We start from the raw sequence: 144,179 nt of genomic DNA, 5'->3' as shown, positions 1-144,179 counted from the left end.
CACGTGGAACTTGAAGGAGAAGACAAACCCCAAGTTTCTAGACTGAGAGTGAATGGCTTCTGTAACCTCAGTGAAATAGCAGGCGAGTCAGCTGCAGAGATTTGGGTAGGAGAGTTGGACTGGCCATTTGTTGCCTCTGGAGCTGTTACAGTGCTACACAACGAAGAGGGTGGGTAGATAACTTTTTAAAAAAATGTTTACTCTTTCATTTCAAGTCACTTTTACTGTGTTATTCCCTGTCCTAAAACAGCTGTTTATCATACTAGCTACCAAAAGTTTCAAGAAGATGAACAACAATCTTAAGATTCTTCTCAAAGCATTAAGTTCTCCAGCATTTGTTGAGCGACTGCTATGTGTAAGACATTGAGGATAAAATGAGGCATGAGAGATACGACCTCAGTCCTCAATCTTTGAGATAAAACATTTTAAATCAAACAAATAACATTAGATACCAATGCCATCAATCCCCTCTACTATTATTTTATGTCTGGTTTTGGAAAAGTGATTTATCTCAGGTTACTACAATTAACAAAATATCTGAGCAGCTTCAGGACCTTCTGGATATGTACATTTAAGAAAGAGTAAAAGGAGTTCCACCTCTCAGCAAAAGCCAGTAGAAGCTCCCTTTCTTAGATATGACTGAATAGGTTGGGCTTAGCAAGCAGACAGACCTGGGTTTGAATCAGGGTTCTGGCACTTATGGCTGCATGGCTGTATACAAGTGTAACCTCTCTGAGCCTCGGTTTTCTCATCTGTAATACAGGGGATAATTACCTGGTAGAATCAATTAAGTGAGATAGTACATGAGAATGGCTTGGCAGAATGCCTGATACTTGGAAAGTGTTCAATAAATAGTGGCTTATATCAGTCATTCATTACTGATTTACTCAGTGTTGTCAGCTGGGCAAGTGAGCTAGCTACGGTTACTGCCTCTCTTCCCCCATATTCTCCATCATTCAATTCTGATCAAAGCCAGGTTGATTGGGCAGAAGCAGTTCTGCTCCCCCTTGTCTTGGAATTTTTTCTGGAAAAGATGCATTATGTATTCTTTACTTGCAAAGAGTGCCTCTTGGCCTATGGCCAGTTTCTCCCCCAAGTCACATGAGAGTTGAGGTATGAAGTAGGAACCAGAACTTGAGCTAAGATCTATCACCATCATTTTCCGCTGATTCCTGTCACCAGTGATTAATAGTGACAAATTCAGGGAGCACAAGACCACAGTTAGATTTACTTCTAGCATAGGGAAATGAACACAGTAAAAATGGACTATTAAATATCCTCAGATGATTTTTACATATTTTCAACACGTTCCCCATAAAACATCAGTCATACTATGGGAAGCCCAAGAGTGGGCCATCTGTCTGTTTCCAAGCCTTCCAGCTGGCTCTGGTCACTTGCATGGTTGGAAACCAAAAATGTCCGCATGCTCCTAGTGGGACTGTGTTCTCATGGCCACCTCTGGTCCAATTTCTTGTTCATGCTGAAATCTGAGTTTCCTTCTAGCCCTGCCTCCTTACTACTGTTTTGTTCCCTTTGCTGGCATGGACCCAAAGAAGGAAATCAGTCCCTTTTGCATTTAATTTGCCAAGGCAACTGATGACCCAACACTTTTTACCAAGGGTGTGGAGTAATTTCTTTTCAGAAAGTAGACGTGATTACACAGGACCAGACCTGGCTTCACACGTGTGTAACTAATGCCATCCCACAAGCACCGGTGCTCAGAGGGGCCTGCACTTAGGGTTTCATGCTTTGTGGTCACTTGTCTTTGAAAATCTTTCAAAATTCTTGAAATTTTATCTCTGAATTTGTGCTCTTGTAAGTGAAGTCTGATGGATCAACAGAGCATGCGTCTGGGACTCACTCGCAGTCCTCCCGCCAGCTCCTTGCCTTCCTGGGGCAGGTTCTCAGCTGCACCCCTACTCCAATCCCCATCCCCTACAACTACCTCCCACCTCTGCATGGTGCCCCAGGCCCCCCTTCCCATCCTCACCCTGTGACCTACCCCCAGCCTCTCACCTGTCCACGGCGGGGTGGGATGGTGGGCACGTGGAAACTGGAGAAGCTTGGTCTGACTTCCTGGTCCAGGCCAGGTCCGGAGTGGGGAGCTTACAGAGGGTGGGCGGCATGCGCATGCGCCGAGTCGCAGCCGGAATCCGGGTGCCCACAAGGATCTGCACTTGTGGAGTTCCCTACGCATGAGGGAACACGGGTTAAATAGCAAATTAAAACCAGAGAGAGACTGCAGTTGAAAGAAAAAAAGGCTTTATATTTTAGTACCTCTAACGTAACCTTTTGCTGCATTTTGAACATTTTCATTTTGCAACGGGCTCCACAAACTCTACAGTCGGTCCCGGCTGTCGTTCAGGGCGTTTCTCACCGTCAACATTTCTCGCCACGTTTTTTTGATTCTTCTTGACTCCCATGGAGCGTGCTCATCTCCGTCTTTTCCTGTTCACTTCTCAATCCTTCCTCCGTGCCCGGCCCCAAACCCCAAGTTGTCCTCACTGTGCTATGCAGAGTTATTTAACACTCTTTGTTTCCATTTTCCACCTTCCAGATCCAATTCCTGGAACCTAACTTTTCATGACCAAATGACCTAGAAAATGTTTTCTGAAACAAAAAACAGGTTTCCCTCTGAGAGAAATTCTACCATCAGTTTTTTTGGTTTTTTTGGCTGCATTGGGTCTTTGTTGCTTCTGCGGGCTTTCTTTGTTTACCGTGAGCAGGGGCTACTCTTCCTTGCGGTGCGCAGGCTTCTCATTGCAGTGTCTTCTCTTGTTGCGGGGCATGGGCTCTAGGTGCTGGGGCTTCAGTAGTTGTGGCGCACGGGCTCAGTAGTTGTGGCACAGGGGTTAGTTGCTCCACGGCATGTGGGCTCTTCCCAGAGCAGGGCTCGAACCCGTGTCTCCTGCATTGGCAAGCGGATTCTTAACCACTACGCCACCAGGGAAGCCCTACCATCAGTTTTTTAAGTAGCAGGATTTTTTTCCTTGATTGTGTGTGTATAAGTCACCAATTACTTTTCATCAATATTTACCAAGTCATATTCCCTGGAACATTAGTCCCACAGAAGAGCCCATTTGAAAAAGAGAAAGAAAAAAATTCCAGGGACAATAAGTTTGGGAAACACCAAATACTCTGCTTCCCTCCTCCCAACTTTTTTTTTTTTTTTTTTGTAGATGTCCTTGTGGCATTACTTTATTACAGAAACTAGTTTTGGGACTTCCCTGGTGGTCCAATGGTTAAGACTCCACGCTTCCACTGTAGGGGGCACCGGCTGGATCCCTGGTCTGGGAAATAAGTTTCCACATGCCCAGCGTTGTGGCAGAAAAAAAAAGAAAGAAACTGGTTTGATTTTATTTAAAATAGCATTTCCCAATTTATTTGTCAATGGAACTCATTTCTTGGGGAACAGCTACTAACTGCCCACTTTGCAAGAATTGCCTGAGAGCTGGCAAACTTTTTTCTGAACATGGCCCACTAATAAATATTTTAAGCTTTGAGGGCCATTTAGTGTCTGTGCAACTACTGACCTCTGCAACCACACACAATACGTTACTGAGCATGGCTGTGTGCCAATAAAACTTTATTTATGGACACTGAGCTTTGAACTTCCTATCATTTTCACATGTTACAAAATACTCTTTTGATTTTTTTCAACCATTAAAAAATGTAAAAACCATTCTTAGCTCGAGGGCCAAACATAAACAGGTGGTGTGGGTGGTTCTTGGCCAGCAGGCAGTAGTTTGCCAATTCTTGACTTAGAAGACCAAGAAAAAAAGTTACTTGTAAACACAAGTTGAGTACTGTTTCTCTACCTTAACGGTTACTGATTCTGAATTTTTTCTAATTGAGCGTTTTGTATTTGGGCTATTTTTAAAAACTGTTATTACCACTTGTGGTTCAAATGGTTCCTGCTCCCAATACGTCAGCTCTTGGTGATAAATAATTATCTCATGTCTGCTACTAATTATCTAATTATCTACTAATTACCTCTCAGCACACGCCCTCCTGATCCAAGCAGGTTAGCTCTCCAAAGCACCTGCCCTCTGCCTTTTGTATTCCCTCTTCATTCTCCATTCTTCAGTTACTCTGATACTTGTCAAGGATAGAGTCTGGATGCAGTAGAACCAGTCATGTTCCTTTAACTCTTTCCATTTTCACGTTTTAAGATACATATACTTCCCCAGAGCCCAACTCCAGAGCCAAGGAACTGAACCACAAAGCAGACACCCACATGCTTTACAGAATAACTTACTCATTCCCAGTCTTTTCATAATTACACCCACAGACACATGTTCTTGACTTCATGACATGTCCCATTCTCCCTTAGAAATACATGGGCGCATCTATTTTTGAACTAAGATGAATTAAAATTAATTTTCTGAGAAGTTATTAAGATTATCGCTTAAGATCACTGAAGGTAGCCTTGGAGTTGCAAAAACTCAGTTTGAAATTACATTGCATGACATACACTTTAAAGGTCTAAATATATTTGTGTTTTGTCTCCCTTTTAAAATTCCTTTACAGTGGGTATGTGATGGGAACAGAATCAAACAAAGAAGAAATTATAGAGCAGCATCTGTGGGAAATGATGAAAAGGAAAGATGCATGTGATTACTTCAGTGTTCATGTGACCACTTGTCTCTATCTAATTTAGAAACAAACAGAAATTGAATGACAGAAAGTCACCTGTGAGCTTGAGAAACTCTATCAGTTCCTAGAGGATAAGGGAAAAAGTCTTCTGTCCCAACTGAGGGACTTCAACAAAGCCATTTTAAGAAACAAACATGAAAATATAAACAATGTCTTAAATGAGAAGTTACTCTGCAACTACCCACACTCGGTCAATAAAGTTTTGAAGATGGGATGTATTGGAGGACTGACCATCAGGATGGTGGCAGTGGGTGGGTAGGTGGCTGGTGACATTCATCCTTAGGCAACTCCAGCCATATGGTTAGGAAGATATATGAGGGAAGCCATCAAAGCAATATTCCAGGAGGAAAGCCATTGGTATTGTTCATGTTTAAAAGCTCCCTAAAGACTCAGGCCTCATTCTAAGGAAGGGGAAGTTGATTACCTGATTCCCTGATTACTTTTGACATAACACTCTTAGAATATTTACCCCTGCAGCACAGCCAGAGCCAGTGGCTGGGGCATCAGGTGGCGAGTCAGAAGATACAGACTGTCTTCTTAGCTGTGCCACTGACTTGCTGGGTGAGCTTGAAATTGCCTCTCCTAGTTCTGCTTCTGCCACCATCGTTACCAGATGCTTAGAAGCACATCAAGGCCTTAGAGTCCAGTGGTTGAGAACATGGGCCCTGAAGCCAGACTGCATTCAAATCCTGTCTTTCACCTGCAAGCTGGGAGACCTCCTTGACATTCCTTAGCACCTGTCTCTGTGTTGAGTTTCCTCTTTTTGACAAATGTCACTGGACGAATGTTAGTCATTACTGGGAAGATTAAGAAATGCCCTTATCCCCTCCTAGCCCTGCCTCAGGGGTAGAGAGGGAACCAGGTCTAGCCCAGGTGGCAGTGAGGATCTAGGGATTTGAGGGACAATAGCAGAGAATCCTCATGTGATGCAATGAGACACTGACAACAAGGAGAAGACAACATGCTTATTGAGGGCTGATGACGTTCCTTTGCGTGTGGTACTATGTGCACATGACAACTCTGTGAAGGCTGTTATTCTGACTCTAATTAGCTCCATTTTGCAGATGAGTAACCAAGACTTAAAGAGATCAGGCAAGTTGTTAAACATCCCAGAGCTAGTAAGGGGCAGGGCAAATATTTCAAGTCAGGTTCCTTGGCTCTAAGGCACATAAACACTGCACAAGCTAAGGATAAAAATTCCAGGAGATGGGAAGTTATTGCTTAATGGGTACGGAGTTTCTGTTTGGGGCGATAAAAAGTTCTGGAAATAGTGGTGGTGGTTACACAACATTGTGAAGGTAGTGAAGGCCACTGAACTGTACACTTTAAAATGTTCAAAATGGTAAATTATGCATTATGTAGATTTTACATACACAAGCACCAAAAAAATGCCAGGAGAGAGTTTGGAAGGGCCCCAAAACTCCCTGAGGTCAAAGACAGATATGGAAATCAGGGACCAACCTAGGAGTCAGCAATTGAGAAAAACAAAAACTAGAATGTACTTTTGTCCCTCCCTTGCAAAGAAGATAGTTTGTAAAACTCTGGAGCAATAACAAACTTGAGTTTATTCCTTGAAGAAAGCATTTTGCACCCTTGGAAGCCCACAAACTCAAACACACCAATTTTATGAGCCATTGCTAGGGCTTCACAGAGAAAATATATTTTAAAAGCTGGAGAACTACCAAGGGGGAGAAACCCCACCTTTTAAATGAATAAAGCTGTAATAACTACACTGACAGCTGTGTCTGTTGGACAATATTTCTTTCTTATATGATTAAGATTTAGAATACAAAATGTTCTTGCCAAGTAATAAATGAAGTTAAATAAATGTGTGAAAGAGTCAGGAAAATAGAACAGACAACACCTGTGTAAATCCCACAAGAGAGATTTACAATAAGCAGGTTCTTTCCAGTCATAAAACAGCCTATAAAACAAAAGCGCACAATGAATGCTGGTCCACTTCGTTAAGGAAGCTGTGGATTATCTAGGAAAAGTCATGGAGTCTCATTCAGGACTTGGGCTGGCATTTGGGGAGTACCTGAGCCCTCTTTGTTTTCTTTACAGAATAGCAGGAACATCTTAAACTGGTATGTGAAGGGACATGGGCCAAGGGGGGAAAACAGTGGTGTCATCAGATGTCTTGCTTTTGCTTCTTTATCCAGAGAGTAAAATGGTCCAAACATGAACAATTAGCCTGGCAGGCTCTGACATAATTAAAAACACTCCCTCTACCCTCGTCTCCTTTCCATACAAGGCATTTGGCTGGATCCCATAGAACCTGGGAATGGCCATTTTTTCCACTGGGTTAGGGGCTCCAATCAAATGCATTAGTCATGAGCAGTCGCTGGAGGCCTGGCAGTTGATAAGAAGGTGGTTCACTGAATTCCTTGTAGACTTGGGTCCATGTGGCATAGAACTAGGGCCACTTTCTCCCTACTGGCCTCTTCCCTGGTGATCCAGAGCACATGTGAGGGCAAGGTCTTGGAGGAGACTGTGTCTCCATAGAAGAGGAAGGTCCTGGTAGGGGGGCTGTTTATTCCCAGTAGTACTGCCCTTGCACCTGGGCAAGAGGCACCGCTGCCTTAGGCCCTATTAAAAGTCCCCTCTCTGGCCCTCCACTGGGAGCTGCCCTCCCTCAGGACCAAAGTGATATTTTCACATACACACACTCAACCAAGCCCCAGCCCCCTCTTCTAGACAACAGTCCCCAAATTTCCTGCCCAAACAGCCCTGAGCTTACTTCCAGGGACTGCATTGTCTTCTTCTCTGGTTAATGCTCCCAAAACCCAAGGGTGGCCAAGGGCAACATATGGATGGAGCTCAGACATGCAGACTGGCGTGTCCACATGTGTGTGCACAGGCCCCTCTCAGTGCAGAGCAAAGCCACAACGGGAAGAGAAGGTGGGTGGGAACGGCTGGGCAGGCACTCCCTGGACTGCCATGTCCCTGGGCAGAAGTCCAAGAAGTCAAGAATTCTCAATTTGAACTTGACCTTCTAGGTTACTATGAAAGTATACGTGTCAAAGTAGGAGGATACAACTTATTTTATTAAGCAGTTCCCTGGCTTGATCTATAACTTTTGAAGATGTAGACATGTGGTGTGTGGGCCTCCATTTGTCCTTTCCCCCCAGGCCTTGCAAATGTGAGGGGAGGGCTCGTTCCTAGGTTGCATCCTTCTCCTCCAGATGCCACTTCTGGGGAGCAGAATGTGCAGATCGCCCTCCTGCTTATACCTAAGAAGTAAATCAACTCATCCTTGTTTTGCAAAAAAGTCTGTGTTTATTCCTAGAGGTGAAAACATTAAAGCTAAACCATTAGTCTCCAAGTTAACTGAACTGGGCAAGAGAACCAACACTTTCTCCAGGAGAGGTGAACAACTCAGTGATATCCCACAGGAGCTAAAAGGTGATGAAAAGTCCTGCTTCCCCCTGGGGCAGTCACTATTGGTCTAGGAACAGAGGAGGGAGGCAGGCTTCTCCCTGCAGCGGGAAAGCAGCCCTGGCTTTTTCTTAGTGTGAAGAGAAGATACATGTGGAAAGCACCTGTTGGCTGGGAGCTCAAAGCATTTTCCTTTTTCTGTCCCTAAAGAACCTGTCGACTGCCCTGGAGGAGACGGGAGGTAAATTGCTCAGAATAACAAGCCCAGTGAGGCATCTAAATGGGCACCAGCCCGTGTTACTTATGGAAGGGAGAAGGGATAATATGCCTGGCAAACCCTGGAGACTGAGACAGGTTTGTCAGCAGTCAGCTGACCTGAGTGTGCAGAGAGGGTGCCAGGCAGGGCCCCTTATCACATTCCTTGTCATCCTAAAGTGTTTCAACACACTTGAGGAAAGCACCTGGGTAGGGTTATTGACATGCACGTGGAGAGAGAGGAATCAGGCCCCCGGAGGAGGGAGAAGTGAGGGGTGAGCGATGAGCAGTGGGTCTGGGCGAGCTGATAGGCTGAGCTTGGCCAGCGGCCTCGGGATGGCAGTAAAGCTTAAGCCTAAGAAAGGCTGGCTCCTGACCACTCAGCCCAGTGCTGGGAGAAGGGCCAGAACTCAGGGAAGGGGGCACTTGCCCGACCCTAAGAGCAAGCGCCTCCTTAAACTCTATACCTTTGGCACCTTGTTTGCCCTGCCCTCACCAGGCGCAGCAGGTGGTTCTGAGGCACATGCTGAACTGGGCCACACGTGGGTCCCCCAGGTTTTCCCTGTCTTGAGAGAGGAAAAGTAAGGCCTGCTGCAGATACGCGGTCCTCTAATGGCTAGCGGGCTCGCCCAAGCCTGGGGCAGGCAGGCTCCCCTTCCCTGGCAGAGATGTGGAGGGCACTGCCCCAGCCACAGCCTTCTTTGGACTCAAGGCTGCTCTCCCAAACTGACCTCATCCCTGCCCTCAGCCGCCCACCCAGCACTCCCTCTGGTAGCCTCTCCCCAGACAATGTGATCCTGGACCCAGAAACTGCCAGTGCTTACCTCCAAGCAGTAGGTGATGTGAGCAGACTAAACACAGGCAAAACTATCTGTGCCTTCCAACCTTGAGAGGTTCTCCTCTCTCTGTGTGCTGGGCACTGTGGGATTTTGTCAGGCAGGCACTACTGGGACATGGAGGTGGCCTTTAATGGCTACTGGGGGCTTGGCGTTGTCAAAGAATCTGGGAAAAGGAAAGAGTGGTTTAAACTAAAACCTGAAAAAGGCTGTAGGGATCTACCAAAGTCTCACCCACCTCTGCAGCAACATCTCTTAAAAGACAGACCCAGGAAGATGCCAGTGTCTTTGGACTATGAAGGGGGTCATGTGTCATTCCACAATGTGGTGATTTCACTCCCATTTTACCTTCTCATCCATGTTTACTGAGAAGATCTTTCCTTTTTTCTGGTTGCCCTCAAAAGGGACCAGTGCAACCCTTTGCCCCTAATAGGAAGCCCCTTCTGAACATATGTTTTCCCAAGAAACTCAGGGTGTGGGTCAAAAGCAATCAGGAGCTGCTGCTTTAGCCATCTTTGCTGATGGCAGGAGAGCATGGGACTTGTCGCTTATGGGACAGTTTGTGTGGTCGACAACATAAGCAGAAATAAAAGGAACTGGATATCCCTAACCATGTACCTGATCCTATTTTAGTGCAGTAGTCAGACTTTTCAGAGCTCATTCTTTTCTTCTTTTGATACTTGTGTCTTCATCAAATGCCTTTAAAGCTCTACTTCAATCTCTCAAATAAAACTCAACTCACCTGCTCTAAAAATTCCTCCGCTCAGTAGCGAGGAGAACAGGTGAAGATAATTGTGTAGCCATAGAAAAACCTTTATGACAAAGGCACTATCAATAATCATATTTAATACATACATGTTATTTCCATAGTAAGATGTAATGGGAGGGCAAAAATTATGACTCTAAACGTTCTGAATAGTATCTAAAGTGTACTCCAGACAGACTGTGCGGCATGAGTATACCACCTCATAATAAAGACTTTTCTAAGTTTCAGCTGATAGGTTCAGCGTGGCTTTCTTAAGGACTGGCAAAATTAGAGACACTACTTCTCCATCTGGTCCAGATGGTACTTCCATTTCCATTTATAGCAATAAGGTAATTATAGAGCCTTAAAGACGAAGACTGACCAAAATAATTTTACTTTCCCTTCATTTCCTATTAAATGCAGCCCCAAGCAATATCCACACTGTTCCCTATCCTCTGCCTGAGGGTGGTATTCTTCCATTATCTGAATGATCCCTGGCCCCCAAACTGGGCAGCTCACTGGGACTGGGGGTGGAGTACAGAGGGGGCAGCCCATACCCGTAGTGGGGCATCTGTCAATGAGGGAAGACGGTCTGCCTCTTGTTTACCACTTTCCTCAGAGCAGAAATGGTCCTCCCACAGCACTATCCTGTCACGGGGGGACACATTGAGACCTGAGAGGATGTGCGTCCCTATTCTAACATAAAAAGCATGTGTGATTTCTAGACAAAGACCTACTTTAACAGGAAATGTGTAGACATTGTTTGTTCTCTTCCTTTATTGCAACTGTCAGCCTATCTTCTGGGAAGGGTGTTCAGATCTTGGAATTCCACTGCTTAATCCCAGTAGGTAAGCACCACAACACGATGTGTAAAGAACATCGACTCTGAAGTCTGACTGTACTGATAGGTTCAAATCCTGACTCTGCCACTTAATAGCAGTGAGATTTGAGGTATATCCCTCAACCGCTCTGTGCCTCGGCTTTACTGGACTAATGAGAGTCTTGCCTCAGAGGGCTGTTAGAAGGCTTACACGAGTTACTACTCATGCAATACTAAGCACTTAGTAAGTAAAAGAGTTTGTGAAGTAAATGATAAAGTCTATTCATCTTATATGCCTCCCACAAGGACATAAAATCGTTTCTTGGTGGTGTTAGAAGGTCTCAGGCCCCATAAGGTATTTCCCAAGGGTCTTGCATAACAGAAGCTCAAAAACTTATCATGAGCTGAGGTTACACCTGTTGTAGACCCTAGTCTTAGAAAAATCTTTACAAAAACCACACTGAAATAAGCCAAGTACAAAATGAACTTCCCCCCTGAAACTATTATAAACAGAATTACTTTAACCAAAGGAATTTAATCTACTTATATTTTGAGGTGGGTTTTATAGCTATCCCTCTGCTGAGTTGGATACAGACACAATTTTTTAAAACAATTTATTGAGGTGGAATTCACTTAATTTTTTTTTAATCTTTAAACCACCTAGTTGAGAGAATAGCTGGAAAGAGGATCTCCGGCTTTTACCTGCTTGCAAAGCTACTCCCAAGCCTCCCCAACATGTGCCCTCCAGGCAAGATTTTACCACCTCACTTGGTAAATGAGAAGGACCTTCCTCGTGCTGTAAATGTACTAATTCATACTATATGAACGGTATGTTTACTATGTGGTTATTATCAGGTTGTGAAGCTATAATGGGCAGATTTTACAAGACCCTTCCTTTTGTGTAGGGACTCATTTGAGTGAATCATCACAGAATGTTTCTGAAGTAGGTAGAGCCAAAGACTTAAGTAGGAAGGGCTTAAAGATGTCCATCCGTACTGCCTGAAAGCTCAGCTGTGAACTAGGTGTGCCCTTATACTAACTTGTACTAGGAGAAAATGAGAGGCTTCTAGAGATTCCAGCAGGTTGAATTTTAATGAAGCTGGTGTTTGCCCCTGCGTGGAGCAAGATGTATTTGTTGGACCAGCTTCCCTGCACTAGGAAACAAGATGGCACCCAGAGAACTCATGACTAAGAGGCAGGCAGAGGAACTGGGAGGATAGGAAAACAGACCAGGTGCCTGCAAAGTTATGCTAGGCCTGTAAGAGTTAGCGTGAAATTATTTCAAGAGCAGGGAAACTTAGGGCTATGTACAGGTCTTAGATATTTTCACAGAATTTTTTAGAATAAGAAACCAGACATAGGTGGCTTAATTGTTTTTACGTTGTATTATCAGACATTATTTTCCTTATATATTCCTTTGATTTTTCATAAAATAACTTTTGTTCCCATTAACTCTTTCAACTCTAGTATGGGAATTTTGTCCATGCTTTCCTTGGAGTGAATAGGGGGTACGTTTTACCCCTAGGGCCCTGAGCAGTGGGGAAGGAGGAATCAAAAATGAGAGAAGTTAAAGGAAAGACAAAAACTCAGGAAGAAAACTGCCTCTCATGCCAGCTAAGCATCTCCCTCTAGCCCCTCACCCTGGCTCAAATCTCTGAACCAGGCATGCACTTCCCCACTCTCAGAAAACAGCCTTCCCTCTGCCTCCCATGACCCTCTTTTCTTCAAAATCCATCACATAGCCAAGACCTTTCCAGTTGTGCCCCATTTGTTCAGTCTGTCCAAGTCCGCCAGTATCAGTCTTTCTTCTTTCCTTCTTTATAAAATTTAATTTAATTTAATTTTATTTTATTTTGGCTGCACTGGGTCTTCGTTGCAGCGCATGGGCTTCTCTGGTTGTGGCGCGTGGGCTTCTCTCTAGTTGTGGTGCATGGGCTTAGTTGCCCCGCAGTATGTGGGGTCTTAGTTCCCCAACCAGGGATGGAACCTGTGTCCCCTGCATTGGAAGGCGGGTTCTTGACCACTGGACCACCAAGGAAGTCCAGTCTTCCTTCTTTCTTATGTCCTCATTCTTTTTTTTTTTTTTAATGAATTAATCAATTTATTTTTGGCTGTGTTGGGTCTTCGTTTCTGTGCAAGGGCTTCCTCTAGTTGCGGCGAGCGGGGGCCTCTCTTCATCACGGTGCGCGGGCCTCTCACTGTCGCGGCCTCTTTTGTTGCGGAGCACAGGCTCCAGACGCGCAGGCTCAGTAGATGTGGCTCACGGGCCCAGTCGCTCCGCGGCACGCGGGATCCTCCCAGACCAGGGCTCGAACCCGCGTCCCCCGCACTGGCAGGCAGACTCCCAACCACTGCGCCACCAGGGAAGCCCCACTCATTCTTTTTTATAGCTGCAGTTTGCCTGTAAATTTGTGTTCCCTCTTGTTATTATAAGTATTCTGTACCATATACATAATTTTTACATTGTCCTATTAGCTTTGAAGTTCCTTGAGGGTGAATAGCTTCTATCTCCTTTTTAAGTCTCTACCGTATCATTTATATTAAATGATTCTTCAAAAGTAAAATATCTTTATCGTGTTTTTAAATTTTTCTTAATTTTTAATTTAATTTAATTTATTTTTATTTTTGGCTGCATTGGGTCTTCGTTGCTGCACGCGGGCTTTCTCTAGTTGCGGCAAGGGGGGGCTACTCTTTGTTGCGGTGCGCGGGCTTCTCATTGTGGAGGCTTCTCTTGTTGCGTAGCACGGGCTCTAGGCGCGCGGGCTTCAGTAGCTGTGGCCCGGACCAGGGCTCAAACCCGTGTCCCCTGCATTGGCAGGCAGATTCTTAACCACTGCGCCACCAGGTAAGTCCCTATTGTGTTTTTTTAAATGCATCACACTAAAAAAATCCAAATAGTAAAGAAGAAAATTCATAATTTCATCCCAAAGAGATAATATTTTTAACATTTTGGAATATATCCTTCACCACACTTGGTCTTTGCAGGTAAAAAAATTGACAAGATTGGGGATCTTCTATTCTATTTCACAACTTTCTCCTTTTATTTTTATGTTGCACAGATGTACTTCATTCCTCTGAATAACAATATAATATTCCAAGGCATAGATGTTTCAAAATATTATTGGTCTATCAGTAGGTATTTAGGTTGTTCCAAATGGACTTTTAGGTTATAAGAAAGATGTCAAGAATGACTCCTTTATTACAAGCTTGTATTTCTGGGTAGATGGTGGTAACACCAATTAAGATGGAGAATACCAGAGAAGTAGCAGGTCTTGGGTAGATAAATAGTTGTTTCTTTTCCCTGATTATTTCTCTTTACAGTAATCTAACCATCAAAATCAGGAACCAACATCAATACATTACTGTTATTGAATCCTCGTGTTCCACTCAAGTTTCACTGATTGTCCCAATATCATCCTTTATAGCAAAAGGATTCAATCCAGGATCATGCATAGCATTTTATTGTCATATGTCTGCAACTCGCTTCAGTCTGAAATAGTTCCCCAGTCATTCCTGGTCTTCAATGGCCTTGAAACATTTCAAGATTATAGGGCAGTTGTTTTCAAGACGTTCCTTTTTTGGGGTTTGTCTGTTGTTTCCTCATGATTAAATTTAGTTTATGCATTTTTGTCAGGAATATCACAGAAAAGATGGTAGCTCGATCAAGCACTCAAGAGGTGCTCGATGTTGATTTGTCCCATTGCTTGTGATGTTAACCTTGATCACTTGATTAGGTGGTATCTGCCCGTTTTTCCCACCATAGTTACACTATTTTTTGGTAATCATCAAATATTTGTTGGGAGGTACTTTGAAGTTATGTAAATATCCATTCCTCATTCGACTTTCATCCATTACTTAAACATCCTTTCATGCTTTTTTTTTTTTTTTAATGTTTTGGCCGCGCCGTGCAGCATGTGGGGTCCTAGTTCCCCGACCAGGGATTGAACCCCTGCCGCCTGCATTGGAAGTGAGGAGTTCTAACCACTGGACCACCAGGGAAGTCCCCGCTTCGTGCTTTTTGGCTGAATTTTTATTATTATTTTGGTTGCCAAAGTGATTTTCTAATTCTACCTTTATTTCATATTCATTAGTTGGCATTTCATGGTTAAAAAAAAAAGCTTTCTCCTCTCTCCCTTTATTATTCATTTATTTCAGTATAGACTCATCGATTCTCATTTTATTAAGTGGGTTATAATCTATAACTATTGTTATTTACCTTGATACTCAAATTATCCCAGATTTGGGAAGTTGGGGTCCCTCAAACTGGCTTCTCTGTTCTTTTGACATATCTCCATTCTTCTTCTAGATCTTCCTTAATTTCTCACACAAAAAGAATTCTAGGCTCATCTTGTACTTTCCTTGCCCCAGCCCTGAAATCAGCCATTTCTTTAAAGAGTTCTTTTAGTGGAGAATGATATTTAGAAGACGAGATCTGGGTACTGGTATGTCCATTGCTATTACAGTGCTGCCCCTCCCTGAATTTCTCAGAGTATAGAGCTAAGGAGATCTATATTTCTATATCTATATCGATATAGATATATAGATATATCATAACTTCTCTCTCTGATATGGTGACATCTGTCCTTCATTATTCTTGATACATTTATTTGATCAAGACCCCTGTATATAACCAATCTTCTGTTGCCATCACAACCCTTCACAAATGCCCTCATCACCTCACCTGGCCCCCTTCTCCCGTACGCTGGCATAGAGGCCCTTCTCACTCAACTCAGATCCTGACAACCCTGTTGGGCAATCACTATCCCCTATTCATAGATGATGCCTCAGTCCATTTGGGTTCCTCTACCTGTGACAGGCCACTGAAACTACCACTACCCACTCTCCATTGGTGTATACTTTGTTTTGGCCCAAGCTAATAGGACAAAATTATTCAGAAGGAAGGAGGGAGATAAGGAAAATATGTCCCTGATTATTTTTCAATTAAAAAATTAATGCAAATATCATTGAAGTTAAAGACTGAGGAAATTTTTTTTAAAATAGAGATTGAGGGGACATGACAACAAAATGCAGTGTGGAATCCTGGACCAGAAAAAGGCCATTATTTGGCAAGTGATGAAATTTGAATAAGATCTATAGATTCATTCGTAACTTTATATCAATGTTAATTTCCTAGTTTTGATCATTGTACTATGACTATGTAAGATACTAACATTGGGGAATCTGGGTGAAAGGTATGTGGGAACCTTCTGTATTATTATTGTACTATTTTCTATAAGTATGATATTATTTCAATATAGAAATTTTTTTAAGTACAGTTGACCCTTGAACAACTCGGTGTGAATCCACGTATAACTTATAGTTGGCCCTCTGTATCCATAGTTCCTCCACTTCTGTGGAGTCAACCAACCACGGACTATGTAGTACTGTAGTATTTACTATTGAAAAATATTTACATGTAAATGGATCAAGGCAGTTCACACCCACGTGTTCAATGGTCAAATGTATTATATTCTCTTTAGAAAAAATTTAAATAATATAGAAGTATTCAAACTAGAAAATAAGAAATAGTACCAATTTTACACAAACTCACCAAGAAAATAGAACCAATATTGGACCAATATCCTTATGAATCTAAATGTGACAATTCTTAACAAAATATTAGCAAATCAAATCCAGCAATATGTAAAAAGCATAATACATCATGACCAAGTAGAGTTGATCCCTGGAGTGCAAAGTTGGTTCAACTTTTAAAGAAATCAACAGTGTAATTCCCCATATCAGCAAACTAAAAAGAAAAACTATGTGATCACCTCAACAGATGCAAAAAAAAAAAAAAAGGCAAAAAATATTTGCCAAAATCCAACATCTTTTCATGATAAAAACACTTAGGTAACTAGGAACAGAAGAGAACTTTCAAACTGATAAAGAACATTATACTTAATGGTGAAAAACTGAATATCTTCCCCCTGAAATTGGGAACATGGCAAGATGTTTCTTCTTACTCCTTCTATACAACACTGAACTGGTGCTCATTGCCAGTGCAATAAGGCAAGAAATAGAAGGCATACATTTGGGAAAAAATAAAAATACTATCATCTACGTAGAAAATCCCAAAGAATCCATAAAACAGCAAAGAGAACTAATGAGTGAGTTTAGTAAAGTCACAGAATACAAGGTCCATACACAAAATTCATATCTCAATATACTAACAGTAAACAATTACAAATTGAAATTTTAAAAATAACATTCACATTAGCATAAAAAACATGAAATTCTTAGGAATAAATCTAATAAAACATATGCAAGATTTAATGCTGAAAACTGTAAAGTATGGCTGAGAAAAATTAAAGAAGACATAAATTAATGGAGAGATATGCCATGTTCATGAATCAGAAGACTCAATATTGTTAAAATGTCAGTTCTCCTTAAATTAACCTGAAGGTTCAAAGCAATCCCCATCAAAATTCCAGCAGGCTTTTTTTTTTTTAGAAGCTGACAAGCTGATTCTAAGACTTATAGAAATGCAAAGGACACAGATAGTCAAAAGTATTTTGAACAAGAAGAACAAAGTTGGAGGACTCACATTACCATATTTCAATTTTTTTATGGATCTATTGTAATCAAGACAGGGTGATTTTGACATCTGGATAGCATGTAGATCAATGGAAAAGAATAAAGAGTTCAGAAATAGACTCACACATGTAGGTCAATTGATTATGGACAAAGCTGACAGAGTAGTTCAGTGGAGAAAAGATAGTCTTGTCAACAAATAGTGATGCTGTAACAGTTGGACATACATGTACAAAAAATGAACTTTAAATGAAAAATGAACCTTACATTTATCATATATAAAAATTAACTCAATAGACAAATCTGTAGAGACAGAAAGTAGATTAGTGGTTGCCTAGAGCTGAGGGGATGGGAGGGGTAAATATGAAGTCACTACTGGTAGGTATGAGGTTTCTTTTCGGTTTGATTAAAATGTTTAAAATTAGATTGTGGTGATGATTGCACAATTTTAAATATACTAAAAACCACTGACTTGTACACTTTAAATAGATTAAATGCGTAGCATGTGAATTTTATCTCAAGCTGTTAAAAAATTAACTCAAAATGAATCATAGACCTAAATGTAAGAGATAGAACCATAGAGTTCTAAAAGAAAATGTGGAAAAAATCTTTGTTACCTTGGCTTAGGCAAAGGTTTCCTAAATATGACACAAAAAGGAAAAACTACATTAAAAAAATAAGTTACATTTCATCAAAATGAAGATGTTTTACTGTTCAAAAGACACTATTCAGAAAATGAAAAGATGAGTCACACACTGCGAGAAAATATTTGCAAAAACACATCTCTGATAAAGAATTTATATCCAGAATATGTTAAGAACTCTTACAGTTCAATATTAGAAAGAAAACTCAAATTTTTAAGTGGACAAAAAACATGTCACCAAAAATAATATACAGATGGCCAATAAGTACATGAAATATTATTAGTTCAATATTATTAGTCATTAGGGAAATGCAAATTAAAACCATAATGAGATAACACTACCCACCTATTAGAATGACTCAGACCCAAAGCTGCCCATATCTAAAAGGCTGATGAAGATGTGGAGCAGTTGGGATACGCATGGCGGGAATGCAAAATGGTACAGCCACTTTGGAAAACAGTTTGGCAGTTTCTTATAAAAATTAATCACATACTTAACATATGACCCAACAATCTCACTCCTAGGTATTTACCCAAAAGAAAATTTATGTCTACACAATGACTACACAAAAATGTATATAGCAGCTTTATTTATAATTGCCAAAAGCAGTAAACAAGCCACATTGGCAAATGGACAAACTATAGTACAGTGGAATACTACTCAGCAATGAAACGGAACAAACTACTACAAGCAACAACATGGACGAATCTCAAAAGCATTATGCTGGATGAAAGAAGCCAGGCATAAAAAACTAGGTGTTTACTGTATGATTCTATTTATTCAGATTCTAGAAAAGGCTAAACAGTAGGGATAGAAATCAGAGCAGTGGTCACTTGGTCTGGGGGAAAGGGCAGGAGATTGGCTGCAAAAGGACAGAAGAGAATCTCTGGGTGTGGTGGAAATGGTGTATATCTTGATTGTGGTGATGTTTACATGACTGTGTACATTTTTCAAAACTCATTTAGCCACACACTTTTAAAAAGAGTGATTTTACTATAGTATATGTATAATTACTATATAATGATATATAAATTTTACTTCAATAAACCTGACTTTAAACAATGATATGGTAATAAATACCAAAGAATATTGGAGGAGGGAAACAATGCATTCTCTTTAGAAAAATTCGAATAATATCAAAGTATACATAATAAAAAATGAAAATCCCCTCTCTGCCTTCTTCCATCCTGCTTCTGTTAAGAGTTTGTGTATATTCTTTCAAATACTTTTATGCACACTCACTTACATTTTTAAAAATACGGAAATGTGATACCATGTTATGCCTTGTTTTGTAACCTGCTTCATGCATGTCACTTTTCATTGCTCTTTATCAGTACATAAAAATCTCTCTCATCTCCCATCTCAGCATGCCTCGCTGTCAAGGATGCAGTGGGCTTTCCATAACTGTTGTGGACCATTTCCTCTTGCCATTAGTCAACTGGCCAGAGAGGGTCGGCCTGACCATCAAGAGGAACAGACTTATACCAGCAGCTGTCAGCATCCAGAGGACACTGTGTTCCTTGGACCTATTACCAAACCAGCCAGGTCAGTTTCTCCTCCTATTTCAAAGCAAATTTCCTCTCATACTTCTTGAATGACCACAGCATTTGGCCTGTAATTGCGCTGCAGGGGTGGGGGGGAGAGGGGAGTGTGGCCCCGCAAGAAAATTTTCCTATGAACACAGAACAGCATCGTTCCTCATTATTTATTTATTTAAATCAATATGCTTAGAGCTTAAACAAGTCAACTGATCCTTGAGAGACTTGTTCAAGGTCAAACAAGCCACTGGCAGGGATGGGGAGGAAGGGGGTGAGGTGGCTGTGCTGACTTCAGCTTGCAGAAAGGCTGTGCCAGGAGCCGCCATCCCTACCAAACCCAGAGGGAAATGCCAGAGGCTTGGGTTTCGGTGTTGGCAGTTGGAAGAGACGGTTAGATTTTGGAAAGGTAAAGGACAGTTCCGGCAGCGTTTTCCCTATTTGCCCTAAAAAAGAGCAACTGAGTGCTCTAGACACATAACCGTCTACTTCACAGCCTGAGCATGTCGGACTGCTGCCTTTCATTGCCCGGACACCCTTGACCTCCTGTCTCAGTCAAGTGTGTGGCGACTTCAGACTGTGCTGATCACAGAAGGGTCCCACGTAAGGAATTTGCAAGCCGGGGTTCTCCAACTCACTACGCTACCAACTGGAGCGCGCAGGGAGCTTATGTAACTTGCTAGAGGTGGCAACAACTATGCTGAGCTCGATTAAAAGGAGTGGTTTGCGGCTTCCCTGGTGGCGCAGTGGTTGAGAATCTGCCTGCTAATGCAGGGCACACGGGTTCGAGCCCTGGTCTGGGAGGATCCCACGTGCCGCGGAGCAACTGGGCCCGTGAGCCACAACTGCTGAGCCTGCGCGTCTGGAGCCTGTGCTCCGCGACGGGAGAGGCCGCGATGGTGAGAGGCCCGCGCACCGCGATGAAGAGTGGCCCCCGCTTGCCCCAATTGGGGGAAGCCCTTGCGCAGAAACGAAGACCCAACACAGCCTAAATAAATAAATAAACTTATAAAAAAAAAAAAAAGGAGTGGTTTGGGATCATATGACTAGGTCATTTCCAAAGTTCCCTCCCATTCTAAAGTTCTCTATTATGTTCCCAGCCAAGGTAGCAGTGCTGTGGTTAAAATCACGTATTTCGGCATCAGAGAGGCTTGAGTTCAGATCCTGATTCAGCCATCTACCAGCTAAGTAATGTTGGGCAAGTGACTTGACCTTGCTCAACTTCAGTTTCTTCATCTTCAATGGGCTGTGATGATGCAGGACTTAGCACAACACCTGGCACAGCAAAAATGCTCAGTACTGTGCTACCATTATTATTATTATTATTATTATTAAGAAATGTCTCTTTCTGGGAAAACACACAAAGTTTTTCTAGACACCAGGATCCTTCCTTCTGAAACTGTTACTGAGTAGAATAAACGAGGATGTGACAATCTGAAGGAGAGGACTGGTCAGACGGTTCTTTTTATTTGTTTTTACTTTAAAAGGTCAGAGTGATAACCATAAGGTATGGTTCTCAGAGGTAATTACTGAAGAAAAGTGAGAGGTGAGGTTAAATGACTGTTCAAGGTCACAAAGCTTATTAATTTGCCAATCTGTTCCTAACCTCAAATTTCTCCTGTGTCCCAGTCAAGCATCCTGCTTGCGGCACCACGCTGCCTAACCCTGTGCTCTGAGATACCTTGGTATTAGAAGTGTCACTCAGAGTCTCTGGGTTGTATTAATATTAAGCTATCATTTATTAAGCACTTGCGATTTGCCTGGCACTGTGCTCGAATCATTGTTCATTCAGTCCATAAAACACCCTGTGTGTAAGTATCACTTCCCTATTTTCTGGCAGAGAAACTTAGGCACAGAGAGGTTAATCACGTTGCCCAAGGTCACACAGCCAGTAAGTGGTAGAGTCAGAATTCTGGTAGCAATTTAATTCAGTGGTCCCAAGGGGGTCAGAATGTGACGGGGTCCCTGTCAGCTCTAAATCATGGCTGTATGGGATCTGAGGATTTAGGATTCTAAGGTACCCTGAGGCACCCAACATTTGGAGCACAAGATGATCCCCCTAAAAACTCTGCCTCCTTGTGCTTCCGTGTGTTGGTGGGAATGACTCACATCAAAGCAAGAGCTAGACAGGAAGAACCTGATCTTTGCTTGTCAGCAGACTCTCAGCCTGACCTTCTCAAACTGGAAGAGAAATGTCATTCCATTGGACTTCCCCACATTCAATGGCAAGAGGCTTTCTTCCTAGAATATTCTCCAAATCGCCAAAGACGTGATGTGCGACTTACAGCATGATTCAGAGGAAGCCAGTAAGGCTGAGAGTTGAGAGCTGAGCCTGGCAGGAAAGACCTGTAGGTTTGGGCTGAAGGAGCAGCAGCAGAGAAGTTCAGGGCTACCTGGCAGAAAGCTTTATATCTGCCCATGTTCTCGCCTGGTTTCTGTGTGCAAAGAAGAGCAGAAGGTACAATCTGAGGAGCATTAATAACTAGTAGTAATTGTTAGTAGCTTAGAGGCTAGCATAGGGGAGCAGTTATAAGGGTACAGTGTCTGGAATCCAGCACACTTGGATTTTATTTCCTGTCAGGTCTATTATGAGCTGGGTTGCAATTGGTATGTCATTACCCTCTCTGGGCCTCGTGCCCTCACCTGTAAGGTGGGAAAATAACAACAGTCACTGTGAAGAGGCATGTAAAGCAGGAAGCCCAATGCTCAGGGCATGGAAAGTGCTCAACAAATGTCTGCCAGTATTAACTGTGATCCTAAATAAACACTCTCCTTTGCAGCATTGCTCCAAATACTCAGTAAACATTCTCAGCTGATTTCTGTGCCCTCTGTTCGCTAGTTTAGCACACAAATTTAGAGTTGTCTCTGAGTTGCCCTTCCCAATCCTGGGAAAGTTACTTTCTACCTGCTTTTATAAGTGATGTGTAGAAATTTTTATTTTTCAAAATATTGTCATACATACTCATATACTGCCGGTGGGGATGCAAAATAGTACCGCCACTTTGAAAAACAGCCTGGGAGTCTCTTATAAGGTTAAGCATTAACTTACCATACGACCCAGCAATCCCACTCTTAGGTACTTATCCAAGAGAAATGAAAACTTATGTTCACACAAAAACCTGGATGCAAATGTTTATAGCAGCTCTATTCATAATTGCCAAAAAGAAACAACCCACATGTCCTTCAGCTGGTGAATGGATAAACAAACTAGTATATCCATCAATGGAATACTACCTGGCAATAACAAGAATGGACTGGTGACATATGCAACAACTTGGATGAATCCCAAATGCAAAGTGAAAGAAGCTAGACCCAAAAGGCTATATACTGTATGATGCCATTTCTGTGATATTCTAGAACAGGTAAAATTATGACTATAGAAAATAGGTCAGTCATGGTTTTCAGGGACTGGGGGCGGTGGGAGGGGTTGACTAGAAAGCGGCACAGGAGAATTTTAGAGGGTGGTAGAACTGTTCTATAGCTTGATTTTGGTGCTAGGTTGCATGACTGTCAGAAATGTATGCTTAAAAGGGTGAATTTTACTTTATGTAAGTTACACCTCAATTCTTAAAAAAAAAAAAAAGGAAATACTGGCACATGCATAATATCATTTTATCTGCATAGCTCCATCACCTAGGGCGGGTTCTCTCCTGTTTGCTCTGGGAAGGTGAGGCTTGTAGAGGGACGTGGAGCTCCAGTAGAATCAAGACAAGCCCCCTTACTTAGAGCTACATCTACTCTGATTGTGAGGTACTCCAAGATTATAGCCCCTGCAGTCACTTCTCTCTTCCATCTTTCCTTTCCCATAAATGTCTAATTTTTTTTTTTTTTTTTTTTTTTTTTTAGGATGTGTGCAGGGCCTGCACTCCTTTAATCTGGCCTCAGGTAATCTCTTTTTTTTTTAATTAATTAATTTATTTATTTATTTTTGGCTGTGTTGGGTCTTCGTTTTTGTGCGAGGGCTTTCTCCAGTTGTGGCGAGCAGGGGCCACTCTTCATCGCAGTGCACGGGCCTGTCACCACCGCGGCCTCTCTTGTTGCGGAGCACAGGCTCCAGACACGCAGGCTCAGCAGCTGTGGCTCACGGGCCCAGTCGCTTCGCGGCATGTGGGATCTTCCCAGACCAGGGCTCGAACCCGGTCCCCTGCATTGGCAGGCAGACTCTCAACCACTGCGCCACCAGGGAAGCCCTGTCTAATGTTTCGAGCCATCTGTTTAAATAACACCAAGAATTAATCAATTAATTTGTTAATTAAATGTTTAGTGGTGGGTATCTGAATTCCACAAAGCTTCAGAGAGCCATATTCCTTCCAAGGTCCCCAGTTTTGTCACAGGGAGGAGACAAAGGACACTTCTTTGAAGAAACCACGTGCCCTGGGGCATACATGTGGAATTTGGGGTTGGTAGGCAAAATATTCTCGGCATGGTAAGCAAGAAGACGGATCAAAGCTGCAGAATCTGTCACACTTAGCAGTGACTTCCAAACTGCCTTGAGGAATGCATTTTGCTTTTGGAGAGCCTCACAATGAAGATTCTGATTGCATTATTATTTTAAATAAAAGCTATTGTCCCATTCAACCTCAAACATCTCCATTAAAGATCTGTGATTTTTGCATGTTTACTCTTTTTAAATTGAGCTTTGATCATATGATCAAACATGAGAAATATTATTCCATTATATTAAAATTTCTCCTACCTAATATAAACTATTGTATATCACTAACAGTAGCCAAAGTGATCAGTGGAACAACTTCCATCAACAAACTTCCAATGTCTATAAGGAAACTAACCCTATCAAACAAAACATCTTATGCTGGCCCTTTCTTAAGAAAGCTGTGAACAGATGCCTTTCGTTTTCTGACAAAGGAGTCAAATCAGTTCAAGGACTACAAGTAAGGCATGGCTAAACACAGATTGGCCCTTGACATAATCTCCTCCTCTCCACGCTGACCCCTAAGTCCTCAGAATTGTTGAAACACTTTTTGAGAAGAATTCAGAGCCAGGCATTATTAGCAGGGACTGCCCTGCCAAGCACAACGCGTGGAGCAAAACCCAAACAAATAGCCTCATCGTTTTCTATCAACCCTGGGTGTTCAGGTCAGGTAGGGAAGTGCTACTCAGCTCTCTGGCAAAGGTGAAACCATTTTCATGTTTTTTCTCCAGGTACTTTTAAGAATGAATGAACATTTATCTATGCAGTCTATAAAGTATGATGGCATGGAAATAAACAATTGCAAGGTTCAGTCCCACACTGTTTATTGTGTACCCACCACATGCTAGCTACCGTGCTGGGTGCCAGGGATATGATTAGGAGCAAAATGGGCATGGTCCCTGACCTCACAGAGCTTACGGTCTAGTGGGGTGATTGTCCATAAATAAGTAAATAAACACCAAATAAAAACAGATGGCGATTGTCTTAGTTGATTTGTGCTGCTATAACAAAATACCACAGACTGGATGGTTTATAACCACAGAAATCTATTGCTTACAGTTCTGGAGGCTGAAAGTTCAAGGCACTGAACAGTCTACTCTTCAGGGAGAAAAAAACATAGTAGGAATACTCTGGTTCTCTGCTCCCTCCTTTATTACCCCATGGAGGAGGAGTGACTCATCAGCCTGGAGAACAAGAGGAGAAACCGATTGCCCATGGCTCACCCCATTCCCACTAACCCAGCTTTGGAGAATCCAGGAGGACTTCCCAGAGGAGGTGATGGCTAAGCCCCAAAGGATGAAAATAAAAGGGAAGTAAGAGGGAGTAGTTTGGGGGAGGTGCCAGAATGTGGAAATTCCTGGAGGCAAAAGAAAACATGGTCCTTTGGGGGAAAGGCAAGAAATTCCGTACAGCTGGAGTATAGAGGGTGAGAGATCAGCAGCTGAAAGATGAAGCTAGCGAAGGAGCCAGATCATGAAGGGCCTTATGTGCCAAACTATGGCGTCTAGGCTTTATCCCAAGGGCACTGAGAGGGATAGCAAGGTTTAATGAAGAGAGTGAAGATATATTATTCCTGCTAGATCAATCTGGCTGCAGGGTAGAGAAAAGAAGGATTGGAAGCTCCCAGCCCTCTCTGAAAATGTGATAAAAGGAGGAAAGGGTCCTTTGCTGTGCTAGAGATCTTCCTTTTGGCCCTCCAGGTCGAATTGTCCTGGGCCCCGGGTCTGAGCTCCTGTCAGAGGGCCCTCTCCATACAGCCCCCCTCCCAGCTCTAATAACCACTCATTCCCTCTCCCCTACAGGCCGAGGGGCGGGCACAGAGTCCCAATGGTAGTGTGCAATCCCTTGTAGTTTCTTTACACCCTGCCCACATATTTATAAACAAATTTGTTATTTAAAACTCCTCAAATGATCCTAATTTGAGTATGCCAGATGGTTCCTGCTGGTATCCTTGTGGTTACATCCCCCCTGCCCCCCTCAAAAAAAGAGAAAGCAAGTATAAGTGACATGGGGAAAGGATGGGACATCTTCCTCAGGATTATGGCTGGAGAAGTTTGCTGCTTAAGAAAGATAATGGTCTTACTGAGATAGTGGTTGTCTTTTTTTTAAATAAATTAATTTATTTATTTTTGGCTGCGTCGGGTCTTCGTTGCTGCGCGCCAGCTTTCTCTAGTTGTGGTGAGCGGGGGCTGCTCTTCGTTGCGGTGCGCGGGCTTCTCATTGCGGTGGCTTCTCTTGTTGTGGAGCACAGGGTCTAGGTGTGCGGGCTTCAGTAGTTGTGGCACGCGGGCTCAGCACTTGTGGCTCGCGGGCTCTAGAGCGCAGGCTCAGTAGTTGTGGTGCACGGGCTTAGTTGCTCCGCGGCATGTGAGATCTTTCAGGCCCAGGGCTCAAACTCGTGTCCCCTGCATTGGCAGGCAGACTCCCAACCACTGCACCATCAGCGAAGCCCTGTGGTTGTCTTTTAATAGCCCTACTGTTTTGGTGAGAATGATGCTGCTCACTTAAAAAGGAAAGAAAAAGAAAAATCTTTGGAAATATCACCTCCCAGAGACAAAAGCTGTTAACATTTTTGCTGAATATTTTTCTACACATTTCTCTATACATATATACTCATACAGATACATTAGACTTCATATGAATGAATCATACTCCAAATGCTGAATCAAACCTACTTTTTCTCATCCATAAGCCTCAAGTTTTGAGTTGCCTGTGGACTAATCCAAGTAGACCTGTCAGGAAACAAACTGAATATAGTCATCTAGAGTTCAAGTCTTGAGGTCGCCATCAGAGAGTAGAGAGATAGTCATGAAAGCCTCACAAGGTCACAAGGCAGAGGATCCCATCAGGCAGAGGGTGGGAGGGGAAGAGGTGAGGGCCACCACAGAGCCACTGGAACTCAAACACTGACAGTTCAAGAAGAACCAGAGGAGACAGAGAAGGAACAGTTAAGGAAGTAAGAGAAAGGAGAGTTCTTGGCCTTTGAGAAAGAGGCGTGGTCCACGGTGAAGAAGGCCACTGTCAGGTCAAGGAGGTAAGGGCTTTGGATTTAGCAGTAAAAAGGTAGCTGGTAGCCTGGATAAGAGTGATTTTAGTTGGGAATTCCCTGGCGGCCCAGTGGTTAGGACTTGGCGCTTTCACTGCTGGGGGCCTGTGTTCAATCCCTGGTTGGGGACCTGAGATCCTACAAGCCACTTGGCATGGCCAAAAAAAACAGTGATTTTAGTCAAGTGGTAGAGTGGAAGCCAAATTGTAAAAGAGCTGAGGAGAAAATGGAGGTAGTCTGCCCCCCAATTTGCTGTCCCCCTTCTCCCTCATCAGAGCTTTTTCAAACTCTAATGTGTGTATGAAACACCTGAGCATATTGTTACAGTGCAGATCTGATTTAGTAGGTCTGGGGTGGGCTCTGTATTTCTAGCAAGCTCCCTGGTGATGTGGACACCACTGAACCAAACTTGAAGCAGCAAGGGGTTAGATTGGGCTGCCCAGTGCCAAGGCCCGGTCTTGATAAGTACTTTACCAAAGACACTCAAGTGTACAGATATAAAAATGAATTCTTAGGGTCTTAGATTATTATTCACATCAGAAAAGTACTAAAAAGGAAAACTAGAGGAAATTTCTTCACTCATATGTCTAGTTCTGTCCTACGTATGTGCCTTCCTCATGAAAGTCCCTTCACTTGGGTCACTTAAAACTTATTAGGAGGGCTTCCCTGGTGGCGCAGTGGTTGAGAATCTGCCTGCCAATGCAGGGGACACGGGTTCGAGCCCTGGTCTGGGAAGATCCCATATGCCGCGGAGCAACTAGGCCCGTGAGCCACAACTACTGAGCCTGCGCGTCTGGAGCCTGTGCTCCGCAACAAGAGAGGCCGCGATAGTGAGAGGCCCGCGCACCGCGATGAAGAGTGGCCCCCGCTTGCCGCAACTAGAGAAAGCCCTCGCACAGAAACGAAGACCCAACACAGCCAAAAAAAATATAGATAAATAAATTAAAAAAAAACAAAACACTTATTAGGATTTTCTAGTTATCTTTTAGTTATTATTTCTACTTTAATTGCATTAGGCCCAAGAACATGCTAAGATCACAGTCCTTTGAAATTTGTTAATATTTGCTTTATGGCTCAAAGCATGGTCAGTTTTTGTAAATGTTCCATGAGTGCTTGACAAGAACATATTCTACAATTGGGTGCTTATTAACTGGATTGACAGGTCTTCATATTTTATCAATTACTAAGAAGAGATGTGTTAAAATCACCAGTCTCTCTACCTGGAAAGCCTTTCCTCCTCACCTCTCCTACTTGCCCAGTCTTCCATCCAACAACTGAGGACTCACGGTGACCAAAATCTGACCCAGTCTCTGCAGATCCAGTCCTTCCGCTCGTGGAGCTGACAGTCTAAGAAGATTTACCGGGTCACCAACACCTCCCCACCTCACCTCAGACCTGGAAATAATTCTCCCTCCTCTGAGCTCTTACATCATTCACTGCCTGTGTAGCTAATTTAACACTCAGATAGTCTGTCTTTGTTGCAATTATTTGTGTTCATAATTTACTCCAGCTTTTAGACTCCACATGAGCAAAGATTATCCTATTTTCTATATAACTGCTTTATTAAAATTATTGACAAACCATAAAATTCACTCTTGTAAAGTGTACCATTCAGTGGAAGACTATCTTATTTATCTTGGCATCCTCTGTAGCAGGGGTCCTCCATCTTGGTTGCACATTGGAATCACCTGTAGAGCTTTAAAAAAAAAATACTGCTACCTGGTTCTCACCCGCAGAGGTTCTGACTTAACTGGTTTGGGGTGTGGCCTGGGCATCAGAATTTGTAAAACCCCCAGAGGGATTTTAACTTGTAGCCTGGGTTGCCTTATAGTGCTTTGCACATAACTGCCACTCAATAATTGTTGTAATCATGAATTAGCCCTAGGTTCCAGCTAATTAACTCACTCAAGAACTACCTTCCCTGTCTCCCTTCTAGCCCAGCAGCTCCTATAATGATCTGCTTATGTCTGTCTCCCCCACTTAGTGTACAAAGGAAGACTGAGACAAAAGCATTTAGGAAAGATAAGTTTACTTGCAAAGACTGCTGACTTTCAGTAGGATTGGACCACTGAATAAGAAATACAACAGATATTTAAAGGAAAAATGTAAAGATTACCATGTTTACATTTATCTCTTCAGCATAGACAGTATACTCACATGGGAAGATATGTCACAAATGACATATTCCCAAATTTCTGTATTCAAAAGTCAGGGATAAAATGGTTTTCATTAGGGAATCAGTAACTGATGGGAAAAGCTCAAGATTTCATTCATTTTAGACAGCAGATGTAAAAGAGCGATTCGGATACTTTGTCTTAAGGTTGAAAGTATCTTATTATCAGCAGTATTTTTCCTCCTGTGGGACTTGATGTACACTCTTAAAATGGCAGCAGGGCAGTCTCACTTTTGTTTCCACAACCGTGAGCTTCATGATGACAGGGTCCGTTCCAGTCTTAGATATTATGGCATTCCCGTGCTGGCACATGTTGGACGTTCAATATATATTAGTGAAATGGATACGATCACACCTCATGCCACAGTACTTAAATAAGATTTTAACTGGATAGGGAGCTGCACCAGTTTTCCATTTTGCTACTTTTCACAATTCTTAATTATGGTACTCTGAACTGGGACACTCCTCAAACTGCTTAGGCTACAACAAATTCAGAAGGAGCTTTTATTTCCACGTAAACGATTGTTGAGGGGCGGGTGTCTGTGAATGGACGACCCTCACGTGAGTAACAAGATGGTCACTCCCGGATGAATGAAGACACGATTCTCGTGGCTGGGAGTGATCCCTCAGCGAGGCCGGTCATCTCGCCTATCCTGTAATACCATTTAACACCTACTACTGACACCTCCCCACAGCCAGATCCCAGGGGTACGCGTGGGCATCCGGAGCCGCGCCCCCAAGTTCGCCGCAGCAGCATCCCCCCAGCAGGGGCGTTACGCCCCAGGGCGCAAGCAGAGCGACTCACATATCTAGAAGACAGAGTAAAACCAGTCGCACCAAGGAGAGGCAGCGTTATTTAGGCAGGCGGCTACTCCTCCAGAGCTTCCACCCTGTCCCCTGGGCCCGGCGCCCGGCGCTCAGCCTGTGCCCGGCTCCAGGAGCCCCAGCTCCCTCCACGTGTCCTGTCTTCCCAGCAGCCACCTCTGCTGCCTCGGGAGGAAAATCTCCTGACAACTCGCGGTCTGCGGACTACGACTCCCAGCAGGCACCGCGCCGCTTCTCTCTCCGCCCCCCCCTCCACGGGGCACGCAGGCGCTCTGGGCTCCGTCAACAAGCCGGGCTGGCGACGACTGTTTACAGTTCCTTATGGGATTTGTAGTTTTTCTGGAGCTAGCTGGGCCGTCAGTCAAAGGGACAAGAACTACAAGTCTCGGCGGCCCCAGCGTGACGAGCCTGGTCACGTGGGAGGGGGCCGACCGGGCGTGCGTGCCGCCGTTGATCCGGTGCTGCAGTGAGGAGGTGGTTCTCGCCCGTGGTGTGTGTGTGTGTGTGTGTGAGTGAGAGAGCGAGTGAGTGAGTGAGTGTGTGTGTGGGGGGACTCGGCTTGTTGTTGTCGGTGACTTCCCCCTCCCCTTCACCCCTCCCCCTTCCCCGCCGCCGCTGCAGTGGCCGCTCCCTGGGCCGTAGGAAATGAGCGATAACGATGACATCGAGGTGGAGAGCGACGTGAGTCCTGGGGCTTCTTCCTTCCCTTGCGGGTTGTCAGGCGGGGACAGCGGCCGGGGTTCTCAGCAGGGCGACGGCGGCAGGGGGCCGGGCAGCCGCCGCCTCCTTCCCCTTCCTCACCCTGGGCCGGGACCGCCTCCGTCGCGCTCCCGGCTCGCTCTCCTCCGGGCTCTTGGCCGGAGCGGCCTTCTGGGACTGGAGGTGGGGAGGAGACACGCGGCCTCTGGGACCCCCACCTCCCCCGGTGGAGGAAGGTGCTGCGGCCTCCCGTTCCCACCCTATCCAGTTCAGGATCCGGGGGAAAGGGACGGGGTGCGCCCGGGATCCCATTGTCCGGATCCTGGGGAAGGGCACCGCGCTTAGGACCTGCTCCCTTGGCCCGCGACCCCCTCCTCCCGTGACCCGCGGCGGATCCTGGCGGGTGAAGGAGGGCGGAGAGGGCTTGGGACTGCCCAGACGCCCTGAGCTGGGTGCGAGGAGAGGAGACAGTGCTCTGGACCCCCTCTGTCCCGGGTCGGACCCCGGAAGGAGGGGCGGCGCTCGGGACCCCCCTGCCCCGCTACCGGATCCCGCTAGGGGGGATGGGGGCGTGGGATGGGGAGGGGGGGTAGGGCTGACTCCCCACCCGCCGCTTCCTCTGCCGCCGGCATTTTCTTTCTTATTATTGAATGTGAAGTGTAAAAATAACTTCTATATTTTCTATTTTTTTTTTCTCTCTTATTCCAGGAAGAGCAACCGAGGTTTCAATCTGCGGTACGTCTCCTACTCTCCGTTTCATTTTCATTTCCGTTCAATTCTAGTCCTTTTTGGGGTCAGAGAGAAAAAGAGATCGTTCTATTACTTTTAATATTGTAGTAAACTCTCCTGTTAACCGCTAAGGTGAGGTGGGGCCTTGTTCTGGGGTTCTAGGTGGGGGGGGAGGGGTTTGCAAACTTCATAATTCTAGGTTCTCAGGTGGTGAGGTTCAGTGACTGTAGGTGAGTGAGAATTTGTATGCAAGGAAATGAATCCTTCTGTAGGTTTCCGCTGGGGGCTCTAGCTGTCACTATAGAAGTGGGGAATGAGAAACACATCATGCTGAAGTAAATTGTAATATTATTTCAGGGAAAAGTGGCCAGATTGACTTAGGAACAAGTAGGTTCTAAACCGTGTCTGCATAGTTGTGTGAAGTTGAAGCCACATGCAGTAATCACCTTTAACCAAAAGTCACGTGACTTCTGTAGACCTATGGAATGTAGCACAACCTGGTATTATTCTAATGCAGAAATTGGAAATGTAGAGGGGCCAAAGGTTGAATGTGAACGTGTCACATTCAGCCGCTTATTGTGGTCTGACTATATTTGAGTTGAAGGAGCAGTATAAAGACAATAAAAGAACTGTTGAAATAAAGTGGCACTGTAGAGAGAGGTTTGCTAACAGGTGATGGTTGAGACCATACCGTGTTGTCAATAATTTCTCAGAGTTTGGATGTTAATGTTCTCAGTGAGTGTATGGTTCTGTGGATTAAGACAGACACAAATCTCATGTCCTTGGAGTGTGAGATAGTACTATGGGTGTTCCATGAATAGATTAGAGGGAGAAAAAAGAATAGAGACAAAATAAATCAGAATCAGAGGAGAAGAGAAATGAGTAAACCATAGCATCTAACATTTGACAGATGGGAGCAGTAGGAAGTGTAGAGAATGAGGGTCCAAAATGTAGATGTCTCTGGGGGGCCCAGGCAGTGAGAGGGTCAGGAATAAAGTAGAGAGCAGAGGTGAGGACTGGGGTACTAGAGTGCACATGCCTCTTCTAAAAAGGCAGCCACTAAAGTCCAGTGGGTTGCTGTTATGTGGGAAAGAGGGCTTAGTGTTGTCTTACCTTCCTATTTTAAAAGAAAGATTACAAATCCAGACTTTCATGTTATTTTTCTGATTTTTAAAATTATGAGACAATCAAGTTGTTTAGGGGCTTGTTAGAATTTGCAAGATGCCACTTTGAGACCTCTGGTCTAATAATTTCATTATCACAGGATAAAAGCAAGCCCTCTTAATTGTACCTGCTCTTCATTAGAGCACAGATTCTAAGGTTGTCGAAGGAGTTAGGCATTTAGAAAAACTTTACTTATGGAAAGCTGATATTTCCATAAAATCCAAGAATGCAGTTGTTCCAGGGGTTTTAAAATTATCCCTGGGTACTAGTCACTAAAAAAGAATTTGTTTTGTTTTATTTTTCCTTGAAGTATTTGAAGACAATACTTTGAATATTTGAAGTATTGTCAGATACTTAATATTTATACATACGTTTGAAAATTAAATTCCTTTTTTTCAGTTACTATTATCCTTAATAATGTAAACATGGAATTTCATGTTTGGAACACAGTCTACTTAAAACATTTTTTTTCTCCAAGTCTCCGGTTGTAAAATCTGCCCTAGGGCTTGATCAGGATTGGAGGGTAGGGATTGTTTAGGCTTCCTTTGAAGAATCATTATTTAAATTGGAATTATATTGGCTTTCCAGTGAGATAAGGATGTTCTTTGTGAAATTTTGGCTTCCAGTTCTTGAGCGCTTTCTGCTTTTCAGAATGCCCGTCCACATGGCTGTTGATGTAAATCGTTTTATTAAATTATGAAAATGTCCCCACTCTCCTAGAGTGCTCGTCTCATTGTCTGGTCTGGAGGTTTTCAGTTCGCTGTTAAGGTGCTTAGGATTTTTCCCTTTGATTTTGGAGGGTGGGCACAGGGAGTGGTTCTGACCCTTTGTTTTTAATTTGACACATCTACTTGCTGAGATATTTAAATATTATCTGTTACAAGATAATCACAATGGCATAGAAGAAGCAATAGACAAATTTCGTAGCATATCAAGCAATTATTGTGAACACATAGGGTAAAAAGGATTTTTTTTTTCTGTGTGACTATGTTTATTTCCTGACATTTAGTATAGATAAATATATATTTTTTTAATTTTGGGGAAACGGTTCTTAAGCTTTGCCTTAGTTCAGAAAAGGGTGTGGACTGTGAACAACCAAATATTTAGGACTGCAGAAGAACTTTTAAAAAGTTATTTTGAAACAGTCCTGTGGGTCCTAATATAAAAAGAGGTATTCATTCATGTTTTATAATGTCACTGCCATAGCTACAGCCTTACTACAGAAGAAATGTAGGATACTCAGCAATAACAGAGTTAGGAAGTCAGGCGAACAGTAACAGAAAGTGAAACTGATTTGATGAGTATTTTTTTCTGTTGCCTCAGTGCGAACAGAAAACAACTTCTCCGGTGACCAGTAAGCTTTGTTAAAGGAAGTAATCCCAAACAATAATTTTTATTATTAAATTCAATATGTCTCAGAATCCCACTGATATTATCTTATTTTTATTATTTTTTTGGAGGGAAAAAGTTGCATTTCAAAGACAGTTTTCTGGGGCAGGTATATTTCATGCAAGGTGATCTTTGTTCTGTTTCTGCTTGGGGTTTTTTTTTTTTTTTTAAAGAATGAATGTATACAAGAAACGTAGGGTTAGTGTGTTAGTCGGAAACCTAAGACCTTTTTCAGCTTATCCTTCATGACAGCTGCACGTGTTTCAGTTACAGTATATCTTTTGGGGGGGTTAGAAACAGATTTGTACAATTCTGTTTCTGGACCTTTCTGGTATGAAATATTTCTAACTTGTCAGAGCTCTTTGTTTCTTTAGAAATTGCAATGTATTCAGAAGGGAATGAGCTTGGTCACCTTTGAGATTGGAATTTACTCAGGAAACTACTGTCTTTTACCCGGAATTAGTTGCATGGCAGAAGTGCTACGTGATACATGTACTTGGTGTCTGCTTCAAGTGTTGACAGTGATGTGGACGCCAGGTTTGGCTCCTAAAAATACCTGTTGAAGGGTGTTCTTATATTTAAAAGTCTTCTTTCAAGATTCCAGTAATGGTAAAATAGTTGATCAAGGAAAATGGGTATAGTATGATGGCATATTTGGATGATAGCGTTCCCAAGTTTTTTTAGGCACCAAGTGATTTTTTTGAATAGCCTGGAAAACACATGTATGTATTGGATATTAAAAATGTATACCAGGCAGTCGGCTTCAAGCAGGAGAGGTGTTGGGAAGTTGCAATTTATATCTCCTATTAAGGACCTTTGTGAATTTCTCATCCTAGCTGCCCATAATTTCATGTTGCAATTTTCATGTTGATTAAAGTGAATTAAGTTGCTTAGAAATTCAGTTTTATTTATCCTATTTGCTTCCCATCAGAAGTAGTAAATAGATCTTTTCTGATGAGAATTTTGAGCCTGTATATTTCCAGTTTTAGTGTTTAATAAGAGTAGCTTATTAAGTAATCATAAGCAACACTATCTTCTTTCTAAAATATAGCCTTTAAATTTCTTAAAGGCAGTAAATGTTTACTGGGCAACTCTAATTCCATATATGGTGGGAATTTTCTATATTGGAATTGAGAAGATTCCCCTTATAGATGGGGTTAGGTGTCACGTGACCTGCAAGAGAGGACATTGCTCTGGAGAACCTTGGTCATACTTGAATAATGGATCATTCATTTCCCCTTGTGATTTGCCTTCCTAGAACTTGCAGGAAATAATGCTGCTGACTGATGTAATGCCTTGAAGGAAGATGTATTCTCTATGCAGTAAGTTGGAAGGAAATAATTTAAAGAGATTTCTTCAGTTTTGAACAGCCCTCCTTAGCTTGAATGACCTACTGCCAGTTTAGCAACTTCTTGGCTAACAAAATAACATTTGCCTTCAACATTTAACAACACTTAAGATAACATGTGCTTGTTAGTGTCAGAGATGGACAAATTGTAGGTGAAGATTTTTATTCTGGCTGCCAGTATGGAAAGTTTGGTGGAAATAATACTGAGAGGCTGAATAAAAACCTTGGCAGAGATGTCAAAGCTGGAATTGATTTGGTGTCGGAGTTCCTGTTGAGCATCTGTGGGCCACTCTTAAGATCACACGGCTCTTTAGTATTTCTGTTAGCCTAGGATGCCCTGAAGGAAGGGTTGTCTGCTGGAAACTGCAAATCCAGCGTACTTAAAGAGTGACAGCATCCAGCCACTGCTTCTGTAGGACGTATAGGGGAGGTATTTGTGGGCCTGCTGTACAACCCAAGAATGTTTCTGTTGTCTCCTAGAATTTGTTTGGTATCACCCGTTTTCATTATCAAACATCTTTCTCAGTATAGTTGAGAGAAAGCTGACTCATCTGAGTTGAGCTTTATTTGTTCAAGACACACAATTGTTTGGCCCTTCCCCACCTGTTTTTTTTTTTTAAACTACTTTTGAGTTTGTGGGAGGATCTCAGGTGCCTTACACTGGGAGTCTTCAAATCTTGTCCCTTTCAAAAAGGGTTGCCAGCAAGCGAAGATAGTTAACAAAGCAGTGATAAGCCTGGCAACTGGCCCTCCATTTGGATGAGTTGCGGGGGAAGGGAATTCATCCGGCTGGACATTTGGAAATGTTTCCCAAACAGAATTCTCAGTCTTGTGTAAAGGTTTTTCATATGTGTAAAGGTCCTTCAAGCCACTAGAGGTATTATTTAGTTCAGAGTTGCCTGGAATTAGGCATGTTAGTTCTGCATGTTTTTAACTTGCTCTTTCAAGTGAGGCTGGAGAAGAAGAAAAATACATCATTGCCATTGTCTCTGAGAGCTTTAAAATGGACTCTGGTTAAGTGTAGCAGCTTGGGGATGGACATGGCAGCAGGGATTGGTCTAAGATTCCACTCTTCTGCTGGTTAAATTGGGCCTGGAACCACCACAGAAATTCCATCCACTACTTTGAGAACAACAGTCCCCAGCCCAGGCTTTCTACCAGGCAGTGGACTGCTGCCTTTCCTTGTTGAGCCAACTTCTCAAACTTGGCTGGCTTCCCAGATGAGAAGCCAAGATTTCTGCTGATGGTCCACAGCCAAGTTCACTTACAATCCTCTAACCGAAAGACTTGTCCATTTGAGTCCTTTCAGGGCTCAGTGAATGGGAAGGGGGTAGTGCATTGTGGGGATGATTTTGGTGTTAGATTATACTTAGCTCCACCCTTCTAGTGCAGGCCTGAGTGAAACCAAGTCCAACTTGATTTTAGCCATTTGAGATTTGCAGGACTCTCCCAGAAAGAAAACAGACAATTAGAATTTTATTTGTATCAACAAGAGGGATTGTGGGTAACTGGTGTCACTGCTTCTGTGCACAGCTCTTAAGCTGGGAGGAGGGCCAGGAATCAGGGTGATTTAGTAGACAGGAGTATCTTGGGCTGCTGCTGGATACCAAAGCTGGGCGATTATTTTGCATGTAAATAAACCCTCCTAGGGAGTGTGTAGCAAACACAGGAGAGACAGATAGATGCCAAATGCCATCTCTCAGCCCTCTAAGTCTTTAGTCTAAGACCCAGCCAACTTACCTATGTATCAACAGATGACTAGAGGGAATGGTAAGTTAGAAAAGGACTAGGTACTTAAATACGTTTAATTCTTTCAGGCTATTCATACTGCTGATAGAAGGCACCTGCACTTTTCTTGCTCTAATGCTGTATGATACCTTCTTCTAGCCTCAGGTTATCTGATCATTCCCTCCGTTTCCCTGTAAATTCCACATATCCCTGGAGTTCAGCAGACACTCATTTTTACAGAGAATCCAGGCGTAAGATTAGGAGAGCTTTAGAAGTGTTCCAGGCGTCTGTCCTGAAAATAAGTGCTATGCCATGGAGAACCATGGCTGTGATGGGAACCATGTGTCCAGTTCAACAGAGCTATAGGTGAGGTGTGCTCGAGAGACCAGGAAGTGACTAAAATTACCACAGCGGCTCGCAGCCTCTTCTTCCTCTGTAATGACTCAGACTTTTAGGATTAGATACTAGAATTTCAAGTCCTTTCATTCCTATAACTCTTGTCTATAGACTTTTGTCCGAACATCTTGTCTAGTATAAAGATTCATTTGAGGCATTCTTGTGCTAAGCCAAGTTATTTACTCCTGTTGCTGCATTTTTAAAATTCCTGGTGCTGTGTCTGGGTAGATTAAAGCTACCTGAACTTCCTCTGTACAGACTTCCTCTTTAGGTTAGCCCAGTGCAACCTTGTGTATTGGGGGTAAATTCTCAGAGTATAGTATTTCCCATAATTCCCGGAGCGCAGATGTGAAGTTCTTGCTTCGGGTTAAGTGAGCGTTTGTGCTTCGTTGGAGGGACCGCCCCTTTAATGGGGACCTGCCAAAGCTCTCTTGCAGTGTTCTCCAGCACTGTCTCTTCCACCTGAAGCCAGTGTATTTTGCCACTGATTACTTGGCAGTCTCTGTTCCTCTCCAGCTGATTGTTCTTTGTGATTCTAAGCAGGACAGGATAAGGAGTTTGGTCTGTGGGTATTTAGATACCGCCAAATAAGCATGACACGCCACAGGTGCCTGAGGAGATGTATTGAGAATATGTGAGTGTCAGAGGTTTACTGTCTGAGAACCGCCTTTCTGGCAGCCTGTGTGAGGGAAGCCCTTGGCTGAATAGCACCTTAGATGCACTTTAAAAAGTAGGAGCTCAGAATGCAGTTGGCGTCTATATCAACTCTGTCATAATGATCGCAGATTCATGCATCTGGGTTTTCTAGAGGTTTTTGTTTCTATTGTATGATTTGGCAAGAAGGTCTTAAAACTAGTACCTCTTAGCGAGCTAGAGACCAGAGCAGACTCATGGTGATGGTTTCACATGGAAAGAAACACTGCACCAGTGACCTAACTCCTTTCCTGGGTACCCACCATGGGGAATCTCTTACAGTGGGGGTGATCACGTCTTATGAAGGGGCCCACTGCAGCTTTTCCCTGGTCACCTCCCAGCCGTGGACTGGCGGCTGTTGTGTCACATAAGTAAGTTGTGGGAGAAAACTGATGCTGCAGGAGAGTCACACTTTGTCCCCATGAATAACTTTTATTTTACTTATGCATGAACTGGATGCATCGAGCTACTTTGGATGTTCCTGTCGAAAGCCTTGCTCACCCCTTTCTCCCCCTTTAGCAGAGCCTAATCCTGGAGACTCCTAACTGCCCACCTCGACAAGTCCTTCCCAGTCCAGTCACCTGGGACAGCGCTGACAGCATATACTTCCAGGCTGTACCCACTCACCTGTACCAAGCAGAAGGACTGACATCACTAATGTGCTCTTCCTCCCATTCTTCCAGGCTGACAAACGGGCTCATCATAATGCACTGGAACGAAAACGTAGGGACCACATCAAAGACAGCTTTCACAGTTTGCGGGACTCGGTCCCATCACTCCAAGGAGAGAAGGTGAGTTTATTGAGAAAGCTGATTAGCTTAACCACCACTAACTTGGAACTCACTGTGGGGTTTAGCAGGGCACTCACCCTTCTGGAAAGAAATGGAGTCAGGGATATTTGGGTGACATGGTTTCCTTAATCTTTGATTCTTCGGGGAGTCATCACACACCTTACCTACTGTAGTTCATCCTTAGCAAACGATGTCAGATGTAATGGAGCTGCTTGTTAAGACATCAGTAGGAGCTCTCTTTTAAAATTAGTATTATGTATAATAAATTACTCATTCGAGAAATTATTATAACTATACAGTGTAATATAGAGAGTAGCATACAGTAGTTTGGGATAATGCTAAGGATTCCTGAGGTCAGTGATTCTCTGGACCTCCATGAGAATTCCTTTTATATGGTTCGAAGTGAGTACTTATTTTAAATGAAACCTCCCAGGAATGTATGTGAACCAATCTGGACACCAGTCATCTCCCAGTCCAACAGTTATTACTTCAAAGGCATGTAAAGAGCATTTTAAATGTGGGACTTGAGTAAAGAGACATGTTCATACGAAATGGAAGAAAAAAATAACTACTCTTCTTCCACCATCCCCCTACCCCACTGGTGGCCTTCCAGAAACTGTTTTCCCTGGAGAGGTAGGCACCAGCTGTTTCTACATTTGAAAAACAAAGTCCGAAGCTTTGAGTAAAAAGTCTGTGGGTTAGGGTCACTCCTTGGAATTTGGAGAAAATATGTGTTTGCAGAGTTAGTTCCGTCCTTGACACACAATATAACTGGCTACTCTATGCAGCTATTCAGTGTGTAAGTGGCAAACTTGGAAGAAGACCTGTGTGTTTTTGGTTTTTGGTTCAATAATGCAGTGTTAAAGAAGCAACCGGAAAAAAAAGCAACCATTTTAAGAAAAATTGTTGCTTTCAGGTGGGCTTTGAATGGCTTTCCAGATTTAGCTCTGTGGTAGGAGTACTGGTTTTGTTTGGTTATCCAGAATTAAACTTGGGACCATTATGGTTTCATTTTATTTATATTGCCAGTCTGGTAAGCCACGTGCTTTATACCTTATCTGAGGTGTGGCTGTGTGGCTAAAGGATGGGGTAGGTCTGACCTTTATGAAAAACATAAGACAGGCCATGTAAATACCTAGCATTGCAAAACCAGAATTTGCCCTGGGTTAGGCCTACTTAGTATGCACTTGGCTTAATGGCCTTGGACCAAGGTGCTTACCTGGAATAACAGCATTCCTGGGTACGACACGGTTAAGCACCACAGGAAATCTTTATGATGGGGAGAGAGGCTCACCCTTTTAGTCAGAGTACACATGTACAAAGGATTATCTCTTGTGTTTGTCTGAACTATTGACAGTAGGTGCTTATTCATATGCCATGGTATCAATTAAAGTGGCTTCGGTGAAGTAAATGGACAAGAGCTGCCTTTTTCTAAGTCTCACATCTAATCAGGAGTGGCGCCGGGGCAACGTATCCCAAGAAATGGCCTGTGGATCACCCCCATCAGAATCACTACTGAATCTGTCTTTCTGGAGGCAGGCCTAGAGATCTGTATTTATAACCAGCAGTCAGGTGATTCTTAGGCTTTCTTAAGTTCAAGAACATTTTGGGAGAGGTCAGTCTTAAAAGCTCAACTATACCTTTTTCTTTATCCAGTCTATTTTACATCGTCATAACATTCTTCCTTAAGTCCTTAAAATCACATTACCCTAAATCCTGTTGTCTCCTTTCTTCAAGGAAGATGACAGTTTGAATTTGGTAACCTTACAAACCAAACAGTTGTCATTCTTTGTGGCCTATTCATTTATTCACTTACTCCATTCAGCAGATACTTACTGGGGGTGTGCTGCATACCAGTCATTGTCCTAGATGTGGGGAATACGGCAGTGAACAAAGTAGACAAAAGCAGAAGCTCTTAGTGTGGTGAGGAAAAGATAGAAAATGAACTAATAATTAAATATATATATCAGATAAGTGCTATGGAGAAAAACAGGGAAGGAAGGGTTGCAGTTTTCATTAGGGCAGACAAAAAAAACACACTGGCAAGGCAACATCTGAGCAAAGACTTGAAGGAAGTGAAGGAAAGAACCATGCATCTATCTGGTGATTAGCATTCCAGGCCAGGGAAGGCAAGTGGAATAGTCCAGGGGCAGGAACCTGGGAGCATTCCTGGGCCTGTCAAGGAGACAGAGGCCAGAGTGGCTGGAGTAGAGTGAGTGAAGGGACTGTGGCAGGAGATGAGGTCAGAGAAGTAGCAAGACTAGGGGAAAGGAGTGGTCGAGGGGCCAGGTTTCTTCTAGCTGATCAAAGCCCCAGTGGAAGTTTACCAGGTGCCTTTCTGATTTCAGAATGCTTTTGTGTGTTCCAGTCCAAATGTTCATGTTGAGCATGAATAAAGGAAGTAAGTGGCTGTTAGCTCTGGTTGAACCCCAGCCCCTTCCCACTAAGTTCCACAATCTTCATTATTTTCCTTCCCCGCCAACACTGTTTCACAGGTGCTGCAGTGAGTCTAACAGAATACTTTGGTCTCTCAGACTTCCTAGTTCTCCCTAAATGTTGCAGTTTTTTTTTAAGTGGTATTTGAACCAAAGGGAATTGGGTAACTCTTGATTTGGATTGTAGTAATTAAGGTTCTGACATTATGTAAATAATCATGAAATGATCATTTTGCCCTGTGAGTTTTGGGGGTGCTCAGATCAGTTTCTTGAAGTGAAGGCCCCCAGTCTCCTTTGACTTGTTCACCTTTATGTTCCAGGTGACTTCTCACTTAGTATTTGGATTATCTGTCCTATGTGTTCTAATAAGCCTTTTGTTTTTTAAAAAGAAACTAGTACTGATTGAATTGGATCCTAACCAAGAATGGGGAATACTTGTACTAAAACAAAAAAAACCAAAAAAAAAAAACCTTTAAATGTGAGACCCAAACTCTATTTATCCTTTGTTTCCTATATTTCTACTATAAAATGGTCACCCTTTACTTAAGTAAAAAATTCAGTATTACCTAATATCTGTATTGCAATGTAAAATGAAAGCTGCACAGCAGTTCTCTGAGATGAGTACTACACTATTATAATTGGGCGATTACTACTGCTAGGGCTCCTGCCATCCTTAGTGTATCAGAGATGAGGAAACAGGCTCAAGATCAGTCTGTAGCTGGACAGAGACTAGAACTCAGCACTGCTGGTTGCCAAGTTCACTCTTTCTGCCCCACCATAGGGGTAAACAATTTAAGGATATTTTAAAGAAATCTTGCTTAAATTCTTATATCTTGTCTTTATATTGGGAGCTTCCCCTGGATAGGGTCAGTAATCTTGGCAGTATGTCATACTAGGGTTGCTACTAAAATATTACCCCCTGAAGTAGCATATGTAGACAACACCGAAGTGCAGAGTTAAGGGTCACTGAAAGTTTATAAATTTGTCTGAGTCCACGTAGCTGCTCTGAGAAATAGATCATTATAGTTGGCAGTCCAGCTGGGTTTTGCCATAGGTCACACTGTTCACAAGTAGACTCTTGAACTCTTGTTGCCTGAGTCTTTTGTTTCCCATAGTTTTTCAGCTGGACATGGAGCCCACAGGAAAGACGGAATGGCATCAGAACCATCAGCCAGTCAACCAGAGTAAGGGAGCAAGGGCAAGAACGACTGTGGTCCCACTTTTCAAAGGGAGACATTACTGTTGTTGAACAGAATTATTCCTTGTTTTGAGGGTCCTCGGTTGGGTGCTAGGGAGTGTTGCCCAGTGGCTTGCTGGCACTGCGCTCACGCTGTTATGTGGAGGGCAAACCTGGTGGCGAGCCCATCAGTCTGCCTTTGCGTGGGGCTGTAATTCTGTGCCCACCCCTGGTGAGTTGGCCCCAGCACCTGCACCAGAGTGACTGTATCCAATCACTGTCTCCTTAGCATGGCTGACTTTAGTGAAAGAAGGTTCTGTTTCAGTAGTGCCATATGTAGCTGAACAGTGGTTTATAGTAATTTTTCATCTTCTGAGTCTCTTCCTAAATGCCTATTTATCATACTTCACTGCTCGCTCAGGCAGTTGTGCTCTGGGTTTCTCCTTTCTGGATAGAGCTATGTTATGTTAAAAAGAGATTATAACCTAAGATGAAAATAAAGAAGAAAAGTGTCTCTTCTAGTCAGCAAGTAAGAGTTCTTAGAGTCAGTGAGTCAGAGTCCCTTTGCTTTAGGTGAGACTCTGAAGGCACTGCCTTTGCCGGCTCCTGTCACAGACGCCGGCTTCTGTCACAGACTCCGGCTCATGGTAGGTTCCCAGAAAGGAGCTGAGGAGTGAGAGCACCATAGGAAACGGTGGGCTTGCTCAGCTCCTGGACGAAAACCGCCACAGCCCGCATGGTTGTGCTCACGTTTTTAAACATGAGCACCGTAGAGGTTTAAGAGGTTTAATGCATGGTGTCTACTCTTGAGGATCTTGCTCTCTTGTTGGGGGAGAGGATTATACCTAACAATTAACAATAATAACATGCTGAGCATCAAGTAAGAGGTTAAAACATGGAGCTAATTTGTTTCATCTTCATTAAAGCCCAGTGTCCTTAACAGGTAGATGCTGAAACCAAATAGCCCCTTATACCAGGGAACATAGTAGTTCTTACTGCTAAAGGTCAGTCTCCCTGTTAAACTCACTCAGCACTGTGACCCGGGCTTATCCCAGGTGTAACTGTATACATATTTGTGTGGCTACTTGATGACTGTCTACCCGTCTCCCATATTACACTGTAGTAAGTACTGAAGGCAGGGAGAACATCTTTGGTCATATTTCTTCCCTTGGTGCCTGGCACACAGTAGGGAGCAGAGCGAGTGTTTATTGACTGAAGGAAGGAAGCCCTCTCTCCACCTGGCCTTGTTACACTGGGAGGAGCTCACTCTAGTGGACACCCTTTAAGGCAGGCAGTTCATTCAGCAGTAGTGTTTCTACATCATATCTGGGCTGCTAAAGGGGTTGTCTTTTAAATGAAATGTAAACTACAGCCCTACCCATTTCACCCTACTACTCAACAGGGTTATTACCTGGCCAGACTCCAACTTGGGCAGTTCTTTTATTCTTAAATTTTCTACATCTTAAGTTGTTGTCCATAGTTGTCCAGGTCTCCCTTAAGCTCCAGGCTCAGCAACTGTAAATGTACTGATTCACTGAATTCTTTGTTAACTGTATTTTTGCACTGCCAAAGCCTCCAAGGGCTTTTCAGTGCCCATCAAGGTAAGGACTGGCATTCCTTGTTCTCTGAATAAGGTACCCAACTTGCCCTCCTGCTTTTTCTGCTCCTTCCCTTATTGTGAAGCAGTGTACACCCTCCTCTGTTTCCCCAGGAATGTCATCTTCAGGTTTATCTGAGTTCTTTCCTTCCACCAAGGTCCCAACTCCAGCTTCACCACCCAGATGACATAGGGGTTTCACAATGGAGAGACCCACTTACAAGGGCTCCTCAGCTCCCCATGTTTCCTGCCCATGTGCCTTCCTGTGTTTCTCCCCAGTGAGGCCTCCCCTGCCAGTCAGTCTCCACCTGCCCATTTTCAAGGGCCGTATCAAATGCCTCAGCACCTTGAGAACCCTGGGGTATCACTCTCCCTGACACCCCACTGGCCCTTTATGGGGCCTCTCCTATGTCTTCCTTTTTTCTGTGACAGTTCTTATCACCTAACTGAAGGGTGCACTCCTTGAGGGCAGAAGCTTTGTCCATCCTTCTGGAAGTCTCTGCACTACAGAGTAGGGGAGGGCTCACTCCCATGGAGAAGACTAGAGAGTCAGGAAACTCACCGCTTTTCCATCTGGAGATTTGAAAGAAGAGAAATTGGTTACTGGGCCTTCCCTCTAGCATTTCTCTTTTTTTTCCCCCTCTAACAAAATTGCAGAAACTTTGGAAAAATGGGAAGAAGAAAAACAGTCCTTCCATTCCTCTAACACAACTACAACCTTTCCTTTATTCTAAGATTCTAAGACAAGTGGTGTCCAGTGGAATTTTAATATGAGCCACAAATAGCAGGTAAAATTAATTTTAATAATATATTTTATTTAACCTAATATACAAAAGTAAGTATGACTTCCATATATAATCAGTATAGTAAAAATTATTAGTGGGATATTTTATATTATTTCTTGCACTGTTTTGATAATCCAATGTGTGTTTTATACTTAACAGCACATCTCAATTCAGACTAGTCACATTTCTTTTCTTTTTTATAATTAATTTTTATTGGAGTATAGTTGCTTCAGAATGTTGTGTTAGCTTCTACCGCACAGCAAAACGAATCAGCCATACATATACATATATCCCCTCCCTTTTGGATTTCCCTCCCATTTAGGATACCACAGTGCGTTACAGACTAGTCACATTTCAGTACTTATTAGCCACCTGTGGCTGGTGGCTATTGTGCTGGACAGTGTGGTTCAAAGATGCACTCTCCCCATCCCACACCCCATTTTAACATGACTGAAACTGGGTGCCATCTTAAAGTGGATGTTAAACAAAGCTCGCCCCTTTTTTTTTCCTCCCCCAGCAAAGGCTGCTCTTAAATCCATGTGTTTATTGATGGAGTCTAAGAAACAAGAGAATAATGGTGTTATCAATCTGTGTATTCCCCTCTGGTTTCTTCATACGCATGCTTTACATGGGTAAAGGCTATATAGCTTGATGCTGTCACATAACATGCCCTTTCCCCAAGTGATAGAGTGTTCATATTTAGCCATTAGGCATGTTTCTTTTAACCATTTAGGTTGCCTCCAGTCTTTTAACTTTATAAATCATGTAGAGATGAACATCTTGGTGCATGTGGCTGTTTCCATAAAACAGATTCCCAGAAGTTGGATTGCTGGGTCTAGTGGTAAGAACATCTGATTTTTTGCTGTATGTTGCCAAAATGCTTTCCAGGAGGATTGTTTTCATGTCTTCTTTCTTTTCTTTCTTTTTCAAGCAAATACTAAAGATTAGTCTTTTGGTATTGTTTTGAGAGTACCAATTTTACCACCACTGGAATTTTTTTTCTTGGAGGGGGTGACTAATTTAGTAGGCAAAAGGTAGTAATTAATTTTGTATTTTGTTTATTGCCTGTGAGATTAAATCCTTTTCCGCATGTTTGTTTACTAGTTGTATTTCCTCTTTGGGGAAACCCTGTGCTCCCGTCCCTTGTGGTCAGAGTTTGATGGGGAAATGTCACACCTTCATTTCAGACTACCAAGGGCTCAAGATAAAAGAATACAAAGTTTGAAACATGATTTGTGTTGACCCTTAAACAAATGTCTGGCTCCCAGCTTTAAGCCCTTAATGGGGCATGATAGCTTTGCCTTCCCCTAGTAATCAAGAAAATGGTCCTTTGGGCTTGGAAGGGCCAGGCACAAGAAGCCTTTGAGGGACCACATGGCTGTGCTGGCTCTGAGCCCACAGCCTTCCAGCCTCCCTTGTTGGCATTGATGGTGGTTCCATTTTGGAATGAACTAGTTTAATACAGACCTGAATTTATTGTGCTTTGATTTTTGTTTCCAGAACATGGCTTATTCAATTGAAAATGTACACCAGCTTTGCCCTAGGCCTCCCTTTACCTTACTATGCATAGAAGTTTGTGCAGGTTTCAGAAAATAATGGCTTTATTTTCTTTAAAATAACAAAACTTGTCAGCTGGTGAGTCAGGCAGTAGTTCTTTTTTCATTCCCCAGGATGTGGCATTTTGGTTCTTGGTGGAACAGGGCAGCTGTAGCATCAGCCTGGTAGGATCTGATTTTGACAGGAGGAAAAAAATGATAAATACAGCAAAGATGACTGTTTCTCAGGTCAGCATTAGGACCCTAGGGAAGAGCAATGGTGTCCCTAATGTTAACAAGCTAGTACGACTCTTCTCTTCCTCACCTCTCCCCACCTGCTTTCTAAACAACTTGGATTTTTGTCTAAATAAACACAAAGATTTACAGCTCCAGAAATGTGTGGGACTCTTGCCCTATATGAAAAATTTTGAGAACCACTGCCTTAAATGGGATTTAATGACCTTGGATGTCATCCTAAACATCAATGTTAACTACTTCAAGAATCATTTGGGACCTTTAAAAGGTACTAATTAGAATCAAACTCTTGGCTTTGGGGCCTCTCGTGAAATAGGTAGTTGATGCTTGCTGCAGCACACGAGGTGAGTACACTCTTTGCCCAAACAGAGTTCTGTTTAAGTGGGTGCCTCTGGAGGCTGGGGTGGCCCTTTTCTCCATCTCCTTGCTGCTCTGGGCAGGGATGCAAACAGGCCAGCACCTGCGTCCGAGCAGGAGAGGTGGCACAGGAACCGCTGGGCCCCTCTGCCACGCTGGGCCTTCTCCGCTGTCCATTTTGGGTTTCCCCTTCTTAGGTAATGAAGCCAGAGCAGTGTGGGGGGCCAGCGTTTCCCCTCGCCCAGGCCCAGGTTCAGTCAGTTCTTTCAAGCTAACTTGCATCTTCTGGCTTTTCCTCTGTATTTGCTTCTTCTCTGCTAGGGGTCACTTTGAGTTTCACCTGCCTTTAAAAGAAAAAGAAAAACAATCTTCCTTCAATGCTGCTGTTATTACACGCTACTTTTTTTCCATTTCTTACTTTTTCAGCCTCATTCTAAAAACCAGTCTTCATCTTTGCTTCAGCTTCAGCTCACTCCTGCACCCATTACCTGTGTGAAGATGATTTACCTAAAATCACTCCTTCAAGGAAATCACCCTCACCAGGCTCTTCATTGACATCCTTATAGACAAATTGGGTGACTCTTTCGTAGTCCTTTTCTTCCTGCTCAGACTCTCCAAATTCCATTGATCTTCTTCATTAGTTCCACAGCCTCCTCTGTGGTCCCAAAATAGGGTGTCCTGGAGACCTGGGTTCAAATCTTGACTCACTGTTACCCACTGGTTATGTAATATCAGGCAAGTTACAGCTCTGTGCCTCAGTTTCCTCATTTATAAAATAGGGGAAATAACACATCAGAATATTGCCTGAGGGTGCCTGGCATTTAGTAAGTAACTCAGCTGCTGCCATTATCATCATCATTTGTATCGCTGTGTGCAGCCATGGCTCTGGAACGCGATTGGGCAAGGGCGTCCAATGTCCTTTTGCGTGGCTCCCAGAGGGAACGAGAAGCCTGACTGCCGCTGTGCATTAAACTACTACCCAGAAGGCCCAATGCCTTTTCGGTGCCCTTGGCCATAGGCCATCCTGTGTCCAAACCATTAAAGAGATATGTTTCTGCTTAGAAAGGCAGAATGAGAATTGGTACCTTCGAATTGTAAAAACTAGCAGGAAAGAAATTATTCAGGTCCTTACTGGGTACCCAAAGGCAACAGTCAATGTGTGGACATGTTGACCTACCAAGTGTTATCTGCTCAGGGACACTCACACGAAGATTGCTGACTTAGCCGACTGGGCACGGTTTAGAAAACAGAAACCGAAAGCCCAGGGCCACTCCATAGTCCAGGCCATAAAGCCCAGGGTTCTTGCTGGCTTCATGTCAGCTGTTCACAGTATAAACTCATAAAGGCAAGGGCCTGCGCACACCTTAACCCTGTGGCAGGTCACATGATCTTGCATGGTTTGTAAAACTGGAAGAGAGGGGATTTTAGTTGCGTCTAGCATTTTCTACCTTCAACCTTTTGCTTTTTCTTCCCTGGACTAGATGCACATGTAAATTTGGGGGAGTTCTGTATTTTGTACTTTAAATTTTTTCTTGTGGGACTTTACTTCTTGTTGAGTACCCTGGAGGGGGCAAAATAAAGTTAATTGAACCATGCTTTTGGACTTAGTAAGTGGGGGTCAGGGATACCCCAAGTGGCCTAGGTGCTTCTACTTAGGCAAGGGGGAGTGTGTGGAGGAAGGGCGGTGCTTATTAGCATTCTGGAGGCTTCGTGCTGGGTTTATTCCAATCTGGCCTTCTGTGGAGACCTCTTGATCCCAAGACACTGTTTTCTGAGCATCTGTGAATTTTATCTTCATCCGAAAACTGCCTTGAGGTGGAAAAACTTCCATCTCTCATGGCATCTTTCTCTTTGGTTTGTTGTGCTGTGCTTACTTCTCCGTTTTCGCTTCGTGGTTTCATGTATAAATATGTGAAGAAGAAACTGGGAGCACTCAGGCTGCTACTCAGTGTGGTCATTTGTTAAAAAGTATCTCTGAACATTTGCAAGCGCCACCAGGGAAGTCCGCAAGTGCTCTCTTGTTCAGAGATTTTGCTTTTTTCCCTTGTGGCAGATGCAAGTGAGGAGTTAAATAAGGGTTAATGTTGCTTTCTGGGAACAACAGTTAGTTGAAAACATAGGCAAATTTAAAGAGAGACTGTGATGTAAATATGCATAACAATTAGATCAGTGATGGAGTGCATAGAATTTGGAAGGCTAGGTGGAGTCTGAGAGAATTTCTCATCAGATAAGGAGTAGCCACGGAGAGGAATACTGTGTCTGCAGTCACAGAGCCCATTAACGACAGGACCTAGGAGGTACCCGTCTCCTGGATTCCTAAACTCTTCTCCCCAGTCTGCTACCCTGCCACCTGTCCTACAATACTTGTTTTTAATCCCATCTCTAGCATCCAGAGAGGCAGGGTATTTTAATTAGTCCCTTCTAAATATGTGCCCCCCCTTTTTTTTTTCCATTTTATCACCTAGTAATTAACCCTAATAAGTCCCCTTTGGCAGAAATGGGAAACAGCTTCTGAAGCGGCCTTATAGCCAGAGTTGCAAGTCCCCGTTGGTAGGTGCTCTCATTCTTTTCTGCATAAGCTGACTTACTCAACTAAAGAAATAGGCCTGGTCCTGTCCCCACCCTCATGCCCTTGCTTGTGCTATTCTCCCTGCCCAGAGCAACCCTTTCCCACAGATTCCACCTCTGTCTAACCCAGGGTTCACTGGTTCAGATAGGAGCCTGTGTGTGCAGAGCCGAGGCTAATGCCTGGCACTCAGAAGGTGATCACCCCAGCCAGAAGCCATCTTTCCCATGGCCTTTCTAATCTGTACTACTCAAGTTACACTTGTTGGTACTGCCCTGTGATTTGTCTGTATATAAATATATTTATCTCCTCAACTAGATAGTAAGTTAGCTTCTGGGCAGAAGAAGCCGTGACTAATACATTCTGTTTCCCCACAGTGTCTGCTCCGTGCCTTGTACGTAATTTGCACCAGATAAAAATGGTTGAATATGAACAATTTCCTTTTGAGGAAGTTGCCTTAAGGATGCTATAAGAGGAAAGCCTGGAAACTCTAGTACTTGTGAGGACTGGTGAATAAACCCAGGCCTTCCAAACCTCTCTGATACCCAGCCCTGCTGAAGTCTATGAGTTGAGATTGTCAGAATATACTACAGGTGGATTTAGTTTTGCTCACCTGCGTGTGGCTGTTTTCTTTGCCATTTAAGAAGCTTTGCTCCAGTTCAGGTGCCTGAGGTGCCTCACCACCATACTTCGGCTACTAGACTACCCTGCCTTGGGCTTCAGTTCTCTTGGCTTTGTACCATTCCACCAGTTCAGCTGGTTGGCTGCCTGGCCATGAGTAACTCTGGCCATGTTTGCAACCTGGAGGGAATCTTCCGGGTACTTTTGACCTCCAGGGGCCGAGTAACCTGACATCCATTTTATTAGCTCATTAACTTGTTCCTCTGACAGGGCAGTGCCTAGGCTACCCACAGCCATGGTAAAGGTGTGGTTGCTTCCTGAAATGGCTCAATCCCATGCCCTTCCTGTGTTGACATCAATCTCTGACAGCTTTCACAAAATTCTCTTTAGCCAGAGAGGCTGAAATCATGACAAAGCAGCATGGCTCAATTGGAACTAGTTAACAACGGTCTGAAAGCTTGTCTGAAATCTAGGACCTTGATGAACAACATTGTACCCATTCCCATCCTGAGCCACCTCCAGCTGAGATCTTGATCTTGTCTTTCTGGACCAGCTGCCTATAGCCAGGCCCTAGCAGAGAGTGAATGGCCTAAGGTCTCAGTTAAGTAGCATTTTAATGTTTTCAGAATAGCCTGGCTGAAGACATGAAAGCAACCTAAAGAACCAAAGGGGGTGGGCAGGGTACAAGTTCAGGAGTAAGATGGACCTGCGTTTGAATCCAGGCTCTACACTCTTCTATTTTGAATAAACCAGTAAACTTCTCTGAGCCTTGGGTTCCTGGTGGAGCTCCATCTCTTCAGAGAGAGCCAGTGAGGTAAGCTATGTAAAGCAGCTGGTGCCTTGACTGGTATAAACAAGATTCCCGATAGCACTTATGCCGTTTCCTCAGCCTTGTGCCCCCTCACCCTCCTGCTTCCATTCCCTCGTGCCGTCTTTGCTGAAAGGCATGGTTTCTTCACTGCGTGGACTAGGTCTTTATTTTGTCCCCTTTGCTTTTTCTCATATTGCAACAGGCATCCCGGGCCCAAATCCTAGACAAAGCCACAGAGTATATCCAGTATATGCGAAGGAAAAACCACACACACCAGCAAGATATTGATGACCTCAAGCGGCAGAATGCTCTTCTGGAGCAGCAAGGTGAGCAGCAGAGCTTGTGGGGCATCTGGCCCTGCTGTGCTCCAGCCAGGTCAGGGCTTCGCACCCAGGCCTGCTGAGTCAGAACCAGTTACGGAGCGTGTGCTCCTAAGCAGCTGTGGCCCTGCTTCTTGGGCCTGAGTAGTCGAGTGTAGAGCCATCCTGAGGAAGGACCTGAGCCCTCAGTGAGGGAACAGTGGAGTATAGGGGTTAGACACTGCAGACTCTTTTCTGACCTGTTCTCTCTCCCCTTCTTGGGGCTCAGGTGCTCTGCTTGTCGTAGGGGTCACACCTGGCATCAGGTGTCTCAAAAGAACTATGAGGTCCCTGAATTGGAGTGTGCTGTGTAAGCGCCGCAGAGACTCCAGGTGTTCAGGGACAGTGAGCGCTCCCCGTTGTCAACGGTAGTCCAATCAGGGCAGCCTATGGGCCAGGCCCATGCTGTTCTCCAATGCTCACATCCGCCTTTTCCTACAACCACAGGGGAAAGCGAGAGCTGATCAAGTTCTTTGTTCCTGGGGAATTCACTTCTCTTCCTCCCTCATGGAAGATGCAAGTAAAAGGAAATGCAAGTAACCACCTGGGTTAGAACACCTCAAATAAACTAAACTAAAATAAATGGGTTGACCTTCCAGGCTCAAGATGAGCTGAAACGAGGGATGGGCAGCGGGAGGCGGCAGCGGGTTGGTTACCGGGCCGAGCAGCCTGCATGTAGGGGCTATGTGTCGGAAAGCCCAGGTATTCTGTGTGTATTGGTGACTTGCTTCCAAGTGTCCAGCTTGTCTTTCCAAGTGGATCTTGTACCTGAGAGCTAAGCCAGAACTTTTCTTTGGCTGATACATCTTCTGTCATCCTTTCCTGCTGATGTGTGGCCTTCACACCCTTGTGGAGCCTGGCATTGCCAGGCCAGCTTCGCTGTTATTGCACCACTGGGTCCCACGGGGAGCTCGTGCTCCTGTCTCTGTACTGGGCTTCCACAGCAGGACAGTGACATCACAAGCCTTCTCTTTAGGGTTGGGTGGCATTGCAGAGTGGCTGGCCACATCCACTGAGCGCTCAGCTCTGGCTGGGAAAGGCGGAGGGAAATGAAGTGTGCAGGTGGAACAGCCACCAGAAGGGAGTTACTTATGAGCCACCCTGAGCCTCGGGGGCCAGCAAGCCCTTCGGAAGAACAGGCTGGACCCTGACCTGAGACTCGGTTACTTCCCCAGTCTCCAGAAGGCTGTAACCCGCTCGCTTGGTTGCCTTTCAGTCCGTGCACTGGAGAAGGCGAGGTCGAGTGCCCAACTGCAGACCAACTACCCCTCCTCAGACAACAGCCTCTACACCAACGCCAAGGGCAGCACCATCTCTGCCTTCGATGGGGGCTCAGACTCCAGCTCGGAGTCGGAGCCCGAAGAGCCCCAAAGCAGGAAGAAGCTCCGGATGGAGGCCAGCTAAGCTCCACGGGGCAGGCCAGCAATAAAAACTGTCTGTCTCCTCCATCGTCTTATCCTCCTTTCAGTTCATCTTTAAAATCCTCAGAACCATTTAAGAGACTCTTTATTTTTTTCTCCTTCTCTTTTTTTTTTATTTTATTATTTTTTTTAATTTTATTTTTACGTAGAAGCTCTTGGACAACAGCTCTCGTTCTCCTTCCCCATTTCCACTATTTTTTTTTTTTAACGTTTCCCTTCAGGGATTCCCTGTCCCCACCAGGAATATTCAAACCAAAACACCCCAACTTGGCAGCTTTTTCTGTGGAGGACAGACGGCCGGCCAGACCTCTGAGCACATGGTGTCCTGACCACCCACCAGCTCCTCCAGCCCTGCCGGGCGCATGTGCCCGGGGGACTCCTGCCCCTCCCAGGCCTCTCCTCCCGGGCCACCCTCACCGCTGTTTGATAGACTTTGTGAATCTGTGGACTGCTCTACTTTAAGAAGATGACCAGTTTGGAGTAATCAGAATTATTCCCCCTTCTTTTTAAGGATTTTTTTTTCCCCCTAAAAGGCTATTTATCGCTCCTGTTGAAAGACCAGATCCTTGAAGAAGTTTGTGGTATAAAAGGAAGTGGGGACAGATTTGCAGCGCAGAGTCTTTGGCCTGTTTCACTCCTGCTTCTCTCAGCCAGCCTTAGGGAGGGCCACGTGACACTCGTGTGGTTTGTGGGGGGCAGCAGCAGTGAAGCGGTAGCCGCCAGGGGGTGGGAGGGGGCGGGACAAGGAGGGAGGGTCGGGTGGGGTAGAGGTTTTGTATTGAGGGCCAGTGATGATGTTTTGATATTTATTTCCTGCTACTGAAATTTGAATCTGAGTGAATTGTCCCTATTTCTGATGATGTCGGTATTGCAAAACGACAGATTCATAAAGTAATGATCAAATCTTCCTTTCTTTCCGTGTGTATTTCTAAGAAATAGAGCCAACTGATTTTCTATGTAAATACCAAGAGCGGTTCACCTCATACTAAACCCACACCCCAGTGCAGACCCCTCCCCACCCTCGTCCCCCTCCCCTTCCAGCTGTCCTGGAACCTGTCCCCATTATGTGATCCAGCCCTGGTTCTGGCTGCGGTCCGCAGATCCCAGTGAAGGGTTTTGTGTGTTTAGGCCTCATTTCTTTGTCTTTTTCCTACTCTGTTCCTGGCATTTGCTGATTTCTAGTGTATACTCTGTAGTCTCAGTCTGTGTTTGATTCCATTCCATGGAGATAAAAAGTATGTTGTACATACTGCTGAAGAATTGTCTTGCAAGTTAAGGCTTCCCCTTTACTATAAGACTATAAATAAAAACTTATTTTATCCTTCTTGGTGGTGGTGTCTTCTTGCCCCGGCAGAGGCCAAGATACCTTGGTAGAGGGAAGAGCCCCCTGGAGGCCTGGGGGGCCTGTGTGGGAGCCTGAGGGAGGAGCCTGCAGGCTGGGCACGACCGGAAGCCAGTGGTTCCCTTTGTGTTCTAAGGGCTCAGTCCAGCCTGGGCAGGGGAGGGTGGCTAACCCAGTGGGGGTGACTTTGCTCATTGGATAGAAGCTTTTAAGGTTGCAACAGGGATGGGGTTATCCAGGGCAACATTTCTGGATCCAGTTCCTGCTAAATAAATGACCCTTGGGGAATTGGTAGCCCGGAGCTGTGAGTTTGGGTTTCTCCTGGTAACGAAACGTCCAGTCCAGGGGTGACTGGTATGCTCTAGGACTTTTCAGTTTCTAGAGAGTTCCGACATGGTAATAGGAGGCAGCAGTGCTGCCACGGGCTGGAAGTCAAGGAGGCTTCAACAGCATCCAGTTAGCTCTACTTGGGCTAGGGACCAACACCGGCCTGAACTCATTTGACCTTGAAAGAAAGGATTTATGGCCAGAATACAGCTCAGCTTTGGTTTTCCCGTCTGGCTGACAGGAAATACTGCTGTTCCTAGTCCAAGGGAGGGAGAGAAGTCAAATCAGTTCTTTGATTTGTCACTCTTTAGAGAGGTGGTGCTGGGGCTCCTATCAATTGGATGTCAAATCCATGGTATCTCGTTTTGGTTAATGGGAGTTGACAGGTGGTGGTGGATCATGTTTCCATAAGAGGCATTTTTTAAAAATATATTTTATTGAAGTATAATTGAATTACAATGTGTTAGTTTCTGCTGTACAGCAAAGTGACTCAGTTATATATATATATTCTTTTTCATGTTTATAAGAGGCATTTTGTAACGTGATCAAACCAACCCCCAAAAACTATGATCGCGATAAGGAAAACAAGGATGCTGGGAGAGAGCAGTATCCCATTTATTAAAGTCATTCTTTTTAAGATGGAAAGAGACACGAATAAGGGGGAAAAAAATGGGAATGAGAGTTCAGGTGATTTCCTAAGCCTTCAAAGTTAGTATGATTTCCTCCCCTTTCATTGCGCTTTACTACATCCCTTTGTATATCTGGACTTAATTGTAGATTCCATATTACACACAGTTGGCTTGGTCAGGCTGGGCCTCAGAACCAAGCTGCAGCTGCGGCCGTGTTGGTGAGGAGATGCAGTGTGAAGCAAACAGTCGAGCCAGCCCTGGGGTAGGGGACGTCCCCGAGAGCCAGTCCCTGGCTCCAGGATATTGGCCGGACAAGGGGTTGAGTTTTAGGCTTCTCAAAATTTCAATAAACCAGTTGGAAGAAAAGGGCCACAACAGGATAGCTGATTCACCTGGGAAAATCCAAACCACCTGACTGACAAGTGGTGGAGAGGAGGCGGTGCCACTGGGAGCAGCTGCCTGGAAAGGAGAACCAGGTAAGAGCAGCCGGGCTGGAGGTTGTGCTTGCTGAAGGGGACAGATGAAAGCCACAGCTAAGTTCCTTCTGGTACGCGTGTCTAGGAAGCCAGTGTATGTCCTCCATGTCACCAAAGTTTGACCACGGTTCACTCAGGTTATTCTCTGTGGCTGTTTCTCGGCACTGCGCTCTGGACCGCCCTGGTGAGTTGCTTGGTCCTGTGAAAAGCCACCTCTTCTTCTTGCAGAGGTGAGCTTGATATTTTCGTTCCTTTACAGTTGCCCCAAGGGCAAGGGTATTAATGGCCCAGTTTTTTAAATTCTTGATATGCTAATCCCATCTGTAGAGTAGCTACCACTTCAGCAAAGAACTATGTCAGCTCACAGAGCTATCAACTCGGAAAGGTTTAAAAAACAAGACTAGAGTAGATGAGAGCCCTGAACTAGGACTGAAGAGAGCCGAATTCGATTTCTAATAATAGAGTGTAGTGGATTATGCTTGGGCTCTGAAGTCAGGTTGCCTGAGTTCAAAATCCCGGCTCTGTCAGTAGCTGGTAATCTCGGGCGAGTTACTTCTCTCAGCCTCGGTGTCCTCATCTATGAAATGAGGATAATAATAGCTTTAACCACATGATGTGGCTGTGAGGACTAAAGGAAATAATGCTTATAATGCACTTGACCTCAGGACCAAGGGAGCACTCAGGTGCCAGCTGTCGTCATCTACATAGAGCATGTGACCAGGGCTGAATCTGCAAGACGGAAAAATCCGGCTCCTGCAGCCGTCTCCGGACTGCATGAGGGTGGACTTCTCGGTATCTCACAGATGCTTCCCACCCGTGAGATGTGCCCTCCCTGTACAAGGCAGGGTGAATAAAGAGACGGCAGGGGACCGACCCCAGAACTGGAGTGACACACTCCAGGGTTCAAAACCGGAGAATGTACCTTAGATCTGTTGTCAGCCGGAGTGAGACTGTGTCATCCCCTCCCTCTGCTACTCGGTGGCATCTCTAAACTTTGGACACTTGGTGCTCTGCCTGGCAGAATTGTTCAGAAGCCTCCACGGTGGTGTTACTTAAAGTGGATCCTTGGCCGTGCCCTGGGGGTGCTTGTTAAGAGGATTCCTGGGCTCCTGCTCCTCTGACCTGCAGCATACCATGGCCCACCAGCCAGAGTCGGGCTGTTTAACAAGCTCTCCCAGGTGGGTCTCATGCACTCAGCAAAGTAACTCCCAACAGCAAAGTAACCCAGGGAACAAAAGGAAGCTGTTGGGAAAGTGAGTCACAGCTGAATTAGCCAGCTGGGTCTGAGACCGGGCTCTTTAAGGCTGCACTTGGAGAAAGGGGGCGTAGAGGGGCTTGTTAAACAGTCCTATTAATAGCACTGCCTTGAGGGTGTTTCCCTTCTCCCCGTGGGGCTCCAACACTAGTGAGGGCTGCCCTGCCACCTGTTTTTGAAGCCCCAAGCAAGGGTGATACCATGGGGCAGCAGCCATTTTTATGCCACACACTGGCTGTCCTCTGTCACTAGGCAGGTTTATAAGCCAGCCAGAGCAAGGCTATCTCTCAGGCCTGTTTGCCAGGCTCCGTTCTGGACAGCCTCCGGGAACATAAAACTAGAGCTTTTCTTTGCTCAAAACAGTTTCTCTAGCCTGAGGAGGAAACCCAGGTAGGGAAAAGGAGTTTACCAGCCTCTACATTTGGATGCACAGTGGAAAAACCATGGTAGGAACTAAGGACCCTTCTGAAGCACTGCTGGATCATGAATGGGCAAAGACAGTGTCCTTCAGTTGTGGGGTTCGATAGTTTGGGGTTTACTAAGGCATGGGCTTAATTAATACAGCCCCACACTTGCCGCGAGAAGGGGGTAAACAAAAATATTTTCTAGTTCATTTCTCAGGTAGAGAATCAAATTGGCCAAATACTCATTCCCGGACCAGGTTTGAGAAGCAGGCTTAGCTGTACGCAGGACTAATGGCATCAGGCCCCTGCTCGAGTTCTGGAGGCTCTCCCAGCAAACATCACCCAGCTGGTAAGTGTTGTCATTGCTCCGTTAGGGTCAAGGTGGGGACAGGAAGCCTGAACGCTTCAGAACCAGTGCCTGGGTGGGCCAGGCTCTGAGCCCACCTATCTGGACTGGCTCTGGGTGAAACTGCCGTGGTTTCCTGAGGCATCAGGACAGCAGTAGCACCAAGTGCCATTGTGAGGTGTGAAGGCATAAGTTGGAAAGCCTGGCACTTTGGAAGGACTCACATGTAACAATTCTTGGGTCTATCTGCCGGCATGGGTCCTGGCCACGCAAACATTTGAGTTTTGTTGAAATATGGAGTGAATAAACCCTATCCTTCAGTGTGTTCAAATCCTCACAAGAAAGGGGCAGTAAATATATGTTGAATACCGAAGGCTGTGGTAACAAACAGGCTTTGCTTGACTTCTGAAGGGATTCCAGCAAGACATAATCTGTTACCATTTGAAAATATCTCAACTTAGGAAATGAAATACATGGAGTCATCAATGGCTTGGAGGTGTCAGGGACAGAGCCGGGGCTAAAGGACAGTGGCCAGCGGCTTTGGACCAAAAGGCCACACAGCAAGGCCAGCCAGCTGAGAGGAGGAATGTCAGTCACATCCATAGCAGGCTGGTGGGAGACTTCGGGTAGGGGAACTCTGGTTCAAATGACTTGACTGTTTCCCAACCAGGTAGTGAGTCCAGGGCCCTCTCCTTTGCAGAGAGCTGCCATGAACGGTTCGGCAGGCCTTTCCATCTGGGAGCTCCCATGAGGCCAGGTGTGATCTTCGTGCTTGCTACTGCACCCCAAGCACAGTGCCTGGCCTCTCACAGGCACCACACACAGACACAAGCATGTGTGTATGTTCATCTCTGAGCACTGTTAGGTCAGTCCTGAGGGTGCGTCTGCATGAGTTCAATCCATGGGTATTTGACTGGCACGTATTCTCAGCCCAGCCCTGTGCCAGGCACTGGGGAGATTCAGGGCACCTAATGAAGCCTAGGCCCTGCCGCCAAGAAGCTTAGAGGAGTTGGAGACCAGACTCATGCACGTGGCACAAGTGTGCATGTCCGGGCTACAAGGCCAGAGGAGTTCAGAGTCTGGGGCCCTTGACGAGAGAGGGCTGGCAGGTGGGAGGGGCAGGGAACAGGGCCAGGTCATCGCTTCTCAAGCTCTTGCTGCGCTCTCCTTCCTGCCCGAACAGAACCAGCCCAGGGCTTCCGGTGCAGCCGGCAGAGAAGCTGGGTGGAGGCTATGGGTGAAAGGAAGGTGGGCCAGAGCCTGCCCCCTGCACGGGCTGGCTAACCATTCACATCCCACCATGTAGACTGGCCACCGTGGGATCCAGGCCCAAGGCAGCCACTGCTCTCGAGACGGAGGGGAGGGACTCGAGGGGTGGAGACCAGTGAAGCATTCGCCTTCCTTGGGAGCATGGTGCAGGTCTCCAGGGTACTCATGTCATCACCCCCGTCATCATCCGCCTCACAGGGGGGCCACTGCAGGGCACTCACCACGCTCCTGCCAGGCACTGGTCAGCACGCCTGGGCAGCAGAGTCCCTGCAGCCCCAGGGTGCACCCAGCCTTCCCCTTGAGAGAGCTGTGCCACTGAGCCTGCTCTGACTCTGGTAGCTGAAGTCCCAGGCTCCTGTCACCCGCTTTGTCTCATCGGCCCAGGCCATCACAGGTACAGCAGATGGCAACATGAGGTCCCGCATCCAAGATAACAAAACTGCAATACCTTTTATTATGGAAAGAATTTAATGTGACCAAAGGTTGTGAGAGTAGAATACTAAACCCTAATGTAGGGACTTCCCTGGTGGCGCAGCGGTTAAGAATCCGCCTGCCAATGCAGGGGACACGGGTTCGAGCCCTGGTCTGGGAAGATCCCACATGCCGCGGAGCAACTAAGCCCACGCACCACAACTACTGAGAAGCCCGTGCACCTCGAGCCCATGTTCCGCAACAAGAGAAGCCACTGCAATGAGAAGGCTGTGCACCACAACAAAAGAGTAGCCCCCGCTCGCTGCAACTAGAGAAAGCCCGCACTCAGCAACAAAGACCCAACACCGCCCAAAAAAAAAAAAAAAAAAAAACCCTAATGTACCCATTACCCAATGTCAACGATTACCAACATGCAATACTTCTTGAAAGAAAAGGGATGGAAAATGCATTATTATTAAAAGTAAGAAAGTGTGGGTATGGCAAAGGGACACGGAGCCAACTGAAAGAGCTCCTGATGGCCAAAGCTGGAACAATTTGAGCATTAAAATAAACATAGTATTGGAACACTGATACATAACCCAAAGTATAAAATAAATATTCATGAGTGCATACTGATATAAATGATTGAATAAATAAATGGAGCATAGACAAACCTCCCAAACAAAAGAATTCCAAGTAATTGATGTAGCTACTCTACCCTCAAGGATGTGGGGCATAACTCCCCATCCCTTAAGTGCGGGCTGTGCACACGGACTTCCTTCTAAAGGGAACAGCAGGGGAAGGGGAAGAAAGAGGAACCTTATGGTGGGGAAACCTGACAAACCTCAGCCAGGTGGCCAGGGTTAACAGCATTAGTGATGAGCCATGTTGATAGCATGTACCATTGATAGGATGTGATCAGAGGGCACTTGACCTCTGTGGTGTTCCTCCCCCCAGACCCAGTCTAATCAGAAAAAATGGACACAAATCCCAGTTGGTGGACATTCTGCAAAATACTTAACGAGTCCTCAAAACTGTCAAGGTCACTCAAAGCAAGGAAAGTCTAAGGATGTCACAGCCAAGAGCAGCCTAAGGAGACATAATGACTAAATGTAATGAGGTATCTTGGATGGGATCCTGGGGCAGAGAAAGGACATCAGGTTAAAAACTAAGGATTCTGAACAAAGTATGCACTTTAGTTAATATATTAATATTGCCCATTAGTTATAGGATGAATGTATCATATTTATATGAGATGCTAACAAGAGGGGAAACTGACTCAGGGGTATATGGGAACTCAGTGAAAGTTTATTTTTTTAAATGCACTATTGTCATTGTTGTTGTTTTCCCACATCTGTGTTTCTGCAGGGGGCAGAGAAAGCTTCCCACTAAGCTGGGCTGGCAGTGAGCACTCTGCCCGCCCGCCTGGTCTCCTTGGATGTGCCCGGGAAGTAGGAGGGAGGATCGTCAGCCGCCTGGCCCCGTCCTCTGAACCTGCTGCACCAGCTGGTAAAAAGCAGAGGCAAGGAGGCTATTGCGAGGAAGTGAAAGAGGATGTCCAGGAACCAGTCAGGCATGCCGGACTGGAGTGGAGAAGGCTGGCTGTGGTCAGCTCCCGGGAAGACTGACTCACCGGGGCCTTGCTTGTGACTCACGCAGCGTCACACTCTGCACTGGGGTGGCACGCATTTGGTGCAGGGGGCGTTGCTCTATGCCAGGGACCTGACAGACAGTGGGCAGCGGGTTAGAAGGGTGAGGTGAGCCTGCCGCTGCTGTTCGCTGTCACCATCCTTGTCCTGGTGAAGATGGGGGCAAGCATTCAGGGCCTCGGTCGTCCAGCCCTGGAGCTAACTCATGCAGGTTTAGCTACTGCTCCCCACCCCCGAGACCACCCATTTCAGAGACCTGGGGTGGTGGAAGCACATGGGCTTTGGAGGCAGCAGGTCTGGGTTCAGGTTCAGACTCCACTACTTGATAGCTAGGAAACCTTGGGTGAGTCACTCAAGCTCTCTGACCTGCTTCTCCAGTTGTAAAATGCAGACACACCTGCCTCACCCGCCTCATGCGGTTGAGTCAAGGATCAAATGAGGAGAGACGGTGACCAGGAGGCTGTCTCAGGGGTTGTTTGGATGGAGGTGAGAAGAGCGATCAGCGTTCTCCAGGCAGCAGGTAAGGAGTTCATGGCTCTGGGGCTAGTCCGCAACAGAGTTTTGTATGTATCAGGATGCTTTAGGTGGCAAGAAATAGTAAATCCAACTCACACTGGCTTACACAGCTGAAAAATGCAGAGGCAGATCCAGGCTGCAGGCGTCGTGTGACAGGGTTCTGGCCGTGTTTCTCGGTAAGTGTCTCAGGGAGTCTGTGTGGACTGGCCTCTAAGGCTGGCTTCCTTCTAGGTAGGAAAATGGTTGTCGGAGTCCCAGGCCACACATTCCACCATCCCTAATAGGAGAGAACTGCTTTTCCCCTGTCATCAAAGGTCCAGGGCTTCTCTCTCTTTGGTCTATTTTAGGCCACATCCTTGGCTCTGAATCAGTCACTGAGGCTAGGACAAACCATGCTGATTGGCTTGGGCCTGGGTTATTATTAAACCTGAACAAATTACTCAAGCAGAGGGATGGATTAAAATGATTGGCTTAGGCCAATCAGGGCCCAGCCTGGAGGTAGGAGGGGGGACACACCCACACAAGTCTTTTGGCTGCCACAGCTGGGGAGGGGAGGAATGGATGCCACAGTGTCCACTACAGGTTTCTAGAATCCACCACTGGAGAGATTGGAGAGAACGTGGTGATTTTGCCTCTCTAGCATCCATCTCCCCCTTTTGGCTACAACCCTAATTTGCACTGGGGCTTCATTCCTTCCCCATTCTTGGACTATGTGCTTCTGATGGAGCCCCATTTCCCACTCATGGGAGAAGCATTTGATCAATCAGTGCACTGTAATCTCCTGGCCACAGGACTGCATCTCAGAAAGGCACTTGGCTTGATCAAAGTCAGTGAAATGCAATGATACTCACTGGGAAGAAAGTGCCAGCTGCTCTTGTCTGCTGAACTTGACCCTAAGAGGATGTAAGGTCTGGAGCTATTGCTGCTGCCATTTTAGAACCACATGCAGAGAGCCTGAGACTGGAGCCGATATAGAAAGATGGAAGGAAAGCCACTGAAGCCACTCAGAAAGCCAAGCTAATTCCTGGACGATTCAGTTTATGAATCAACACATCTCCTCTTTGCTTTAAGCCTGTTTGGGTCAGGTTTTCTGTCAGTTGCAACAATTCCTTAAATCATACAATTCTCCTTCCTGTTCAAGGGCAATGAATGCCCTGAGCAGTGCATGTGGGTGGCTAAAATGTTTGGGCCGAACTTTACCAAGTACATTTTGTCATTTAACACTAATATTATGTACATGGAAAGCATCCCAGCCATGAAAAGATGTAGAAGAATGCTAAATGAATATGGATGGGATTTAGGCTAGATCAGGGGTAGGCAAACTACAGCCCATGGACCAAATCTGGCCTACCATGTTTTCATAAAGTTTTATTGGAACACAGCCATGCTTTGTCTGCAGCTGTAAAGCAGAGTTGAGTAGTTGCTTGCAAAGCCTAAAATATTTAGTAATTTGGCCCTTTACAGAGAAAGTCTGCTGCCCCCTGGTGTAAATCGTGGAAGAATAAAATATTAGCAAAATACTTCCCCAAAATGAATACCTGAATCCCCAAATGAAAGCAACACTGAACAGCCGTCCACCATAGACCTCTGTATCCTTGTATTAATATCAAGCCCTATTATCAGCGTTAGGAGAGCAGACTTTCATTGTACCGAACTTATCCCAGACGGTGAACGAGACATCCTATGTCTTTGTTAAGATTTGGTCTCCGCAGTGCCTGTATCTTAGTAGCCCTGGCCACAGAGGGTCTAGGAAGCCTGCAGGCCTAAGAACAGTCATTTCCCACCCCAGCCATTACCCTTTCCTCTGACTCGGGATGCTGAAGCTGCTGGCTATTTCCTGCACGTAGTCTAGTGACCCTCTTCCATAGGGAGGTGGGATCAATGTCAACATGGTGGGAAGAAGAGACAAGTTCTTCAGCTTTCATAACGGAATGTCAGCATTGTTATCTGTACATCTCTGACTTCTGATGTCAATGGATTCCACTTCTACCAACAATATAGTGCACTCAAGAAGCTCCATGTTTAGTTCCCGGCTATCAAGCTCCTGCCAGAAGCACAGCATAATTAATACTGGTGAAATAGCCAAGGTCATGTAAGCAACCACCCTGCCAGGGGTTTCTAAACTCCATCTCTCTGCTAAGTTAAATCACCAGGAGGCAACATACCAAGATCTAAGGCTAGTCCTCCATGGTAGGACATCGTGGAACTGTTATTTAATATTATGGCCTCTGCTTTTGTGTGAGGTCTTCCTGAGAAGTGGCTTCATCAAGGACACTCCTGCATTGTCACAACACAGTGGCCAGAATCTAACTAGTGGCTTCTAACTCAGAAACGATACCACAAACAGAGGGCAGTTTAGGAATATTGTTGACTGGTATTGTTCTCTCAGGCAAGTTCACGCTGGCTTATCCACAAGGTCCCGCTTCTGCTCACCGTAGGGTCTGGAAGGCTTCCCAACTTACACAGCATTCAAGGTGGGTCTGAGATAGTTCCAAGGGGGACGTTGGGGCCCATCTGGATATAGAGATCTGTAGTCGGCTTATATTTCTTTATTGATAGGGGAAATATTTATTTGGGGCAACCTACCTTGAATCCTATGTAAGTGGCTCCAACTTAAGGATCCACATGATAAATATGAGAATCTACCTGCAGGACCCACTTTGAATGCTCTTTAAGTTGGGAAACCCTCCAGACCCAAATGGGAGCAGATAGAAGTCTCATGGATATGCCAGTGTAAACTCCCCTACCCTTTGGGGCCCACCTCAAATCCTCCCTCCTTGGTATAAAGCCAGTTCAGACTGAAGCAATCCCTTCTGTCTCTTAACCACACCAATTATCACTGCAATTAATCTCGTAATACCTTGAGGCTAGTGGTGTTAGAGGGTCTGGCCTTTTGTTGTAGTGATGGGAAGGGTGCATTTCAATATGTTGCTTTGTAGCCTGAACTTTTGTTATCCCAGCAAAAAACAGCATGGGGGCAGGAATTACATTCCAGGACGTGGCTCTGGCTTATGCTCTACCTCCGAGGGTACCCTCTCCTTTCCTGTCAAGGAGGGGCAGGCCACAGAGCACCCGCCTTCTTGGCTTCCCCCTGGGAGAGGGTCTATTCCCAGACGAGGGACGCCAGGTGACACAGGATTCCGCCCTGCCCCTGGCCAGGACGTCACCCACCCCACCTGCTGCTGAGTGCCTGCCTGAGGGCTCGGGAGCACAGACCCTGCTCGTAGCCAGCTGGAGGAGACAGACTCCCAGACCGTGAAACTGTGTGGAGTGCTGGGACAAACTGAAGTGCTCCGGGGGGCTTTTCCCCTCCTTGTCCTCGACTGGAGAAGGGATGTGAGGGAGGAAGGCAAGTCAGACCTCTTTGTAACTACTGACTCGCCCGGCCTGCAGTCGCACACGGGAGGAGACTGGCGACCCACGAGCAAGCTGCAGAACTCCGAACACTGGGCACTCGGAGAATTTTCTTGGTACCAGTCACAAATGAGAGACATCATAGAAAAGGTTATTCTTTTACTATTTCAAGGAGGTAATACATAGCCCAATACACCAAAGCACTAGGGAATTAGAGGCAGCAGATGGCCAGAGTTTTTGAGAAGAGCCTTATGCTGCATCTCCAGGCCCCCATCTGCCCACAGCCCACGGCTGCTTAGAGAAAGGCCAGACCAGCGACAGGGAGCTCGCTGTGACCGCAGCAGTGGACAAGTGAGCCAACTCCTCAACACCCCACTGACTGAGAAAGGGTTCTTCTGTGAGGGCAGCAGAGGCCCTGCCAGGCTGAACACGCCAGGCAGCGCTCAGCCCTGCCCCGGCCAGGTTTACGTGCTACTGCCTCAGCAGCACCCAGCTTATCTAGCGCTTGGTTTTATTTCTCTGAGCCTGGAGTGGGCAGGATGTGAATAAATCCTGAGTCAAAAATTAAGGTGAAAGTCTTTTTCTTAGTAGTGTTAATACTTGGGGCAAGAGAAGACAACACCGTCTTTGAGGAGGGTGGGCTGGGAGTCGGTGGAAGACGGAAACAGACTGGCCACAGGCTGAAGGTGCTGCCTTACGGTCCTCAGAGGGCCTTTTCAGGGCACCTGGGGTGGGGGTGGGGGGCTGAGTGGGTGGACCCTGGGGCTGCTTCCTCTGGCACAGAGTTGAACTAGAGGTTCATTTTCCACTCATAATTGGCTTCCCGGGTCTAAGTCACCACAAGTGGGGCTGAAGCAAATCCTGCCCATGTACCTGCCCAAGCCGGCCTTGGAGATGTGTGGTCAGTGCCCAGTGTGGACAGGGAGGGACTCACACCTCCCGAGACCTTTCTCCTCCCACCCCAGCTCCTTCCCCTTGCAAGTAACCAGGCTGGGAGGTGAGCGCCTCGGGCACCTCTGAGTGAAGTGCCACCATGTTTTTTTCCTGGAGAATTCATTTTGGTGGGACCCAAAGCCCCTGCCTAGGCATGGAGCAGACTTATTTCCGCCCACGGAGGCCACCTTCCTGGTGACTTAACGGTGGCACAAGGAGGAATCGCAGCAGCAACTCCGGATGCCGTAACACTCACAAACATCATTCGCTGCGATGCGACGGTCGCACTGGAGAGCTGCACTGTTCCCCAGCCAACCCTGGCCAGGCCAGAGCGGGTTCAGATGCCGCGTGGCTGAAGACTTTTTGGTTGGACAGGAGTGGAAAGAATTTTTTAAAAACCACACCACTGTGTTCTCTAAACACAGAGCCATCAGTTTTGTTTTGTTTAACAAGAAAGGACAGAGGACCAAGCTTCACAGCGGCCAAGGCTTGTGCAGCACAGAATGCAGTATGTATCGAAATGTATAAACCTTGGTCTGAGTGGGGAGGTGGGTGAACACAGAGCTGCGGCACACCGTGTCCTCTAGTCAGTGGCAGGCTCTGCTGTTGCCTCATCCTCATGCTCCTCGAAGCCTGGAACTGGCTTCTGCAGAAAGTGCATGGTGGCCTGGATCACCTTATCTGGTCCAATATTGTACACAGGGTGAGTGGGCTGCTGCAAAGAGAAGAACAGATGCCAGTTAATCACCCCAGTGGTCCTTGGAAATGTGCACAGCCTTTGCCCATTAAATGCACTTGTAAAAATGTAACATAAGGAATCATCAGAGATGCGCTAGGATCTCACAAGGCCCTGATGTTCAACAACAGGGTATTGGTAAAAACATGTTACAGTATGTGGGACACAAAGGAATATTATAGAGCCATTAAAAAACATGCTTTCAAATATTTGATGATATTGGCAAATACTTATATTAAGTGAGGAAATCAGTATGCGTGATATTATCCCAAACTTACTTTTTAAAGTGTTGATAGATGTGATTTATATAAATAGGCAAAAAATGGACATATGCCAAAATAGGAACCGTGACATGACTGTTTTAAATTTTCTTATTTATACTTTTATATATATTCCAATTATTAAAACAATGAACATGCATCTATATTTATAATCAAGAAAATGGACCACAACCCTGTTACACTTCAGTAAAGGTGTCAGGCCATATATAAATTATTTTATATTAACCCACTGCACCACAGAAACCCAAAATAAACTTTGGTCTGAGACAGGGCACAATCCTAGGCCAGTATTCAGGACTCTTCCACCCTGGGACAATGAAGAAGGGGACATAATTGCAAGAGATTTAAAAAATTTTAAGAAAACACTATGAGCAACTTCATGAGAAAACATATAAAAATTCAGATAAACTGAATAGTTTTATAGAACAATACGAATTTTCAAAATTGCTCAAGAAGAAATTCTTTAAAACCTATATGAATAAGTTAAATCAATAACAATTGTTTTTTCTGCTACCACCATTCCCCCCCAAAAATACCAGGCCTACATGGTTTCTCAAGCAAGTGTTAGCTTACAAGATAATCTCTAACTTATACAAACTTTTCCAAAGAAAAAGTAGAGTAGGAAGACACCCGTCTAATTTTATGAGGCTATATTATCCTGAAACACAAACTGGAAAAGAATACAATAAAACAGAATTTTAGATCAGTCTTTCTCATGAACACACATGCAAAAAATCCTAAATAAAAATACTAGCCAAAAATACCAACAGAGTGAATCCAGCAGGTGTTAGAACAGCACATACACCCCCCACACTCTATATCACCAAGCAGGGCTTATCCCATAACGTCAAGGTCACATCAGAATATGCATTAACAAAACACAACATCAGATTAAAGGAGAAAAGCCAGATGAGAAAAAAGCATTCAATAAAATTTAACACTAGATTATGACTGAAATAAAACAAAAAAACAACCCAGTAGACCAGGAACAGAGGGGAACATCCTGAACCTGATATGAAATGTTTACCAAAACCTCACAGTAAGCATCCTCCTCAATGATGGAATTACAGAAACCTTCCCATTACAATCAGAACACTTTCTATTACCACCTCCAGTCAACACTCCATGGGGGTTTTAGCCAACATTACAAGGCAAGAAAAGAAATAAAATTCTTAAGAATCAGGAAGGAAAAAGCAAAACTCCTTACTTGAAGATGACATTATGTTCTAAATAAGAAATCCAAGAGATTCTATAGACAAACTATTACAACTATCAAGAGAATTCAGAGGGAATTCCCTGGCGGTCCAGTGGTTAGGACTCCACACTTCCACTGCAGGGGGCCGGGTTCAATCCCTGGTCAGGGAACTAAGATCCCGCAAGCTACGTGGAGCAGCCAAAAAGAAAAGAATTCAGCAAGGCTGCTGGGTGCAAAGTTAAACTATAATTATCAATAGCATTTCTATACATTAGTAACAACCAATTACAAAATAAAATGGAGAAAAATATTCCAGTCACAATAGACACAAAAACTATAAATTTCTTAGACAGAAGTCTAACAAAAGATGTGCTAGTCCTTTATGGAGAAAATGATAAAAGACCATTAAAAGAAATGTAAAAAATCTGAAGAATTGTGCTTATAAATGGGAAGCCTTAATGTTAAAGTCAGTTCCCTCCCATTAATCTTACATTCAATGTAATTCTAATAAAAATTCCACTAGTTTTTTTTTTGTGTGTGTGTAACTTGATAAGCTGATCCTAAAATGCACAGGAAATCCTAAAATGCAGAAGGCAAAGAATATCCAAAGCAGTTTTGAAGAAAAAGAATGAGGTGGGTAGGAGAGACTTGCTTACCTGCATTTAAGATTTGCTTAAGACAGCGAAGATAACAAACAGACCAACAGAATAGTGTGTCCAGAAACAGTCACCTCATATACAGAAACTTGAGTATGTGACACACATGTCATACACATCAATAGGAAAGGTTGTAAACTTCAATAAATGGTGCCGGTCAATTGGTTAACCAAAATGGGAAAAAGATAAAATTATATCCCACCCTCACTATAGACGGAAATCAATTCCAAGAGAATTAAAAAATTAGATGGGATAAGCAAAACTTTAAATTGTTTAGAAGAAAATATATTTATGACCTCAGGGTAGGAAAAGATTTCTTAAGTAATGCCCCCCCCCCAAAAAAACCCCTCAAAAACCAAAAAGGCAAATAAAATTACTCACTTTAGAGTTAAAATCTTCTATTCAACAAAAACATTAAAAACAAAGTGAAAAGACACGTCACAAATTGGAAGAGATTCACCACACACACACCACTGACAAAGGATTAGTATCAAGAACACACAAAGAACTCCTACAAATACATAAGAAAAGAGCAAACAAAATTACAAATCAATACGAAAATGAGCAGAGGATAGGAGCTGGCTGGCAATTCACAGAAGACATAACACAAATGGCCAACAAACGTTTGAAAAGATGCTCAGCTTCACCAGTAATCAGGGAAATGCAAAACAAAACTGAGACACCATTTCACATCTGTCAAGTTGGCAGAAAGGAAAAGTCTGACTATGGAGCAACTTATCTTGGTGCCGCGTGAGCGTTAAATAACCCAAGCACACAGGGGCGAGGTTCAGGGCCATCTGGTGAGGATGAAGGTGTATCTCTCTCAGAAACTGTAACTCGAGAATGTTCACTGCAACATCTTGTGTAATAGCACAATCTGAAACCATCTCAGTGTTAACCAACAGGAGACTAGAAAATTAAACTGGGGTACACTTAGGCAAGGGAATACCATACAGGAGTTAAGATGAATAAACTAGAGCAACATATATGAAGACGACTAAGCCTCAAAAGGGTAATGGTCGGTGAGAAAAGGTATGCAGAATAAATGGTGGGGTAGATACTGTTATAAAACATTCGAAAGCATACAAAACAACTCTATATAGTTCGTGGATACATACCTATGTAGTAATAGCACAAAAACATTTGCAGGCATGATAAATGTCAAATTTAGGATGGGGTTACGCTGAGGAAGGAGGGAGGGAAAAGAACGGAAGAGGGTTGCATAGGAGGCAAATACTTGAAACAGCTGAAGGGTTGTTACTTGGATTTTCTCAGTTACTAGTGAGGCTGAGCATCTTTTCATCCACCTACTGGCCATTTGTGTTTCTTCTGTTGGAATATTTCATGACAATCTGCACAGGCCCCATCATCTGACAGCCGTAGACAGTCTTAGCCGGAATTGAGTCTCAGGATCATGGCTAGGCTCACAAGCATCTCCTGCGGCCAGGCTGGCCTGGGGCTGGATGCAGGGGTGAACAGCTCGCCCGCACGGGGCTGACAGTTTTTGAGGGAAGCAGATAAAACCCAGTTAAACACACGCATGACAAATCGTGCTGGTGCTATGAAGGGCACAAACCAGGCTCTGGCAGAGTGTTTCGGGGCATCTCATTTACAGAAGGTGGTCTGAGAGGGCTTCTCCGGAGGGATGGCCGCAAGCTGAGAGCTCCAGAAGACGGTCAGCCACATGGGGAGGGCTGCTGGCTGCAGATGCAGAAACTCGCTACCTCTGAGCCAGCTTCCTGGGAGATGGGAACTAATTACAAGTGGTCTGGGTCCTAGGCTGTGGGACAAAGGCACAAAGCCTCTGTCACAGGTTGGACCCTCGCCTGGAACCTCGAGTTTGCCAGCCAGATGTTCATGAATGGAGAACGAGCTGCAGACAGAGGGTGGGGACGGTGAGTTCACTAGCCTGTCCGTGTCCTCGTGCAGCCGGTCCTGGAGGCCAAGAGCGGGTGCTCTGCTCTCCTGCCAGCCCCATCCTGGGGGCCCTGTGGAGAAGCAGTGGTAAGCCCCCCATCCCACCTTACCAGGGCGTTTTCGGGCACACCCAGGACCACATCGTGCAACATGGCTCCACTGCCGAAGTGCTGGGCTATGGACAGGCCGCTCAGGCAGTAGCAGGTGTGGTAGAAGTCCCGGGACCTGGAAGGATGGGGTGACTCTGAGCAGGCGTCCTCTGCTCCCCATCCGGCCCCAGCACAGCCTCTGACAACAAGGCCACCGCACAGACGCAGAGGCCCGGGGAGCACTCACGCGTCCCATCCCACCCTCCACGCACCTCGAAGCCTGGCTTCCCCCAGCAGCGTTTTTCAGAGCCCCATCCTTCTGCCCTGCTTCATAGCAGGAACTGTAACCTTACAGTCAGTCCTGTCAGCTGTCTTCTGGAAAGGGCTCTCCAGGGTAGTGCTGGCTAAATTAATACAGTTTAAAAAAAAAAAAATCCCACATCAAAATTTCTAGGAATGGGCCAAATTCTTCCTGATAAATTGCTGGGGACTGGCCTTCAGCTGGACCAGGATGCAGAGGCAGCAGGGTGTGTGTGTGCTGGGGGAGTGGGCAGTGAGCAGCAAAGGGAACAGGATTTGACTGGTTTCCCTTTTTCTTTTAGTATGGCACCTAAAGGTATTGAATCTACTCGGTAATAGTTGCCTTGATTGTAATCTCTGTTTATGACACTCAGGAGTTTTAAAATCCTGTATCCTCTTCTATTTAAATCAGTTTGGTTAAATAAGAGGAGGGGCTTCCCTGGTGGCGCAGTGGTTAAGAATCTGCCTGCCAATGCAGGGGACACGGGTTTGAGCCCTGGTCCAGGAAGATCCCACATGCCACGGAGCAACTAAGCCTGTGCACCACAACTACTGAGCCTGTGCTCTAGAGCCTGTGAGCCACAACTACTGAACCTGTGCTCTAGAGCCCACGAGCCACAACTACTGAGCCTGTGCTCTAGAGCCCGTGAGCCACAACTACTGAGCCTGCGTGCCACAAGTACTGAGCCTGTGCTCTAGAGCCCGCAAGCCACAACTACTGAGCCTGTGCTCTAGAGCCCACAAGCCACAACTACTGAGCCTGTGTGCCACAACTACTGAGCCTGTACTCCAGAGCCCGCGAGCCACAACTACTGAAGCCCATGCGCCTAGAGCCCGTGCTCCGCAACAAGAGAAGCCACCACAATGAGAAGCCCGCGCACCACAACGAAGAGTAGCCCCCGCTCACAGCAACTAGAGAAAGCCCGCGCGCAGCAACGAAGACCCAACGCAGCCAAAGATAAATAAATAAAATAAATAAATTTATAAAAAAATAAATAAAAATAAAAAAGAGGAAAGAAAAGCTACCAACACAGCAATCTGTTTACCTAACTGGAGAGGGGGTGCAAGTAAGCTGGGGAAAGGAGAGCACTGGAGGGGCCAGGATGGATGGATGGCACTGGATGGGGGTGCTCCCAGCTGGGCTGCTTCCTCCCATGCCACACGTGCACTAAGCAGCAGCACGGAAAGGCCCACCCCGTCTGGCTCTGAGTAGGCCTGAGGTGCTCACCCCTCTCTCCCCGCCCCGTCCCTCCCTCCCCAGAGGCAAGGCACTCACTTGCCAGGTTTATCCAGAAGCCCCCCGGTGGGGCACTGGCAGCACATAAGAATGTACTCCTGCAGGGCCTGCTGATGAAACATCCAGCGGCTCATGCTGAGGGCAGGGTCACCTGCAGAAGACAAAGGATCAGTGTGGGCTGGAGCCTAGGAGAAGTCCAGCAAAGGATCAATGACTTCTTTGTATTTTAGGATCCATTAGGAACTGTCAGGGTTTCCCTCTATTCTCCTTGGACTAATCTTGAAAACTACATTCTTGGGACACTTGATTTCTTCACCCAAGTCCCGAGACACGTCCCTTCTCCTGAACCTTGAAGAGTCAAAGAGCAGCAGGTCAGAGCGGCACTGGTTTTACTTGAAGTGTCCCCTTACCCTGGATGACCACCCTAAACCATGTCCCTTGCAGGCATGGACAAACTGTTTAGCTCAGCTTACCAGACTGACCTCTGCTACTGCTCCTGACTTGGTTCACAATTCCTTTCCCTGGGCTTCTTAAGACATTTCCTCCAGTGCATCTCTGAAACTTGCTAACCAGACTCTAATTAGCCAAGTGAACTCTAATGGGGTAATAATGTCTGTTTTTTCTATTGATACTTGTCTTAGCCTGGATTTAGTCTATCTGTAAAGGGAATTCTCCAACTAGTTTTTTGGCTCAAAAAATTTCCCTAAGAAGCATTCTAATAACCACCCTCCTGCATCATATAATATGATAGCCCAAGCAGAAATTGGCAATTCTGGTGATAATATTAAAGTACTGCCAATCAGCAGTACTTTAATCAGCAGTCAGAGACTCCTGTGGACCACACGGTTATCAAGGGTGGAGGAGGGACAAATAATCAATAGATAGATGTGCACGGAAACATTTATGTGGGAATACACATATAGAATGTGCATTAAGTCTCTGGTTAATTTTATACTTTGATACCTGGGCTACAAAGGTAGCAAACAATCTGTAAACGACAACCGAAAGCTAATTTTTCTTCCAGTCTTTTTGTGTTTCTATGCATTTTCCTATACAGGTTATGATAATTTTGTATCTTATGTTTTTCATTTAACTCTACAGGCATACATTTTTCTGTTCTGCTACATAATCTTCATAACCATCATTCTAAAGAGCCATATAGCATTTCATTAAGTGGAAGCATAAGGTAATGGCATCAATATAGGCTCTGGATCCAAACTCTCATATATATGAGTAGAGAATCTTCTGTGGTAAAAATTCATCAAAGTTTATAGTAAATGTGGTACATAAAGAGAATATGTAGGCAAAATAGTTAATTTTGGCATATTTATATATATAGAATACTATAGAAAATAGTCATTTTTAGATTTCTTAAATGAGAGATGGGAGGAGAGATGGGAAGAGAGATGGGTGCAGTCGGAAAGTGATCACCGTCTCCTGGGTTGAGCACTGGATGAGGTGCACGGTCAGCTGATGTTTGGGGGCCACGTGCAAAAACCACTCATCTTCACCACCCGAGTCCCACCCTGCCCCTGAGATGCTCACACTAGAAGAGGCAGATGGGAACTGAGCCAAAGGAAGGAGGAGCACTTTCAGGTCCCCCCTCTCATGCTCAGCCTGGCACACAGGCTTACAGAAGGAAGCGCTCACACTATTTTAATTACTTTCCTCTTTGTTCTTTCTCCACCTGTGAGCACAGGGGACTCTGTAGGAGATACATACATATATGATGGGACTTCACTCTATCTTGTTTCCAAGGTTGTTTCCAGTTCCTTGCAATCATAAAAAATGCTGCAATAAACATCTTTGTGAATCTTCTCTATGTCTAGGATTATTTTCTTCAAGTAGATTCACAGGAGTGGAATGATTCAGTTAAAGGGAATAAACATTTTTAAGGCTTTTAATAGATACTGATAAACTGCTTTAAGACTTTATATAGCTGCCAGCAAAATTTAAGATTTTCCTGTACTACCTCTAGCACTGGTTACTGTGGAAAAAAAAGTTCTCAGCAATTAAAATGTTAAAAAGAAACAGTACCTGATCATTTGTTTTGATGCGCATGCCTTTAGTTACTAATTAGGCTGAACTGTTCCCATAACTTTTGCTTATTAGTTCTATTTCCTTTTGAGAGTGTCTGTCCTTTGTCTTCTGAGATCCAAGAGTCAATTTTATTAATCTAGCTTTTTACTATATTTACTCTCTATCTGTATCATATGGTATACCTATTTCTCCCTTTTGGCTCTACTTTTTTGGTTATATGGGGTTTTTTAATTGCATAAATATAGTTTACACATATGCTGTAATCACAGTGTTGATTTTTTCCTTTGTGATTTCTTCTTTTAAGAAGCACATTTAATGGGTACAGGGATTTGGGGGGGCGGTGATGAAAACTCTAAAGCTGATTATAGTGATGGTTGCACAACTCTGAATACACTAAAAACTACTGAACTGTACACTTTAAATGGGTAAATTGTTCAGTATGTGAATTACATCTCAACAAAGCTGTAATTTTTAAAAGCATATTTACTAAACTTTAGGATAACTGCATTAACATCTGTACAAAATATACCTTTACTTCATATCCTATAAGAAATAAAAGACTGTTACCTTAAGGTAAATGATAACCTATCGCTAAAATTGGAATCTGAAAAGAAAATGCTATGTTTATTATTAAAAAGATTACAGAGTGTTTCAGTTACCCCCTACATTATTGAAGTCTAAAGGCTCAAAGTTCATAAACTCGACAAGGAACTTCCTGAGATCTTGAATTTGCACATCAACACACATAATTACGGTGAGATGAAGGGAGATATGATTACAGGGTGGTAACTGTGCACTGGAGTCGGCCTTTTAAATCCCTTACATCTCTCCCTTAAAACACAGATCCCCATTATAATGTCATTCTGCATTTCAAAGGTTCCTTTTATCTGAGAAATCAAAAGTTTTTCAAACAGTAACTGACAGGTACAGCCACAGGTAGCTCAATTTAACAGGTGGACAAATAAAGCCTGGGGTACATCCCAAAGAACATGGCAGCAACTAGTAACTATCAATCCAAACAGAAACTCACAGGCCTGCTGCTACCCTACTGCTCCACAAAAACAAAGTGACTCACTAATTTAGTCAGCATTTGATATTTTAAAGATATTAATAGCAATTTGTTCTTGTACTCAAATACTGTCTTCTATACGTAAGGCAGTCACCGTATGGGCTACGGAAGAGATAGGGATTGGCCTGGGTTCATGTGCTACAGTGTGCCAGTCCCATGTCATCTTTATAGTTATCAGTATGATCATCATCATCACCTTTTAAAAATGTATTTGTTCACTTACTAAAATAAAAGTAGTAACACACATGGTAAAAAAAAAAAAAAAAAAAAAAAAGCAGCCTACAGTACAATAGGAAAAGTACATTTCCCTCCCTCCATCTCCTACCCCCTCTCCCAAAGGTACCCATTGTTAAAGGGGAGTTGTGTATACTTCCAGAAAAGCTGAGTGGATGCCAGCCTGTGTGCACACAGATAGACTGTTCTCGGCCTGGCCTTTGACACTTTCCGTTGTGTCCTGGAGAGCTTTCCACGTGAGCCCATTGTAATGCAGCTACTGTATGAAGAGATCATAATTTATTTAACTGTTAGCCTTTTGATGGGCAGTTGGGTTGTTTGCTATTAAAACTCCACTTCAACACACAACCTCTGCAATGTCTGTGCAAGTAAATTCCTGCCAGTGCCCTCACTGGGTTTAAATAATTTAAACTGGTATCTCCAAACTACCCTCCAAAAAATGATGCACCTATTTACACCCCCTCTAACAGTGAAAAGTGCCTGTTTTCCCACACTTTCCCCAACATAGGGTATCAAATTTTCTAATCTCTGCTAATCTGATAGTAAAAACAAATAGGGTCCCACTGTTTTTATTTGCATTTCTTTAACTATCACCTTTTTGTCTGATTAATGGCCATCTACAGATGGCAGGGCTCTGATACCATGATAGCTGGCAATCAGGTATTATAAAGCAAGTCACTTACCCATGCTGTACTTTGTTTCCTCACCTGTAAAATGGAAATAATGATAGAACCTGTTTCTTTTTCTTTTTCTTTTTTTTGGCCATGCAGCTTGTGGTACGTCAGTTCCCCGACCAGGGATTGAACCTGGGCCACAGCAGTGAAACCCCGGAATCCTAACTACTAGGCCACCAGGGAACTCCCGGATAGTATTTGTTTCATAGGGCTGTTTGGAGGATCAAATGAGAAAATATATGTGCAATACTCAGTTCTGCCCCTGGCTTGCAGTGAGCACATGGTAAGTCTTAGTAGTTGTAGCAGCTGTAGTAGAAGTTATAATAATATCTGTTCTTCTTTTTCTGTCTGTTCTGAACCTGTCTGTTCAGATCCTCTGCCTGTTTTTCAATTGGGTTGTTCATGTTTCTTACTGCTTGGTATGACTTTCTCAAATGAAATTAAGCTCCTCATCATTTATCCAAATATTTTCCCCACCTTGCTACTAGTTTTGTTCATAGAATTTCTCTTTTGTAAAATAACTTTTGTTGTTTTCCTTTATGTAAGAAAGATATATTAATTGTAGAAAAATTAGAAAATAGAAGTAAAAAAGAAAGAAAACAAACATCACCTGTCATTTCACAACCCAGATACCTTCCATTTAATTTTTTGGAGTCAACTCTTCACTGAAAATGGAATTACATACATGCTGCTTTGAAACCTAACTTTGATCACAGTATATTGTGAATATCGTTCTACGTCGCATTTCCTTTTGACTCCCAACGTCAGCATTTTGCCCGCCACTCAAAACACTCCTGTCTTCCGGACCCCTGCCTAGTCCAGGTCCACTGTTTGCTGAGACGTGAGCTTCGGGCCTAACATGGGCCTCCTTCCAGGCAGTGAAAAAAGCTGGAAGTACCAAGATTCACAGGCAACTAACTTTTCCCACAGGCAGAGCTTTGAATATGACTAGTCCTCCAGAACTTGCACTACGATAAACAAAATGTGAACCAGGGCCCCCTTGAAGACTTTGGCAGGTAGCCCTCCTGTTACGCCCTCACTAGATTTTCCTGGCAGCTGCAGAATGACTGCATCTTAATCCTGCCAGGGACAGGTTTGTGAAAGGCTGACGGTGTGACCCAGAGGCCTGACCTCACCAGTTCCAAATAAGGAGATCACTAAAACCCCAAGTTATTTCTGTTTTGAAATGCCAGACTCTCGGGGGACTTCTGACTTCCCTACTATAGTGTTCAGCCAGAAACCGTGCAGGTTCCAGAGTCAGGGGACGTATCTCAGCTGAGACATATCTCAGCACCCTGAAATTGAAAGCCCGGGGGCTCCAGGCCAAGGACTCTCAGGACAGACCACGATGGGGAGGATGGGGTGATGGGGAGACAGGACAGAGGCTCTGCTGACTTCAATTCGGTACCCAAAGTGGCCACAACTTAAATGAAATTAAGAAACGAAAGAAAGGGGCTCAGAAAAAAACAGCCAAACAAGAAGAAAACGTGTGTGGGGCAGGGCGGGGGATGGGGGAAGTAGAAAAGAATTTCATATTCTACATTTGAGCAGTGAATAACCCAACTACTAAGTCCAAAGAAAAGCTTCCCTCTGGGCCAAGGGATCTCATTCCAAGACCAGATCCGCGCCCAGCAGGGCCTCCAGACCTCCCCTCTCCCACTGGTTTCCTCAAGACACCCTGTTCTCACATAAAATAAATGAAAAAGATGATTCCGGAGGCAGCCAGTGGGCTGAGATGTGTAGAGGTAACAAGGGAAGGCTCCCAGAAGTTTGCTCTCTGTCTCACTGCTTGGATCTGCATTCCCATCTGAGGCTCCACACAGGTGAACCCAGGTCTCTCCGCTCCAGTGGTGCGGGGCGGGGGGGGGGACAAACCCGCATCCAGGATTCTTCAGTGAATCTAAAATACGACACTTCTAATGGCGGGAACCACGCAGCCAGCCAGGCACGGTGGGTCTTTGCCCCAGGGGTTCTGGCTCTCTGCCCGCTTACGCAACTGCCTTTCTGTCACTGCTGTGACCATGTGCGTAGCGTGGGTTTTCAGTTCTGACGTGACACACAGAGAGTTCTGCATCGGAAACTTCATATGGCTTCAACACGGAGTCGAGGTGCTGGGCACTGCAGAGCCAGGCACCTGCCTCCCCACTAGCCACAGCCAGAGTGAAGCAGCAGTGGCCCCTAAACCACTGGGATGGAATCCTAGCCTGAGGCGGGAAGGGCCACGCTGGGCACCTCAAAACCCAGGACAGACAGCCTATTTCAACCCCTCTAACGAAGCGCCCTGGCCTCCGCCCGGCCAGCAGCTGGCGGGAGCCACCCAGCCCTGCCCACAGCCACCGGGCTCACCTTGGGCGTGCAGCGCACGGTGCAGCAGGGGCAGGAGCCCCGCCTGCCAGAAGGAGTAGCAGCCGTCCACCAGCTTGTTGCAGCGGCCCTGAAATCCGCCTTCAAACCGCATCTGCCGGCTTGTCACCCATTGCTGAGCGTGAGACAGAGAAGGGAGAGGCAGCGGTAGGTTAAAAGAGACACGAAATCCAGCAAGCCCAGATCCCCAGAGGCCAATCTGGGAGGGAGGGGGTCCCGTCCCTTGGCTTCCTGGCACCCGAGTTCTGGTGCTCTGGCCTCGGACTTTCTCACCCTCACTGCCACAGACTACACTACAGTGCAACATCTAGTCTAACCCTCATGAGGCAACCAGCGTGAATCTCTGCTCAGGGCCTAACAGACAGCTAACCACCTTTTCCCGGGTTCCAGGTGGGTTCTGGTGCTGAGAGAACAAGTGCGCCAAGCTGGCCTGAAAGGAAACCTGCAAGCCTCTCTTAAAAAATAAGGTGTAACTAGGAAGTTTAAGGCCAGACCACCAGTGGCTCATTTCTATTCACTTTCCCTGCTCGGGGAAGTTTATTAAAAGCAGATAAATGGAATTTTGTGCTACAAGTCATCAGATGATCTCAAACTACTCTTGACTTTTACTTGGCACCTGAGGAAATTCATCCAAGATTTCTTTTTTTTTTTTTTTAAAGATGACATTTTTTAAAAAAATTTATTTATTATTTTTATTTTTGGCTGTGTTGGGTCTTCGTTTCTGTGCAAGGGCTTTCTCTAGTTGCAGCAAGCGAGGGCCACTCTTCATCGCGGTGCACGGGCCTCTCACTATCGCGGCTTCTCTTGTTGCGGAGCACAGGCTCCAGACACGCGGGCTCAGTAGTTGTGGCTCACGGGCCTAGTTGCTCCACGGCATGTGGGATCTTTCCAGACCAGGGCTCAAACCCGTGTCCCCTGCATTGGCAGGCAGATTCTCAACCACTGCACCACCAGGGAAGCCCCATCCAAGATTTCTTAGCATGGCCCTTGTCTCTCCCAGGACTGGGGGCAGAAGCCGTTAGCCCTGGTGAACGAAGATGGCTCTGTGTGGTCTAGCCTCTCTGCTATCCCAGGGGAAACTGGCTGGCTGACAGAAGAAAAGAGTTTACTCTGAACCTGTAAAATGGCTCTTGGTGTCACTCTGTGGTCACACGTGATGCATTCCTCACTTATCTCCAAGTTTTCTAAACACACTCTACTATGAATATGGAGATAGTGAAGGGTTTGGCCTCGAGGAATGAGTAACCAACTGGCCGGGCAGATAATATCTCCACTTCCCTCCCAGCCCCCCAAGGCAGTTCCAGCCACCTGCCAGTGACTCACGGAGCTGCCTCACCAAACTGAAAGGTACAGAGTACGGTATTTCCCCTGTACCTAAGTTCTTACTAGACTGAGTTCCTGAAAGGAGTCACTAAGGACTCTCTTCAGAAGGAGGAGTCCAGCCCTCCTTTAATTACTAATTGTAGACTTTAGATTATATCCCTGTTCAAAGTAACACCCACCCATAGAGAGTCACAATCCAAAATTCTTAAAAAGACACAGAAAAACTGCACTGCAGGTGCAGGCACTAATATATCCCCAGTCAGTCTTGAATGAACCAGCGCTTTAGGATTGATGCCATTTAATGCAAGCAGGCGAAGCATTACTCAAGGAAACAGGCACTACAGCAGGGAGTCCATGCTTCACTTTTACTTGCCCCACAGATTAAGTGTTTCTAACCTAGACTAATTAATTTTTCCCAGTGCCTAAATCCATGGATTTATTCTGTTTCCCTTGGCTATATGAATTCATAAAATCCTTCAAATATGGGTCCTAGTTCTCCCAGAGCAAACAGAGGGGAGGGAGCAGTTTGGATAAGAAGGTCGCACCTATTATGTACCAGGCTGTTTCTACATGTTCTCTCCTTTGACCTTCAAAGAACTGTTACTTCTACCTTACAGAGGAAAAAAATTGAAGTTAAAACAGATTAGACCATTTTCCCAAGGTCATATGGCTGTGAAGTGGCGCAGACAGGGTTCAAATCCAGAACACTGTTATTGTAACTGAGGCATCTGCTTATTCCTTATTTCTGCCTGGGAGATGGAGATTTTATGTTTCACGCCTTGTTGGTGATCAGTTTTCAAAATGTTTGATAAAGTCTGTGCACAAAGTTGGCCATTTTGACATAAACCTTCAAGGCTGTAAGAACCTTCAAGAAGAGTATGCTATAGGAGGCTTCCTAAAAGGTGAGGACAAAATGTTGCTGGTCATATCTGTATAGAGTATAATAGAAACTGTCTTGGAAGCTCAAGATGGGTCTCACAATGGTTCCTATGATAGGAACCTGACATCTGAACTTGGGGAGAGGAGATGAATATCAGTTGCAGCTGGTTTGCTTTGAGGTCTTGGTGAGGGAATAAATGCTTCCCCAAAGATAGCTCCTTCGTGGCTCTGTGTGTGTGTGTTTGTGTACTAGGCCTCCAATGATAATTTAGCTATAATCTAACAAGTCCCTGAAGCTGACTGCGCTCTGAGTTCATTCTGAATATTGGGCAGGAGCTTGGAGTCGGGACATAAATGCCTGGGCCACCTGCTCTGTGCATTACCCGGCTGTGCCTAGATCATGTAAAGGTAGTTACTAAACGTTTACATAGTGCAGCAGGTAATAAAAGCTTGGCTTCAAAGTGCCTCAAAGCTCTTCTCATAACTTCTTCTCCCAGGAGAATCTTTCTAAGGCACATGATAACCTCTAATTTTAAGAGGCTGAAGCTATACTTCTCTTTGAAGTAGGAGGAAGGTACTCTGGCCCATACCAGATGTCTGAGGGATTCAAGAAGCCTCTGGAATTGGCCTAACACACTGTACAGAAAGTTCAGAGCAGGAAGATGGAAAAGCAGGAAGAAGGGAACTGAAACCGAGCACAGATGTTCACCCCTTGCACTTTCTTGGTACAGTGCTGAGCACTCCAGCAACTGCATCTGAAGCTTCGTTACAGGACTGTTAGTTCACAGCTCAAGGCAGGAACTGTTAGCCCTTCCCACAGCCAACCGTCCCTTAAGCCGGCATGCCTGAGCAGTCACATCCCGGGGGCCTGGGGCCTGAGAGGAAGACGGATCACCAAGTACTTACTAATAAGCTCTTCAAGTTTAAGAAGCGTTCCTTCTTGAGGATGACCAGTGCGGCCAGGCCACAGAAAGTATAGCCGCCGTGGGCTTCCATCCCAGGCACCCCGCCAATTCCACCTTCCCAATTCTGACACCTGGAAGGAGATTGAGAAAAGCAGATTGAGTGTCAACCAATAAGCACAAGTGCAGGACCACCCTGGATGGCAAAGGATGAGTTTGCTTAGTTTAATGCAACTATATTCAATAGCTGTAACTATATTCAATAGCTGTAACTATATTCAATATCTTGTAATAAACTATAATGGAAAAGAATATGAAAAAGAATATATATATAAAACTGAATCACTCTGTTGTATACCAGAAACTAACACAACATTATAAATCAACTATACTTCTATTAATAAAACAAACAACACTGCAACTATGAATGGAAAGATGCTAATTAACTTTTAGAAATGCCTTTTCCTCAAAAAAAAAGGAAACTCAGACATAGTTTACTAATGTAACAAACATAGTACCTCAAATCATTACTTTTTGGAAAAAGTTATAAAATCATACGTATAGTGTGATAACCATCAGGTTAAAATAAAACTGAAAAATAATTGCTAATTCTGGTTATCTTTTAGTACAGGTCTATTGCTGATATTTTTCCTCTTTATTTTTCTGTATTTTCAAAAAGTTCCTATAGTAAAAATATATACCTTTATAACTATTCAAAGTAAACTTATTTTTTTAAATTACAATTTCCTACATTTTCAAATTACTTTATTATCATAATAATTATTATTTGGGATTAGACTATATATTAAGAGTGTATTTTCTAGTCATAAAAACATGAGTAATCTTTGGCTCAGCAATATAGGGTCATTTCTAGGAATTAATCCTATAAAGTAAGCAAGAAATGTGTTCAAAAATCAGATTGTAAGAATGTTTACTGTATTCCCATTTATTACAGTGAAATATTAGAAACAACTCAGAAGCTCAACAGTAAGGGACTCGTTATATAAATTATGGTATTACCGTATAACAGAATACTACACGGTCATTTAAAATAATGCTACAGAAGTATACTTAAAAATGTTCCAAATACATTACATGAAAAAGTTATAAAATGATAATATACTGCATGATTTTTCTGGAATTCTGGAAACATATACAGCAAATGAGTGGTTAGTGGTGGATTATAAGCGGTTAGATTTATCTGTGAAATAAGAGATTTTCTTTTCAGTATGTTTTCATATAACATAGAACTTTACTTCCAATGATCTACAGGTATGTACATAGAGTCACACTCCCTACAGGTGTGTCTGCCTCACAAATCCTGACAGGTGCACAGGTGGATGAGCACTTAATCCAACTTCCGGGTGGAAGAGAAAGGAACCTGTAATACCTCCCGTCTTCCAGGTACCTCTCGTTAAAGGAGAGGCCTTGGGAACTCAGAGGACCTTTTCAGAGAGGCCCAAGGCCCAGGGAGATCACAGCACAGAGTGCAGAGTCAAGAACTGGCTACCATCCCCTGAACAGATTCTTCAGCATCCTCTATCCCCTAACCCCACCACCACCCAAAGACACACAATCCAAGTTTTCTTTCCAGTGCATTTGGCTTCACGGAGCATAGGAACAGCTCAAGTTTGAGGGGTATGATGAGTGAAGAACATGCAAGGGACCTCTGAATTTTTTTTTTCTTAACTTACCTTTAAAAATGTTTTTTGAGTTAAAAAAATAAAAATAAAACAGTATAAAAGAATAAACAATAAAAAGTTACGACTCCTGCTGAGCCTGGCCTCCTAGTTCCTCTCACCAGCTGAGTTTCTATGTCTCAGTCTCTCTTTCTCTCCACACATACACGCATGCACACACACACAATATACAAATATTTACATATTCCACTTTCCATCCCTTTGTTTTTACATGCATGAGGGCAATTTAGAAAAATTCTTTGGGAGTATCTTCTAGTTAAATATAACTGATTGAACACAAGAGTCCAGTAAAATGAAAGTAAAGGAATTTTAAAAAAGGATAAACCCACAAGGGTAAAGAGAATAGGAGAGGATATGAATACAGACAGGAGATAACAAAATTGTGAAAGCTGGAAAAGGAGAGAGATAAGACGTAACTGACTTAACAGAACCGAGAAACCTAAACCAGCCCTGGGAGGAAAAGAGGGAAGAAGAAATAGAAAGCAAGGTGATATGTTCCGATGACAAGCCGGGGGACACAAGGTACCCCTAAAGTGGGATGAGTTTGAACCAAGTTGACTGGTGGTAAATTTATAAGAGAATCAGCTATACCTCCAGGTACCCAGCAGGAGATGGGAGGTTTCAGGGGCTGAATGAAGAGGGACTGAATTCCAGGATTTCCAGCACAGCTGAGAGCAGGCGGAGGCACTGTACTGAGCGGGGATTAAGTGAGTCTAAGATCTGAGCACAGGCACCCTCAGCCCCTTTCCCTATGAGTGTTTCACAAAGCTGGCTGCTAACTTCATACCCCAACCAGGAATCTGGAAGATTCTTCTCTAGGGAAATGGATAAGCCCAAGGGAAACACCCTACAGATATTGATATATGAGAATTCCCCCATGAATGGCTGCATCCCAGCCCACCCTGGCACACACAGTTTTTTTAGCACCTGACACTTAAATATGAACACCAGACGTTTGAGCAAAGTCTCTTCCATGAAAGAGACTTTTATGTAAAACATGAAACAAAAATAAGACAAATAAACAAAAATAAATCGGAGGAAATAATGCAGGGAGCAGAAGTAAACTTTAAGTTATATCTTTAGATAAAATATTATATACAAAATAAAAACACTGCAAGGACAAATATCCCTGAAACAAGAACAGGAGAGAATATAAAAAGGAAGTATTCTTTATAAATGGAGATTAAAAGTTAAAACAGAACTGCAGAAATAAAAACTCAACAGAGGGATTAGAAGATAAAAGGTAAGGGAATCTCTTAGAAAGCACAATAAGAAAGATTAAGAGATGAAAGATAGGCAAAAAATTTTTGAAAAATTAGAGACCAATTCCACTTATTGGATGTTATAAAAAGAGCAAACAAAGAAAATGGAGGGGAAGAAGTTATCAAAGAAATAATAGTTTCTTGGAAGTAAAGTACATGTAATTCTAGGTTGAAGATAACTGCTGAGTGCCCAGCACAATGAATGGAAAAAGAAATCCATATCATGGTTCATCATCATGAATTTTTCAAACAGCAAGAATAAGAGAAACAAAACAAAAACAAACAATGGATTGGGCATACAGTAGATTGGGAGGCAGTAAAGCACAGTGGTTACCCTAACAGGTTTTGGTCGCTTAATTTCTTTGTATTTTAGCTTCATGTCAAATTCAATATCCCATCATTTGCTATATACGGAAACTATGACATGGAGAAGTTAAACAATTTATCCAAGGCACAAAGCTAATAAATGACAAAACTGGGCTTCAAACCCAGGCAGTCAGAATTTCACATCTAGTTAAGTGCCTAACAAACCAATCCTGCAAATAACTATATACTCTGGACAAAACACACTAAAACAACTTCCCGAGGGCTAAGCAAACTGAAAAAAGCTGGAGATTTGAAAGTTGGAGCAGTCAGTCCCTCCCCTCCCCCACCTTATTTTTTTTCTTCCTGATTTGCCCTGAGGATGGCTACAGTCACCTAACAGTGGCAGCAGCAGGTCAGGGGAAGGCAGCTGAAGCTAACAGAAGGCCCACCATGTTTCTGGCAAGAAGAACCAGGATGACAGTAATTGAGGAGGAATCCCAGAAAGAGGAGAGCCAGAGAAGGAAAACCCAAATTCCATGTTTAAACTTTGCTTAAAATTTTACCTGACCCTGAATCACACATGCATTGGGCAAACTGAAAGCAGCTTCTGACCAAGAACGGATCCAAGACCTGAGCCCCTGCCCACTGCAGGTGTGTCTAACCAAGTTGATTGCCTGCTAAAGGAAAAATATCAACACTCTTTAAAGCAATCTAACAGAATCCAATCTCTACAATATAACATCACAATGTCCAGGGTACAGTCTAAATATTACTTGACGTAGACGCTCAGGCAAGTGAGACATGTCAGCTCCAAGACAGCCAGATGTTGAAATGACCAGGCAAGAATTTTAAAGTAGATATTATAATTTTATATTTACCTCAGTGAAGTGAACAAAAATACACTTGTAATGAATGAAAAGATGGGAAATCTCAACTGAGAAAAACAGAAAGTATAAAAAAGAACCAAACCCAGGTAGTCCAGATCAAAAGGCTATACACTCTCAATCTTTAAACTATCGCTCCCTTACTATTGAGTATTACATACCAAATCCTCAGTAAATGCTGGTTACCATTATTATCAGCCTTTTTAACAATGACACTGGTAGCCAGAAGATAATGGAGCAATGCTTAAAAATTCTGAAGGAATACAATTTATCCAGTTTCCAATTTAGAAGTCTCTAACCAAATAAACTATAAATCAAGTGTGAGACTAGAATAAAAATACATGCAAAATCTTTAAAATGCACCTCCGAAGTTCTCTTTCTGGGGATCTGTTGGAATACGATATGTGATTCATTAAAATGAGTGAGTAAACCAAGAAAAAGGAGGACGGGGCTTTAACAAAGCAGAGAAGTGAAGTGAATTTCATGCTGAAAGGAAGCTTCTGGATGCCTGCTGTGAAACAAGCTGAGAGCAATCTGTCCAGTCTGAAGCAGGAGGGCAGAGGCCGCAGGAGGGATAACTCAAAACGCACTTGCACACACACATACACACACACACACACACACACACACACACACAAAAGAGAACTGATACACTACCTGAAGTGTTTAACTGTATTGAGAATAATTTTATAGATCTGGCAGAAAATTCGGGAATTAAGAGGTAATAATTAATTCCAGGAAAGTAAAAGTTATACAAAAAAGTAAATATGATCATAGTATCTCATTTGGTTTAGCTGAAAATTGTATTTTCACAGTAGTAAGTACTACTTTGATAAAAATTAAAATGTAAAAAATAAAACAATACAGCTTGGATATAATTCCTCAATAGTACGTATAAATCTACTATACCTTTTTTTTAAATTATGAAATAATTTGAAGGATCCAGGAAAGTATAGCAAATAATATATAGAACATACATGTACCTAACACCTAGCTTTGATTTAGCCATATGCATTTCAGGTTTTTTTATTTTAAACAAACAATTACAGATACACTTGAAGTCTCCTGAGTAGAAGTACAGACCTCCCTTAATCTCATTTTCTTTACTTTCTCCCCCGAAGTAACCACCATCCTGAATTTGGCGTTTATCCTTCCCAGCATGTTTTTATATTACTACATGTGATTCTTCCCATAAACAGTATAGAATTGTTTTGCATGTTTTCAAATTTTAAGCAAATGTGATCTGCATGTTTTCTTTAACATCCTCTTTTTTCCTCAACAGTGTTTTTGAGATTCACCCATATTGATACGTGTAGCTCTAGTTCATTCATTTTAATTGCTATATTATATTTCAGTATGACTACACCACAACTCACTTATCCATCTTGTGCTTGTGAACATTTAATCTGTTTCCAGTGTTTTACTATTATAAACAAGTCCTATGTTTGTCTCTCTCATGCATGTGGTGTGAGTTTCTGGAGAAGTGGAATTTTGGGGTCATCAGCAAGGGCATCTTTGAGATATTTCCAAATTGCTCTCCAAACTGGTTTAAATCCATTTAGGCTCTGACCAATACTGTTTACCCAAGGTTTTGATCCTTGCCAATCACATTAAAGAAAGTTTGGAAAAAAAGAAAACTTTTAAAGTATTTTTGAAATGCACAATCTTTCAACCCAGACACCTCTTGTAATTTTATATTCCCTTCTCTGGTCCTTCTGCACTTTATTTTTCAGAAGTCTTGACCGCCTGCTGTCTAAGAGGCAGGACAAATCCCAGCTTCTCTCACCTTGCGATCCATTCAGCAGTGCCCTCAAACAGGTCTGGAGTGATGATGTTGGTCAGAGAAGCTACCGAGGCAGCACAGTATGCACTTCTGGAAGGACAGAAATAGAGGGGAAAGTGTTAAGCTTTAAGGAGGAGCTTAAACAAGGCTCACTGAACTTTTTGGACGGATTGCTCTCTGCCTCGTAAGCTGCAATCTCTGCCTGTCCTCACTCTAAGCCCACTGTCAGTCCTCCTGGGTCTCCAACCAGGAGCACTGACATTCTATTTCAATAGAGTTGCTCATGGCACAGCCTCAGTGAAAGAACATGACATTCTATTCTCCCTGCCTCCACATGGTCAAATCTACACCAGACGAAATAACAGCCATAACAATTCCTGTTGACAGTGAATTCAGCTCTTCTTTCAAAGACCTACAATGGCTCCCAAAATTCCACGCTGTCATTCAGGTATTTCTGACATGCTCATTCAGTTGTCAGTACTGTTTTTAGATCCAGGACTTGTCTGTTTACGGCATGGACAAGTTAAAGGTTAACTGTATCTTTTCCAAATAGACACAACTCCAAAGCAGGCCGCCAGACCACACTGGCTGCTTAGACCAGGCAAGAGGGACCAGAATATATGAGCCCACTCAGATCCATTCCTTAGGCTTCTAGAGCAAGAAAAGGGTTTTGATTTCAAGCATCCCACCAGTACACACACACACACACACACACACTCTTTAAAGAGAAAAGAAAGAACATGTCTTTTTTCTTTTTCCCCCCCATGTTATCCTACATGATTTGGAATAATTCTTGTCATTCCATCCTGCCAGCCCTAATTCTTCTCAGGACACCTTTTATTTCAGCTGATCCCTCTATTATGGAACACGTCTACAAACTGTCTTTTCTTCCCTTCCAGAGTCTTTTCAAACATCCAACATCTCAGCTCTGTTTTATGTTGCAGACAAAACCAGTTTGTTCTAATTCTGTTTACAGATCCTTTTTCTAAGGGCTCCTAAGGAATATAAAAGGGAGGAGAGAGAAGGGTCCAGCTTCCGTATTGTTCAATATGGACATAACACTAAGCCAAGCGCACTGAGGCTTTCCAGTGAGCCACAGGCATTATTCTCCTCCCAGCATTTTTATCAGCCTGCTCACGCCGGCCAAAGGCACAGCAGAGGCTGAGTTATACCAGCGGGCATCAGAAGCATGAAGGGTCTTTTCTGCCAAATGTTACTATCTACCGTAAGCTAACTTCGAAAGTCTGACCTGACTGCTCTCAGGTCTCAAGCCTCTCAAAGGGCTTCAAAGGTATTTGCTCTTGAATCCGAACATAACATCTGAGGTAGGGAGGCGGCGAATACAATGCGGTCGCCTCATAAATGGAAGACCTGAGACCTGCTGCCAGATCTCACACTGAGACGGGGAGCGAACAAAACACACCTTTTTCGAGCATCTTCTTCCTCTCTCCCTCTATCTAGACGTCACATCTCTCAGATCTGTCCACTCCCCTCCATCCTCTCTGCTGTTACCCAAATCCAAGTCACCATTAACCTGGGTCAGTCTCCCTCTAGCCCTGAAACCAGAGGATTTTCACTAAAACACTACAGTCTATTCACTGCAACTGCAGAACTTCTAATAAAATACAAATCAGATTGTGTCACTCCCTACTTAAAACTTGTCAGTGGCTTCCCACTACCCTTAAAATAAACTCCAGCCTTCTCAAGGAGACTTTGGGGCCCCGCTGGCTATTCCCAACCTGGCCGTCCAGCTTCATTTCTCCCCCTGCCCACCAGGCCTCTGCACTTCAGCAACACTGAACTTCTCCTTTCCTGAACACACTCTATGCTCTGTCGCCAAAACTTTTGCAAATGCTGGGTCCCTATCTCCCCACTACCCGCCCAGAATGCTCCCAGTTATATAACCTAGATTAGGAGGTCAGGAGTACATAACTGCTCCTTGCTTAAGAACTGAGAAAAAAATGGTGCTTGCTATGAGTTCATTCCAACTGGATTAGTGGCAGTCCACAGGAGCTGTGAATGCCTGAATAAGCTCATATCAGAAACTGGAAGGAGTTGTGACAGACCTGAAAGATCAAGAGACCAGTTCTGCCTAACCCAGAATGAGACAAGCTAGCCTCCAGATGCCAAACTGTCCCCATCAACTGCTGCTTCTCTTGAGGTCAAATCCACTCAACAGCACTCACGAGTAACGGCTGATGCTTCCAGGCAAAGACAATTAAAGGAAGACAAAGTGAAAAGTGATGGAACTGGGGCACTAGAAACCACGCAAAGCAGGGAAACTGCATGAGACCTGCTAGGTTTCATCCATCATTCACATCTTTAATCCTCTGTAAATGAAAAGCATGGCTCAAATGGCAGAACATTACCAGAGGAGCTCGGGTAGAGGAGGAATGTGGCTACAGTGCTTTTCAGTGAAACAAACCTATTTTATTGGAGGGGCTTCCTAGCATTTGTCTAGCAGATACAAATAAGAAAACAGAAGGAGAGAAAGATAGACAAGATGAAAAGGCAGAGGGCTATGTACCAGATGAAGGAACAAGATAAAACCCCAGAAAAACAACTAAATGAAATGGAGATAGGCAATCTTCCAGAAAAATAATTCGGAATAATGATAGTGAAGATGATCCAGGACCTCGGAAAAAGAACGGAGGCAAAGATCAAGAAGATGCAAGAACTGTTTAACAACGATCTAGAAGAATTAAAGAACAAAAAAACAGAGATGAACAATACAATAACTGAAATGAAAACTACACTAGAAGGAATCAATAGCAGAATAACTGAGGCAGAAGAATGGATAAGTGACCTGGAAGACAGAATGGTGGAATTCACTGCTGCAGAACAGAATAAAGAAAAAAGAATGAAAAGAAATGAAGACAGCCTAAGAGACCTCTGGGACAACATTAAACATAACAACATTCACATTATAGGGGTCCCAGAAGGAGAAGAGAGAGAGAAAGGACCAGAGAAAATACTTGAAGAGATTATAGTCGAAAACTTCCCTAACATGGGAAAGGAAATAGCCACCCAAGTCCAGGAAGTGCAGAGACTCCCATATAGGATAAACCCAAGAAGAAACACGCCAAGACACATAGTAATCAAAGTGGCAAAAATTAAAGACAAAGAAAAATTATTGAGAGTAGCAAGGGAAAAACGACAAATAACATACAAGGGAACTCCCATAAGGTTAACAGCTGATTTCTCAACAGAAACTCTACAAGCCAGAAGGGAGTGGCATGATATACTTAAAGTGATGAAAGGGAAGAACCTACAACCAAGATTACTCTACCTGGCAAGGATCTCATTCAGATTCGATGGAGAAATCAAAAGCTTTACAGACAAGCAAAAGCTAAGAGAATTCAGCACCACCAAACCAGCTCTACAACAAATGCTAAAGGAACTTCTCTAAGTGGGAAACACAAGAGAAGAAAAGGACCTACAAAAACAAACCCAAAACAATTAAGAAAATGGTCATAGGAACATACATATCAATAATTACCTTAAATGTGAATGGATTAAATGCTCCAACCAAAAGACACACGCTTGCTGAATGGATACAAAAACAAGACCCATATATATGCTGTCTACAAGAGACCCACTTCAGACATAGGGACACATACAGACTGAAAGTAAGGGGATGGAAAAAGATATTCCATGCCAATGGAAATCAAAAGAAAGCTGGAGTAGCAATACTCGTATCAGATAAAATAAACTTTAAAATAAAGAATGTTACAAGAGACAAGGAAGGACACTACGTAATGATCAAGGGATCAATCCAAGAAGAAGATATAACAATTATAAATATATATGCACCCAACATAGGAGCACCTCAATACATAAGGCAACTGCTAACAGCTATAAAAGAGGAAATTGACAGCAAGACAGTAATTGTGGGGGACTTTAACACCTCACTTACACCAATGGACAGATCATCCAAACAGAAAATTAATAAGGAAACACAAGCTTTAAATGACACAATAGACCAGATAGATTTAATTGATATTTATAGGACATTCCATCCAAAAACAGCAGATTACACTTTCTTCTCAAGTGCGCACAGAACATTCTCCAGGATAGATCACATCTTGGGTCACAAATCAAGCCTCAGTAAATTTAAGAAAACTGAAATCATATCAAGCATCTTTTCTAACCACAATGTTATGAGATTAGAAATCAATTACAGGGAAAAAAACATAAAAAACACAAACTCATGGAAGCTAAACAGTATGTTATTAAATAACCAAGAGATCACTAGAGAAATCAAAGAGGAAATCAAAAAATACCTAGAGACAAATGACAATGAAAACACGATGATTCAAAACCTATGGGATGCAGCAAAAGCAGTTCTAAGAGGGAAGTTTATAGCTATACAAGCCTACCTCAAGAAACAAGAAAAATCTCAAATAAACAATCTAACGTTACACCTAAAGGAACTAGAGAAAGAAGAACAAACAAAACACAAAGTTAGCAGAAGGAAAGAAATCATAAAGATCAGATCAGAAATAAATGAAAAAGAAACAAAGAAAACAATAGCAAAGATCAATAAAACTAAAAGCTGGTTCTTTGAGAAGATAAACAAAATTGATAAACCATTAGCCAGACTCATCAAGAAAAAGAGGGAGAGGACTCAAATCAATAAAATCAGAGGGCTTCCCTGGTGGCGCAGTGGTTGAGAATCTGCCTGCCAATGCAGGGGACACGGGTTCGAGCCCTGGTCTGGGAAGGTCCCACATGCCACGGAGCAACTAGGCCCGTGAGCCACAATTACTGAGCCTGCGCGTCTGGAGCCTGTGCTCCGCAACAAGAGAGGCCATGATAGTGAGAGGCCCACGCACCGCGATGAAGAGTGGCCCCCACTTGCCGCGACTAGAGAAACCCCTCGCACAGAAACGAAGACCCAACACAGCCATAAATAAATAAATCAAAATAAATAAATAAATAAAATCAGAAATGAAAAAGGAGAAGTTACAACAGACACTGCAGAAATACAAAGCATCTTAAGAGATTACTACAAGCAACTCTATGCCAATAAAACAGACAACCTGGAAGAAATGGACAAATTCTTAGAAAGGTATAACCTTCCAAGACTGAACCAGGAAGAAATACAAAATATGAACAGACCAATCACAAGTAATGAAATTGAAACTGTGATTAAAAATCTTCCAACAAACAAAAGTCCAGGACCAGATGGCTTCACAGGTGAATTCTATCAAACATTTAGAGAAGAGCTAACACCCATCCTTCTCAAACTCTTCCAAAAAATTGCAGAGGAAGGAAAACTCCCAAACTCATTCTATGAGGCCACCAACACCCTGATACCAAAACCAGAAAAAGATACTACAAAAAAAGAAAATTACAGACCAATATCACTGATGAATACAGATGCAAAAATTCTCAACAAAATACTAGCAAACAGAATCCAACAACACATTAAAAGGATCATACACCATGATCAAGTGGGATTCATCCCAGAGATGCAAGGATTCTTCAATATACGCAAATCAATCAATGTGATACACCATGTTAACAAATTGAAGAATAAAAACCATATGATCATCTCAATAGATGCAGAAAGTTTCTGACAAAATTCAACATCCATTTATGAAAAAAACTCTCCAGAAAGTGAGCATAGAGGGAACCTACTTCAACATAATAAAGGCCATATATGACAAACCCAGAGCAAACATCATTCTCAATGGTGAAAAACTAAAAGCATTTCCTCTAAGATCAGGAACAAGACAAGGATGTCCAATCTCACCACTATTATTCAACATAGTTTTGGAAGTCCTAGTCATGGCAATTAGAGAAGAAAAAAGAAACACAAATTGGAAAAGAAGAAGTAAAACTGTCACTGTTTGCAGATGACATGATACTATACATACAGAATCCTAAAGATGCCACCAGAAAACTACTAGAGCTAATCAATGAATTTGGTAAAGTTGCAGGATACAAAATTAATGCACAGAAATCTCTTGCATTCCTATACACTAATGATGAAAAATCTGAAAGAGAAATTAAGGAAACACTCCCATTTACCATTCCAACAAAAAGAAAATACCTAGGAATAAACCTACCTAGGGAGACAAAAGACCTGTATGCAGAAAACTGTAAGACACTGATGAAAGAAATTAAAGATGATACCAACAGCTAGAGAGATATACCATGTTCTTGGATTGGAAGAATCAATATTGTGAAAATGACTATACTACCCAAAGCAATCTACAGATTCAATGCAATCCCTATCAAATTACCAATGGCATTTTTTACGGAACTAGAACAAAAAATCTTAAAATTTGTATGGAGACACAAAAGACCCCGAATAGCCAAAGCAGTCTTGAGGGAAAAAAATGGAGCTGGAGGAATGAGGCTCCCTGACTTCAGACTATACTACAAAGCTACAGTAATCAACACAACATGGTACTGGCACAAAAACAGAAATATAGATCAATGGAACAGGATAGAAAGCCCAGAGATAAATCCACACACCTATGGTCAACTAATCTATGACAAAGGAGATAAGGATATACAATGGAGAAAAGACAGTCTCTTCAATAAGTGGTGCTGGGAAAACTGGACAGCTACATGTAAAGGAATGAAATTAGAACACTCCCTAACACCATACACAAAAATAAACCCAAAATGGATTAGAGATCTAAATGTAAGACCAGGCACTATAAAACTCTTAGAGGAAAACACAGGAAGAATACTCTTTGACATAAATCACAGCAAAATATTTTTTGATTCACCTCCTAGAGTAATGGAAATAAAAACAAAAATAAACAAATGGGACCTAATGCAACCTAAAAGCTTTTGCACAGCAAAGGAAACCATAAACAAGACGGAAAGACAACGCTCAGAATGGGAGGAAATATTTGCAAATGAATCATCGGACAAAGGATTAATCTCCAAAATATATAAACAGCTCATGCAGCTCAATATTAAAAAAACAAACAACCCAATCCAAAAATGGGCAGAAGACCTAAATAGAAATTTCTCCAATGAAGACATACAGATGGCCAAGAAGCACATGAAAAGCTGCTCAACATCACTAATTATTAGAGAAATGCAAATCAAAACTACAGTGAGGTATCACCTCACACCAGTTAGAATGGGCATCATCAGAAAATCTACAAACAACAAATGCTGGAGAGGGTGTGGAGAAAAGGGAACCCTCTTGCACTGTTGCTGGGAATGTAAATTGATACAGCCACTGTGGAGAACAGTATGGAGGTTCCTTAAAGAACTAAAAATAGAATTACCATATGACCCAGCAATCCCATTACTGGGCATATACCCAGAGAAAACCATAACTCAAAAAGACACATGCAGGCTTCCCTGGTGGCACAGTGGTTAAGAATCCGCCTGCCAATGCAGGGGACACGGGTTTGAGCCCTGGTCCGGGAAGGTCCCACATGCCACGGAGCAACTAAGCCCGTGCACCACAACTACTGAGCCTGAGCTCTAGAGCCCGCAAGCCACAACTACTGAGCCCATGTGCCACTACTACTGAAGCCTGCGCGCCTAGAGCCCGTGCTCTGCAACAAGAGAAGCCATGACAATGAGAAGCCCGTGCACAGCAACTAAGAGTAGCCCCTGCTCACCAACGAAGAGTAGCCCCGCTCACTGCAACTAGAGAAAGCCCACACACAGCAACGAAGACCCAACACAGCCAAAAATAAATAAATAAATTTATTTATTTATTTATTAAAAAAAAAAAAAAAAAGACACATGCACCCCAATGTTCATTGCAGCACTATTTACAATAGCCAGGACATGGAAGCAACCTAAATGCCCATCAACAGACGAATGGATAAAGAAGATGTGGTACATATATAGAATGGAATATTACTCAGCCATAAAAAGGAACAAAATTGGGTCATGTGTAGAGACGTGGATGCATCTAGAGACTGTCATACAGAGTGAAGTAAGTCAGAAAGAGAAAAACAAATATTGTATATTAACGCATATATGTGGAACCTAGAAAATGGTACAGATGAACCAGTTTGCAGAGCAGAAATTGAGACACATATGTAGAGAACAAACGTATGGACACCAAGGGGGGAAAGCGGCGGGGGTGGTGGTGGTGTGATGAATTGGGCAATTGTGATTGACATGTATACATTGATCTGTATAAAATGGATAACTAATAAGAAAAATAAATAAATAAAAAATAAACATACACAGGTTATTTGTGAGTAAAAAAACAAAAAAACAATTATTGGGTCTCTTTGAACTCCAGAATTCAATGGACACCTCTTATAGAAAAAAGAAAGAAAACAGAAGGAAACCGGCGCCAGAACGAATAAGTTAGAGAGTAATCATATCTGAAAAAGGTATGTGATAAAATGCCAAAGCAATCTTGCCAGGGTTTGTTTGCTTTCACCTATAATCTCAGGAAACTTTAAAAAGCTAAATTTGGAGTACCTGTGGAACAGGATGAAAATGTAGAGATCAAGAGGGGGAAAACATTTTTTAACTGTTTTCTTAAGACGTCAACACAATACTGCTTTTCCTCAATAGTTACATTGGCTTCACTGGCATACACAGTGTAAAAACAAGACCACAGGCCCAAAAGGGAGTCCCTTATGCTAAACTCCACATTGCCAAACCGTGACTTCATTATGGTTTCTGCCCTCCCAGAAATGGAATCTTAAACCCGTCAATCAGGACTCACCTGATCAGCACCAGTGAGGTGATCTGCCTGGTGGACGTAGCCAACCCGCTTTTTTGTCTGGTTTAACTTCCTTGTCCCTGCTCCCTTCTGCCTATAAGAGTTTCTCATTTTGTACAGCTCCTCAGGGCTCCTTTCTATCTGCTAGATGGGATGCTGCCTCATTCAAATCAATTTTTGCTCAAATAAATTCATAGAATTGTTAATAGGCCTCCATTTATCTTTTAACAACAGATACCGGGATATTGTGATATAAGAAGAAATATGTATTTGGTCTTCTCCTCAGCACAGAGCTCATAAAACCCGTGGAATTTCCTGACTGATGGGCGATAGGAGAGTCTTGTTATTCATAACATGTGCCCTTCGACCACACCTGAGTTTATGCTAATGAGGTGACTCCTGGAGGATGAGGGCTGGTTGCCAGAGGCACCAACCATGGAATTCGAGGGTTGGAACTTTCAGGCCCACTCCCCAGAAGACTGAGTTAATCGCCAATGGTCGATGAGTTCATCAATCATGCCTACATAGTGGAGCCTCCATAAAAACCCTAGGTGAAGGAGTCTGGGGAGCTTCTGGGCTGTGGACGCACCCCTGTGCCTGCTGGGAGGGTGGCACATCCCAAGGTCACGGGGACATAAGTCCCTACGCTTGGACGTTTCCAGCCCTCACCCTATATACCCCTTCATGTGGCTGTTCAGTTGTATCCTTTATGACATCCTTTATAATAAACTAGTTAAACAGTAAAAAATTCTCCTGAGTACTCTAGCTCTCCTAGCAAATTATTGAAATGAGGAGGGGGTCGTAGGAACCCCTGATTTGTAGCCAAGTCAGGCAGAAGTGTGGGTAACTTGGGAACCCACTGCTTGTGACCACTGTCTGAGATGGGGGCAGTCTCGTGGGACTGAGCCCTTAACCTGTGATGTCTGTGCTAACTCTGGGTAGCTAGGGTCGGAACTGTTTAATATGAGGAAAAAACACCCCGACATTTCACGTCAGAAGTGTTTTGAGTAGAGAGACAGTTCTCCAGGTACCTAGGTTTCCAGATACCTAGTCTACTTTTATGGTTTGAACAGACAGGTTACAGACAGAAGAATATCCTTCACTGAAGGTCTTTGCAGCCTGGTTACCTACTTTTATCTGCAACGTGTTTTGTGCCCCACAACTTTCATGTTTTTTTCTTCCCTTATACTTTCAAACCAATAGTTAAGCCAGAATATTAATCAACTTGTGTAGAGGAAAATACATTTACAAATAGGCAATAAGATGGCTTTGATATAGAAACCTCATAAAAAATGTATTTATCAGACCAAAGAATAATAATCTGGTATAAAATCTCAATGAACCACTGCCTTTGAGTAAATGACTAATTCAGTGAATTCCCTATATGCTTCATAGGCAACCTCCTGCCAGGTGAGTAAACTACTTGCTAGGTACTTGTAATTCTTGAGAAAAATGATCATTTTGAGCCAGCTGGTTCCAATCAGTTCATGCAACTGTTTTTCATACACTTTACTGGCCCCTAAGGGTTTCTGCACCACCCAAAGCAATTCTCACACAGTTGTTAAACATTTTGATTTGATTTCATCAAATTCATTCAGAAAATATCTCCCATTCCCATGTCAGAGAGATGAAAGATTATATTACACTATACAGTTACATCTTACAGTATATCCTTTCATACCAAACAAATGTATTTTTCACTTTTAAAACAAAAGCATTTGATTTTGTTTCTGTGTTACTTATATTTTGGCGTTTACATAAAAGAAGTCAAGTGACAGTGACCCCTGAGGACATCTGTATCGTATTTGCGGTGATTATGAACTGTGTCACTGACACTTTACTCTGCACGTCCTTCGGTGAGACAAGGCAGCAGCTTCCCTGTGTTGTTCCCCGGGCTTGGCATCTCTGATGGCAGATAAACCCGAGAATCTGCTGACGCAGCAGCCTGAGAAAAACCCCACTCACCTCACGTCCACCTCACCTCCAACATGCATGAGAAAAGAGCCATCGGGTTGCTTCAGCGAGTACAAATACTGGAGAAGCTTCTCTCTGAGAAACGAACAGGAGAGAGGCAGGAGATGGCGATGGTCGGTGAACTGTCAGCAGGCGGGAGCCCAGCTGGGTGTCCAGCCCTGCCGGCTTTGATTGTACCTGTTAATGACATCATAGGCCTCTTCGGTGCCAATGATGCACAGCGCGTTGACTGCTGCGTACGTGGGCGCAAGGTGTGGGTACTGGCCAGGGCCCCCTCCAAAGCCACCTTCTGGGCTTTGACACAGCTCCAGGAACTGACACACGCTAAGTACACAGCCAAAGGGAAAGACAAGGTCAGACAGCATTAATTTCAAAACACCGAATTCCACCAGTCCATGCCTTTCCAAGCCTCCGCCCTCTTCAAAAGGGAAGAAACCTCCCCTCCCCACCTAGTGAATATATACTGAATACAGTTAACACCTGTAAAGGGCCTAATTCTCTAATGATAGCCTGATTCTCTATCATCAGCTTTGTGTGCCCTCCTTTCTGAGTTTTGTATTTAAGCATTTGCCTAGTCGTGAAGCAAGGAACATAAGGCCGGGCAGAAACACACAGCCTTTCTTAGAACTGGGAGTAAGTCTCATGCTTCTTGACCCAATCTTTCCCATACTTTTCTCTCAATTTGCCACCCTGGATCTACGGAACCAGCCCACTCTCCTTGCCTCTAGGGTACCTCCCAGGCTTTGGATTTTGCCTAAATCGTGGTGATACTCAATTGCTGGTCTAGAGCCATCACCTAGGCCTACCAGGAATATTTAAAGAGGTGCCTTCTCACTCCCATTGCCGTGTAAGCCCCAGTGGGCTACTGATTTTTACTCCGCTCACCGACAAGAAACAAGCTTCCAATGGAGTCTGCCTCCATGGTTAGGAGAATAAGAAAGAGGTGGGCTTCTGCTTGCTCAGCTCACTGTGGCAAACTTAAGCACTGCTGACTCCTATCATAGGAATGCATCCCAGGCTGTAGGCTTTTGGAGAGTTTCTCACAGAGGCTCCAGCTCCTTCACTGAGGGAAACTGTTTATTGAGGGTTGGCCTCCAAGCCCTTGCTTCCAAGCATGGCATCAGTCTGCCCAGAAGTTATCTTCTTGCTTTAAGTGAAACCAAGAGAGCCCCTCTTTGTCCAAGGTCCTCTAAAGTTTATCGGAAAGGGGTGCCCCCAGAGAGTCCTGGTTCTCAAGCTGTTTCCGCACAACGTAGCAGGAACACAGCTTCCTACTAGGACAAGTCCTCAGTTAAGAGAACCAGCTGCAAATCTGTGTCCTTCTAGTGCTCAGACAGCCTTCTTTTCCTGGGCTCTTTTGTCTCATTTTTTCTTATCTACTGCTGCCAGAGAGATCGCACAGACTCTACTTAATCTCCACTAAGACACAAGTTGATTGCGCCTCTCCCACGTCATATCTGATGACTTTTGATTTCAGACCTGCCATTATCTGGGCAGAGACAGCCATAGAAAATGCTGCTGACTTCCTAGTAAAGCCCTGAAATCATCACAGGTTAAAAGCAATCCACACTCACTTCATGTTCCACCCACAATTTTACTGTAGGAAACACAAGGATTGAAACTGAAGTTGATAATCAGAGAAGGAAGACAGTTCTGTGACATGTTTTTAATAGCAATTAATTTTTGCAGAGAAAAATGAGTTTTTTACTAACATGTTTCCCAAACCTTCATCAAATCTTATCCTATTTCCCAGAAACAAATAGCTAGTAAACTCCTGGTCTAACAAAAGTTGGCTGCATTAGCATACAAAAAGTTTTCTGATCACAAAAATAAAGTTTTTTGGCTGACATAAAACTACAGCACATTTTAAAAAAGAAAACGGAAAAGAGTCATCTAGTTATCCATTCCCTTCCCCAGCTCCCATGACAGAATTATGGCAAATGCAATACTCCTGACCCTGTAGCCTAAAGTCTGGGATGGGCCGGGATCTGAATGTACCAGAGACACCATTAAATCACCCCTCCACACCAACTGCCCCCAGCTGACAGGCTGCATCTGACTGACTAAGGGCTATGTGGGGAACAGGGGTTGGGCTCTTCTTGAGTCTGAGACACTTCCGTACTATAGAACATTCTGATCCAGAGTCTTTCCAACTTGTACCTTAAGGACCTGGCAAACTGACAGTGAAGCTACCAGCTGTCGTGAACAGAACTCCTAGCAATTCTGAAAAGCAAAATGTGAATGATACTTCTAACGATCCAAAGGGAAAGAAAAACTTGTCTTAGAGACCAGAAATCCACCAACTAATTTTAAAAATCACATGTGGGAAACACTGAGCAAACACCAAGAGTGGCACACTTTGTGAAAAACAAGTATTCATAAATCACTCATTTAGTCATATGACTGAAAGATCTAGTAGATCAATTTTCTTTCAAGTCAGCAAAGGCATTTCATTCTCGCTTACATGACGATTTCCAGCAAAGTGGGAAACTATCTTCCAGATCAGGGGTTAAAAACCCCAAATGTGTAGATCAGAATCACTGGAGGGCTAGTAAAGAACACAGACCCAGACTTGCTGAAGTAGGAAAGAGCTGGGCCTCTGTATTTTTACCAAATTCCCAGGTGATGTGGATACACACAAAGTTTGAATACCACAAGTCTTTGCTGTATAATTAGAATCACTTTGGGGATGTTTAAAAAAAAAAAAAAAAAAAAAAAATCCCACGCCCAGGCCACACCTAATACCAATTAAATCAGAGTCGCTGAGGGTGGGCCCAAGTGGCAAGAGTTTTAAAAATTCCCCATGTGACTCCAATGTACAGTCAAGTATCAGTGCTTCTCAAACTCGAGTGTGCGTAGAAGTCACCTGAGGATCTTGTCAAACTGCAGATCTAATTCAGTAGAACTAAAGGGACCCGAGATTCTGCATTTCTAGCAAGCTCCCAGGTGATGGTAATGCTGCTGGTCTGGGGACCACATTTTGGGTAGCAATGTGATATATCTGCACTGTCCAATAGGTAGCCACTAGCCACATGAGGCTTTTTAAATTTCAATTTAAATTAATTAAATTTAAAATTAAGCTCCTCGGTCACACAAGCCACATTGCAACTGCTCAATAGCTACATGTGGCTAGTGGCTGCGATAAATTATAGAACATTTCCATTACCTTGTTAAGTTCTACTGGACACCACTGCTTTATCATCCAACTATTAAAAAGTGTGTAAAACCTGTCAGAGGATTAAGTTCAAAGCAAGATTATCGATGGTTTACTTGGACTTTCAGGGGATGGTTGAGGACTGCCTTAAACTGGTTGATTCTGGACATCACTGTCACCAGCGTGGATGGAGGACTCAAAAGCATGCATAGTATATAAGCAAATAATACATAACGAGCAGGGAAACCCTCCAAGGAGAGAAAGTCCAGAATAATATAAAACAAATCAGAAGCCAATAAGAATAAAACAAACGAAACAGGTGTAAGTAGCAAGTGATATACTTAGAGATGGCAGGAGTAGGGGGATCAATAAAGCATATAAATATGAGAAATAACTAGGAACATGGCAGAAAATGGACCAGAGGTTAGGGTCCATGACTTGTAAACAATAAAGAAAATGCTTTTTCAAAGCATCATAAACACAGTATTGGTCAAAACTATATCTGGCTCAAGCCACCATTTTCCAACTCAAAGGAATTTCAGAATAGAGTTGTAAAAATGGCTAAGTATAAAAGTGATTAAAAGGCTTACCATTAGAGAAAACCACAGTGCGGAAGCTACTCAGCAAAATACCTCAAGCATACAGAGGGTAATTATGCAAACTTTCTAGTAAAGAAACAAAAATTGAAGCTAATCTGCAGCAAGAAGAATTTAGGTTAGATTTAAGAAAAACTTCAGCACCAGACAGGTTACCACAGATAGACTTAAGGCCTAGAATAAGTTAGAAAGATGATAGCTTTGGAAATAGGCACAGTCATCCTTGAGCAGATGACTTAGGAGCAGATGCGAATGCAGGATGGATGAGTTGACATCGGGCTAAGACATCTATGCTAAGTCTTCCGATTTTCATACTGTAAGACAGCTTCAGCTGATACAAGGGAGAGGAAAACTCCTTCCCTGGCAGAGGAGAGCAATGAACAGGGGAAAGACAGGCAGTCTCTCCTGTTGATTCCAGGAGGCCAGTGTCGCCCTGGGGAGGACGGCAGGTTATCTGATTTCATCAAGAGCTGGCGATGCCTGGTGTGCTGCTGTTTTGGAAGTGCGGTCAAGTCTGAAGTTGGTTATTTTAGAGCAGGGTTTCTCCACCGTGGCACTAGTGACATTCTGGACTGGATAATTCTTGGTTGTGGGGACTGTCCTGGGGAGGATATTTCACAGCTTCCCCGACCTCCACCTACTAGATGCCAGCAGCACCTGGCCAAAAAAACGCCCAGAAGACAAATGACCACGTAAGGTATCTTCACTGAAAGATAAGGAAACAAATTAAATTTAAAAGGAAAGATATTTCAGGAGCTATCCAGGGGACAAGCAACTAATAACCTTTCGAAAGGGAAATAATAAAACACTGACACATGAAAATTTAAATTTAATCTTTAGAAAAACTTTACAAGTGGAAAAGTCCTAAAACAATTTTTAAGTTAAAGATACTTTTCAGATCTTACAGAAGCTAAAAGACCTAACAGTACAGTAGTTTCCCTGTGGTTTTCATTTTACTCTGCGTGTTTCATTAACGTAGTGTTCAATAACAACGCATGGGATTCTCATTAAAAGATGCTTCCTTTAGTTCCAAAATCATTAACTAAGCAAATTCACTTAGTCTGGTTCCAAAATATTAATTTACTTTAGGTAAACACATGTATAAATTTGTGGATACAATCTCTTAAGAGAGGCACACTAAATTCCTCCCTATGAATATATTAGTCTTGAAAGGTCTGATACCAGCAGTAAAAGCCTGGCCTTGCTGGCTTTGGTCAGCAATCACAGTAGCTGACAAAAGTGGTTTTGTCCACTAGAGGGAACTCAGCTTGTCATATTGTTCCCAGAACAAACAGAAGTACAACAGTGAACAAAATAGGAAAGAGAGAGAAACTTGCGAGGGTGTGTGTGTGTGTGTGAGTGAGTGTGTTGCACACTAGGCTGGGGAGGGGGAAGAGAGGACAGCAGAAAAATAATTAAACTCCAGATCTAAACTCAACCTCTAGGTCACCTTAATATTTGCATAAAGAAGAAGGAAACAAAAAAAAAAACCTAATCACATTTTCAAAGCATTTCTTTTCCCTGTGCAAAATAAATAAAAAGGCAATATCCAAAATCAGGTAGTCTTTTTAAAAAAAAAAATCCCCATATTTTTATAGAAGTCATTAAGATTTCTCTGTTTCTTACTAAAAAGAGTTTATTCCCTTATAAGCCAGAGCTACTAGGCTCTGTTCATTACAAATATTATCTGCACCTAGAATTAACTGCCTGCTAGGCACAGAACAAAGTACATTATTGGGAAGTATAAGTAATTCTTTAAAAGTCTGTTAAATCAATGCTCAGAAGAACCATAGGTAAAGCTTTTAAGTTGGCTGTGAAACAGAAAATTTCGGTCATTAACTATCAAGTGGTTCTTGCAATCAGGACAAATCAGCTTTTTAGTTTTAAAACATTCTTTTAATTACAAAACAATAGTTTCATTGTAGAAATTTTAGAAAATGCAAATCAGCTTAAAAAAGAAAAGAAAAAAATCACCTTCAACCCCACCATCCGCACAAATAACTACTACCATGTGTGTATATATCCTTGTTTTTTTCTATGCATAGAACCAACTTTATTTTTAATCTATAAAAAATGAATCTTTACCTTTTTCCATTTAAATATCTTTCTACATAAATACATACATTTTTATATACAAATATACACATTTATATATATATATAAATTTTTAATTGAGGTATAATTGACATGTAACATTATATTAGGTTCAGATGATTTAACAACATTATGATTTGATATTTGTATATACTGGGAAATGATCACCACAATAAGTCTATTTAACACCTGTTAACTTTTAAATTTTTACGTGGCTGCATAGTATTTCATTGTATGTATCATGACATAGGTACTTTACCTAAACTTTACACTTACAGCATCCCCAGCTGTTGATATTTAGGTTGTCTCCGATCGTTCAGTGTGAAAAGACCTCTAAGGGGGTCCTCTCTTCCTATCTGATGTTGCCACAAAAGCTGCTCTGACACTTATTCCCTCAGAAAAGCCTTACATATAAAACACCAAGTATACAACCTAGACAAAACTCAAAATCGATGCTGACCCGAGTTTTTCCACGTCAGGAAGCCCCTTATCACCATCTTCCCACTTCAGACCGGTCTACGTCCACCTCTAGGGGGCATCCTTCCTGCTCCAAACCACTGCTCCTTTAGGGGGTATCTGCACTTCACTCACAAAATCCTCCCATGTCTTTTGTCTCCTCTCACATATGACTTTCCCATTCCCATTCCCCCAGCGTGCATCCTGACTGTGTATGTGGAGGACGGGGGGGAACTTCCCAAACAATCCACAACCCCCAACTGGTATTTCAAAAACACACAGGCCTTTATTTTGACAATTAAATTCCTGTTACTGCAGAAACTGTGTCCAACTCTACATCCAGAGCTAGAAGCAACTAGGCTTGCAGCAGCTCTGTGATGTGGAAGACAATGCATATTTTTCCTCTCCCTCTGAAAGCATCGTACACATCACAAGGGTTAATGGCCTAATTCTTTATTATCTTCCCTATCCACATCCATCACAAGACACCCTGCCCAGGAAGGCAAGAATGAGAGGTTATTGTTAAGACGGAATGAATGAGACAATGTGCGGCTCTGTTCTTCTGACCTGCCAGTGTGACCCAGGCAGGGGGACTGTGGCCAGGGAGGGGTATGTGCTGGCCTCCACGCATCCCCGCACAGCTGCCCCTGGGTGCTGCGGGCAGAGGAACCTGGCTCAGGGGCCTCCCTCCAGAGCAGCAGCGGGAGAGATGAGGTCGAGGTGCTGCTGAGGGGACGCGATCTCTCTCAGTGAGAACTGGAGCATTAGATCCAATTCCTGGCGGCCCTCTGCTACCTCAGGTACCCCTCAGACTAGAGTGATGAGCGGTTTCGTCTTTAAAATACAAACTATGATGAGCGTCTGAGGATGAGAAGCCACACTGAGGACACCATCTGCACCAGCACTTTGGGAAGAATCCTAGTTGCTTAGATCTTTAACCATAAATCAGAAGCTTAAGAAAACGATGTCATGACATTTGTACACCAAGACGGTAACACATCCACTGCCATCAAGAGCCATACTGTCCCCCCCAGGCATTGGTGAGGAGGGACTTCTATGGAGGTATTTACGGAAAGCAAAGGCATTTCTGGCCATTGGGTTGCCACGTGTTTCCCCACAGAAGCTATTCAAATGCATACTGTACTTTCTGGCAAAATCATATTTCTCCAGAGTTGATGATGAAGACTTTTCTCAAAGACCAGAGCAAGAGCCAAAAGAAAAGGCCACAGAAGAAACAGAATCCTTCTCTTGGGAGTTCAAAGTCTTATTCTACCCATGAGCATACAATGGGCTTCTGAAGTGGAAGAGTTTCAGGAAGTTACTGGAGGTCAAGAGAAGGGCAACGGTTTCTTTGTAGTGCTCTGTGTTTTTCATTCAAAATAAATAAAACAGAAACAAAACAAAAAGAACCCCAAAGTCAAAATACAATTTCGGAGAACACCCCAGGTTCCCCAAAGCCAGACTCACTCTGTCGCCACCATCTGGGGAATGGGCTCATCTAGGAGTTCCAAGCTGTGCAGGATCCAGTAGCAGAGCCATGGGCGGCTGGCATCCAGACACTGCAAAAGGAACAGGGCAGAAAACACACCCCTTATTCAGCATCATTCCAAGACCCTGCTGAAAAGGCAGCAGGGTCTCCAACTGTTCAGTGTGAAAAGGGAGACATCTGTCTCCCTCCTGGCAGCCTGGCAAGGAGGAGGAGGACAACCTATGAACAATCAGTGAATGAAGGACACTTTGCCTGGTGGCCTTAGCCAGGAGCTGAAATGACCATATGTGAGAAAAGGACAATGGGACAAAGGAGTTTAACCTGAAGCCAATGGGTCCTTCCCTGACAGGCATCCAAAGAAGCCGAGCAGAGGACTTCTCACACGCCAGAAAGTTAAGTGCTACTATTTTCTCAGTGCAGACCCAAGAAGATACACAACCTCAGGAAGGGATTTCCTGGAGTAACTCATTCAGTGAGTATCTCCTCATGCCAAGCTCTGGGGGCACAGTAATGAGTAAAATTCAGTTTCTACTCTTAAGATACTTTGTTTAGGATGTGTGTGGTTTTCTGTAGAGGAAGAGGGCAATTAGACAGACACGTAAGTACAAGTGTCTTTCTGGAACAAGGCAGAACAAAACAAATGCATACATATACCTGGATAAACGCTATAATGGGCACATGGAAGAAACTGACTACCTCTGCCTGGGGAGCTGGGAAAGGTTTCCAAAGGTGACATGTGAGCAGGTCTTGATCCTAACTCAAGCCGTAAATATTCAAGCATTCAAGGCTAGGCGGGCAGGCAGTATTACTGCCCCAGTTATACGAATCCAAAGTGTATAAATGAGATCCAGAGAGATGAACTTTTTCCAGATTACAGACAGTAAACGTCAGAGATAAGACAAGACCGCCGGTTTCTAGACTCTCAGTCCAGTGCTCCTTCCATTGGCCCAAACTGCCCTCTTCATACATGTGCACGTAAATGTGCTAGCTCCCCACCTGGGGGCAGCTGGTGTGGTGACAGAAGACAGTGCTGTGGGTTTCAGTGCCAGCTCCTCCTCTCACTAGCTATGTGCCTTTGAGCAAATACTTAATCTTGCTATGCCTATTCCCTTATCTATAAAGAAATAAAGACTTAGCTACCCCCTGGAGTAGCTGTGAGGGTTAAATGAGACAAGGAACAGCAAGCTTTTAGCGCACTCTTCAGTGAATTGTTAGCTGTCACGGTATTAATTGTATCAGGGTTGCCTGGACCCTAATCATTGAGGATTGAATACTGCAAGTCCACAGGCCAAACATAACCCAAGGATGTGTCCTGCTTGTTCCCTGTAGTGTTTTGTTTGTTCCATTAGAATTGGTTGTAACATTTACATGTTGAGAGATCCACAGAGAAATCTGAATTTCTGGCTTCATTTGAAAAAACAAGAAGAGATTCGGCAACCCTGGGTCTGCACTGCTGTTTGGCAGCAACTGGCAGGAACATAGTAAAAGCACGGGTCCTCTGCTTTGCCTCAGTTCCACCCCGCGCACCCTCCCCCAACCAAGCCCGCACCTCTCGTTTATGCTACCCGCTTGGGTCTATAGGCCCAAATTCCTGCTGTAAATAATCAAATGTAGAACCCCCAAATAAAAGCAAATTAAAAGCGGAGCTGCTCTATGTAAAGTGGGGCAGGGAAACTGGCGGCCTCTGGTTCACATTTACCCTCTGGCTGCTACTCAGCCCCTATTCCCAACACCCCTCCCCTCCACCTCCGCTGCCCTCCCCTGAGCCCCTCCGCGGACCCCTAGGGCTCTAAGGTATACTGATTTAAAATCCACTCCACGTTTGGGCATTTTTACAGTGTTAAACCGCAGGACTACTCTCTGGACTTATATACTGGTCCTTTGGCCAGTAGAGAAATTAGATCAGCTTACAGGGCCAAGGGGTGGGGATGAACAGGTATCTAGACCACCTTTTAGCAGTCAAGGGGTGTCTAGAAGAACACCACGTGAACCCCCCTCAGCCACGATGGGGGTGAAAGCCCCACCCCATCTGGGGCCTCCACTAGCTCTGAGGGAGGACGAGACTATAGAGATCGGGTTCTTTCAGAAGTAGGAGTCCCGGCTCTGTGGGGCAAAGCTGCTGCGGACCTGGTTCCCGCCAGAGCCACACGGGATGGTGAGTGAATCTGCGACAGGGCAAGCCCATAGTGTCTTTTTTTTTTTTTTTGCAGTGAAAATTGATTTGTATATTTTTTTACATCCAAACAGTAAAAAAGGAGAAAGATCTGACTGATAATTTGACAGAGAAAGCTCCTGGGCAAGGTGTTTACCTCATAGGCATCTGTCAGCTGTCGGAGGCCTCTCTTCAGGTAATGGAAGTGCTTCTCCCTCTGCAAAATAAGCCTGGAAAGATAAAGAGCTTTGTAAACCTACTCTAACAGCCTCGGCTTCCCCCACTACAGAACACGGGTACGCACACGCACACACTCACTCACACCTTCTGATCATCCCCCCACAGTCAATGAGTAGAAAACAGCAACTTCTTTAGCTCCCCAGGGCGGCTAAACCAGAGAAAGGAGGCCAGCCTCTGAACGTCCCTAATGTGTCTGGAAATGGCGCTGGCAAATGTTTGGAGCGGGGCTTCCCTGGTGGCGCAGTGGTAAAGAATCCGCCTTCCAATACAGGGGACACGGGTTCGAGCCCTGGTCGGGGAGCTAGGATCCCACATGCTGCGGGGCAACTAAGCACGTGCGCCACAACTACTGAGCTCGCGCGCTTCAATGAGAGAGAGCCTGCGTGCTGCCAGCTGCGGAGCCCATGCGCTCTGGACCCCACTGGCCACAACTAGAGAGAAGCCCATGCGCTGCAACGAAAGATCCTGCATGCCTCAACGACGATCCTGCGTGCCGCAACGAACACACGGCGCAGCCAATAAATAAATAAATACAATGTTAAAAAAAAAATTCGTGCAGCCAAAAAATAAGTAAATAAATAAAATGTTAAAAACAAACTCTCCTTCGTGGCTGGTAGCTTTGGGCTAGAAATGCCACCGTGAGCACACTTAGGCAGTAACAAAGTACCCAGAAAGTTCCTCCAGGGTCTAGCTGAGAACAGATACCTTGCGGCTCCCCATCCTGTAAGCAATTTAAATCTGAGTCTCGCCACTTCCCTGATTTGGTTAGCCTCTGTCGTTCTGGTCATTTCTTCTGGGGTCACTTCTCTGAAGTCTGTGGTTTGTACCCTGCCTGCCCCTCACTCATCCGTCTAGTACTCCCTCCCCGAAATTCCACCTCCCACGTGCTGACCCACAGCCCTGGCCTGAGGATCATGTCTGTACTCTGCAGCCAGTCGCTCTCCTCGGCCCTGATGTCAGCAACACTGGCTCTAAGATGGACTGTGCTGACCACGGCCACCTGCACCGGCAGGCAGAGGACAGGGGCTGCACCTCTCGCTGGGTCTTACAGAAGGGGTCTGTGTGATTACGGAAGGAAAGAAAAAAGTAAAGAATTTAAGACATTCACTGTGCTTGCTGATTCCAGAAATGAAATGAAAGAAGAACCACTCTCTTTCCTAGGTATTCAATTCAACAATTGTTTATTGAACTCCCACTGTACTGTGCCCAGAAGAAGTAGTCTTTACTTCAAAAAGTCTTCTAATTCAGTACTGGAAATGAGATAAGGTCATAAGCGGCTACAATATGAGGAAAACTGGGGAGGTTTCATAAAGGGAAAACATAAAATACTAGAGGCTCTAAAGGGTTTGGGGGAGGGCATCTCATTCAGAAAAGAACGATCAGGGAAGGTTGTGTGAACAGGTGGAATTTGAGGTGGGGACCTGGAAGAAGGAGAATATTTTAACAGGCAGAGGAGGTGAGGAGTTGGTGGGAGGACAGTTTAGCCAGGAGGAACAAAAACAAAAGGAACCGACCAGGGCCGTCCAAAAGAACTTCCAGGGATGATGGAAGTGTCTTTGTCTGTGCTGTCCAATAGGTAGCCACGAGCCACATGTGCGTACTGAGCCCTTGAAATGTGGCTAGTGTGACTGAGCAACTGAATTTTAAACTATTTAATTTTAATTAATTTACGTTTAAACAGGTGCAAGTGGCTAACGGCTACTATATCATGCAGACAGGTATAAAGCGTGCAGGGGGAGTGCAGGTCAGGGATTTGGCCTGGCTATTAGGAATGAAAGAGGAATGGTCAAGAAGGCAGCTGAGGCCCTTTTTATAGGGATCTGGGATGCCAGCTGAGGAATTTAACTCAATTTAATACGCAAAGGGAATTTGCGACAACATGGATGGAACTTGAGGACGTTATGCTACGTGAAATAAGTCAGATAGAAAAAGATAAATACTGCACGATCTCACTCATATGTGGTACTCTAGGGCTTCCACCAAAAAAAACAAAAAACAAACAAAAGCCCTGAGCTTGTGGATACAGAAAACAGATTGGCGGTTGCCTGAAGTGAGAAGTGGAGGGGGAGGGCAGTGAAATGGGTGAAGGGGGTCAAAAGGTACAAACCTCCAGTTATAAAATAAATAAGTCATGAAAATGTAATGTACAGCACAGTGATATAGTTAATAATACTGTACTGCATATTTAAAAGTAGCTAGAAGAGTGGATCTCAAAAGTGCTCAACACAAGAAAAAGAATTTATAACTATATATGGTGCTGAATGTTAACTGGACTTACTGTGGTGACCATTTTGCAATATATACAAATATTGAGTCATTATGTTGCACACCTGAAATGAATATAATGTTATGTCAGTTATACCTCAATTTAAAAAAATAGGCAAAGGAAAACCCTGAGGGTTTTCAGTTGAGAAAAAATGACCAGAATTGTGCTTTAGAAAAATTATCTGACCGCAGTAGGTATTCAATATGTGTTTACAAACTGTACTGATGAAAGCACTAAGTGGGGAGAGAGATGAGGTGGGAAGACAGGGCAAGATGCTGTTAAGAGTCAACCAGGTGGGAAGAACTTAGGGTTCTGAGGGCTCCACCTAGCACGGTGCCCAAGACAAGCTGACTGTGGACAGGTGGACTTTAAAGCGCTGGAAGTGTATTCAGGTGGGGATGTCAGTCACATCGCTGGAAACACATGTGAGACCCTGGAGAGAGATCCAGGTGACACAGACGAACTGGGAATCATTTATCTGCAAGCAGGTGACAGGTGAAGCTGCAGGAGTAGAGGACAGAGCAGAGAGAAAACTTTGAAGGCAGAACTGAGGGAAGACCCATCTTTAAGGGCTTGGAGGACCAGGAGCCAGAGGAGAGAAGGAAAGAGCAGTACACAAGCAGAGGAAGGACAAAGGCAGTGTTGCCTTACAGGCCGAGCAGTAGGAGAGAATCTCACGGAGGTTTTTAACAGCGGCCAACAGTGCAGTAAGAGTGAGGAAAAAGAGGACAAACTACAAAGTGGCTGGTGCCCTTCAAGAGAGTTCAGGGAGTGAGGAGAGCAGATTCCAGGTCATAAAGAAGAGACGGCCAGACTCAATTTCTCTCTCAAGGAGGTCCAGGGCTCAGGGCTCAATGAGCACAGGGACAGGTGGGCTTTAAGCACTGGAGGTGTATTCAGGTGAGGGCGTCGGGAGGAGGGGTGAGTCTGAAAATAATGAATGAGTCTACATTCTCAGAGACAGAAACAATGGGAGAGTGTGAAGTTAGACAAACAGAGGACTCTGAAGTGTGGAAGAGGGAAACCAAGGAAACGGGGGACGGCCTCAGTTTTCTCAGGAATTAGGAGGCAAGACCTGGGAGAGTGTGGGTTGGCCATCGTGGGGAATATGTTAGGAAATCTACACAAGATGAATGAAGGATGATACACCGGAGTGAAGGCCCAGCTGAAGCTGAGGAGTATAAACTTTTGATGAAGCCATTCAGAAGGCACTGTTGTATGATTTCTTTTCTTGGCAATCTTGCTAGGACCCTTTAGCAGAAGCAGCGACATGGGTGCTGTGGTTAGGGCTCGTAAGACGGGAAGAGCAGAAAGGTAGAGGTGTGAGGGAACGGAATGAGATCAGCGGACAGCTGAAGAGAGCACACCGCGTGGCCTGGCCCCGGCTGGGCAGGCTGAGTGTGGCCAGCACAGGTGTGATGGGCGAGAAAAACCAGGAGGGCACAGGAGACCGTTAACAGGGCAGGCAGGGACCCACTCAAGAAGTGAGAGGAGGCTGAGAAACCCAATCCAGGTGAGGGCAAGCACAGAATTTGGAGGCGGGAACTCCTGACTTCTAACTATGAAAGGATCAAGTCACAGAGGGTTTTCTACAGGTCAGTTCTTTTCAGTCTGAAAAATAGTCAGAGGAATTTGAATACGCCAAATACCCTGGGATGCTAAGCCACAGAGGAGAGAAGGGAAAATACTCTGTTCCAATAAAGAGAACACTTTCCACCTCATTTAAAATGTCGGGCAAGACGGCATGAAATGTTTCTTGTGAATAAAATTTTGTGATCCTAAGTGTAATGCTGGGGAAAGGGACCGGGTATTGACTGGAATTCGCTGTTGGGTCTGCCTGCCTACTGCATACCCTATAACCCCGTGAAGGGAGATTGCATCTAGCTTCAGCACCTGGGCCCAGCACAGAGCAGGCTCTCAACATTTACTGTCGAATGAACAGAGGAATGGTAGCGTCAGTTTCTGACTAGCCGAGAGAGACTTCTCCCTGGGTACGTGTCCTGTCAATTAAAAAGAATGACAAACCTCAAAGGGAAAGTTAAAATGCGAGCAAGCAGAGAGGACAAGGAGGGGGTGGTTAGATTGCAGATGGCATCCGCTCTGGCTCAGGGGTACTTCCTATCAGTCTCTCGCGTGGTCACACATGCCGCACTGCAGGAGACCTGTCAGCCAGGGGTTAAACTTCCCTGGAGGACTCGGTATTTCTAGAGAGCTGAATTAAGCCACAAAGAAATCCTTCCCCTTATTGTGGGGAAAAGAAAAAACCAACCCTGGAGAACGAACCCTTTCCCTTGTCTTCTCACTCCTATCATTTGACAAGGGGCTTGTCAGTCCTAGGAAATGAAAGACCTCAGAGGCAAAGGCTTTTCTACGTGTAGGGAGGAAGAGACTCTGGCTACTCCTCGGGATCCTGAAGTGACAAGAAGCTGCCTGAAGCCTCACCTGACCAGAAACATCTAACTGAAAGAAGCTTCAGGCACCTTTCCTGCAGCTCTGAGTCGGTCCCTAGGGGTGGGACCTGAGGCAGCCCCAAAGGGGGCTCCCCAATAGCTCTCCTCCCACCCTGAACCCCACTCACAGATAGCCAGGCCCTGGGAGCCCTGCTGAGAGGGAACTAGTGAATTCCTTTAGCTGGTTTCATCTGAAGACCAACTTTAGCCACAAGCAGGGGAAGAGAAATTTCTTTCAGTGACTCTTTCCACAAGGGAAACTGTCCTTTCACTTTCATCCACTTAATCACAAACACACATACACATGCACGCAAGCACACACACAAAAATGCTAATATGTAAATGTTATTCTAAAATCTCTGGAAATGTTTGTTTATCTAGAGCTTCAAGGGCCACAATGCTGATTGAATTTTAACTTCTTCTTTGAGGTTTATGATTCTTTTAAATTGAAGGGACATATATCCAGTTTCTTTTGGTCAGACAGAGACTGTACTAAGAGCCTTACTGTTATGGACTAAATTGTGTCTCCCCCCCCATCCCCAAATTTCATATGTTGAAGCCCTAACCCCCAGTGTGACTGCATTTGAAGATAGGACCTTTAAAGAGGTATTTAAGGTTAAATGGGAGCTGGTGATCCTATAAAAAGAGTAAGTGACACTGGGGAGGAGTCCACACAGAGAAAAGACCATGTGAACACACAGTGAGAAGGCAGCCTCTGCAAGCCAAGGAGAGAGACCTCAGGAGAAACCAACCCTGCCAGCACCCTGATCTTGGAATTCCAGCCTCCCAAACTGTGAGAAAACAAATTTCTGTTGTTTAAGCCACCCCATCAGTGATATTTGATTATAGCAGCCCTAGCAAACTAATACTCTTACCATTCTTTTATTCTAAAGTCACCTCTAGATCTAAAACTCTTTTCTGTGTGGGGCGTTAGAAAAGAAAAGCTAGAGCTCTTTCCCTTTCCTTTCTGAATAATTCAGCCCCAAAGCCATTCAGTTAGGTGGAGCAGAACAAGCCAGGCTCTGCGCAGGAGTGGGGTGGCAGGGCGCACTGCAGGGCATGAGTGCTCAGCTGGCTGAGGAGGGCGTCTGTGTGGCTGTGGAGAGAGGGGTGGGAGATTGGGACACACAGGAATGACCAAATAAATACATATATTTGGGATATTGGCAGTCTGGTTCCACCGTTGGAGAAGTAACTTAGAAATACTTGTGTAGGGCTTCTCTGGTGGTGCAGTGGATAAGAATCTGCCTGCCAATGCAGGGGACACGGGTTCGAGCCCTGGTCCAGGAAGATCCCACATGCCGCGGAGCAACTAAGCCTGTGCGCCACAACTACTGAGCCTGCGCTCTGGAGCCCGCGAGCCACAACTACTGAGCCCGCGTGCCACATCTACTGAAGCCCGTGTGCCTAGAGCCCCTGCTCCGCAACAAGAGAAGCCACCGCAATGAGAAGCCCACGCACCGCAACAAAGTGTAGCCCCTGCTCGCCGCAACTAGAGAAAGCCCGTGCGCAGCAATGAAGACCCAACGCAGCCAAAATAAATAAATAAAATAAATAAATTTATTTTTAAAAAAAGAGAGAGAGAGACAGTCACTCCCTTGGTAACTATGTTCTTTGAACTCATTTGTTTAATAACTACCTTGCCCATGAGACTGAGAGCCCAGCAGGAGCAGGACCTGGGTCAGCCTTGCTCGCCCTGTTCCCAGAGCCCAGCAGTGCCTGATCGCCTAGATACCGTTGCCAAACGGGTGAAGGAATGAATGACTTTAAATGAACACAGCAGACCGAATGACAGCAAACACATTCCCTCCCCCTAAACGTGGACCATCCCTGAGACTCATGCCTTTGTTTGTGACAGAAGAGAGAACAGGGATTCAGTCCATTGTTGGCTGCTGGGAGGGTTTTAAACCCACTAAAGCCAGGGGCTTCTCCAGTCAAAAAGTAAGCCTCTGGCGCATAAGCAGTAAGTCACTTGAGAGAGGATGGGAGGGAAGATGAACTTACTTGTATGAACCTTGGAAAGAACAACAGTATGAAGGACCACATCTTTTAACTGCTCAGGATTTGGAAAATGCTAAAGTATCATCACATACAGAAATGGCAGAAAACATGGAAGCTGAGCAGGTGCCCGTATGAAAACTGCTTTGAGAGCTTAACTCAGAGCATTTTGGCTTCAGAGCAACTGCCAACACTTAACCTTTAGTGCTCTATTAGCATTATCAATATTTCCCCCTTCCAAGGAGCACCAGGCTACTTTTTCCCAAGAAAAAAACAATGTTTTGTTTGTTTGTTTTTTGGCCACGCTGCACAGCTTGAGGGATCTCAGTTCCCAGACCAGGGACCGAACCTGGGTTACGGCAGCGAAAGCCTGGAATCCTAACCACTAGGTCACCAGGGAACTCCCCAACAATTTAAACATTTTATTTGAGTGTGTGTGTGTGTGTGTGTGTGTGTGTGTGGTTTATGCATTTCAGGTGTCTTACTAAAGCTAATATAATACATGGAAAAGGGTAAATTCATAAGCATGTGAAACTGTCAGAATGACTAACCATGGGGAAAGAGAAATTAACTTTTATGGGAAAGCAGGATACTGATAAACAAAACTGTTCAAAGCATGGTCCAAAAGCTCCTTGGGAGAGACCACCTCACTCCAGGAGAGAATGCATGTTTCACAGTCTGAGAGTGAGGAAAATCATTTCTGGGATGGGGAATAAACTGTAGAATGTAACAACATTCAGCTTCAGCCTTGAATTTCAGCCCAATCTTCTATTTGGCGGTGGCTCTGAAAGGCTGAATAGATGGATGCCTCGCTCAGCACCATTCCTGGCATCCCTGGACCTGGGCATGGTCAGTGATCCTGGGGGTGTGTGTGATTCTGCCACATCTCATCAGCAGCATGACCTCAGAAACACAAACAAGCCATGTCACCTAGATTAATTGCTCTATCTGAATATTCACTTTAGCTAACAAGGAAGTTTTTGTCCCTGCCATATAATACTAGATTTTTAAAATTTGACTACTAAAATGTTAAATATTGTAATTGTGATAGTAATTTAAAATGCTGATAAATTTTCATATTTATTCTTGAACCCCAGAAGCTCATTCTATGGTGAAGATGTTTGGCTCCAGCCTTATATTGATAAGTTGATTTACATTCTCAGCCATGTGGCCACAGTGTGTAATATCTCTAATATTAATTAGCATGCTGTGACATAAGATGCTAATTAGCATCCTTTAAAACACTCATTTTCATAGGCAACAATGACAAAATGGGAAATGTCAGATTCCTGACATAAACCCAGAGCCCTGGTATATTCTATTTCCACAAAGGATCCAAACCCAACAGAAATATTTTTGTTTTCCACCCACACCTGACCTAAGACCTATGAATCAGGGGATTTTACTCCTTTACTGTCCTCTACCACCACTCCCAAAACACAGCTTCTTCCCAGATTATAACCTCCCATTCTCCCTCCCATCTCAGTAAGAATAAAAGGAAAAGTCCAAGGGCTCTATTCTGATGGTGGGTGAAAAAGGAATGTCAAATGACCAAAGGTCCCTTTGGAAATACAGAGCATATGTGTCCAGAGCTGGAGACAGGGCACAGTGACTCAGAACACAATCAGGCGAGTCATCGAGATGCAACTCTAACCACAAACCCCTCCTGAAGCCACCATGCCCCTCACCATCACCAAGTCCTACCACCTCTGGGGAAACAGCCTATACCGGGCAGAGAGCTCCTTCTCCCCAAGCTGTTTACACAAATGGTGTCATTTGCTAAGCTCCAACTGTGGCTCACGACAAGAGCAATAATTCATTTATTGAGGTCTGGGCTATGGGTTAAAGTAGAGATTTAGGTTAGCAGTTTGGAAGAAGACTCCTCTGGTTAGTTGATGCTTTCCTTTTCTTTTCCAGGGAAGAAAGATGAAGAGGACTTTTCCACCTGTCTTTCCATTTTTCCAACTGTTTTCTGCCTTGGCTAATCAGAATATTTTAACTAAATTTCTTCTCATGGAAATAAGGGCAAAATGGAATGGTGGCAAAGAAAAGACACAAAGTTAACTCAGGCTAGAAGTATCTGTAATGCTCCAGTAAGCAGAAGTACCCAGAGACTGACTTGCCAGGAGTTAGTGTGTTAGGAGGCCTCAGGAAATTGGGAGACATGATAAAGGAGGTCAGGCTGGACCTCAGACCCTTCAGCTTCCCATCCAGAGAGAATCAGCCAGCAGCCCAACTAGACTACGTCCAGAGACCATCAAGGAAAAGTGCTATAACATTAAGATAAAACAATGACCAAATACAATTTGGACTACTGATCAGGAAATATAACACAGGACAGTTTCAGAGAAGCAATCTGTGATTAGAAGAGAAATGCTAATAAATGAAATAACTCATGAAATTCTAGTGTGATACATTATAAAATTGGGGGAAAAAAAGAGAAAATGAAAGTTCAAATTAATAAGTTTCTGCTTATAATCCTCCTTTTGGAATTTCTGACATCAAAGAGCTCAGAAGACTTCAACTTACTAAGCACCAAGGAAAACAAAAGGCATTTTATTTCTCACTTGAAATGTCGCCCTTGGGAATCTGCTGCACAATCACCAGTAAGGGCCAGGCTGGGAGAAGCTCAAACTTCTCACATTTTCCCAGTCAAGTTGTAATATACATCAAAGGAATCCATCCTTTGCCATCCCCCTGGACTCTACGTCTGTTTCAAAGTGTTATATGAAAACCTTGAGAGTTCTGAACACCAGCGCAGCAGGTCAGAACTAAGCTTCAAAGTCATGAACTTCGTCTCTCCACCTTCAGAGCTCAGAGTTCAGGCCCTGAGGGCATCCCCATGTAACACCTGATGGCTCAGTTCAAGTGAGCAGCTCCTCTAGACAGTATTCTAATAGTGGCAGGAGCTGGGGTCAGGAGCGTCTCCAGGGAGCCACAAGGTCAGGGAACACCAGCCTCACAGCGGACTCATCCCCTGAGGTTTGACAAGCTCAAGGAGGAAAGAAGAAAGGCTCCCATGGGAGATGGTGTTTCCCGGGTCCCCTCAAACACTTAACCACAGCTTACCTTGGTACAAGGTGGTTGAACTTGTAAGAACTGAAGACCTCTTGGATCTTTTCTTCTACTTTTGCCTGGTAAGGATGCAGAAGATGGGAGAGAGAAAACAAATACAGATGAGAACTTTATCAACTGTATGTTCCTATTGCCACAAATGCCTACTGGCTAGAGTTCCTTGGTGTGACTTTGTACCTCACAGCATAACAAGACTGCATTCAGGGGCTCTGCAGGATGACAGGCTTGGGACAAGGACAGAGAGAAAAAGAATGCCCTGTACCACATTAGCATCACAACCGACTTCTCCAGTAAACTAATCCATGATATGCAAACTAATGGCGATTCTGGAGTTTGGCACCCTGGCACCAGTTACTCAGGGAGCAGGTGAAGATGGACCCCTTTTGCTTGAAAGACCTGTTCTTGCCTGCCCTATGAAGTTGTTTAGGTGTTTGGTAACTGGCCATTCTCAAATATGTAACTAATTTCTGCCAAGGGTCCTACTTCTTATTGTCAAATTTAATGGTTTAAATATAGATTGAACAGTATTAAAATCCCCAAAGGGATTTACAAGAACATCAATCATGGAAACACCAAAGACATAGCACATCTGGTCACTGGACCCGTGTCACAGACCGGACTCCACAGTCCCATAAGACAAAGGATCTCGGAAAGTCAGGTCACAAAAGGAATGAGATGACCTGTCTCCTCTGAAGATCACACCATGATGTGGTCACACAGCACAGCTTCTGTAAGGAAGGGGTACAGCAGTGCAGGAGGGGGCTGGTCAATGGGATACAGGGTTTCACCTTCACGGCCATCCCTGCTTTGTGGTGAGGCAAGTCCTTGCTGAGATTTCAAGATATATAATAATGTCCTCTCTGGGAAATATAAAAAATGCATTATTTGTTTCTGAAACACCTGAGTTAGAGCTTCCAGTCCCTTTGGCAAGTGTGCAAGAATCACGATGAGGGGAGCAGTGATGTGAATCAGCTAAAATGGCAGCCCGTCTAAAATTCATTTATATTTGGTTTTAGGATATGCTTTGGTATTTGCCTTTGAACATGAGTTTCAGGGATTATCTGGCCAAGAATTTATAATACTTCAAAAAACAGACCGAAGTCACTGTGAGAATTCGACTCAGAAGAAGTAAGAAAGTTCTCCCAGACCCCTCACGATGCTTTCTCCATGCCAGATTGATGTGGGACTAATACAAAGCACCAGCTTAAATGAAACACAGACTGCATTTTTCAGTCGTGCCTTCCTTGGCTATACGTTGAAAGGGATGAGAAAAAAAAAAAAAAAAAACGAGAAACATATGTCAGGAAGATCATTAAATAAAAAGATTTGCCTACCAGGTTTGGACACACAGTTTTTCTGGGCAGGAGCCTGCTGTGTCCCCCTTTGCCTGTCAAAGCAGTAAAGCTATTCTTTTCTACTTCACCCGAAACTCTATCTCCAAGATTCGATTCAGCCCCAGTACACAGAGGTCGAGTTTTTGGCATCGCTAGGAGTGGAACTGCTGGATCATTATGATAACTTTATGTTTAATCATTTGAGGAACTGCCAGATGTTTTCCAGAGCACTTGTACCATTTTATATTCCCATCAGCAGTATATGAGAGCTCCAATTTCTTCACATCCTCAGCAACACATTATTATCTATGTTTCTGATCATAGCCATCCTAGTCTGTGTCAAGTAGTATCTCACAAGTTTGTTTTTTTTTTAAACTGATATGTCTTTTTTTTAAGCTTTTTTTTTTCCAATCACTAGGATTCTCTTCCTTCCCTTTTTTTTTTTAAATAGTAATCTTTTATTTATTTATTTATTATATTTATTTTTGGCTGTGTTGGGTCTTCATTTCTGTGCGAGGGCTTCCTCTAGTTGCGGCAAGCGGGGGCCACTCTTCATCGCGGTGCGCGGGCCTCTTCACTATCGCGGCCTCTCTTGTTGCGGAGCACAGGCTCCAGACGCGCAGGCTCAGTAGTTGTGGCTCACGGGCCTAGTTGCTCCGTGGCATGTGGGATCTTCCCAGACCAGGGCTCGAACCCGTGTCCCCTGCATTAGCAGGCAGATTCTAAACCACTGCGCCATCAGGGAAGCCCAGTTGTTTTTTTTTAACTAAATTTATTTATTTTATTTATTTATTTTTGGCTGCGTTGGGTCTTCATTGCTGCGCATGGGCTTCTCCCTAGTTGCGGCGAGTGGGGGCTACTCTTCGTTGCGGTGCACGGGCTTCTCACTGTGGTGGCTTCTCGTTGCGGAACACGGGCTCTAGGCGCGCAGGCTTCAGTAGTTGCAGCACATGGGCTCAGTAGTTGTGGCTCGTGGGCTCTAGAGTGCAGGCTCAGTAGTTGTGGTACACAGGTTTAGCTGCTCCGTGGCATGTGGGATTTTCCCGGACCAGGGCTCGAACCCGTGTCCCCTGCATTGGCAGGTGGATTCTTAACCACTGCGCCACCAGGGAAGCCCTCACTATAGTTTTGATTGCCTTTCCCTGATGACTAATTATGTTGAGCATCTTTTTACAGGCTTATTGGCCATTTGTAGATATTCTTTGGAGAAATGTCTATTCAGATCTTTGTTCATTTTTTAAATTGGGTTGTCTTTTTATTAATGAATTGTAGTAAGTCCTTATATATTCTATCAGTAGATACAAGTTCCTTGTCATATTCCCATTCTGTGGGTTGTTTTTAGGAACTAGTGTATTTTTTAATAGAAAAAGATCACTTCAGAGCACAAAGTATGATTTTTAGAGTACAACTTTTAAAATAATACTAGCAATATGCCTGTAATTTTTTTGACAAATAGTAATGGATTAATATAGAAATTAAAAAATAGTCATCTGAGGATAAGAAAATGAAAGTAATCCCCAAAATATGCAACATCCTTTTTTGCCTCTCCTTCTCCACATACAGTCTGCTAGTGTGATATAAATCGTAGTAATTTTGTCACTGGGAAGATGTAAGCATTCTTTGAATGTTCTGATTTGCATAGCGGAAGGAAAGGAAGAAAGCTAGTTGTATACAAACGAGTTAACACAGCAGGCCTGAGACTACTATCCTTAGAAAGGCCTACTTGAAAGGTAGACCCTGGCTGGAGTCTGGGAGCCTGGATCTTGGGAGGGCTCTCACCATTCCCAGGACTGATAAGAGAGGCTCACTGAGCCTAAACTGTATAAACAACGTCGTTTATGGTGAACAGCTATTTTCCTTCTGGAAGTCTGGAATTACGCTAGAAAGAGGGTGCCTATGTGACCAGCCCCAGTAAAAACCATGAGCACCAAGTCTCTAATGAGCTTCCCTGGTAGCTCTGCATGTGTGGTCACAATTCAATGCTGGAGAAATTCAACACGTCCTCTGTGACTCCACTGGGAGAGGATTCTTGGAAGCTTGTGCCTCGTTTCCTGCAGACTTCACCCCATGAGCCTTTTCCCTTGGCTGATTTTGTTCTGTAGCCTGTTGTTGTAATAAATCATAACCATGAGTACAGCTATATGCTGAGTTCTCTGAATCTTTGTGTAAGCAGATAAGGTAGAGGGTCCCCGGAGAAAGAAAACCAGACATGGCTTTCCTGACATAAGAGAGGCCATTTTGGCCTAAGCCATTCTGGGATCTAAGCCTGGCCACAATGCTTGCCCTTGAATAGGTCTTAGAAATCAATGATCTTAAGAGAAGAAAGAATGCAGACGCTGACTGTTATCAGGCAAGAGAAATAACAATAGCAAAGATAATATATTAGTTATAAAGACTCCCAGTTCTCTTTCAGTGGTAAAGAGTAGCCTGAAGCCTCAACCACCAGATGTACTGGAACCTAAGGGCTGATGATGTTGACCTTTTCTGAACTTCTGACTTCAATCAACTAAAGCTTGGACTCTGTTGACCACCCAAGCCCCATCATGAATATGCATGTACTCTTAGCTTAAAACTTCCCCAATTTTGCTGTTGGGAGAGACACTGCTTTGGGAAAGATCCCCGGTGTTCTCCTTACTTGCTGCAAGTAATAAATCCTTCCTTCTCCCGATCCTTGGCTCGGTTGTGTCTTTTGGCTCAACACCCACCAAGAGGCAAACCAGTTTTCAGGTAACACTAGTAGTGAATCAGTGAACCTAGGAGTGGTCTTGGGGACCTCCAAAACATTAGTAGAATTAGAAATTTAGCCTTTGGGACAGAATTAAGAGAAGCAGTCACAACAACTGCATAATGTCTATGAAGCAAGATCTATAATTAAATTCTTTTTTAAAATTTTATCGAAATTCTCACTTTAACTACAGGAGAACTGAGGGTAACTATTAAAAAACAAAGTTACCTAAGTCATGAAGAACTCTAACACTACACAGCTCTCAAATCAGAATTAGGAAGGGAGGGAGGGAGGGAGGGAAGGAAGGAAGAAAGGAAGGGAGGGAGGAAGGAAGGAAGGAAGGAAGGAAGGAAGGAAGGAAGGAAGAAAGGAAGGAAGGAAGGAAGGAAGGAAGGAGGGAGGGATTGGCTTCAACATAGGGATACTAAAGCATGTCTGCTTTCTCTGGCCTTTCATTTTATCTTGAATTTCCATGTTTCCTTTCCATCCCAAAGGAAGGGACTATTCTATTTTAGTTAATTTCTCTTTTCTGCAGGAGAGCTCCCACAGTCAAGGCAGCTACCAACTGAGTACAATACAAAGGGTTATTAACAGCCCTACAATAGCAGATAATTTTCTCTTGCATAAACAGCAAAAAGCCCATAGGTTCATTTCCCTTGGGCACAAAGCACACAGTTTGTGACCATGTTAATGAAAGTGATATGGCTCTCTTGGGAGGAGGATGACATCCTAAAGCATCTGTTTGGTTTCAGAAACATTGCTACATGAAATGTTATAAGAAATGCCATCAGGACTAGTCACCAAAAAACTCAGTCCCAAGGGATTAGCTCTTCAAAAATTTTAAACAGCCTGAAATAAAGGAACCTTGATTGGCTCCTGATTCAAAACACACACCAAAAAGATATAAAAAGAATCTTGAGACAATTGGGGAAATTTAAAAATAAATTGGAGGGAATTCCCTGGTGGTCCAGTGGTTAGGACTCCGTGCTTTCACTGCCGAGGGCCAGAGTTCAATCCCTGGTCGGGGAACTAAGATCTCACAAGCCACATGGCTTTGCCAAAAAAAAACAAAAAACAAAAAATAAATAAATAAAACATAAAAAATAAAAATAAATTGGATATTAGATGATATTATAGAATTACTTTTAATTTTCTCAGGTGTGATATTATTGCCCTTATGTAGAAGAACATTATTCTTAAGAGATGCATACTTTTTTATTCAGGGGTAAAGTATCATAATATCTTCATCTTACTTTCAAAGATTCGGGGGAAAAAAAAACAGTCATATACATATATACATGTGTGTATACACACACACACCCCCAAAGGAAAAGTTGTGTCCATCATTGTGAAACAGGAGGGAAGGGGGCAGGGCACTACCCTTGAATGAATGACATAGCCCGAGGACATGACATAAACTGATTAGAACCAAATGGGTCCAAGATGGCAGACAAGTCAACTTCCACTAGACCTTGAGCCTCAGTATACACTCGCTGTAACACATCTGCAAGCTAAATGACACACCCACAGGCACCAAGACAGTTCCAAGACCAACCATAAGGATCAAAAGGTGGCGGTGGCCCAATTCCTGGAAATCCCCGCCCCTTTCCAAAATAGCTGAAATACTTCTCCCACTCATTAGCCTACGAAATTACCCACCCCTATAAAAAATGAACCCCATACCCTGGTGCCTTTCTCACCTTCTGAGATGGCCCACACTCTGTGTGTAGAGTGTGTTTCTCTCTAAATAAATTCACTTCTTTATTTTTTTAATAAATTTATTTATTTATTTATTTATTTATTTATTTATTATTTTTTGGCTGCCTTGGGTCTTCGTTGCTGTGCCCGGGGCTTTCTCTAGTTGTGGTAAGCAGGGGCTACTCTTTGTTGCAGTGTGCAGGCTTCTCATTGCGGTGGCTTCTCTTTGTCGCGGAGCACAGGCTCTAGGCACCGCGGGCTGCAGTAGTTGTGGCACGTGGGCTCAGTAGCTGTGGCTCGCTGGCTCTAGAGCACAGGCTCAGTAGTTGTGGCGCACAGGCTTAGTTGCTCCATGGCATATGGGATCTTCGCGGACCAGGGCTCCAACCCATGTCTCCTACATTGGCAGGCGCATTCTTAACCACTGTGCCACCAGGGAAGTCCCTAAATCCACTTCTTACCTATCACTTTGTCTCTCACTGAATTCTTTCTGCGATGAGACATCAAGAACCTGAGCTTCATTAAGTCCTAAAACCAGGTGTGTGATCTCAGTTGGAAAATTGTGGGTTTTGGCCAGGTTCAAGTCCCAGCCTCATGGGTTCAAGTCCCAATCAGGGTTTTGGCTGCGTTCGAGTCCTGCCACGTGGGTTCAAGGCCCAATCTGAGGTGCATGGTTTCAGCTGGCGACCACGAAGGGATGGTGATAAGGTAAGAATGTTGAGAGTTAGGTCTTGGTCCTAAAGAGGCCCGTGCGATGCTGCGAGCCAGGTGTACTGGGGAGGACACTCTGCCAATGTCTGCTCATTTTTGACCGGCAGGTCAATCCTGTTGCTTATGTACATGCAACGGCAGATCCAGGACAGAACTGTTAATCTCTATACTCATCTCCCTGACTCTGAGGTTTTTCTCCTACATTCTTGCATTCTTGTTCATTCCTGCTCTATTTCTTTCTTTCTTCCTTCTGTTAACCCCAGAAAACCTGTGTGACCACCACGGTGTACTTTTTATTGCTCTTACTCCCCTCCCTCTGACCCTTACAAGTGCTGACCCTTTATTCCCAACTTACAGCTAGACCAACTCTCGCTCATCGTCAACACCATTGGGGATGTCTTCTATGCTGTTTCTTTGTGACAACTTTTTGGGCACTAACACCTGGTTGGGAGACTACCCTGGAAGGGATAGCATCTAAAATCATAAGTGCAAAGCTTCACCAAATTGCACGGTGGATTTTGACCTAAGAGTGGATAGCTCAGGGGCTTGTCTAAAATGGGTCAGGCTGCATCAATCCCAACCAATACTTCTCTGGGCCATATACTCTGGGACTGGGAAAGATTTGGACAACAGGAATGAAAAGGAAAAAACTTAGTAGGTTATGTAATCAGGTTTGGCCACAATATGAGTTAGGAAATTTAAAATTGAGTGAAGTACCCTATGTTCAAATTTCCATGGCCTTGTATCTAGGCAATGGAACCCAAAAGGAATTTAAGGCATGTGTAGCTTGGAGGGATAGCTCTAGGAAGTACACTGAGTACATTTTAACTGACCCACCCTACAGGGCCATGGATCCTGAACGATCGTGGATCCCTCCTCCCCCGAGGTACAGGCCCTTTTGGCTACTCATTTCATAGCCCAGTCTGCCCCAGACATCAGGAGCAAAATTCAGAAGACAACTGCTGGTCCTCAGACTCTGATGAACAATTTGTTCCAACTGGCTTATTTGGTTTTCGGTAATAGGGAGATGGTCGAAAAGGCTGAACGCACCCAGAGAAATATGCAAAAGGCTCAAATGACGGCAATGGCTTTGTCTACTCAGAGACCACCAAAGGGGAAGCTGGCTTTTCTGGGCCAACCTGGCCCTGGCAGACCACAAGGCCCATGGGTAGCCATACAAGGCCAGTGTACCCTGTGTGGATACAACGGACTGGAGGGAGGATTGTGATTGATGTGCCCTTTGCAAACAGCCAGGGCATTGGAAGAGGGAATGCCCCATATGCCAGAGGGCGACGGAGGCCCCTCAGCCATTGATGGTTTTGCAATCAGAAGACTGAAGGGGCCCAAGGCCGAAAGTGGCTCTGCCTAGAGATACCATCTACGTAACTAGTGTTGAGCCTTGGGTGGTCATTGATGTAGTGGGCCACTTGACAGAATTTCTTAAAGACACTGGTGCAACCTTGGTCTTAACCCAAAGGATTGGAAACCTTAGCAATCATAAGGAATACGTAATGGGGTTGTTAGGGAAGAGACAGGGGCACACCTTCCTGGAACCCCTTTTGTGCAAGATCAATGGCCAGCTGTTTTTACATTCCTTCCTGTTTGTGCCTGACTGTCCCATCCCTTTAATGGGAAGAGATTTATTAACTAAGTTAGGGGCCACTCTGTTTCTTGAGGGGCAAGGGAACCACCCTCATCACCAAATGGTTCTAACAAAAAGCAAAAAGGAACAGATAATCTGAAGCTAAAATAAAAGACTTAGTAGACCCTGGAATGTGGAATATCGAGGTTCTGGGCTTGGCCAAAGGTATCCAGCCGGTGGTTACTAAGTAAAAAGGGTTATATAGTGTCTAAATATAAGGTACAAATTTCTTAAACCTAGGGAAGATCCTCAAAAATGTTTGTAAATAGATTACCAAAACTGGAGGCCACTAGTCTGACTAAACTAACCATAGCTGATATTCAGAGCCTGATAGGAATTTTGGAAGAGGCCTTCTCCCCTAAGCTAAACGAGGAAAAGTAAAACTTTCCAATTTAAATGAATGGGTAGGTCAGTCCTTCAATATCATTGAGGTAACCACCCAATTCTTTGAAAAAGAAAACAAAACTGTCCTTGTTTTACAAATGTAGTCTTTACAGGACCAGAGGTGTGGCTCCAAAAATAATCCAAAACCCACCAATCCTTTTACCACTCCCCAAACCTTCCCTATTTATCTTAAGAGACTTATAAGTATTAAACAAAGGGGAAACAGTCATCCTAGGAGGAACTTGCCCGTATCTTTGAGATGCAAGTGTCCCATCTGGTCTTCTCAGGAACCCTTACCTCTGCCATCTTTTTAAATGCAAATTTTAAAAAAGAGGGTAAAGTAATTTATAACTTGACTTGTCAAGGATAAATAGAAATCCTAAGTGTCTTTTCTGTAAACACTAGTAAAAAGGGTTTAGCCATCTAGATAGGTGACCTTGATTTGTTCCATCTGCCAGAAGCCCAATTTGAATCCAACCCCTTGTAACTGATAGGTTTTATGTTGTACCTGACTCAGGACTGAAATTTTGGAATGGGAACTATGAGGCCTCTGTGTTTGTTTGTGTGTTCATATGTATCTATATGTGTGTTGTAGGCGTGTGATATTGCCAAAAATGAATTCGTAAAAGAGCTCTACTTAATTGGCTGGAAAAAAATTAAGTGCTTATATAAATACTCAGAAACAGAAAATAATCTGGCCAGAATGCATTTCAGGTTCATGTCATCTGAAAAATATTCAGTACTAAACTGATATCTGGTATTGAAGGTGGCTTAAGCTTGTTGGTTTGATTAACACAGACATGTTAGAGTCATCAATGATCAATGTCAAGTATAATCCTTCTGTTGTACCTAGGCTTATTAGAGGTCAATTAAGACCTTTTTCTGTTACAAATTTGTCAACAAGAAAAGTAACTTAATGTGAAAAAAACTTCTAAGAAATGTAAGATATGTGTTTTTAGTAAAAGAAGGTGTGAAGAATGAAGAATACTGAAAAGAGTTATACATGATCAGGATTTTCTAAGACTGGATTAAATTTAGTTGGGTAAATGGATTTTGCTGGGAATGGGCTGGGACAAGATTGGATTTGGTATGAGTTTCTTTGCCTTTTAAGTGATCTGTATTTGTTTTTGAGATCTTCTGTAACTTTAGTTAAGGAATAATTATTGTCTCACAGTGACCTATGATCTTATTTGACCAAGTGTTTTGAACCTTCTTGACAAGCTTCCCAAATGTCAAATTTTAATTAAGTTTCTTTTGATTCCCAGCTAACTTTGGGGTACTTTAGAGGGCCCCTGAGGTATCTTAAAGAGAAATATTTAACTAGGATTATTTGGTATGTTAAGTTAAATGTAATCATTCGTAATTCTGGTTATTATAACCAAGTTTCTTTATCGATTACACTGTTATCAGATGTTTAACCATGTCTTTTAAGTCTTTTGTCACTTACAGATATTTTTGTACTTTGATGCTGTTACAAAAAGTGCTTCATCATCAAGGAGATTCATAGAAAGCCCTTGGAAGCAGTTACAACAGTTCCACACCAAGATGATGGCTATGCGAGGATTCCAGCCCATACTGACTTAGAACAAGGAGCTGTCTTGCCCCTGTGGCCCCTAGATCAGGCATCCAGAGATTTTTACTCCCTGTCAGGCAGGGTCGACACCCCTACTGAAGCAGTTACAGAAGACGGAACATCGCCCTTCTGCTTCCCATAAGAATATGGGATAAAATCTCTGAGGGGGGAATGAAACAGGAGGGAAGGGGGCAAGGCACTACCCTTGAAAGAATGACATAGCCCGAGGACATGACATAAACTGATTAGAACCAAATGGGTCCAAGATGGCAGACAAGTCAACTTCCACTAGACCTTGAGCCTCAGTATACACTCATTGTAACACATCAGGAAGCTAAATGACACACCCACAGGCACCAAGACAGTTCTGAGACCGACCATAAGGATCAAAAAGTGGGCGGTGGCCCAATTCCTAGAAATTCCCACCCCTTCCTGAAATAGCTGAAATACTCCTCCCACTCATTAGCCTATGAAATTACCCACCCCTATAAAAACTGACAACCCCTTACCCTGGTGCCTTTCTCACCTTCTGAGATGGCCCACACTCTGTCTGTGGAGTGTGTTTCTCTCTAAATAAATCCACTTCTTATCTATCACTTTGTCTCTAAATGAATTCTTTCTGCGATGAGACATCAAGAACCTGAGCTTCATTAAGTTCTGAAACCAGGTGTGTGATCTCAGTTGGAAGACTGTGGGTTTTGGCCAGGTTCAAGTCCCAGCCTCATGGGTTCAAGTCCCAATCCGGATTTTGGCCGGGTTCAAGTCCCGGCCTCGTGGGTTCAAGTCCCAATCCGAGTTTTGGCTGGGTTTGAGTCCCAATCTGAGGTGCATGGTTTCAACTGGGTTATCTCCACCTTTGTCCTTTTTTTGGGGGGGGCCGAGCTGCACAGCATGTGAGATCTTAGTTCCCCTGACCAGGGATGGAACCCATGCCCCCTGTGGCGGAAGCAAGAAGTGTTTAACCACTGGACCGCCAGGGAAGTCCCTCCACCTTTGTCCTTGACAAGACTACCTCACAATTCTGTAGAGGTAGAATTTGCAGAAAACTGATAGTAATGCAAACAATTTCTGTCCAGAGAATTACAAATTGTATCTAGTAAAATGCAAGTAATTGTAACCCTATGAATATTGCCCAGTTTTGCATCCATTTGCAAATTTACTTCAGCATCCCTATCTGACTGTAAAGATGGTATGTTGAGTTCCTGTCTGAACTAGTTGTAATATCTTACTGGGTCCATGAGTCAAATAAAATCTTGGACATGTGTTCACTTTATATTTGTGTGAGTCATGATTTTATCTTCTTTTAAAATTTATCCTTGAACAGTTATGGTGGCAGGGGGGATTAGGTGGAGGACAAACAGATACTGTCAATTTTTCTGTATATTTGACATTTTTTGTAATAAAAAGTTGGAGGAACCAAGATTCTATCACAACTACTTTACCTAGGTATAAGAAAGATTTTTGAAAAGTCAAATACATCTGCACACACACACATCAGTACATTTATATGTATAGTAGCTAAATAAATGTTTAAACCAATTAGAGAGTGTTTCTGTCAATTTAAAAGCAAATACTCTACAGTGTGACACCAGCAGAGACTTTCCTTGACCAAACTTTCGTCAGGCTCCTCTGAATCCTCCTCCCAACTAGGCCTTGACTTTTATACTTCTGTGTCCATCATCGTATCACCTATTTTTAGCAAGAATCCTGCTAAGTTGGTTTAGCCAGAATCCCCCATCCCCACTGTCTGATCAGGTTCCTCATCCTCCACCATCCCCCAGTGATGTCTGACCACCTTGGCCTGCCTTCATGAGGAATCCTTTTAAGTCAGTTTAGCCAGAATCCCCACCTACCCTTGATGATTCCTCTTACTAATTTACCATCCACCAATCCCCCCACCTTGCTCCTTGGCTATAAATTCCCACCTTTCCTTGCTGTTTTCAGACTTGAGCCCAATCTCTCTCCCCTACTGCAAAACCCCATCATAGCAGTCCTCCTTGAATAAAGTCTTCCTTTAACAAGTGTCATGAATAATTTTTTCTTTAACAATACCTCTCCACACCCACCAGCAGAATGACTAAAGTTGAAAAGAGGGAAAACACCAAATGTTGGCAAGGATGTAGAGGAACCAGAGCCCTCACACATTGCTGATGAGAGTGTAACATGTCTGATCACTCTGGAAAAGGCCAGCAGTTTCGTTTAAAACTAAACATACACCTACCCTGTGATCCAACAATTCCACATGTAGGTTTTTACCCATGAAAACACATGATCATAAAAAGACTTCTACGAGAATGTTTATAGCAGCATTATTCATTATATCCAAAATCTGGCAACAGCTCAGTTGTCCATCAATAGGAGAATGGATTAAAAAACCAGCAACAGCAACCATTAGATCAAGTAGCTCAGAGGTAGTTTACCTGCAACCAAGCTGATCTTGTTAAAAATGTAAACTCTCAGGTCATAGATGTATAGAATCAGAAACTACTGGGATGGGGCCCACCCAGAGGATTCTTTTTAACAAGTCCTCCAGAGGATTCTGATGCATGCTGATTTTGATAGATCAAAGGTTTTTTTTTTTAGTAGTGGTAACAGTCACTGGATTTCAGCTCAGAGGCTGATGCTTGAGTTTGACTTCAAATAGGACTTTCTTAACTTATAATTATTGCTGGGATTTTTTTAACCTGCTCACCACACTTTTCTTCTTCTTAATTAGCAAAGGATAAATGAAGGTGAGAAGGTAAAACATTCCTCTGAACAAATATCCTAATACTTTGAGTACAAAATTCAGAGGGAGGTCAGAGTTGACCTAGTCTCCTTAACCAGCTGGCATTCCTCTCTATCAAGGCTGAGATCCTTTATGAACCATGGGTTCTCAACCCTGGCTGCATATTAGAATTACCTGAGGAGCTTAAAAAATACTGATGCCTGGGTCCCACCCTCAAAGGTTCTGTTTTAACTGGTCTAGGGTACAACCCGGGGTGGTGGGGAAGACCAAAAGCTCCCCAGGTGATTCTAATGGTCAGCCAGGTTTGAGACCCACTGCCCTCACTGCCAATTCCCTTAAAAAAACCTTGTTTTAACATCAGGTATTCCAGAAGTAACGAAGGAAAACTAAGTTTAAATCCTAAACCAAAATAAACACTAGAAAAAAGTTCCCAATGGCCTACAGATCCACAGGCTATGTTATCAGCAGTAACCTGCCTCATTCAAAGGACAGGTACTTATCATCACTATGCTATAATATTCAATAATCCTCCTCTAACAGCATTTTTCATTAAAGAATTCCTAAAAGCCCATGCATATATGAAAACTTGGTTTAAGGCAGAGATGGGAAAATCCAATATCAAAGGAAAAAACATGGACAGTAAGTGTTGCTGGTATAAAAATTACTTCCTACCTCTCATCCTAAAAATAAATAAATAAATTCCAGGTTGATTAAATTTGAACATGAAAAACTTGAGTCAAGTCATTAAAACAGCATATAGGAGAATATCTTTATATTCTTGGGATAGAGAAAGATTTCTTCAAAAACCCAAACTATAAGGAAAAAGACAAAGAAGAACATAAATATAAGCAAGGTTAAAGGCAAACAAGAGCCTAAGGGAAGATATTTGGAACATATGTAAAAGATACTCTTTTTCCCAAATTAAGACCGCTGACCACTAACAATATCAAGTCTTAGAGAGGATGTGGACAAAATAGATCTCCAGTACACCACTAACTAGTGCTTAAATTACTAGAGTCACTATGGAGGGCAACATGGTAGCAGGTAATAACACTGAAAAGGCACAGACCCTACAACCCAGCAATTCTAACTCTCCAGTAGAGACATACCTAGAAAAACCCTTGCCTGCCCTCCCAAACCTCTTTATAACATAACTAAGTCCTAACAGTACATCTCTCACTTTTCCAGTCATGAGGCACTTGATCACTTAGGATATGGCGAAAGGGGAACACAAGAGTTCAGAGGTAAGTCTACTAGCTTGTCAGAAGTTTACCCCTGCTCCTGACGGGGCACTGGCTAGGTGTTGCTAAGTACAGAATGGTTTTACATTTGCTGAAGTTAAGACTATACATATTGAGGAGTCCTAGAATATGCCATCCCAAAATATGCCTCGTTGGCATATGGATTATTTTGAGCTAAAGGCCATTGATAACCAGGAGGTGAAGGAAAAGCTCTAAAAACAGGGCATTAAGTTTCCTTTTGTAAAGATGTCTCCCTCTCCACAACAGGAAGTGGAGGACTCCTAACAACTCTTATCTATGGAGTAGGCACGGACTTAAATCCGAATAACAAACCTTACTAAACAACTCTTGTTTACCATACTTTTCCTGGACTTAGGGGAAACATAAGTTGTCTCCCCAACCCAGAAGCCCCAAACCCTTTTCTTTGTTTTAGCCTAAAATGGCATATAAACTCAAGTTCTAACTACCCCTTTGGGTGACTCATCGATAGGTGCTCCCATGTGTACACAACAATGCACATGTTAATAAATTTCTGTTTATTTTTCTCTTGTTAATCTGTCTTTGGTAAGTCTAATTTACAGGGCCCCAGCTAGAGAACCTAAGCTGGGTAGAGGAAAAGGTTTTTTCCTCCCCTACTATATATTTATATGGATGTATATGCACATGTATCTTTATATAATATAAACTAATAAATATATATTTGTGTGTGTGTGTATAGTCTGTGTACATGATATAAACTAGTATGTATATTACTTTGTGGTTTTCAACGATGGAGAGATTGTGTGAGAATCTAGGGGTCAGAGATGAAGTGACTGCACCCACGTCCCCAAGACTTAGGTGCCATGGCAACATAGATGCAGATCTAACCATCTGCCTGCATTCTTGACAGCTCTGTTTAAAAGATAGCTCCTGGAATTCTTCTAGAAATCCAATCGGAAGCACAGAATAATTTCCATTCATAGCTGAGTGGTAAAAAACAACAAATGCATTTGGAATTTTCTCTTTCACAGCTTCTATCTAAAGCAAATCTCATGATGCACCAACTTTCGTATCATAGACCTTCGCTTCTCCCTACATCTCCCCCTCTCTCCCAGAGGAGGACCCTTCCAGAAAGCAGATTTGCTGCCTGAGACTCATGCTAATGCTGAAGATGTGGGAAAAGAATCATTAATAGATTAACTATAAGAAAAGGATTCTTCCTAAAAAAAAATTATCCCTCAGAAAAAACAAGTCACCTTATAAGAAATCCTTACAAAGTAACCCTTGCTGTGGGGAGTTCTTTCAATTCCTTATTTTGAATACAAAGTGTGAGTTGGGGTTGACACATCATCCTGAAACAACCTCAGTCAAGGTCTGATGTTGGCTGCCTACAGAAGTCAGCTGATGGTATCAATGAAAGGAGACAAATTAAACACAGATTTAATTCCTGGGGATATGAACTCACACTTGCATGTGCAAACTGCCACTGTAAACCCTTTTAAAGATCACTTTAAAAGTTAATAAAGTGTTTAAGTTGCGATGATCAAAGATATGCACCAACTGGACACACTGTAAAAGAATTATAATTGTAACTTGTGATAAAATATTCAATATCTTCCCCATATTTAAAAGGGATGTATCTCAAAAAACTGAAAGTGTGGTCTGCAAAAACATATTCACTGATCCAAAGTATAGCTCCAGTGATGATAAAAACACAAAGGTCAAAGATGGATGTGAAGAGTTTGAAGACAAATGTTTTATGAATATGAGGAGGAGAAAGAACAGTATTTCTAAATTAGTGTGATTTTATAAAGTATGTGATTTTAAATAGGCATAGGTACCTAAATTTAAAATGCAAATTTTGTAAACAAGCATTTGGTTTGTTTACCTACATACCTAATAGTATGTGTATTCTCGAGTTGACCAAAAAACACTTTAGGGGACTTTTTAATAGGGAAAATGGGGAAATTTTGATATTTGCACTTTCTTACAGTTGGGCAACATGGTATATGCTGAATTTCAATAAGATAAAATTGATTCACATAGCTAGCCTACTGACCACTTAACAAGCAGGGCTCTGGTCCCGTCTATCAGAAGCATAAAAATCTAGTTAGTGTTACTATATTTAGGGACTTGCTCCACCTCTGTTTAATAATCTTTCAGATACTAGAACCTGAAACAAGTCAACAGCAGGAGTTTGGGATTCATTCCTGGATCCCTAATGTTCCCTCCTTCAGGATCTGCAGTGGTGCAATGCCCGTCACTTGCAGCCAGCTCGTTAGCCTGGCTCTTCATCCAGTCCCAACCCGCCACCAGCACTCATTCATCACCAGGTCAGCCCCACCCATCCAGCTGACCTAATTCCCTACCACAGCCAACCAGGTCTTTCCCTCGTAACGGCTCCTCCCACTGGCATGGCTGCCGCCCCAAGTCCATCCTTTACAGCCTAACCCCAGTCCCACATCCTCCATGAAGTCGTCCTGACCGCCTCACCCCACGACAGATCGGCTTCCACTCCCTGAAATCCTCATGCAACGCAGTCATAATTTAGCACTTCATTACATGCTCTGCTGAGTCATTCTGTGATTGCTTCCGGCATATTCTTTTTTTTTTTTTTTTTTTCCCTCTAAGAGAAAAGAATTTTGACTGAGACAAATAATTCTTCTAGATTCCCCTCAGAGTTGACTGGCACTTGACTGAATGTTGTCTAATGACATCATGCCATTTCAAATGGAGAATGTTTCTGCCCCTGTTCAAGGGCAGTCTAAAGGGAAAACAAAAGTAGTACCTTCAGTAACAACTGTTGTTGGCAAACCTGCTACCTCTGAGGTTGTACCAGTATTACCCTACCGGCCTGAATCACAGAGCATTTGCAATGGGGTGACTGCAGGTGGCACAAAAAAGGAAGACAATCACTAATAATACAACCACATCTTGCTTTCTGGAGTCATAAAAGGTTCTCCGAGCATCAAATTCATCAGCTTGTCAAGAAATAAAACAGCCTGTCACAACAGAGACCTTCAAAAGATACCCAGAATCTCACCACTGCTCATTACCTCTACTACCACAGCCCTGAGGCGAAGCTGCCATCACGTGTCACCTGCAGTACTGCAACAGCCACTAACTGGTTTCCCTGCACCCACGCTCGCCTCCTCACAATCTACTCTCAACAGTGACCTAAATGAGCCTGCTGAAATGCTCAACAGACTGTGTCAAAACCCTCCAATCATAGATCAGTCTGACTCCTGGTAGGAAACAGATGGCACATTCAAAGTGGGTGATTTGAGGAAAGTTCATATCATAACACAGGGGCTAGCAACACAAGGGTACTTCATCCCCTTCTAGACCTGAAATGTGAAGAGAAGGGGTAGAGAGGGAGACAGAGAGCTCCACGGAGAAGGCACCTAATTGGAGATGTGACCTTAAGTCTAGAGACACTCCAGCCCACACAATCCTGCGGGAAGGGAATATATACGCCAGTCTCATCCTTCTACCTCACTCTCATCCCCTATCAATACTCCCCATGGCCAAATGCAAACAGAAGGCAGAAAGCAAGGTTGCCTGTCAGTGCAGGTCCACCTCCTGGGGCACATCTACAGAGCAGGGTAGAAAAGGGTAGAGTGAATCTGGGGAGGTAAATGGAAGCTATTCAGCCAAATGGCTTCCCATCTCAATCAGGGTATCTGAAAGTATGAGATCCAACCTTATCTCCTGTTCTGTTTGCTAACCTCTCTACTCAGTGGCTCTCCGCTCACCAGGCACACCCCTGCTTCAGGTCCTTTGTACTTGCTGCCTTCTCTGCCCAGAATGCTTTTCCCCCAGATACACACATGGCTTGTCCCCTCACCTACTTCAGCTCTCAGCTAAAACTTTACATCAGCAGAGGTTTCCTTTACCACCTTATATAAAAACCTCCCTTGCTCCTATCCCACCCATGCCTGGCACATCTATCTCCCTTATCTTGCTTTATTTTTCTCCACAGCACTTCTCTCTAACATTAGATAGACAGATGGATAGATAGATATTTTTTTCTCCTTTTTAATTGACTGCCTCTCTGGCCTAGAACAAAAGTTTCATAAAGGCGTCCACTTGGCCTCTTTTGTTCACTCCCTTATGCCCAGTGTCTAGAACAGTGCCTGGCACAAAGAAGGCACTCACGTATTTGTTGGATGAATGAACATGAATGAATGGAACAGAAGGACCCATAGCTAAGGACTCTTTCCACTGTTCAGAGGTTTAACTCCTATTATCAAATCATTGTTAAGCAAATAAATAGGCTCCTGATAATCAGATAGGAAGCAGGTGACAAGCATTTTTTATTGGCAATGGCACAAAATTGGCTGTCAGTAAACCCCTAAGAATAAATGGAATCTTCAGTCAGAACCAAAGGAAGAACAGCAGTGTCTTCTGTAAACAACTCCTAGCAAGGTTGTTTTTTCTTATGACTATATCATCATTAACCTACCAACCTAGTCCTTCTCTAAGACTCAGTCTTCTCATCTGTAAAATGTGTAAGGATTGAATGATACAATGTATGGAGAGCATTTATTGGGTATGGAACCCAATAAATGGACACTATAATCATTATTAAAACATTGAGGAAGCCACGAGAATGAGATACTATGTTATCTTCCTATGATCTGGAACTGTTTATCCTAGACTTTTAAAATGTGAGCTGGAATAATGACATGGAAAAGAAGTATAAGATGCTTTACTATCCACCACACAGTTGGGCCTAGATCTGAAAGACATCCTACAGTACCAGTGCTCCATATCAGAACCTAGTTTCCACACCTGGCCCAGACCTTGGTCAACCCTTTTGCAGGCCAGTACCTTGTTGCATCCATTTCTGCATCGCTCATTATATCTAAGCACTTAGAACATAAGTGCTGGTTTTTCCCTCATAGGAACTAAGCAGGGCATGTGACTGAAAAAATAGTGTAAGCAAAAGAGAAAGAGCAGATCAGTAAAGCTCCTGGTGATGCTCCCGTTTTTGACTTACCCCTCTAACCATGGAAGTCTCTGTTCTGGTCCGTAAATTAGACCAAATTCTGATTCCCTTTTCTCCACTAGCATTTTATCTATCCATAGCCTTATCTGCTGGGTCAATTCAGTTAACTACGCAAAAGGTGACCCCATAGTCTTAGGTCAGATGAAAAGAAAAAGGCTTGACCTGAATCCACTCAACAATCCATCACTACTTCGGAATACTGCAAAGATCCTGTAGTAGCTTTTTCATTGATGGGAGATTTCTTTGCAATTTTTTGCAGAAGATTTCTGTAGAAGGACACACTGGTGGGCTAACTAACCTGGGAAGCTAGATTCAAAAGGTAAGTTTCCTTTCTACCCTAAAACCCATGAAACTTAAATCTCCAGTTAAAATATTCCGTCTGCTACTATGTGTATACGTGTGTATTCAAGCCCTTGTTTTTGTTATTTTAGTCATAAATGTATAATATAATAGTTATCATTACTAATTTTTGCCAAAATTGAGGCTTCCAACCTCAGGCATGAAAATCAAAGCAGGTCCCTCTAAGATTAAGCCTAGGGATTCATCTTACTAAGAGATCTTATTTTAGTAAGCAGCCTGATGCTTACTTGTTAGTGCTAAAAAAAATCATTCTGATCACTTCTCCTAGTGACAGATGGGTAACCATTTCCATAATAACTAACTTGGGACCAATTCCAATTGAGGAACAAGAAGAAAAACAAAACTATAATTCACTACTCATTCTGCAAACACGTTTCAAAGTGATAGGTCCCATCTACTTCGAGGCCTCAGTGAATGGCAAGTAGTACAAAATTCACACTCTTATTACAGCACTTCCCAAACTGTGCTGTTTTCCTCTCTGTCTTCCCCAACCAGGCTGTGCCATGCTCCTGATCAGGGGCTGTTTTATTTCTTTGCATTTCCAGAGTTCGACATTGTGACCAACACACTGCTGGTGCTCAAATGATTGAATGGCTACTAAAATGTCCCCCCACGAGGCAGGCGTCAAACCTGGCACTGTGGGTCATAAATTAAACATCACGGAATGGCATGACCGCAGTCTGGCCACTTCTTTTCCCCTCTATGTCCCAAAACTATGAGCAGGGTGGGGAAAATGCATTATCCATACGAGAACCTCCCGATGTCTGGCAAAATGGAGTGGGCTGTCCCACCCACCCGGGCTGCTTCAGTCCTCCAGGCACAGAACAAGATTCTCTCCGCTCCCTAAGGCAGAGGGGACCCAGGTACTGTCCTCTCCCTCCAACCTTGACAACGACCCCTCCCCAACCCGGCCCCACAAGCATTCCACTCTCCAGCCCAAGCCTGGGCGCCGGGAGCTTCCCAGAGAGGGGGGACGCCGCGGTGCACTGTGGGAGCTGTAGTTCCCCGGTGGGTTCCGCACACCGGCGGCCCTGAGGACCAGACTCCCGCTCCCAGAAGCCCCCGCGCGGGCGCCTCGCCCAGTCAAGCCAGCTCACCTGTTCCATGGACGTGACTGTTTCTACCGAGTCGTCCTGCAACCGCTCCCGCGCGTGCTCGGGCCTCAGACTGTACAGCGGCTCTGACCAGACAGGGGAGGAAGATGGAGGGCAACAGTAGGTGAAGGAACTCGGAGAAGCCATGCTCTGGAAAGCAGCAGGCGGTGTATAGGATTCAGCTTCGTCAAAGAACAACGCGCCTTGAAACTCTAGGGGGCTAAGGCGCTACGGAGAGCGGGTAGAGTCAAAAGATTTTGAACGCGAATCGCTCCTGCCGCCTACACAACCTCAGGGAGTGAGTTGCTGGAATGCTGCCGCCCCCCATTGGGCAGAGGCGCTGCTGCAAGAGGCTCAGTTTCCTGGCGCGCAAGGAAGGACGTGTACATCTGAATTTCATTTCCCACACACACACCTTTTCAACATTCTGCTCATTCTCACTTACTTATGTCAGTAGTTCACAGTTTCGGGTGCCCAAGAACCCAATGAGGGTAACTTTTAAAGGCATTTCTGACAGCTCTCCTGATTGCCTCAGTCATACTATTGTGAACAGAATTATTGAGCACCTTTGGGTACATGACAACCGCCCAGGAGAAGCCAGCAGCTTCTCCACAAAGGAATTGCCATCTCAGTAGTCAGTGATGGAGGGAAGTGGCTCTGCAATTCTCTCTTATCAATTTGGGGGTTACAGTGCAGTAGCAGGAACTAAAACTCAGTAGATGGGACAAGTGTAAGTGAAACAACCAAGAAAGTATTCACTCATTTATTCAGCAATTTTTTTTATAGAGCACCTACTACATGTCAGGCACCCGTGCTAGTCCTCAAGAATACACAAGTGAACAAAACAAACAAGGTGCCCCCCGCCTTGAGAACCTTACAGCCTAATGGAATTGACAGAATTAAGTGAACGAACACAAAAAAATCTGTGAACACTTGTGATGAATTGTATGAAGAAAAATAACAGGGTCTATGAGAGAAAGTAAAGGAGGAGGGGACTAATTAGATTGGGTGGTCTGGCCAAGCCTCTCTGAGTAAGTGACGTGTAAGCCGAGACCTGAAGGATGACAAGGAGCCATCCGTGTGAACAACATGGGGAAGAGCCTCATGAGGGAAGGACCAGCAAGCTTGACAGAACACGCCATAAATATACTTATGTGTGTTTGTATTCATTCTGATGTTTAATCTGAAGGTGTTCTGAATAAAAGAAATTCCTATTGAGTGGGGTTAATCATCACATATGCCTCCATTAAATGTTCAAGTAGTGATTTTAGGAAAACCCTGCTACCTTTGGACAAGCAATAGAAGAGGACCTCTTTCAGGGCCCACAACAAAAAGACTGCACCAAAATTATTATAACACCAAGAGGTTAAACTATTTAGAGTGGGGGTGAGGGTTTTGGGGGTGGGAGAAGATAAGATAATAACAGACTTTCCAGATAGACACAAACCCAACTTCCTGCTCAGAGCATTTTACTCTATTCCCACTAAATTCCAAGCCACACGTCTAGGACCCAGGGAACCGTGGTGTGATCCTTCACAGCCCGCCATTCCCCTGTTCTCAGTCTCCGGTGTCTAAGGATGAGGCTGGGATGGCCTAAGGGCCTCAGGTAGGTAAACACTATCACCCTGTCCATTTTAGAGATACCGTTGCTGAGTTAAGTCCTGGAGGTGCCGGAATATTTCTAAATCTGGGAATAAGTAGGCCTGTGTCGGTTAGGGTCACAGATATGGCTGTACAACGTGAAATAGTCTCATTATTATTTCCTCTGCATTGGCATCTTATTGTCTTTCCCTTAGTTCTATTTAGGAAAAAATGATCTGTTAAGGTCTGGGTCATATCTAAGGATTCTGCCTTCTTTGTAAAGCGTTGCTTTGCCAGCTAGAAATTTAAACTGAGCTACTGAAAGAGTAGCTGGAACAGTTTTGTAACAGATTATTACATCTGTTACTGGTACACCTAAAGCAATTGCCAATTGTATTCAGGAAATAGAATTCTATTTCTGAAATGCAATCTCCTCCACAGTGGGATCTGAACCATGTTAATGGGGGCGTGGCAAGAGTCTCCTGCAGGATAGTGTCTGTTCATGCGCTGGGCACTGAACTAAGTGCTGAGGAGAGAGTGGTGAACAAGCCACACACATTCTCAGCCCTAACGGGTCTCGTGATTTACCAGAAGAAACAGACATTAAACAATCATTACAGAATTGACTGTTTTATTGCAGTTGAGGGAAATGGCATGAGGGAGAAAGAAGCACAGCACACTGTGAGATTGCATAGCAGGGGAGACTGAAGGTAGTCTGGAAGATCATGAGGAAATGAGTTAACTCACCCAGGTTGAGAGAACATACCAGGCAGAAGAAACCCAATGACAACAAAATCAAGTGAAACAAGGAATGGAAAATATGAGGAGTTTATACTCTTCGTAGCATCAAGAAGATTTTTCAGCCTTGGATCAGCAGCGGCCCACCAGTCGTCCTTCCTCTGAGTTTAATAAAATGACTCATTCAAGAAGCAGAATGTACATAAATACCGGCGGTATGGCAGAGAGAATGATGTATTTACAAGAGAAAGCCTTAGCAATGATAATTAATTAATAGTCACTCCAGCTTGGACTGCAGATGGTTAGGGTTTATTTTACCCAATGCATGATATTTTTCTAAATTAAACTGTGAACTGTAATTGTTTTTTAAAAAAATAAAATGTGGATAGTGTTACTTTGCACTTCTATCTAGAGCAAGAAAATAAGAAAAAAAAGTAAAGGTCTAAATGAACCACTAGAGGGCACTTCTGACCCTAGAGTAGCTTCTAGAGTAAGCTTTAAAATTGCTCTCACTGCATTACTCACACAAGTCCATATGTCAGCAAGGATTGTGTCCTTTAATATCTTGCAAATCTATGTCATAATACATATTTTGGAGAGTTTGGAAAATGGAGAGAACTCATCCATTATCCTGCTAGGTAATTGATTTTTCTCCCCAACAATTACTTCTCTACCTGCATCTGTGGTCTCCTACTCTGCCTTCCCAGTCCGTCCCTCCTGTCTCCTGGATACAAGTGTTACCCAGCTCTTACCTAGGGCCAATCCCTCCCTCCCCCTCATGCCCATTCTCCCTTGACTCTCTTAAGACATCAAATTGTTCCTGTACTTGATCATGCCCATCACCCACAAACAGGCTACTTCTCCATTCATGGGGAAAGAAAAGACATTTTTAACCCTCTTGATTCCACTCCTTCTTCAGCTACCTCCCCATTTCCCATTCCCTCTCTACCAGCCGCTCCAATTCCTCTCCTCCCACTCTCTTGAACCCATTCCAAACTGGCTTCCCCATTGGCTCGTGTCAAGTCCCCGTTAAACTTCTAATTGCTAAATCCAAGAGCCAGTCTCAGCCTTTGTCTCATCTTCCTACCTGACCTCCTAGCAGCATGTGACAGGGTTGATCATTCCCTTCCCCTTGAAATACCTTCTTCTTGTAGTGTCTAGCACCGGCCTTTGCTATTTCCTCATCTCCCTCACGCTGTAACTTTGGTGTCCCTCAGGGTTCTCTGTCTACAATCACTCAGACAGTCCCAGTATTTCAAATACCACCAGTAGATTGAAAACCCCCTCATTTATATCTCCAAACTGGATCTCTCTTCTGAACTCGAGTTCATCTCTCATATCCTATTTGCATTTCCACTTAGATATCTAATACAATCAGTCCCCCACATACGAACGAGTTCCGTTCTGAGTGCATGTTCATAAGTCCAACAAAGTTAGCCTAGGTACCCAAGTAACACAATCGGCTCTATAGTACTATACTGTAAAAGGTTTATAATACTTTTCACACAAATAATACATTAAAAACAAACACAAAAAATAAAGAAAACACTTTTTTTTTTTAAAAAAATTTTTATTTATTTATTTATTTATTTATGGCTGTGTTGGGTCTTCGTTTCTGTGCGAGGGCTTTCTCCAGTTGCGGAGAGCGGGGGCCACTCTTCATCGCGGTGCGCGGGCCTCTCACTATCGCGGCCTCTCTTGTTGCGGAGCACAGGCTCCAGACGCGCAGGCTCAGTAATTGTGGCTCACGGGCCCAGTTGCTCCGTGGCATGTGGGATCTTCCCAGACCAGGGCTCGAACCCGTGTCCCCTGCATTGGCAGGCAGATTCTCAACCACTGCGCCACCAGGGAAGCCCAGAAAACACTTTTAATCTTACAGTACAGTCCCTTGAAAAGTAGTACAGTACAACAGCTGGCATACAGGGGCTGGCATCCAGTGAACAGGCAAGAAGAGTTACTGACTGCAGGAGGGAGAGGAGGTGGGAGAGGGTAGAGCTGAAGGATTGTCAGCAATAGGAGACAGAGGGCAAGCTGCATGTGACAGTGTACACCAGACACATGAACTAATACGTGATTGGACATGCGAATGCACATTCGCGTCTTTGAAAGTTCACAACTTGAAGGTTCGTATGTAGGGGTCTTAGTGTGGTAAGTATGTCCACAACAGAGCTGCTGGTGTCTCTTCCAAACCCGTGCCCTCAGCCTTCCCCCCTCTGTTAATTCCATCCTCCCACTTTCCTCCAAATACCTTGGAGCCATCCTTGATGGCTCTCTTCCTCTCTCTCCCCATAAATCTTGGTGAAAATACATCCAGAATTTAACCCCTGCTTACCAGTTCCACTGCTGAGGTCCTGGTCCAAGCCACCACCATCTGTCACTTGGATTCTTTTTTTTTTTTTTTTTTTTTCATGGGTTTGTAAAAGTAATTTATTTTTATAATGGGGTTTAGCTGCTTTTCACTGCTGTGTTTATGCCGCTTTACACCCACTTGACACACTAACAGAGAGATATCAATACATAGGTTTTAAGATTATTACTAGTCAGATATATTCTTGTGCAGTGAATACGGCGTGTTGAATCCAGTTCTCTGAGCAAGGAGTAGGTCTTGTCTATTACATATTGGGTTTATGGAACGGTATCTGAGCTAATTTGAAACCCTTGTTTTATGTATCACCCCACCTCACCTTTCCCGTTAAGCAGCCATAGTGTGTTTTCTGCATGTGTGACTCTGTTCTGTTTTGTAATTCAGTTCAATTGTAACGGTTTTTACATTCCCTCTATAAGTGATACCTTATGAGAAGTGTCCTTTTCTGTGTGACTTATTTCACTTAGAATCGTCGTACCTAAATCCACTCATCATGCTGCTACTAGCCTTATGACATTGATTTCATGGCTGAGTGATATTCCATTGTACATAAGGACCACAACTTCTTTATCCATTTTTCTCTTTCCTGGGATATTGAAGGTGGAATGAAGTGGAGGTCCTTGTCAACAGAGCAGCCCTAAACTTTGGGGTGCTTGTGTCTTGCTGATTTTTCATTTTCCCAATTTATACCCCCATGAGTGGAAGTGCCCTATGCTCTCTAAGCTGTGTCACTTGGATTCTTACACTCATCTCTTAACTATGCTCCCTGTTTCCACTCTTGTCCTCCTATAGCCTAATACAAACTCAAAAGCCAGACTGAACTTCTTCAATGTAAGCAAATGCACCCCTCACTTGAAGCCCTCTTATCATCTCAGCGTCAACCTCAAGGTCCTTACCCTGGCCTAGAAGCCCCCATGACCTGGCCC

General features: G+C 43.8%; 2 protein-coding genes and 1 long non-coding RNA gene across 10 annotated transcripts; 2 read left to right on the top strand and 1 right to left on the bottom strand.

The window, feature by feature from the left end:
* Positions 1-30,313: 30,313 nt before the first annotated feature.
* Positions 30,314-53,473, top strand: MAX (MYC associated factor X). 5 transcript variants are annotated; one of them, XM_059914464.1, is made up of 5 exons: positions 30,314-30,557; positions 31,284-31,310; positions 38,706-38,813; positions 51,155-51,278; positions 51,541-51,749. In XM_059914464.1, exons 1-5 carry the CDS (start codon positions 30,522-30,524, stop codon positions 51,681-51,683), a joined length of 438 nt encoding a protein of 145 aa, XP_059770447.1. In that variant the 5' UTR covers positions 30,314-30,521; the 3' UTR covers positions 51,684-51,749. The 5 variants fall into 5 exon arrangements, with proteins under 5 accessions (XP_059770447.1, XP_059770448.1, XP_059770444.1 ...); XM_059914461.1 differs by lacking the exon at positions 51,541-51,749 and adding an exon at positions 52,528-53,472 and having other exon boundaries at positions 30,320-30,557; XM_059914465.1 differs by lacking the exon at positions 31,284-31,310 and having other exon boundaries at positions 30,315-30,557; positions 51,541-51,747.
* Positions 53,474-56,287: 2,814 nt separating this feature from the next.
* On the top strand, positions 56,288-83,308 carry LOC132359799 (uncharacterized). Of its 2 annotated transcripts, none has more exons than XR_009500938.1 (5): positions 56,288-56,684; positions 57,371-57,514; positions 60,560-61,360; positions 76,168-76,354; positions 82,812-83,308. It is a non-coding gene; the product is annotated as an uncharacterized LOC132359799 (long non-coding RNA). The 2 variants fall into 2 exon arrangements; XR_009500939.1 differs by lacking the exon at positions 82,812-83,308 and adding an exon at positions 81,202-82,080.
* On the bottom strand, positions 64,846-138,791 carry FNTB (farnesyltransferase, CAAX box, beta). 3 transcript variants are annotated; one of them, XM_059914452.1, is made up of 13 exons: positions 138,573-138,791; positions 118,084-118,148; positions 108,218-108,290; positions 105,887-105,978; positions 98,297-98,443; positions 98,111-98,194; positions 87,478-87,564; positions 81,544-81,673; positions 78,418-78,550; positions 75,507-75,656; positions 72,094-72,205; positions 70,539-70,653; positions 64,846-66,358 (listed from the first exon to the last, which is right to left on the bottom strand). In XM_059914452.1, exons 1-13 carry the CDS (start codon positions 138,714-138,716, stop codon positions 66,227-66,229), a joined length of 1,464 nt encoding a protein of 487 aa, XP_059770435.1. In that variant the 5' UTR covers positions 138,717-138,791; the 3' UTR covers positions 64,846-66,226. The 3 variants fall into 3 exon arrangements, with proteins under 3 accessions (XP_059770435.1, XP_059770436.1, XP_059770437.1); XM_059914453.1 differs by having other exon boundaries at positions 75,534-75,656; XM_059914454.1 differs by lacking the exon at positions 75,507-75,656.
* Between the last annotated feature and the right edge of the window lie 5,388 nt (positions 138,792-144,179).

The sequence above is a fragment of the Balaenoptera ricei genome, chromosome 2, assembly GCF_028023285.1.
Source record: "Balaenoptera ricei isolate mBalRic1 chromosome 2, mBalRic1.hap2, whole genome shotgun sequence".
Classification (NCBI taxonomy): Eukaryota; Metazoa; Chordata; class Mammalia; order Artiodactyla; family Balaenopteridae; genus Balaenoptera; species Balaenoptera ricei.
This window is presented reverse-complemented; position numbering and strand designations above follow the sequence as displayed.

Coding starts and splice junctions, on each gene's coding strand:
- FNTB (XM_059914452.1), bottom strand. CDS start 138,716: ATGGCTTCTCCGAGTTCCTTCACCTACTGTTGCCCTCCATCTTCCTCC. Junction 108,291..118,083: donor TTCAACCACCTTGTACCAAG/GTAAGCTGTGGT, acceptor TTATCTTTCCAG/GCTTATTTTGCAGAGGGAGA. Junction 72,206..75,506: donor CAACTCCCCTTTAACAATGG/GTACCTTTGGGA, acceptor TGTCTTCTGCAG/GTGACCCTGCCCTCAGCATG.
- MAX (XM_059914461.1), top strand. CDS start 30,522: ATGAGCGATAACGATGACATCGAGGTGGAGAGCGAC. Junction 31,311..38,705: donor AACCGAGGTTTCAATCTGCG/GTACGTCTCCTA, acceptor CCATTCTTCCAG/GCTGACAAACGGGCTCATCA. Junction 51,279..52,527: donor TGCTCTTCTGGAGCAGCAAG/GTGAGCAGCAGA, acceptor GTTGCCTTTCAG/TCCGTGCACTGGAGAAGGCG.